Below are 144,179 nucleotides of genomic sequence, written 5' to 3'. Positions count from 1 at the left end.
GGGAATGCATCATTAAGAACTGTGAAGTTAAAAGATGAGTGCAGGAATTTTGGAAAAGTTTTGAGAAAGAAGTAGAGATACTAATGATTTACATGAGTGCCAAGATAGGAAAAAAACAAGCAATGATGAACATTAAATATGATGGCAGTTAAGGACCACTGAACCACATTAAGTATGACGGCAGTTAAGGACCACTGAACCACAGTCCAAGGGAATGGTATGTGGCAAGCAGTATGGATTCTATCAGATCACGATGATAGTCACACTGGAAAATGATCAGTAGACATGAGAGCATCAGACTAAACAAAAGAAAACAAGGGCTAATGCAGTCATGAGTCTAACTCAGCATGTGTGAATAAACTGAGCACAAGATGGAAAATAGCATAAAATGAAGAAGCTCTGTAATGACTGGTATTACTCCCAGGTGTTTGAGAAATGGAAAAGAAAATTCTCACAGATGACAGGAAACTTGATGCAATTTGCATTTTTTGAAAGCTAACTGGACAAATCACATAGCTGGCCAGTTAAAAGTCCTGGTCAAAATCTGTTCAGCAAGTTTAGTATACATAAAAGGAGGTCCTGAGCTGGCATTTTATTGCAGGAATGCTGTCACCTATTTCATGTGTGCATGTGGCTTCGTGTGTTAACTACCATCATTCAGGATAGAGCTTTGTGGAGGACACTGAAATAAGTCACAGAGAAAGATCATCTATTCCTTCAGCACCTGTCTGTACTATCTAGAAATATCTGTCAGGGAGATGTTAATTTGAGCTGATATTTTGCTATTGCAACAAGAGAGATAACTACATGTAAAGTAACTCTGCTCTGGATTTCATTACATAGACATTAAAGATCCATTTACTAGATATTTGAGGTTGCTTGAAGGACCAGAGATCTTGAAATCATTATACTAAGAGACAAAAAAGAACATTACTTTATAGAAACTAAGATACAAGGCATGAAATGTCATTTCATGATATGCAAAAGAAACCTTTCCATTGGAAGATGTCTCAAAGAAAAGATATTGTCTCAAAGACACAGTTTCCCAGTCTATCAATGGGGAAAAGGGAGGCATTATTCCATGCTATGCAGACAACTGCCTCTATCAGGCTAGTGGGGAATACCTGAGGGCAGAAGGAATGCTTGAACTCCCATTTCCCCCCTGAATTCCCAGAACTGGTTTTTTGTTATTTATTAGACACTTCTATACATTCCAAAATTAACATAAAGTCTTAAGACAAACAGTGAAGAGGAGATTGTCCTGCCAGAATCTTTAACAGACATAACTGGGACACTTGCCTAGCAAGATGACTTGATCTAGGCAAGTGTCCTCTAGTTTAATGGGCTCAGAAAACTCTTTTTTATAGGATGTTGCCACAACCACACAGTGCAGGAAAAAAGACTCTCCTCCACTGGAGCACATTAAAATGAATGTCAGATTTGGAGATGAATAAGTAATTTATGCCTTTACTCTTGACTGGATGCCTGTTAGATAAGGTAAAAAAAAAAAGGATTACTAACACTGATCTCCAGATTATACTCTGCTGGGTTTGGCATTTTATTTTTATTTTAAATTAAGCAGTTGGGTACTCTCCACCAGAAACCAGGTCTTCTCTGCTTTCTAAGGAGCTAAATGTTGCAGGTGAGTGCTAAGGACACTACCTTGATGTGAGACTGGCACAGACCCCTTTCTCTGTCTGACCAACTCTTAAAAAAGCAAAGGTAGAAACAAATTTTATTAAAATGGTCACATGCCAGTACCATGTTTGGCATCTTATAGAAAGCTGATATAGAATTCTGCTTTCAAGGGATATTGGAAAACTCACATAGAAGAATGATGAAAATATCTTCTATGGTGAAGGAAAATCCATAGTTTCTACTGCATGTAAACCAGAGTCCATTATTAATGCTAAAAACAAAGTTGAAGAGTGACTTGACAATTTCAGGAAATGCAAAAAACCCCTAAATGCTCAAGCTTTTATTAGGTTAGGGGAAGAGTGCAATAAAATACAGTGAATGAGTCTGAAAAAATGCAAGTTCAGACACAATGGCAGTGCTTCCAGAAATTTCTTTCTTAACATGGGGCAAACTACGAAACCATAAAGTCTTTCCTACCCCTGAAGCCTGGACACTTTCTCGAAGGTATGCTGTAGCCAAAGTTATGACAAGTGCAGCACTACACAGTGCATATCTGGGTATGTTCTGAGCTGAACTAGGAGTTCCAGGGTAGATATTGAGCAGTGAAGATGTTTTGTTTGTGAACAACTTTACAGGGAAGACAACTGAAATATTTTCTGGGCATTCATGGTGGCACAGCTTTAGTAGCCACCAAAATCTTTGGGGGGGATGTAGGGCATCAAGAATCCAGGTAGGACTTTGGCTCTGCATTCTCTGATTTCATGCATTTACATTCTCCTAGTGTTGTGTTGGAGGTGCCACAGTGATATCTGAAAACTTTCTGTAACATGATGAAGCATCTGAACAATGGTTTATTTTTACAAATTATTTTGGAGAGTCCAGATCATGGAAACAGAAATAGTAGCCAGTGCACTCAATTTTATTTTTGCTATCACTTATTTGTAGTTATTAACATCTTGAGCTAATTCCACTTTTCTGAAGGAGCACATCATGCTGCAAAAAAACTGGATTCACATTCAGTGTAGAGCTGGGCTCTCTGTACTTTAAGAATCTTGGTAGCTGGTAAATCTCTTGCTGTAGGATATAGGCCTTATCACTTCATATCATCCCTACTAGGTAATTTGTACATTGGCATGTAAAAGCAGTTAAATGGATAAGCCTTTAGGCAATCCTTTGGAGTTGAAGGTGAAACCCTTGATGCACAGAAGACAAAACTGAGGAATGAAAAATAAAAATGTCACTGCAGAACAAGTAGAATAAATTCTATTTTAACAAGTGTTACAGGAAAATCCTGCTGAGGGAATAAGCAGTATGAAACTTCATCAGAAGTTGGACAAATGTTGCTTATCTTTCTGGAAAAAAGTTATCACTATTTGATACTATGTATTATGTCTTTTAAAAAATATTGTACATTGATAACACTATGCATTTTTTGCATGATTCTGAAAACTCTATTGCTGCCATGCATGGATTATTTTGCCTGATCTGGTCTGTTGTCAGGTCTGGGGACAAGCACAGAAGCTGTGCCCAGAGGAAACTCATCAGGACTGAAGAGGAGCAGAGACAAAGGGACAAACAGCCTCAGTCACTTGTGGGAAAACAAGACTTGGAGCACTATTCTAATGCATAACACAGTAGGATTAGGGAATTTTCAGCCAAATGGCATGAAATCAAAGTGTTGCCATTTCTATTAAAAAAATATCATGAAAATTTCTGGATATTGGAATTTGATTTGATTCTTTATCAGAATGAAACTATAAAAGAAAATCTGTTGATTCAGTGATAGGTCACTTGTCTGAGATATGAGAAACCTATATTAATGTGTCTTATAGGGTGACACTTTTTCTCAGATATGAGTTCATTAATTTTATAGTTTGTATTGGTTAGTGTTCACAGACAGAAAAATACTTTCTAAATGTTTTTTGATCAGTCATGATTATGCTAAGAAAGATGAGCAGGCTGAGTTTTATGAAGGGAATTTCCAGGCAAAGATATGTTTCTGAGATATGTCTATGGTCATCCTCAACAGCTAAAATAAGTCTATAAAAAGTTACAACTTTGAGGGAACTCTGCTTTGGGCTTCTCTGAGTGCTCAGAACCAGGGTGGCACGAACCTCCATCTGCTTCCACTTTGGTACTTGCCTTGCCTAGATCTGATGTTCTGCACTTAATGAATATTCTTCCTCTTTCTCTGGTGAGAGATTTTGTACTCCTGGCTCATGTAAATCTGCTTATATCAAATCAAAGTTTGGCTCTGGTTACAGGCTCATCGCATAGCAATAGGTTAAAATGGATTGAAATTCTGGTGTGTTAACTTTTCCTCTTTGTATTTGTGTTGAAAATTCAGTAGCTGTCCAGCAGCCTCCATTTTTTACTAGTCTTTCACTGCTTCTATCCCCCAGGTTCGAGCCTCTCTTACACCCCAAATGCTGTAATAATACAGTGTAGTGCTAAAACCATTAGGCTTTGCAACACAGCAAAGTGAAATAACTAAGAAAATCTGTAATTGCATTAGCATTACCTATACTCTATATTAGTGCAAAAAAAACTATGCTTCCTCAGGATATAAGAAATTCAGAAGGCATTTAGTGTGATTTTCAGAGCACCCCTCAGTGAGTTGGGAGCAAGACAAAGAAATTTAAAAATTATACCCATAATGAATTAGCAAAAAACAATTTTGTCTAGCATAAACAATTGTACAGATACATAAAACAGAGTTTGCAGTACCTTTACCCTTTTTGCACAAAAGAAGTAGCCACTGGACAGTAAATTTTTGTATAAACTTGGAACTTCCCCAGCTGACTATAATAGTATTCTAAGAGTAACAAGTGGAAGGGGAACATTTCATGTCTTTTCCTCAGTGCAAAGCAAGTCATAAGTGTTTTCAAGAATGTCTGTGGGTTACAAATTTGTTTTCAAAAGCAATTCAGCTGTTTGGCCCAATCTCTTGGAGATTGAGGTAATTAAAGTCACAGAGACCTCTGCAAAACAGAACCTGTGTCTTAATGACCTGCTAGAGCAGTGAGGTCACTATCAGTTGTGCCTTTCCAGACTGACCACACTTGCCTCAATGCTGCTCTTTCTTCAGCAGAAGAAGGAATGAAATACAGTCATGCAGTATTAGACAACATAACGTGCCTGTCTTCCCCAAAGAAAAGCAAATACTCAAGTATTCTTATGTGCAGGTATGTGTTTCTATGCTTGTTCTTCCTCTATCATATGAGACCCATTAGGGCTCAATTTATGAAATATAGATAGGAATGTAGATCTGGGAGAGCTTGGTGCCTCCCATGTCATTAATTCTTTCTGTAAAGGTAAAATACTTATAGACCAGAAAAATAAGGAATTATACTTGTTAAGAGGTTGGTTGTACCTGAGAAATGCCACAGATTATATTTCATCTTATTTTTTTAATCTTTATGTTATATGTGATAATAGAACAGGTTGCTCATCATGTTTTAACATTTAATTTTCTATATATTGCAATCTGTTATCAACTTCAGTGGGAATAAACATAGATTAAAAAACCCCCAAGTTATTATTTAAGCAAGTTATTTTAATGAGCCTTTCATATTGTTCTGGTTTTAATACTTTATTTATTTGGCACCCTTTTTTCTAAACTGGCCTTCATTTTAGTCATGTGTGAGGTTGCTAAATGTGTCTCAGAAACCAAACTGTATATTAACATCTACTGATTTCTCCTTATCTACCATGTTAGTAATGTCTTCAAACGTAAGATCCCTTGCCTGATTTTGTGCTTCCCATCTTTAACCAAGCTGTGTCTTCCCAGCTGCTGTCCATCTTTAAGACAGTTTCTAGAGATGAGTTCTGTTAAATTACTCACAAATTTTAAGGTAGGAAAAGAAGCTGGCTCTGAATTTGCATTTGTAGCTGCTTTGCCCAAGACAACCCATATGAATGTCAAGGTTGGAAAACATAAAAAATTGATTACTATCATACCAAACTATTATCAAACCAAACGTTCCAACAGAATCTTTTAGTGATAAATGTTAACTGCTACTTTAAAACCCCTTTGAAATTGAATCCTCTGATAAAAAGATGATTTTAAAAGTCAATGCATGATTTTTTCTCCTCATTTTCTTAAAGCCACATGGAAATAAGAAATATGCATGATGTTTTCCTAAAAGCAGTTGGGCCAAGCAAGTTTTCAGACTGGATTATTCACATGAAGTACTGAAAAACTAAACATCTATTAAATTTTATACCTGTTCAGTGTTTAAAAAAAACCCCATAATTTAAGAACAATTTTTTACATTAGCGTTAAGGTAACCAAATGTGCTACTAAGTTCTTTTCAGTCAAAGTAGAGCATCCAGAAGCATATAAATCATATCATAATTTTTAGACTACACATCACTTCTACATTTGGAGTTTGGTAGATTAACTTGAAAACTATTCAGTTAGAACTTTGGGTGATGTGAATATAAAAGGATATATAGTTAAAACAATGGAAGCTGCCAGCTGTTTCTATAATTGTTGGTGTCTGAAGATACTGTAGGAATATTTTCTTATTTACAAATTATATTATGTGAGTGATAATAAAAGCCACTTATGAAAAAATTGCTCTTTCAATACTCAAAGCAATTTTTAGGATTAGTTCTACACAAAAGAGTGCAGGATAGGGCACATTTCCAGTCCCTGTGTTCATTATGGCTAAAACTGAATTATCTAGGATTATATTTAAACAATATTAACTGTAGCAGACAATTTAGATTGGTGAAGAGCTAGTGCATAAAATGGTTTTATAAAATAATATGGATTGTGGTGAGTTTTTTTGTCTAATGCAGTAGCGTTTCTGTTGCACTCAGCTAACCAAACCATTTTTCTGAGATACGAGAAGTAGCTGCAGCTATGAACACAATTGCAAGAGTGCAGGATTAAGAGAGCCATATTAAAGAAAGGTTTGAAAGATAATCTTATGTGCACGTGCTTAGCCCCACTATAAAGTCCACAAACCCCATTTCTCTCACGTGTAGTAGGAGAGCAAGCACCAGTGGTGTTTAGTTATGCACCATATTTTTAAACATTTTTTTAAGGATTCCTAAATACCTACACTTTCAAGGTGAAATTTTTCAGGCACAAAGGAAAGGCTAGTGGGTTGATTAATAAGGCATTTGTACACCACTGGATGAAAAAGTAGTTTTAAATAAGATCCACCTTAGCAATGCACTGCTTTCAGTAAATTTTTTTTGGTAGACTGAGTGTGGTGCGTGAGTTTAAACGCTGAGACAGTGCTGCCACCTTGAGGATTTTCTTGAAGCATGCCCTCAGCAGACGGAAAAAATAATTGCACGCACTAATTGTATAGTTTGTATACTATCTTGTATATGCATAAGACGTATTAAATAGCAATAGCATATTGAAAATATATATTCCATAGAAAATTCAACAAAGATAACGCTGTAAGAAACATCTATAAACATAACCTAAGAAAATTTAGAGGAGCTGTTTTATGCATTATCAAGCCATCAAGATGGGATAATTTTCCTGAAAACGCTAGGAACAACTGGTCATTCATAGATCCCTTTGTGAAATACGAATGGACTTAAGAGGTGTCTTGGTGACTTGGCATGGTTACAAGACCAAGCTCGTTTACATGACTTGGAACTTGAGGAAATTGACTGTAATTCTGGAATGTCTGTGATTTAAGATATTCAGTCTTAGATATTTTTGTTTGTGCCTAGTTGAGTTAGGAACTACATACAGCAAAAAGAATCTCTCAAACTCTAGCCCTGCATCAGAAAATATAAGTCACTGCTGCAGATCCACATTTGAGGGGGATTTATTGGAATACATCCACCTGCAGGATTTAGAATACTTCTTCCAGAACCTAGTCACTATAATTTTAATTTTCACCATATCCAATAGTTATCACTCTGTTCAGCGATAAAAATCCATAGGCTGATGTTAAGTGCTATGGAAAGGGAAAGTTTGGAATGGAATCATAACACTAAGTATTGATGGGTAAGAAAAATACACATCACTACAAACAAAAGGAGGGCACCAGGAACTTTGTCTTTCTTAAGAGCTGAGTCTACTCAGAGAGACTTAAATTCAGAGTCTCAATCCAATCCTTGTGAGAGGTATCTACATCTGTCATTTAGAGAACAGATTTATCTGGTCTTTCTGGATACAGAAGGAGACAATTCTGACACTACCCACTTCATACTGTTTCCCAGTATCTACAGCACTCACAGCATCCTAAGTTGGTAAAATGCAATGTTTCCTACTTCTCAGCCACCTTTCACTTTGCTACTGGAACTTTTACCTGAGTGAATGCTAGAGAATGGTTCCTCTTGTGCCTCCATTTTTTTCTGGTGAAATGAAAACTCTTACCTGATAGTTTCAACAGGAAAGATGAAGAGTGGCCCTTCCTGGCCTATAATATTAATCATAATTGTGTTACTAGAAGACAAAAATCTGAACTTGAATAGAGAATAAAACTGAGGTGTCTTATTTCAAAGGTAATCCTCTTTCATAAGAACACCTATTCCAGTGATGAATGAAATTGAATAGCTGACATATTTTGCAATAATTTCGATGTTTGGGGCTCGTGTGGTTTAAGAATATCAATAAAGCCAGACTGAGAAGATGAAGACAGAAGAGGAAAGCTTCCCTTTCTGAATGGAAGCTCTATGTCTGAAGTAAGCTGTCTCAGGTATCTGCAGGCAGGGAGCTGCTCTAGCCCCCAATGGCACTAGTTGGAACACTTGCAGAAAATTTCAAGAGGTGTGGAAACGTCAGTGATAGATTAGTCACCACAGTCTCCCTGAAGTTGAAGAGAGTTGGTGAAGCTGGAGCAACAGTCTTCAACTTCAGTATTCAAATTCTTATCAAGTTCCACTTAGTGTCTAAACCTCTTAGTAGACTTAACTCAGTTCATAGTTCATATTTCATATTGTCAGGGACAGTGAAGTTCATTACCCAAGACAGATATTTCATTAATAGGCACTATAATTAGCTGAAATTTATTTTAACTTGGCTCAAAGGAAAATTCATCATTAGCCTACAGTGACAGAACTACAGGATGTTTATCAGGTATGAATTCACAGCTAATATGGAAGTGAACTGATAAAATCACCTCTGCCAGGTTATGACTACTGTGAGGTATTCTGAATGATTTACTGATAGGCAAATATTAAATACCTGCTTATACCGCATCTAGTGAACTTAATGACCGAAAAAGAGAATATAGCTTTAAAGGAACCTGGCACCAAACCCCTACCTTTGTCTGTTGAGATCAGTGACACAGAAGATTTTGTGGAGGGAAATGATGATACTCCTTAAACTCCACTTGAACTTCATTTCTCCATGCGTCTCAAGGCATAAATATGTTCCAAGCAAATTTTAAAAGCTTTCATTTGCAATCAGCATATGAAGTTACATCTGCTTTGCATCCATCCATTTTACATCGCTGCAGAATTTGGCATTACTGCTCTACCAAGTTCTGAAGGGAAAATATTTCATTACTGGCACGCTTTTATTTGTTTGTTTTTGCTTAAGATAACACAAAGATGAAACAACTGGATTTTATTCACTTACTTAAATGCATTTCTTGGGCCACTCATTAAACAATAACATTAAAATAACAGGAACAACCATCTGGCTTTTTGAAGTTTTTTTCCAATACATTACCAAACCACATAGAGTATTTCACCAGGAAATAATATTTTCCTGGACAGTCTGGATTCTTTTCCACATGTATGGAGGGAAATTGTTGATATATCTATCCATTTCTCATTTCAAAATCATGTGGTGAGGAATGCAGAATTATATTGCAGCATTTTGTATTTGAGTATCTATGGGGAAAGCAACCAATCTGTTTGTGTGTATGAAGATATATTTCATACGTATTTTAAGCTGAGTCTGCTTTAAGCTGATTCCATCACCTGTATCTAATGTGGTCACTTGACCAGAGTTGAAGGATGAACAGAACTGCTGGATTGAATGAGTTACAAAAAGATCTCTCACAAAGTCACATACACTTTGCAGAATCAAAGATCTCTCTGCCTGAAACCCCATAAACCAGGAAGAATTTCATTTCAGTAGCTCTATATAAATACCTGGCAGGTAGTTTCTTATTTTTTGTTCTTAAAGGTGGAGACACGAAATTGGAACTCAGTGCTTTTAGCATTAAGTTAATAATATATTCATATATTAGTTTAAGTGCTTTGAAAGGGCCATCATCTAACCGAAAGTATTACTGAAAACTGACTGAATTTCAGGCTGGCAGTTGCCACATAACCTTCTGCAAGACAATGGGAGGGAAGGAAGAGAAGAATCCATTAAAATATGATGTATCTATCCAAAAAAGGCTTAGGAACACATTCCAGATTTACAGCAAAATGAGAGAGGTCAATAAAATCTTCCAGTTCAAAAGCCAAGCTCATCATCATCCCACTTTGATTTAGTTAAAATAGGAATACATGAATAAACTCATCCCCAACAACAACCTCCTTACAACACTTTCCTCATTTCACCTCAGTCATTCCATGTGAGCATGCTTTGGAAGCATGGACATTATTATAGATTCTCTGAGTTGTTGTGAACAATATTAAGTTCATTTACCAATGTTTTACTATCAGACTGGAAGGATGTTTAAGAGGTAAATTGGCCAACACTGTGGATGATCAAATAAAAGCTTGTTCATTACAGTTTTATAAGGGTGAGTTACACAGAAAGACAGGATTAAAACTCAAAATTAGCAAACTGATGAAACGGTTTGGAAAAAAACAGATTCAACTTGAATGCAAACTTTTTCACATACACAGAAAAAATTATCAACCGTATAAACTATCTGAGGAATGGCAGGCTATGCGACAGCTCTGCCAAAAAGCACCTTGTGGTTATAACAGACAAACAGGCAAAACAGTCACCTGTTGTGATACTGAGAAAAAGATAAGCATCATATTGATGTATACAGCTGCACACTTCTGGGTACTACTGTGTTTTCTTTGTCAGCCTATATCTCATCTACACTAATGGTCCCATCTCTACCTAATGTCTCATCCACCCTAAGGGGCTTCTCTGTATATGTAGACAAGTTGCTGAAAATGTCAAGAGGGACAGGAAAAGGCAGAGATATGAAAACTACTGCCTATAAGAAACTGCTCATGGTGGAGGTATAGCAGTATGGTTTAGAAAACAAAGACTAAGAAATTTACTCAAAGTCTTCTGATACAGAAGCTAAATACATAGAAACATAAAAGCTAGTAAAGTGCTCAGCTGTTCCCTGTGTGTTGTGTGATGCCTGTGTGAACCACATGACTATTAAAGCCCTGAAGGAGTTGAAGCACTTACTTCACTGGTGTTTTGAAGAACAAATTGAACTGTCTGTCAGGATATGTAGCTGTCTTTGCATTTGAGGCACAGTATCTCTCCTAGTCTATTTTTCTATTTTATTTGAAAATGCAGCAGCAATCAAAACTTTTTAGACTGGGAGGGTGCAAGCTGTAGTAAGGTACAGTGGTTACTGTACTAGTAACCAAATGTTCCTCCAAGTGTACATGGCCAGAAAGTTCCACTTAATGCCACAGAAACAGTTGTCAGCAGGTGATCAGAGCACATCAGGCTCTCTAAGGCCATCTACTGCTGAATTTCCTATTTTCTCTTGTTTTCTTGATGAAGTTTATAGAGAAAGCAATCTTTGCTATCTGTCCCTAAGTTATTATCTAAAGAGACAGTGACAGATGGTCAATTCCCAATAGCTACTAGTGGCATTTCACCATCCAGGAATTCACACTGTGATATTTATGAATGAGCTTTCAAGTCAGTGAACACACAGCATCTTGAGGTTGCCTGAATTCCAATCATCATTTGAGCCAACTGCAAAATTCCTTTTTTTTTTTAAACCAGAAGAATACAGAAATCAGTTTGAAGATCTGATCTATATTTCTGCCTGCTTCATAATGTTGGGTAATGCCATTTGACCCAGGGGGAAATACTATTCTTTCAAATGAGTGCTTGGAGCATTTATTCTGTCTCCTTATTTGCCCTGTAAAGTTGTGGGTATTTTAGCAATATAGTATCCTGTGTTCTTGACAAAAAATGTAATCTAACATCTGGGGGCAGGGGGTGGGGAATAACTGGATAAATATTGAAAGAGTAGGCAAAACTTGGACAGTTCAAAATTAGTACAAAATACAAATATGTAATTGTCTGTTCTTTTTACAGAACATTCAAAATGGCAAATACTTTTAATTTAAAAGTTATATATACATATATATTTGGTTTTCCCAAACACTTGAAGGTCTGTTTATCTATGAAAGCTATGAAATGTTTCCGTATGGTTCAGATGTGTACATTATTTTTATGTGAATACATATGTATCTTATGCACCTCCATTCAATGCTGTCTCTCTAATTTGAGATAAATGCAACTCCATTTAGTCTTCTTTTACATCTATAAATAGTGGGGATATAAGTGGGTTTTGCTCTCATAAAATTTTTGTAAGCAAAGACTGAGGTAAATATGGATTTTTTTTTCTCTTATATATTGAGTTAATGATTTTTTAAAAAGAACATCTTAGCCCTAAATCAAAACCACACAGCCTGTCAATGGCTTTTGGTGATTTAGAAAACAACTGTAGATCATATGGCACACAAAGGAAGAATGAGTTCACTGAAACTACTGCCAAACAGAATTTTAGAAGCAGAAATAGAACTGGGTAGGAAGTGGTTTTCCTGTCCCGCGAAAGTTTTCGAGATCTCGTTTTTCCCATTATGGCTCAGAATGAACTCAAGACCCACCAAAGGTGAGAGAAGGAATAAGATAACAAAGCCCGGTAGGTTGAACAGGTGAGGTCACATCATCCATATTCAAGTAGCTGGTTGGGCAGGGCACTTCCCTAGTACAAGGACCACCAAGGTTAGGCTCCTGTTCTGGTCCCAGTCTGTGTCCTGAGCCTGAGCCTCCAGCAGGGTGACTGTAGTGTTCGGCTCATGTCAGCTGCACATTGGATTGACAGTGTAATCAGTTACTAGAGAATCAATTATTTTGATGCAGATATTTACTTTGCCCACCTTTGTTAAAATTTTAGCAGTAAACTGCTCTTTTCAACTAAAAGGTTTTCAATTCTGGGAAATCACTGCCCTTTTTCAATTCTTACAGAAATGATTTTTGCTCTCACTGTCCAACCCAGAGGATGCAAAATTTCTTGTCAGTGTTCTTGTGGCTGCACATGCCAAGAGGTAAGATCTTAGTCCCAAATCCTCAAAGGCATTTAGGTACCTAACTCCCAAAGAGAGACAAAGACCAGACCAAAAAATAAAAAGTGCCATTTGGGTATTGCCACTGCAAGCTTGCAGACATCTGGGGCCTGCAATAGAATCCAAATGGTCTATTTCTCCCTCAGTCCCTGAAGTGCATGTACACAACTGGACCAACTTTGGGGATTGTGCCATCAGAAAACAGTCATATGCTGGAGATAATGGAGAACCATCCTGTCCTGAAGAAGCATTTCAGAGCCTCTTGAAGCTTTAGAAGGGTAGTCTGCACTATACAACCATAACAGATGACAATAATTGGCCCAAGTCTGCCTGCACTGTAACATCTGGACTCTTATTAATATTTTTAAAGAATTAAACTAATGTATTTATTTCTATCCAAGGTTAATTCTGACCTTTTACTGCAACCTAAATGTCCACAATGCAGAGAGGAGCACTTGTAGCTCTTTTGCTAACTCTGCAGGCTTGAAAACAGAATAAGCAGAACAAAGCCCTCTGGCAAAAGAACTGTTATAACTGCACAATGAAGCTGACGACTTTATCTTCCAGTTATGGTAACTCCATATTCAAATCCATATGTTACTCTGGAACTGTGTTAAGAGAGGTTAGCTGCACTTCCTCTGTCCTCCGTGCATCAGAGCCTCCAATTTCAGCCATCCATTTCAGTGCAGAGGTGAGGAGGGCAGCCCATCCATTAATAGCAAGCCTGACTAGATCCCAGCTGCTTCTTTTCCGGTGATATCACTGTTTTATTTCTCTAGATTTCTGCTAACATGTCATACTCACGGTATCACTACAGCAGAGGGCGCTGGCCTGAGGCAATAGTTCAGAGCAATGCTAATATTCCAGGTAAATGGAGTGACTTCCGGAGGAGTAAAGCAAAATCCGTTTGCCCTCCCTTTTTGTTTGATATAATTTTATTCCCAAATCACTTGATGGCAAAAGATGACTGGATAGTTTAAACAGCATCTTTCTCACAAAGTAGAAAGAAAACAAGTGGTCTGTTGCACAGCTGTGTTCAACCCACCCACTGTAAGCAGTCTAGTTCAGCCTTACTTTCTTATGAGGGTAATAAGTGTGCACATAGGATGAAATTAAGAACCCTCCCAAGTTCCGGACCAGGTGCTGGGCAGATGTAAAGTGAGGGGGTGGAGGGATTATAGGGAAGCACTGAGAAGAAATCTTCTCTTGTAGACCACCAGGCAGTTGCAGAGCCCCACAAAGAAGTCTCATCGAGGTCTGTGGCTTACCTGGGCGCCCACAACAGAAAAGGATGGGAGACTTCTGCTCTGCAGAGAATTTAGCCTTTTCATGCCTATCTCCATGCAAGAGCAATTCCATTGTTCCTTTGCTTTCATGAACAGAATAACACTTCAACTGTGTCTCTTCCTCTGAGTCAAGCTCCGATATTTCTTTGCAGAATGACTCTCAGAAGTGAGCAAGGGGCTGGATTTGTCTCCTTGTAATTGTTACTGGCTTTTATTAGTACTTTATTTTCAGACAATGGTATGAAAAGAGCTATATGAAATCTGCATTTGGTTGTTGGTCTTCAATACATAACCTTTCACAAGTGAGCTTTAATATGAGTCATGCAAAAAATGTTGAAGACTACACCTAGTAAAATGAGCCAATTATACACATTCACTATGCAATCCAGGTCTTCACTTTCTGTTAACTAACTTTCTGTTAGCTACATTGAAATTTGCAGTGACTGATGAACCCAAAGAAGATGGAAGTTAAGCTGCTGCAGAAGTGTCAATGTAGCTCATTTGGCCTCATGAAACACTTTCGTATTAACACAGTGTACTATTTTGGTGAATGTATTTTTGATGTTATTTAAAATGAAAAATTTGGAGACAGTCAGAAAACACGTATCCCAATCTTTGAACCAGTTTCAATTTTTTTTTTTTTTGGTAGTCCAAAAGAACAATAAGGACATCCAGTGGTTGTAAATTTCTCCAACATTTTTACTTCTATATTTTACACCACATGTGGTGTAAAAATAGATTTATTTTTAATAAAGCTTTAAAATAAGATATGAATATTTGGGGGGGCTAAAAAAAAAACAATCAAAAGTGAATTGAGGAAGTCAACATTATTTTCCGGGGTTTTGTGAACCAGGTTGGAAATGAGGGGGGACCATCCAGCCTGAAGGTTCATCTACAAATGCAATTTAAATCACTGCTGGTAGACTAAAAAAGTATTAGTGAAAATTACACTGGCATTTATCAGAACACAGTAAATTACTAAAAAGTAATTTACCTTTTTAGCAGGTAAATTACTGGAGGACTCTAGGAATTGTATCACTTTTTTTCTTCTTTTATGAACAGGTTTTCTTCCTACTTCTCTGAGTACTTGCCTGTCCATGTGCAGAGCCCATCACAACAGGAGGCTTCCACACCTCCAGCTCCTGAGTCACTGGGGTGACCCAGTGCTATTCATTTCCACAGGACCGAAGAAGTCTTGTGCAATGCCAGCTACCAATGGTGTTCTCCATATAGTCTCTGCTTCACACAACACACATCACCTGAAATACCTCATCTGGTCTCACACAGATTCAGTGCTCTGAAGGACCCGTTCTGCAGTAGGTAAATCACTTGGCTTTGGGAGCTGGAAACAATCTAGGAAGGGAGCCAGACAAACCTGGACTTGCAACAGGGAATGCATAGATCAACATTTAAGGCAAAGATGGATTTATGTGGAGGGAAAAGGATTCAGCAGTCTCTCCTGTGGCCAGTTGGATTTAATGAGACAGCTCTTGCTGTGACTTCTTTCCCAATCTAGCAGCCCAGCAGGGATGAGTTGATAGGTGGGCTGCTATTTTTTGTTACTCCTTTCCTTCATTTCAGCTAGAAGTTGAGCATGTCAGTACATTTGGGAACACTAAGATCTGTACCTTAAAACAAAAAATACAGATTATTATAAAAGAATAGGGCTGTTTCTGTTCTCCCAAGACTAAGTCTGCACTTTGTGCTGTATGAGATTTCCCGTATCAACAGTGTATTATATTTTCAGTCATCTGTCTGTACTTCACAGAGGTACAAACAGACTGGTTTTACTGTACCTGAACTGATATATCACCCCCACTAGAGAATGAATTAAACTAATCTCAAGTTTTTCTCATTGCTGGTTGTACTTGACAGCTCCTTTCACCCCAACATTACTGGCAATTATTTACTAACTTTCATCCTGTTATCTGAACACCTTGAAAATATCCATGGTCAAAAACTGTAATCATGGCAGTTAGTATTAAGAGATATACAATGTATAATTCTTTCCCCTAAATTGATTGCCATGATACTTTTTCAATCAAGGAGATGCACTTGCCATCTTTCCACCTACTGAGATTGGAGAGGAATTGATGCTTCTCCTGGTGCAAAATACATTTGCAAATCAAATATAAACTTAGCCCTTTATTTCTTCTTAACATTGTATGCATAGTTGGCAAAGTCTCCTCCCGACTGCATTTGGGCTGCAAGTCTCCATAGGAAACAGGCACAGACTTGCCAAGAATTGTGTATGGGTTTATGAGATTGAAAGTATCACTAATGAAGAAAACTATTGAGTGAAGGGAGAAAAAGGTGTCTTAGTTTGCAATACGATCTGCTTCCCTTCTTCAGTGACCTGCCTATGCTATACACATTGATCAGTGATTAAAAGCAAAGACAAATTTAGAATATAGATCTTCTAATTATCCAAACGTGTAACAAATCCTTCCTTTTTGTAGTTCTACAGACATGATTATGTTTATGTAAGTATAGTACAAAATATATACACATTAAATTTTTACTAAAGTTTAGAGGTGTTAGGAGCATAACTGGAAAATGGTGCAAAGTCTCTGACACTGCTCAGATCTTGAAGGGAAAGAAAAGTCTTTCTTAGTTACACACAGCACAATTCCATCATTGTTCAGCATTATCATTTATTTAGACCAGAACATATCCAAAGAGAGAAATTTCCATGCACATCAACTGTCAAAATCAATTTTGGACAAAACCAATTTTTAGAGCCTCTGTATCCACTGTCACCTCCACCACTCACACTGGAGCTCATCTCCTTTCTCTCCATCTCTTCTGCTTTCTGACTGGTCCCCAGGGACCTCTGCACAGGGTACCTGTCCACCAGAGAAGGAAGTAGCATTCAGAGGGGCAGCTCGTCTCCCAGTAGGCAGCCCGTGTTTGTTATGGAGAGCACACTGGAGCACAATAAGTCAAAATATGTATTTTGGATAAAAAATTAAATGCTCCGGTAACCCACTTCACTTGGGAATTGCCTAAGTGGTTCACCTCATCAGGAGGAGTCACGGGCCAGTTTCCAGGTGCATCAAAAGAAAAATAACTGTTCTGTGAAAACAGATTAGTTGACTTCATTTGCTAAAATATGTGGTCTCTCTCTCCTTAGGAAGATGAAAAAAAATCCATGAATACTTGCAGACACACATCAGCAACATTTCACTTTTTATTATTGTCATGAATATTACCCTTGGGCTTGCAGTCTCAGTCAAGGCTGAGGAACAGAAATGTACAACCACAGAATAAGAGCCACAAGTTTGCGATTTAGAGGGAGCAGATGGACCCAGACAGATGGCAGGGTACAGGCAATACAAGACAGGACTGACCTCAGAGCAGCCTCCTGCCTAATGTTGCTGACCTTGTGTAAGCTTAATGGCCAGGTTTGGGATGGAATTTGAAGAACCAGGAAATAACACCAACATCTGGAACTTAACATCCTCTTGCAATAAAAATAAGTGATAATTTAGGAGAACAAATATGTATAGATAAATGTGCATATGTTAATAACTTTTCTCAGATTTTAATGTCATGTGATACACTAGATAAAATGTGGAACATCTTTCACTACACAAGGCTCCTCAGAGTCCTGTCTAACCTGGCCTTGAATGTATTCAAGGATGCAGCACTTACTGCCTCTGTGTGCAATCTATTCTTGTGTTTCATCCTCTTCATTTTTAAAAATTTCTTACTTATACCTACTCTGAATCTACCCTCCTATGGTTTAAAACAACTACTATTTTGCTATTGCTACAAGCCCTACTAAAAATGTTGTCCCCATCTTTCTTGTAGGCCCCCTTTAGGTACTGCAAGGCTGCTATAAGGTCTTCCCAGAGCCTTTTCTTCTCCAGGTGGAACAACCCCAACTCCCTCAGCCTTTCCTCATAAAAGAGGTTCTTCAGCCCTCTGATCATCTTTGTGGCCTTGCTCTGGGCTTGCTCAAATACATCCATGCTGAAGACCCCGGAAGTGGATGCAGCACTCCAGGTGGGATCTCACAAGGGCAGAGTACAGGGGCAAAATCACCTCCCTCAATCTGCTGGCCACCTCTCTTTGAAGAATCCCAGGATACAATTTCCTTTCTGGGCTACAAGTGCGCAGTACCAGCTTGTATCCAGCTTTTTTTCCACACGTACATCCCAAGTCCTCCTCAGCAGGGCTGTTCTCAACTTGTTCACTCCCCAGTCAGTATTGATATTGAGGGTTGCTCTGACCCAGGTGCACTTGCAAGATTTAAAAGTCCCAACATTAGTTCCTGCATATGCATGCCTTTTGGCTTCCACTGCTATTTTATTATTAATTTGTCAAACTTCATCAGTTTTCTTTGTCAAGGTAATCAACAAGTTAGCTGTTCCTTTGGCACAGAGAGTAAGTGGACATATAAGCTTTCATCAGTCTATATTCTTTGGAGTGTTTTTATTTTTAAAAACAAGTTGTTTTGTTAAGAAGGGTACATTTTAATTTGCCTGAGATGCCAACTGTTAAAAAAAATAACATTTAAATCTAAAACCTTTTAAAAGCCATTACCTTGTCCTGGACATCACAACTAACAAAATCATCCAGGAATATCAGTGGAACATAATAAAGTTGCTCAGGGACTTGGACCATGAAACTTCTGAAGAAGTTTTATAATTGTATCATAACCTGGGGAAAACTGCTAAAGTCATTTTAATTGGAGCTCATAATCATAACAGCTCTCATCATGCGCATTTTAGCTGGGCCAAAATATTAAAGCTTGAAACTGCTGAAAGTGCAATAGTTACACTTCTTAAACAGGCATTTCCAGCATAATTGTTTCTGGGCCCATGGTAGTAAACATTCCTGGACTCCATTTTTCTGTTAAAGACAAGTCTTTGGTTTATCTGCCGGGCTTTCCTCAGCTTCTGCTGAAGAGCTGTATCTTCCCAGTAAAGTTCCCATATAATTCTGAGTCCCGTTTTATCTTGGCTGTCCAAATAATATTAGAATTAACTAGACATATAAAGTCTAGTGTATTTTCTCTGTTCAATTATGTTAATTTTATTTTATGAAGGCACAGTTCCTAATGCAGACCACCTGTCTCTTTTCTCTCTTTCTCTTTTATCTAGGAAAAAGTGGAATACTCTTCTGTTCCACTTGGTACTTTATTATTCTATTTTGTTTTATTTATGCTGTATACTGAAACATTCACACCTGCTACTTTCTCACACTTGTTGACGTGTCTTTGCTTCTGTCTTCTCTCAATGCACTTCCTTCAGACTTAGGTCTCACTCTCATCTCCCTTTTCCTGTTCTTAGATGAGATTTCTGGACTATTGCAGTGACTCACAAACAGATGGGTGACTGGCCTGCCTTCTTAAATCAGATAACTTTTTACCCCTTATTAATAGTAAGCTTAAGATAAAAAGAGTTCTGAAATCACCAAAGGGACACAGTCACATTAGCCCTACATTCTATCCCCTCTCTGATGATGGATAGGCAAGCATCTTGCTCCTTGAAATTCTCTGATAAAATCTGTTCTTTTTAAGTGGTGCTTTTCTAACCTTTATTACTGCCTGTGCAGTAATACAATAATGTTTTGAGTTTCTAGTTCAGTGTGTTGCCAAAAGGAGCCTTTAGCTGGTTGCTGCCTGGCTGCTGAATTTTCCTAACAGCAAAGTCACCGGCTCTTAGTCAGACCCTTGGCTGTGGGGAAATTTCCCAAAACAGAAGTCACATCTATAGAAAGCTAATGTGCTTTGACCAGTTTACCCTCCATAGAGTGGTTTCAGTGCCTGGCCAGCTAGAAATTTAAGAAGGCAACAGCCCTGTATTCCCCATCTCCGAATGTTTCAGACCATTGCCATTCATTTCTTAGAGCTCAGCAGATGACTCTTGTCTTGTGCTTCTTATCCCTTCTTACTTCATTAGCTAAAAACGAAGCCCCTTGAGTGTAACTTTTTAAAAACTTAATTATATGTTTCCTTGTATATATTGGCTGGAGGATTGGGGACCAGCAAAGAAGCCACAATGTCAATTGAACAGGTTTCCTCTGTACCCAGTAAAGAACAGTGCAGAACTTGTCAGCAAAACTGGCACAAGCTGAGGTAGTGAAGGGCTAAACGTCTGCTGTATGTTACACACCAGCTGCCAAGAATATTTCAGAGACTTTTCAGCAGTATGACAGCTATAATGCTCCATCAATACAGCATTCCACTGACTATTCCCTTAACACTAAGACTGAGAAACATTTTTCTGCTAGAGATTGCTACATACAAAAGACATCACCTGGCATTTTAAAGGTGAGCAGGTCTGAGTCTTGAGGAATAGGAGAAAATTACATGCTTCTGATTTGTTCCTACTGCTAAAAATGCCATACATTGTTATTTATTTGCCATCAGCAGTGTAAGTGATAATGTACCAACAGATTATGAAATACAAAGTAAGATTTTATGGGAATTAAATTATTTAATATCATCAGTTTATATTTCAACTTACATTAAGTTGATGCACATGTAGATGAATTTTAATGACAATCATTTAATGTAGAGGCAGTCACCATTTAAAAAAAATCTTAAGAGAAACCATTCAAGATATGGAATGCATTGTAAAGCATTGTCAGATATCTCAAAGTTTTAGCATTTGCCATAGAAGTCAACTTTGGGAGTACAATAATGTGACATCTAGGTTGATAAATCTGATCTTCTATAATAACAGGTAAAGCTGGTCTGTTGAGGAATTTCTATAAACAGTAGTCACTGATATATTAGATTAAAAGTAAGACTATGATCCAAAATTCATTTAGAAATATAAATTGTTGTACAAAGAGTATGTGTGATGTCACAAAGATCAGAAATTAACAAGTTAAGTAATTAATTAATTGTGAGTCCAATGAAGGCTGTAAATTGTTTTTTATTTTATAATCTGTTAACTACAAATTCTTCAAAGGATTAATAACATCCTTAACAGGGAATCCCATTGTACATTCAGGTGAACTTTAAGCAATTATAGTTTAGCAGGTTTGTTTATAAATATGATAATCTCTGAATTAAAATATTTATTTACAAATACAAATTAATCTCCTTAAAATATGCTCCTTATTCATAAACATTTGCTGTGAAATTCACATAAGTTATTTTCTGTGTTCACTTACCCTAAGACAAACAGAAAAATATACTCAGTTCACAGTAATTAGCTAGGTAGCTTCACCTTATTCAAGGATATTTCTAGACCAGAGACCTTAAGGTGAGTATGTTAACAGCTTTGTACTTAAACAGTGTTATATTTTAGCATACCGAGCGTAGCCAAAATACATGTGTAGTATTCTTTAGGTTTCTCTAGTGCTGCTGTGGGATTTATGAAATTTTCCTTTTTAATGAGGAAACTCAATTCCGCCCATCCCCAAACTATAATTATGATTTCACTTGTGACAAAAATAAATGTGTGGTTTTTATTTCTAGGTAGCTGACTGGCCCTATGTCTTTTAATGTAAAACCTGATTTTGGGTAGTGCACAGGTGGTTGTCATCCTGCAAAAATATCTAAAGCTATATTCCACCTCTCTGAGGTTATCTTGCTTGGCTGGGTAGATATAAAACCTGAGCATCTGTACTACAACTTTACAACAGGACAACTAATTAAAATTTTCATTATAAAGCAATACTACTGTTTTCAGCCAAGAAAATCCTTTGAGTGTGTTAGCACTATGAGGAAAATTAACTCTACCCCAGCCAAGACCAGCAGAAACTCATTTGTAGTGAACTAGAGAACGCACCTGAATCTGGTCTTAAAAAAAAAACAACTTAGGCATACACAGTGTAATTCAGTGTTTCAGACATATTTTTTACATGGATCAAGTGATCTGGAGCTACCCAGGTGGGTAAAAAGAGGTTGAGAAGAGGCACTCCTGGTCATACATGGAAGGACAAAGCCTTGATAAAGACGAATACCAAGAACAAGAGACTGGTTACAGGTCCTACAATCATTGCTCTGCCTCAGCCTGAAATGCTCTGTTGAAGCTGGGAACTGCAGTGAGTTAACATGGACAGACAGGAGATCTTAGGGGCCCTAGCAAAGCAGAAAAGACAAAGCCAGTATTTTTTGGAGGCTGGTCCAAGGCAGCTTCAGTATATTTTAATCAATGAGGAATATGAATTCCTTCTTTTTCTTTGTTCTTTTTCATTTTTTTCTTGTCTTTTGAACAATGTCTGGGGTAGATTGTAATCCCCAGCTTCTCTACCATTGCTGCAGACTGAGAACTGGTGTGATCTATTGTTAACATTTGAATGGATATTTTTTTGGGATGGGATACCAAATGTAGGCTTGCTGAGCCACAGAAAATAAATAATGGGCAGAAAAACTTATTTTTCAGGCTGAAGTACAGTGAGATGGGGAGTAGGGGTTAGTGAGGGAGGGGTGGAAAGGTAGTTGGTTAAGATTTATTTGGCAGATATGTACAACTATCCTGTTTGAGTTGTATTTGAATTAATGAGCTTCATCTGTGTAAACTGGGTCAGTATCCTGTAATTTCCTAAGGGTATGGCAGTATCAGGAAACTGAGTAGTCAGCAGAGCTGGTTGCATAGTTAAAATCACTGATTTACAAATACTTCTAGGAATAAAACCACTGAGTTTCATTTCTTATGATTTATTGAGCAATATAGGAAAATTTATCTTACCTGAAAAATGTCCTTTCTGTAAGAGGGGAAGTCCAAATCTCCTTGGGTTTTACTCTCATACTCTCCACTCCCAGGAGGCAGAGCCAGGCTGGTCAAATGAGGCCAGACATCAGCAAATCTCACAAGTTTCCAGTACACCTTCATAGAAGGCAGTCCTTTACAGCTTAGTTCACAGCTAAACTGATAGGGGAAAAAAAAAAAGTTGAAACTTCCATGGCAACTGCTTTTATGTTTCATAGCATCTCTCATAAAGATGTGTACATTGGGAAGTCAGAGAGAGCATTCACAAAGAAAATGTAACACAGTTTGCAACAGTTTGCTTGACTCTGAACTTCCCTTCTTGTACCAGGTGGGTAGATGTAGTCTTCTAGTTTTCTTGCTAGAAGAAATTACACGCATGTAAACATCCTCCTGGGAAAGACAACAGGTTTACAACAATACAGTACCCAGGATATGTAAGAAAATAGTGGATGCAAGGGTCTTGCTGCCCTCCCTTTAAAAAAGAAGAATATCAGTTCAGAAAGAGCATGCCAAATGTTCTGCTTCCTCAGATAATGGCAGGATATGAGGAGGTTTGCCCATATCATTCTGAGACTTTAAGAATATAGCAAAAAAAGTCTTCATACATTTCTGTGTATTTTGGTAAAGAAGTGCCTAGCCTGAAGGCTTTCATGGCTAATGGGGAAAATGCACAAATATCTCAAAAAAATAAAGAGATTCCTGGATTTAAAAGCTTTGGCAAAGTACTGATTGAGTCATCTAATAACTGGAGTCTTACCAGCAGGTTGTTATTTTAATTTTTAGTTAATGAATAGGATTAGAAATTATCATGATGAGAGATTTCTGAATGAGATATTTCATTTACTTGCTTTTTACAGATTTTCTAACATCAGCGTTTCTCAAGGGTTTGTAGAGAACTTTTTTTCCAATGTTTGTGGGGTTTGTGTGGTTCAGATGTGGCTAAAGAGAACATGAAAGACACGGATTTCTGTTAACCAGTAATACTTCTTGCAGATAACACTGTAACTTTAAAACACAGTCCTCAGTGAAAAGATTATAAGGCTAGCAGCCTTCAGAGATCAAAATTTAGAGGTATTTCTGGAAAAAAAAAAAAGATAAATCCTTGCTGAATCAGTGAGTTTAATTTCCAAGCGGGAATGGTTTTCATTAACAGAGGTTTGAGAAACCTTGTATCTGGTTTTGAGAACTGCTCTGAGGCTTTACATGGCCTATAGTGGTCTAGAAACTTAGTGCATTTATTAACTGCGGTAAATAATAAAGAATGTTTTTTATATTTAACTATATCTGTATTTCTAGATAAATGAGAGAGATTAATAAGATCTTTGAGCACGTCCTATCTGCTGACTGTTTTCTCAAGGTTGAAAAAAGTGTGGTCAATCCATGTGGATAGCCTGCTCAAGTTGTTCCTCTTATATCTTCTTAATTTTTTTCTGCCCGAGAGTAGAATTTTGCGGATACAAAACCAGGAAGAAATTTTAAATACATCTTGCATCTCAAAGGAGTTACAATATGCAAGCAATATTTTCCTTCATCTTACGCCATCTTGCTTTCTTCACAGACTCCAAACACAAGGACAAAATGAAGAGCCTTGAAAATTAATTTTGAAGATGAATGACCAGAAGTTTCCCTATTTTGTTTTTTCTAGCAAATCAAAGCTATATCATCAACAAACTATATGGCCTTGCAGATGCAGACACAGATGTAGAGGCCTCTGAACTACTTCCAAAATTGGAAGCAGCTCAGTCACCACATCAACATGATGCCCTATCATAATTAACTAATGGCTATATGGCTACCATAACCCACTCTAATATTGTGCACAGTTCCATGCACAGTAGACAGATTGTACTTTTGCCAAATTTTTTGGCTAGCTCTTTCTATCTATGCACTATTATTGCAGTGCATGATACCAAAATTGTTGTACAGAGATGCATGAAAAGAATATATAAATCCTTGCTAAAACCTAATCCAGTGCAGAACAAAACTTGATTAAGAATAGGTTGTTGTCTCGTTACTCTCCCCTAACATATGTTTCTTCAATCGGATTCACAGCAGGCTCTCAGGTTCAGGAGTGATAAAAAAGCAAAATGAGGAGTGTCATTTAATTAAGTATTCACAGTTAATTTTTAGGATTTAAGCCTCATTTCCATCTACTTTTCCTGTGGTTCTGTGCTATTTACTGGTTTGTCACCAATATGACAAAACACAACAGTTCAACAGTAACCTAGGTTTATTTCTACTGATTTTAGTGCGATTGCTGTCAGGTTCAAAACGCTGCTCCTGTGTTGACCATGGTACCACTTAACACCCTATTTCAAGAAGCAGATGTGTTTCTAGTGTCCAGTGTTTCCAGATCCTGAATCTGGCAGCTACAATATTAGCTACTAATTACCCCACAAAACTGATCACCTCTGCAGGGAGTGGGCTGCAGAGGTAATGATAAGCAGTTTATCTCAAGACCAGCGAAATGGAATTAGGTCACATATACTGCATTTTATTAGTCAGCATTTGAAGCTAAAAAAGTTATTTTGTTTTCTAGGATCCCACAGTGTTTACTTAAAGAGCACTGTAGTTGTATTTGGTCTAACAATTTACACATTTCCAAGAAGCTTTTAAACTTCTATTCTGTCCTGCAGAGTAATGCCCTGCTCTGTGTTTCTGAGGCATTTCATGAAGAGGAAAAGAAATCCTATAGAGTCAATTTTTTCAATTGACTGAAATTGGTGCAGAGATTTAAGCACAAAAATAGGGCTATTTCAGACATCGATTTTTTTGTTTCTGAACATAATGTCTGCTTCTGTTAAATTTAATAATTATAAATATTTAAATATGTGTTATATATATTATGTAAATATTATAAATATATATATATTGTAAATGTATATATGCATGAAAGTTGTTGCAAATGATTTTTCTTCCCATGCAGTAAGGAAATTTTGTTCCATGTGAAATCGAGTGTTTAAATCACTTTACTGATAACAATTATGTCTTCCTTAACTTTATGCTAAAATTTTTAATTTAACTCCATTCCTTTGGGGAACTGCTGAGCATCCTGTCTTTCTCTTTTTCTCTGGTCTTTCCTTGATTGCTGAGCAGCTCTACTCTCTTATCACCGTTTTTTTTTTTTAAATTACCTCAAAGAAAACCTTATTAACTTATTTAAAGAAGATAAGTTAATAACTTAGTATTGTTAATATAGAGGATGTTTTTAATTCTAAGTGGATGAATGAAATATTGGTTGAATTAACATACTGAAGAAAGTTATGGCTATTCATTATCAAAGTGGAAGAGTATCCTGAATGCAGTTTTGCAGTTTGCAGGAGACACAAGACCTGCCCTGAGCCTGATAGGCTTCACTGTATTTTTGAGTCTGGAGGGTGGTATCGAAATTCACACTAATTGGGAGATGATACAGAAATTAGGGCAATTATGTTGGACATCAGAGTAAAAACTTACAAAAAATCCTGGAGGGATGATCTAAAAAAATAGGATATAATTAAATAAGAACAAGTATAAGATACCATGATTAGACAAAAATAATCAGCACAAATGCAGTCTGAGAAAAAAAGAGTTACCAGTTATACAGAAGATTATTGAGATATTATGGTGGACTATTAGCCGAAAGTGGGTCTTGATTTAGAAACATTAAGAGGAGTTAGTGGGACAACATACCCAACAATGCTGAGAAATGTGTAAAAATCTTTCCACTCTGCTTAGCTGCAGTACTATCTCCACATTGTGACTATACTCCTAAAAAAATATGTGAACCAAGCAAGACATTCTGCAATACAGTAGTGATAATCACTGTGGACTTTGGTATATAAATATTGAAGAAATACTAAAGCAGTCTTGGGTGGGAATATGATAAAAAGAAAAGAATAACCTGATCTGTGTTACACATGGGTATAGAAGGCAGAAACATTTGGCTTAAATTAAAACAAGGAAACTCAATCTATACACTGGAAACACTTTCTAATGGAAGGATAATAACTGAGCCCCTGGACAATTCAGAGTCCATGTCTTTGCTTCTGACTTTGGAAGTCTGCAAGAACCCGTTGAACATGTGCATCAAGAGTAATAGGAACAGTTGTTCCCTACAGACATTTTTCCAATAATGTTTTTTTTTCTGTGACATATTTGCTATAAAAAGAAGCTCTTTATTGACCTTGCAGTTAAAAGCAAGAAAAACAGATTGAAGTTTATCGTATATTGGCAGATTTACAAATTAATGTAATACAAATTCATGTCTTCATAAGATTATATTCCACAATTATTTTTTGGGAAATAGCCCAGGTAAACATTATAACTAGTAACAGAAAAAGAGGTTGCATTTTGTCATCTTTGTGGATAGATTAGTATTTAAAATAATGATGGGAACTAAGAGTTAATGGTCTTTGTGAAATTCATTTTGTTTGCAGCTGTTTTGTTTCTGTTATTCAATACCAGCACTGAGCCTTTCAAGAGAGTGAGAACAATTAAACTCCAACTTTCTATATCAATTACTGCTTTTTTATTTTAAGTAAATTCTCCTTTTTTTTTTCCTTTTAGTTTGTGACATTCAGAAGACACAGGCTATTGACTCATCCAAATATATCCTGCTGACAGAACTGCATAACCCTTCAGCATGTGTTTGGGCTGAGAACAAGTTTATATTAATTTAAAGTTATCTTTCCTTCAACTTTAATGAAAAAAACTTTTAAAGATTATAAAGGACCCTGAAAGTGTATTCTGATTTCTAGTGGAGAGTGATGGGATCCTGAGAAAAAGAAAAGTGCTTGAATTCAACAACTGACCCTGCCCATGAAATTGTGCTTACTTACAATATTTATAGGGTCTGGCAATTCTTATGCTCACTAAATAAGCTTTGCACCCAGGGTTTTACTGGAATAGGAAAATATGTTCGGGGTAGTAGTGGTAGCCAAAGAAAAATTTGAATATTGCTACAAAGGGAGAAACTTGAAAAAATCAAGTTCTTCTGCGAGATAAATTGTACGCATAGACCATCAAGACTGCCCAAACACATCCCATGTCTCCATTTGCCCTTTTGACACTGTTTATCTGAAATTTACTTTAACCCTTCTTAGGTGCTCTGTATGTCTCTAGTGATGTTTACTGTTCCTGAAACTACAGAGAAAACAGGAGAAACAGAGGTACTGTAAAACTGATCTTCATAGTTGGATATTATGTGGAGATTGTAGAACTGGGGAACACAGAGCTGTAGGCTATTTACTTTTCTGAATTCTTCATTATCTGTCTTTATATCAAGTAACCAACCTACTTTTCCTTCTTCTCTTCCTTCTCTCCTGCATTCAAAATCAAATTATTGGAAGAGATCAGTGCATAGATAGAAACTTGTAGCTGAGCATTAGTTCACAGGGGAAGGATGCAAAGATGCCTGAAAGGGAAATTAACCATTGAATTGGGAATGTAAATTATTCTTCATTCAAGGAACAGATGTGTGTTTGCTTTTTTCTGTTATGGTTTAAATGAGAACTTTTTTTTAATATCCAAGTTGCAACTATACAGTGAATATTTTTCTGATTTATTTTGATATTGCCCACAAATTCTAAAAATTCATGCACCCATTGATTATACCCATCCTCTGACTGTAGACTTTGCCTTCACAAGGTTAGATTACTTACAATCTCGACATGATTTAAATCCATCTGGAAAATAAAGCTAGTGTAAAATCTGGCTGCCTCAAACCTGGCTGCTCTTCTAAGAAAGTATTGTGCCTTTGTGAAGTTCAGTGCACTTTTGCCATATGATCTCCACTGGCCACTGGTAGCCAGTTGGGTGTTTTGACCTTTTAAGCTCTAAATAATTGTGTACTCAAGAGTTTAGCCTCCTCTTGTGTCATTCCTGAACCAGCTGCAAGCAGCAAGCATGCTGGATTCATTTTCTTCTACCAAAGACAGTAATCTTGGCAAAGTGTGGGCTGTGATAGTGTGTTCAGACTGTAAACCTGGTCATCTAGTTAGTCCTAACTTGCTCTGTGTCCTGAAATCTTTACTGTTTTGGCCTTGATCTTCAAAAGACTGTAGTACTAAGGAGAAGAAAAGAGTAAATATGATTAATGATCAGAAAAGGCGATCTATCTTAATCTTTCTTTGATTTCTTTAAAATTGGGTACCATATGGAATTGCTTCACATTAAATGGTAGATCTTCTCTTATACAGAAATGTATGTTGTAACTGTGCAGTTCTCTTAATTTAAAATCAGGCATCTTCTCTCTACATTGTCTAAAATCCACATGCTTTGGAGTGCTTTTTCTCAACCCTTGTCCACCTTCCCTCTTTCTGCCTGCATCAGTCATCATCTGAATAAATGTAGCTTGAAGGAACATGGTGCAGTCTGAAGCTAAAGCACCTCTTTGGCAACTGGGAATGGCAAGAGAAGGGTTGAGATGAGGCACAAATAGCCTCCAGCTGTGATGCCCAAAGTTTCTCAAGATTCATCAAGGGCACTGTGAAGTTTAGAGAAATCAATTACTAGGGTGAGACTGCCAAACTTCAGATTGATTGTGATCATCTTGCTTCTGAAGAACCAACAAGGCCAAGGTGAACAAGAATGTTGACTGCTCTGATGTGTCCTTAGCTGGGAAAAGACAAATCAAGAAGCCACAACTGGTTTCCTGACAGTGTCTCTATCTTTTCCCTTTTTTTTATTTTACTCCTTTTCTATTCCCAGAGTAAGAAAGCTGAAGAATAGGCTCTAGTTCAATAGCATAAATGGGTTTTTTAAAAAGACCTAATGTAGTTCAAATGTAGATAAGATGGATAACATACTAAAAAAAAAAAAAGAACAATAACTAAAAAGCTGTTTGTTGCACAATGAGGAAGACAAGACAAGAAGTCAAAGCAAGACAAAAAAGAGGTAACAGCTGAGCTGTAAGGAACAATAGATATTAGAAAGTGGCTGTTCTTGAAAGCAAAGGGTGAAATAAGTAATTTGTCACATAAGCTCTAGAAAGGATAAGAACTCTCACATCTCACAAGGCACATCAAATGTTAGAGCTGTATTTCTGTCTTATCTACAACATGATGTTGCCTTAGAAACTGTTCATTTCACTTGCTTAAGAAACAGAAATGTTTTTAATGAAATATTTATCAGAGGCAGGTTTAGTTTTATGTTTGCTTTATAAAATATCATCATTCACATTTATTTTGACTTTGTATTTGCATAGCAACAGGAGCCTATTATCCAGTAACAGCAGCCCATTATCCTGTGATGGGCTCCCCAAGGTATATGGCAGAGGGGCTACTACAACAGACTATTCATTTAGTTATTTCTGCTACAGTTATCTGTGCAGAGTAATTAGCAGCAGTACTAAATCACACAAGTCCCATGTAGGCAAGGGAAAGGACATAACAACTCCAAAGAGAAAGCAAAAAATTGTATTTAACCACCTTCATGTTGAATCACAAATATAAATAAAGATAAGAGAAACAATCAAAATATCAGAGTAGTGAGCTGTGCAACCACAGGATATTCACTTGTGCCAGAGACCACATTTTGGTACAACAAATGTCAAAAATGGACATTTTCAACACTAAATGTAAAAGTTACTGAAGCTAAAGTACTTGACAACAGCATTGCTAAACCATTCTGAATTAACTTATGAATTGGAGGTTAATAATGGAGAAAAACACAGAAATTGAGCGTGCGTGTAGCAGGGCACAGAACCGCTTTTTCCCTCTTGCTATGTTTACTGACAAGCCAGCACTGGAATGTGAAGTCAAGCATTGCAGTGGGCACATACTGCCTTGTCTCAGGTTAATACACCTGGCAAGACTCACTCCAAATTCAGTGGAAGATTTCTAACTTTCTACAATGGACCTAAGATAATTCTTTATGTCTTCCACCTTTGTCGAGCAGAAATAAATATGATGGTTCATACAGTGCCCATGATGAAACAGACTCTTCCAAAATTCCGTGAAATTTTCTATTAAATCTCTCAGTACTGCTGTCAGATGAAAATAATTGGCATTTTAACTTGACAGCAGAGCTTAAAGCCCTACAAGATCATTGTACTTGAAACTTTAGATTAGCAAAGCAGTGGCTGAGAGGGAAAATGGAGACATGCAGCAGTGAGGCATTGCACAATGGTCCTCTAAACTTTGTAATTCTTCTTTATTTGCCTGCATTTGTCTTCTTGCATTCTGTGTTCCTCCCAGGAAGGAGAGGTGTACCCAGATAACATTGTGCCACAGCTGTTCACTGTGCCCTACTGTTAAGTTGAGAAGAGACATATAGTCACTTATTTAGGTAAAGAACACAACATCCTATGTGCATGTTCATCCATTAAAAAGTATCTAATTTGAACACAATTAGGATAATAGCAACAAACATTGAGAATATACCCAAAATAGGTGAAATCCATCTTCTTTCCAGTTCTAAAATCTGTGGTGCACAGAGGAAGGAGAGAACAGAATCACTGAAGAATCACTGTCTTCAGTAACCACATACAGTCTTTGTAATGGTATAGGAAACATGTTAGTGAAGTTGTGCAACACAGTAGTTAGAGGGGTAGAAGGACTGGAAAAAATGGATATGAGGGGGAAAAATAATATGATTACAAAAATGTTGCTTCGAAAAAATGTTTTGATCAGCAATGTGAAGGTATCATTAAATACATATAATGCCTTTCATCTTAAATTATTTGTGGAATTCTATTACCAGATGGAAAATTGCACCTCTTGAAGCTGAGCCCCTGAAATAAATAAAGACTGGAAAACACTGTTAGTCTTCATGCTGAAGCCTTCTGTTGATCTTCTGTTTTGGGACCATTTCATATCATGCACATTTTGAAGTTTCCTGCCAGCCTACTTCTTTTTGAACTGTTTTGTTTTCTCTTTCTGTTTTCAGAGATTGGGCACTTTATGGCAATTTTCCTTCTAAGTTACTAATTCTTACACTAACAAAAGAGTGAACCATTTCTTCAGGGAACTGAGGCTAGATTGGGTATAGTCTCCTAATAAAAGCTAAACTTTCAGGCATCTAAAAACTGGAAGGGTTTACAATCTTATCCCAGTGTAATTTAGAACAGCTGCAGAATACTTCTAAAGCAGTCCATCCTGCCTTTTCCCAGCAAGGAAATTCCTGGGTATGACTAATGGTGGTATACATGGGAATAATCAATGCAACATAGAAATAAAGTCAATTCTTTTTCCAAGTACCTATCTGTCTGGCTATAATCTACTTTGCTCCAAGACAGAAATACAGGAAATATGCTCTTTTTAAAACAAGACAGAATACTCTAAAAAAAGGGGTTTCTCTTGCAAATCCTACAAGTTCCTCATGCTACAAAAAATTTCTTGAAAAGCAGAGTTCCAGCATCTCACAGAATCGCAGTGTGCCCTGAGTTGGAAGGGAGTCACAAGGATAGATTGCAATGGTTAACCCTGCACAGAATCAAGCCCAAGAGTCACATCATGTGCCTAAGAGTATCATCCAATTGCTTCTTGAACTCTGTCAGGCTTTGTGCTGTGACCACTTACCTGGGGAGCCTGTTCCAGCGCCCAACAACCCTCAGGGTGGAAAACTTTTTTCCAATAAGTAACCTAAACCTCCCCTGTCACAACTTCAGGCCTTCCCTCAGGTCCTGTTACTAGTCATCACAGAGGAAAAATCAGTTCATGCCCACACCTCTTTCCCTCATGAGGAAGTTGCAGACTGCAGTGAGGTCTCCCCTCAGTCTACTCTTCTCTAAGCTGAACAGACCAAGTGCCCTCAGCCACTCCTCATACGGCTTCCCCTCAAGGCCCTTCATTATCTTCATTGCTCTCCTTTGGACACTCTCAGATAGCTGAATATCTTTCTCATATTGTGGTGCCCAAAACTGCACACAATTTTCAAGATGAGGCCACCCTAGTGCAGAGCAGAGTAGGATGATTCCCTCCCTCAACCAGCTGGCGATGCTTTGCCTGATGCCCCTCAGTTGACCCTCCTGGCTGCCAGGATACTACTGACTCATATTCAACTTGCCATCAACCAGGACTCCCTGGTCACTTTCCATGGCACTAATTTCCAACATCTCAGAACATTTTAAAAAAACCCAAAACCAAACCACACACGCACATGAAGGAAAAATTTAAAAAATGTAGCCTTAGTTTTTTGGGGGAAATGATAAAAATTTTCAGGTCAGAACATCTACCATACTTGCATATTAGGAATGGGAGAGAGCATACCAGTCCCTGATGGGTTGGGCCATGGTGCTGGAGGAGAAGAAGGTAGAAAGTCAGTGAGTGTATCAGATCAGTGCAATTCATCTTTGAAATTCTCTGATGCAGCCTGGAAAGCATCAGAAACTTCAGTCCAACTGCCCAGCATTGAAAACTCATGAAGCAGAATTTTTAGCCAAAAAATCTGGAGTAAAGTGCTAACTACTGATGAAAGCAGTTTGCAATTCAGTGCCACACAGAATTGTGATTATTTAGAACCCATGATGACTGTGGTGATTCACAAAGTTCATGTGTTGATTTCTCATTAGAATTTCATTATTAAAATGATCCATGGTTTTCACAGACACATTTTTTTCTTCCAAAGAGTAGCTTCTCAGCTACATGACATAGAGCACCCTATTCATGCTGGGGATACACAGCAAGGTTTCAATACTGGGGGCCACAAGCATCTCTGAGGAGGCAGCTGGAACAGCTCTGTGCTGGTCACAGCCACTGATAATGCAGCCCACCACCTGCCAAGACTTCAATCCATTAGAAGAGCACATGGAACCTCTGTTCAAGATTGCTGAACCAAAAGGACAGTAGTCCCTGGGGGCTGGAGGCACAGGAGGACACACAAATGGAGACATTGGGGATGTCATGTGATGACATACACAGGAAAATATAGGAGCAACCTGTGGAAAGGGGTACTGCGGAGGACACTGTTGGAGACACTCTTGGAAAGAGGACATCTATGGTAGAGAAAGTACATCTCTAAGGGACTCTGGCTGCAGGCAATCCATGCTAGGACAGGGATACCCCAAGGGACTGGTTATGTAAAATAAACTTTCGCGGAGAGAAAGGACTTCACCAACAAGCTTATGAAGTTTATAGTGAAGACATTTTATTTCACACAGCACATGGTTTTATATAGGGTTAGAGGTTCATCTTATTGGCTAAAAGGGTCTCACCCCAACACCCTAGAACTTCTAATTGGTTAAAAGCCTATCTCTCACAAGTCCAGTGTTTGTATTATCTCATCCCGATGTTTTGAGGTCCATGTCCAGAGATCAGGAAGGCAGTTGAGACGTTCTCATGAAAACACTTGCAAGGAGTGACCGTCGCCTATCGGACAAACAGCAGGTGTGTGTCCTTGCAGGCTGAAGTATCGGCGTGATTCTCATGGAGCTAAAACAGTTTGGATTGCTCAGAAATTAACTTTTAGCAAGCAATCTCACAACAGTTATGGATGACCCACCTGAGGACAGGGATACCCTGAGGGACTGCAGCCCATGGAATCAAGCATTCCAGAGCAGACAAAACAAGCAGAAAGGAAGCGTGGAGGTGTAAGAAGTGAGGAGCAGCAGGAAGAAGCCACCAGGCACTGACTCCTGTCTCCTGTACTGCCTACCACCTGACCAAGGGGCCTAACTGTATCCTGCAGTTAAAACAGGATGGAGATGAGGAAAGGGGGAAGAGAGGCACATGGAATGAAGCTGAACTTGAGTAAAGGGGAAGAAAGGACTTTTCCCTGAGTGTCCACTTAATTTACTCTCTTTTTTGTTTCTCAGTACCCACATCAGTAATTAACCTTTTCTGTAACTGGCAAGTAATTAAATGAGATAGGATTCCCTGAATCCACTCTATGTTACCTGCACATTACTCTGGTGTAAAAAAAAAATTACTGTACTTGTTTTTGTTACTTCATTATTTCAGAGGTAACACTAGGGGTTAAAAGTAATATTATCTTCTTATACAGAGAAGCCTTGAATTGAATTGAGAGAAATACATGAAAAAACACGACCAGTTATGAGAAGTGGTGCCCCAGTGAACTATGAAATGGGAAACAATCGACGTATTCTAATCTTTTTTACCATTTCAGTCTAAATTCAAGCAATTTAATTCACATCTCTATATCTGTGCTTTCTTCCTCTGCTTCTTGGATTTTCTATTTAAGAGTATAGTTCTTGGGTGGTTTAACCATCTTACTAAATCTGCATATTGTATTTCTTGTGTCAGAACTATGATCTGATTTTGGCCATCTAGATACTACCATAATGTAAGAGGAAAAATAAAATAGCTAATAAAACTTACATTTAAGTAGGCTAATGAATAAAAAGAAACCATAGGTATCCGAGATTTTTCTCTTAAGTCATGACAAAAGAAAACAAATCTCTTGCCATAACATGAGCTTCCAAGACAAAAAAGCCCATAAATATTGACTGTGGTTTATCTGTTTCTTCTTAAAAGAATGAAATATATTAGTTCAGGATTAGTCTACAACTTCCCATTCGGTAAGGCAGAGCCAAAATGGAAATTCCATAGATGAAAATGTATTTTCTTCAGAATTCCAGTTGCATACATCAGTTCCAGGTACATTGCATCATGTAAAGGTATTCAAACTTAAAGGCCATTTCAAAAAAAATCCTTTAGGAAAGTAAAGTAAGATCTGAGCAAACAGTAATTCCTCAGCCCTAATTATGATCTTGAAAACTCTAAAGCTTAGTCCTAAATCCAGCTAAACTCTACAGGTTTTTAGAGTTGCAATATTTCATCTTGACAGGACAGAACTTGTCTTCCAGGAGACCATTAGCTATAAGCACAACTCACACTCTTTATTTCTACTTGGATGGCCTCAGCCTTCACTGTTTTTAGGAAAAAAAAAAAAGAAAGTTGAAGGTTTTCTTTCATTTGCTTTGAAGGTACGTAGGAAAATCCTCCCTGGAAAGGTGAATGTTGCTAGTTTCAGTTTAGAATCCGGTAACTTTGTTTCAGATGGACAAGGTTTCAGATGTAATGTTTTCCACCTTAATCTTTGGTTCTTAAGAAAATCTTTCTATTTGAAAGGAATCTAATTTTGTTAACCATTTAAATGGTATTGTTATATTAAAACTATGATTTTTCAGAAAACCTTTTCCTGTAGTAAAATATACAAATACAGAATACCTTAAAGGAACTAGTCTGAGCTGCTAAGGAGAATTCTTGGTAATGGAATGCCAGACCTAGGTCAGTAACTTAAAATTATTAAAATTTATCTTTTTTGAGTAAAAACATTGCTCTATTTCTAAAGTTATACTATAAAAAGTTAGTTTCTTAACCTAAGCACAGAAATGGTGATTAGAGTCCCGCTAGCAAATAGCAAGAAGAAAAGCAATTTTTTGCTAGTGGTGTCATTTAACTTTTGCAAGAGTTAGGTATGCTAGTTCTTTGTCTACTCATTGCTTTCTGAATGGATTTCCTGATGCAGAATAACACAAAAGAAAGTAGTTTAAAAAGATAGAATAAGACAAATCTAGGAAAGGTAATCTTTATAAAATACATCCCATAAACACAGAAGAATTAATGTGAAAATATATGTGGAGGCATTCAGTCCACTGAAACATTTTCCATATTGCCTATTTTTTGTCTTCAATATCAAAGACATACAAATACTATCTTCTTTCAGAGTAATTATTGCTTCACTTGAAGGTTTTTCTTTTCCTACTGTTGCAGTAGTCAGCAATTTATAAATGCTGTCTCTGCTCTTCTGGAACACTTAGTCCTTGTGTTGCTGTCACTCACTTTGAGCTGTAAAAGCAAAGTAATTCTGAAGGGACCAAATAGATAATGTGCGGCTTACCTGGTCATCCAGTGTGCACAAGGAATCAAGTATGGTTTTTTTCAGACAGCATGCAATGCACAGCCATCAAAGAATTTCAACTTATATTCAAAATCTTTCAGAAGAAAGCAGTATGACTGACCAGCAGTGTTGTAAAACCCTATTTTCAGAAGCTTAGTACTATCAGATGAAAAATACTGTTTTGATGGAATTTCCAGGCTTACTGTCAGTCCAAAGATTTGGAGCTTGTGCTTGTAGAATAGTTTGTAAATGTCTATTTATTTATCCTAAGACAAAGTGTTTCTCAGCTGTTTTTTTGCCTTCTGTCTTTCATATTTCTCCCCCTCAGTGAAATAAAGTGCTGTCATCTCTCGAAAAAAAAAAAGCCAGATAAATCTTGATAGACGAAGTAGAAATATAAGGAGGAGCTCACATAACACAAGAAGGTTTCTGGAAGCATGAGAGAGTTGCTTATCCAAACTGAGGAGAGAGGGTGAAAAAATCCTATATCAAAAATAGCATGTCCAGCAGGACCAGGGAAGTGATCCTTCCCTTGTACACTGTGTTGGTGAGGCCACACCTTGAGTATTGCATTCAGCTCTGGGCCCCTCAGTTCAGGAAAGATATTGAGGGGCTGGAGTGGGTCCAGAGAAGAGCAACGAGGCTGGTGAAGGGACTGGAGCACAAGTCCTATGGGGAGAGGCTGAGGGAGCTGGGGTTGTTTAGCCTGGAGAAGAAGAGGCTTAGAAGTGACCTAATCACTGTCTAGAACTACCTGAAGGGAAGTTCTAGCCAGGTGGGGGTTGGTCTCTTCTCCCAGGCACTCAGCAATAGGACAAGGGGGCACGATGGGCTCAAGCTCTGCCAGGGGAAATTGAAGTTGGAGATCAGAAAAAAATTCTTTCCAGAAAGAGTAATCAGGCATTGGAATGGGCTGCCCAGAGAGGTGGTGGATTCACTATCCCTGGAGGTTTTTAAACTGAGATTGGACGTGGCACTGAGTGCCATGATCTGGTAAATGGACTGGAGTTGGACCAAGGGCTGGACTTGATGATCTCGGAGGTCTTTTCCAACCCAGTCAATTCTATGATTCTATGAAACTATTTTGGTGTGCTTAAAGAAAAAACTGTTACAAAAGAAATCAAAAAGTCTTTGGCATTTAATCCATATGCATAGTACTATTTTTACTGAAGAGCGTTGTGGTAACATAGGCATTTCTGCCAATTCTTATGAAAGATATATGGGACATATATTTCATATTATGAAATATGAGCTTATAGAGTTACACAAAAGAATTCCCACTTTGCTTCTTGTTGCTGTTGGTTTTATTGGTTTATAACAATTGAAACAGTAGCAGATCAAAACAAAGCAAAAAAAAATTCTTTTTGACACAGGTTCACAATTTCACGTTCTGAATTATGGCTTTGCAAATCTTAGATGTTAAAGGTCCCACCTAGTATATGTCCTTGTCAATACTAAAAAAAATGCTGCTTGTTCTATGTTAGTCCATAAAGCAAAAGCAACAAACATGTCCTCTGTCCAAAGGAAGGTATATGTGAGATTATTGACTTCAGCTTGCAGCTAGGAGCTCTGACCTTAACATGCCACACATTGTTAAATTAGCTATTATCTAGGTAGTTTGTGCCACTACACCAATGAAAAAGAGATGGCAGAGAAGGTAATATTAGGACTCAAACCATCAAGTCCTTTGCCTTGTCTAAGTAGGTTCAGATTTTTCTGTTGTCAGAAAAATGCGGAGGGATTAGGAGAGCATTCCTCTAAGGTAAGTCATCTAATAATATAAGTATCATCTAAGATAGTCACTTGCACAGAAATGTCATGTAGATAAACAGCTTCAAATAGATTATGAATTTTCACCTAGTGAGAATAAGACCAGGTGAATGCCAGTCTACGTGTACAAGCTCTCAGCATCATTTACTTTAGCTATGGTGTGCTGAAGTCTGAAAATCATCACATCACTTTTTATTTGGGATAGTTAGTTAAAGATTCTTCAGGTATATATCTACATCTTGCAGTCGTGCATTGTGCTGGTTTAAAGGTGAACCAGCAGGGGAAATGAACTCACCACGAGAGAGATTATAAGTCAGACCTAAAATTTAATAATAATATTACAATAACAACACTGACACACAAGGGAAATTGCTTTCAACTCACAAAACCCCAGCAGTATAACCCAGTGTCCTGGGGCACAAACCCAAGGGGGTTTGTTTGCCCTTGTGCTGAGACCCCTGTGGTTCCCCCAAGTCCAGAGCAAAAGGAAAAGAAAAACCTGTTGGTGCAGGCGAGGGCTGTGGTCTGGGCGAGAGCGGTGATCTCCTCCTGTCAAGGTCCTGCTGCTGCTCTGGATCCGACGAGAGGTTCCCGAGGTCTTCTTACCCACCACTTATGTACCCTCAGGGAGCACTCAGTCCCTCCCCCTGGGCGGGGACTCACACAATGGGTGATTAACTCTGGGAGCCAGGGGGTGTTGAGCTGTTGATGGCCCATTAGCAGCTCCGCCCCCCTCAGTCTGGGTGTGAAGGTGATAGTGGCTCCCTGGGCAGCTGCTGCTAATGGCCCATTGACCTTGGGGAATGAATAGAGGGGGTATAATACACTGCTTTGATCACCCCACACAGGGTTAGTTGGTCCCTCCTGCTGAACTAGGACATGCATGTAATTGTGCCACCATTCCATATGATAAAGATCCAAGTGAAAGAAATTTCAACAGGTTTCCAGCAACCTGATTGGGACTGAAGCCCTATTAAAAGGAAAAAGAATTCTTTAGAAATGAGAATAGCACCTGGTGTTTGTGAGACACTTACAGAAATGGCTATCCTACATAAACGAAGTCTGAAGTGATTTGAGAAGGGTGAGAATCAGGCTGTTTCTACAGGTCCAAATAACACTTACCAAATATTCTTGGAGTTACTGAAAACAGACTTCTGAGTTGTTAGAAAGATATAATGAATCATTAAAATATCATTTACGCCAGAAACCTGGAAGGTGGTCAGTAAGTCCTTTGTTTTCCTGTGAAGTATTAATAATCAGTATTAATAACCAGTTTTACATTTGCTTGCAAGGGGCATACCTAAGTCAGTGCAAATCAAGTGTGAAATAAAAAAGCAACTTGCATTCAACATCAAATATCTGTAAGAATTCATGGTTAAATCAATGAAGTGCCTGTTTTCTCTGTTGTGCTCCTGGAAAGTGTAGCATCTACCATGGTGCACCTCTGTTGTTGGCTAATGAACTACACCAATGTAGGGAACACATCCAGAGTTGGCAAATGTTGAACAGACTTGCAGAGATCTCTGCAGCCATCACAAAGCCAGAATCCTCAATAGTTTTCCAGAAGCCCTCAAATTCTTACTCATTGAAGTTTCTAGCTGGAAATGAAAGTTGCTTCCATGGAAGTGGAGATATGGTACCCCTCTCTGAACATTAGTCAGTGAAGTGCTGAGATAAGATTCTCCATTGTACACTTTCATGTTAATAGCAAAATAAGTTAATAAATAACGTTACAAAATGTTAATAAGTAATGTTTATAGTAATGACATATTCTGTATGAACAATTACTTGAAATTATAAAATAGTTCAAATTTTGTTTTAGCTTTTTAATTCCATTATTGGGCAATATCCTATGGATGAATAAACTACAAGTAGAAAATTTCTTTGGTATTGATGTCTGTATTTTTCTCCAGCTTTATAGAGAACTGATGAGCAATAACAGCTCTGTTGTTTCTCCCTCCTCTCTCAAAGCAATTTGAGTATTTTCATGTTCAGTCTCCTTTTGTAATTTAAACTGATACCATTACATTAAGTGCATGAGGGGGTCAGTACAGCACATCAAGCTAATTTATAGCCTCTGGCAAATACTGATTCTCAAAGTTTCATAGCAATACCAAATTTCTGTAACACTTTCTTTTTCAAGCAACTTTCAATAATAAGGAGTTTATAATATATTGCAGAAGGCCATTAATTTTAAGTGTGGTGTCTATTGAGCCAGCCTACTTATTGGTTGCAGCAATTCTAAACTGGTATTTTACCAGCAGAAAATAAATCCTGATCTCTCCACTCTTATGGCATTGTGACCCAAATGCAGGGGCAGAACAGTAAGTTCTCACATGATTGAAACCCTGCTGTCCTCATAGGCGTGTCCTAAAACTCAGTGACACAAAGAATCCTATTTGTGGGGTAGCATCTCAGCTCCGTTAAAGTCTTCAACAGGAATTTTACTGATTCTTTTTCTGATATGCTAGTTCTTATAACTCTATATGCTGTAAGACATCATCATTCATGCAGTCCCAAACCACACACCATTTTAAGGATTAAAAACTACCTTTCGTAGCATAAAAACATTGCCCATTAATTCCTCTAACCTTTTTTTTTTCTGCTAGCTCACATATGTTCATACTCATCTTAGAAGGTATAAATAAAAGGCAGGAGAAGACAGAGGATGTCAGTAGGACAGTAGCACAGCTAAACAATGGCATATCTGGTTGAGCTATATATGCTCCTATGACCTATCAAATCATAGTCAACTTCGCACATTGCTTCCTTCTGCATAATAGAATTGTTGTAATGCTGTTTCAGTTCCTATCTGTTGTACTTGATTTGGGTTTTGTTTTGGCACAAATCTAAGTGTGCTAGAAGAGCCCATTATCATCAGAATGAAATAAATGGGTATTTCTGAGGAATTAAAGTTGTAGCTCTTTGGAGAGAGAAAAAGAACTTGCTCAGACTCACCTTTATACACATATGGAAATATTTAGCTACTCGTTGTCACATAGGGGTATTCTATGGATTTGCATTAATACACAGTAGAAAGATTGTTGCAGCATTTCATAGAATGTGCAAGTATGTAGTTCAAAACATTTACAGAACATACATTTAAAACTGCCAAGAATAGGAAGGTTAGATCTCAATATTTTGTTTGCAGGGTTTTTTTTTTTGTAATTGTGACCTTCTAAAGCAAAGTATAACTTCTAGATGAACTGATGTCATAAAATTGGCCAAGTAAGGAACTAATTTATATAAACTCACGTACGAGATATCGAGCATCTGGCTTTTGCTGTAAAATGCATAAAAAACACCTAAACCCAGTATTTATGTTGGACACTAGAGATCCAGTTATCAGGCTTTACAGTGATTGCTGTCACTTTACTTTTTAGCTGTTCTTTATTATATATTCTCTACTGAGTACTAGTTTTCCCCAGGTAGCTGGAATTCCAAGATTTTGGGTCATCAATCAAGTCCTGCAGAATGATAGAAAATAAAATAGAACTCTTTTTGAAGCAGCTGATATATATCTGATTTCCTGCAGTTCTCACATAAAATTTCTTTAAACAGCTAAACTCACTTAAGTGAGAGAAGGGGAAGTTAAGACTTGCAGCTGTGGTCCTTCAGTGGGAGCTCTCTGTGTGAGACCATGGCAACACTGGAGCTTTGCACATAAAATCTTTGGAGCTAAAGGATACACTGGAATTGTCAGTAAAGATAGAACACTGAGCTAATCTCTGTAATCGTGGACCTGGGAATTTATTTAATAATGCTCACATTTTTAAGAGTGCACTCTGTGAATATTCTTTAGAGATTTAAATAATTGCCAAGATGTCCATCATGATAAAACAATCTTTTTCCCCCCATGACTGTGAAATTAATGTATGAGTTAATTTATATCAATTTATCTAATAACCATGAATGTGAGGAAAATATGATCTGCTAAAAATCCTTGATGTAAATATCTTTGGTAATTATATCAAGTAGTCAAATTATTCTTTGTCTTTTTTTACTTCATATATATTGCACCTGTAGGATCATCTTCAAGGCAATGTGCTCCAGGATAATTTTGGTTCTTCATATAACTATTCCATTGTACAGTAAGTGCTTTCAAAATTTTGATGCAAAAAATTAAATGGTTTGAAGAATTCATTCCTGTCTAACAGAAACTTTTAAAATAATAAAAATAACCTTATTGGAATGTATGCTTGAGTTTTAAATGTGGATTTACTATCTAAAGGCAATCTAAATTACTATGTTGTACTTTTACTGTCCAGACACTGTACATAGTTATATCTTTAAGAGATTTGCATATTGTCGTACATTTTTTTTCCAGTAATTTGTTTCCAAATATTGTTCACCAGAACCCATTAACTGCCTAGCCTTTAAGAATGGCTTTTGCAAAATACTTAGATTTCTCAACTTCCAAAACTAAATGCTTTAACAAAATTTCTTTTTCAATAACTCCATGTGCACAACATCTAAAAATTCAGGTTATTCTGCCAGCATACATTCTTTAAACTTCCCTAATGAAGCAGATGATATAAACAGCTAATGCCTAGGGTGGATGTACCCATGCTCTCTGTTTCCTGGGAAAGAAGTTATGAGCTCAAACAGTGACAAGGGACACTAACGTAAATGAAGAGAGTAAGAAATCTAATCTAAGTGTACTCACATATTGTAGCAGACTCCCAGGTGGTGAGCCTGTGCCATGCTAAGTGAAGGATGTGGCTTCTTGGGACTGCAGGTTGCCTCTGACAGTCGTGCAACTAGTAGTCCCTTGCAGATGCTGTCATAGAAGAAAAATTTGTTTCACACATGACTGGTGAGCATGTTCGTGCTCATTTGGGATGGAATCAAGTTAATTTTCTTCACAGTAACTAGTATGGGCTGTATTTTGGATTTGTGTTGCAGTGTTGATAACACAGGGGTGTTTTTCTTACTGACAAACAGTGCTTGCACAGTCAAGGCTTTTTCTGCTTCTCACCCCACCCCTTCCCACCCACGAGGAGGTCAGGGGTGCACAAGGAGTTGGGAGGGCTGACCCAGACTGACCAAAGAAATATGGCATTACGGTTAGCATATAAATCTGGAGGAAGAAGAAGAAACATGGAGATATTAGGAGTGATGGTGTTTGATGAATTCTGTATTTTGCCTTACATACATGCATGGCTTTTGCTTTGCCTATTAAACTGTTTTTATCTCAATACACAAGTTTTCTAACTTCCACCCTTTTAATTCTCTCCCCCATCCCATCAAGGGAGACTGTACAAGTGGTTGTGTGTGGCTGTTGCCAACTGGGGTTAAACCACAACAGTGGAAAGAAGATTTAAGTTTCAGTCTCTTCTTTAGTAGATAAATGGTTGTGTATCTTATTTAAAATAGGCACTACACAAAAATGAAACATTATACAATTCAATTAGAATATGTGTAATTGTCCTTACAACATAGATGATTTGTCCATTTTAGTGACTTTTTTGAAAATTATTTCCAGGCATGTTATATTGTACACTAAGGAGACTTAGACTCCATTCCTACTTCTTTGTAATTCAGAATCACAAATTATTATCTGGAGTCTGTCGAGTGACCCCTAACTGAAATTTCTCCTTTAGCCGAAAAAACACATTTTGCAAATCAAAATCTTTTTTTGAATTGAGGAAAAGCTTGAAGAAGATTTCTATCTCTACATGGAATTTCTGCTAAGAAAATGTTTTTTCTCCCTTTTCAGCACATTTTTTTGTCCTGTGCTCCATCAAGTATCACATATGGGCAGCAATAATCATCTAAATATATATGGAAGAGAGGGAACAAGTTGCCAAGACATTACTTGGGAAAGAATATGCAGATTTCAGTGGTTCACAAGCTGACATATGTTTGCAATGTTATGACACTGATGCTGCAAAAAAAAAAAAAAAGATATTAAATCCAAAGATCACACTGGGATGTATAAAAGGGAGGGTAGCTTGCAAAATGCATTAGTAGTAAGGCCCATAGAGACAGTGGACCTCAAAAAAGCTTCATTTATTGAGGAGCAACCTGAAGTAAATTAGTCCATATGCCTATACTCATAACAGAAGCTCCAATTGATGCACTGCTGCTTTTCTGTGAATAGTCTCGGGTGACATCAAGCTAAGAGTGACTGTAATTTCAGTATATTCATTATCACTGTTGTCCAAACTGCTCTTATTTTGGTTCTTTACCACTTCTTTCTGGCTTTGCTCTTCAACAGCTGTAGACTTGTCAATATTGTCTACCTCAAATGAGGTGTTTGAACCTTCTCTCCTTGCCATCATTCTGAACAAGCTATACTTTTCCTATAAAACTGCCAGTCATCAGAATAACCTCACCCCCTTTTGGTGGTGCCAGTTCAGGCATAGTTTGGGTTGTGCATTAAACAACCCAGTGACTCTTGCTTTTTTCTCACAATTCTTGCATTAGCATCCAGGCATTTAAGATTGATGGATAAATTTAATAATGATAGAACAGTGGGAGAAAGCAGAAAAATAGGACAGTGTATCAATCTCCTTTACTTTTAGATATTCCAGCTGCTCCTCTCTGCTCTCAGTTTAAAGCATTAGTCACTAGATTAGCAGACAGGCACAAGAAGTTGCTTTTCCCCTTTCCCATGAGGCACAATATGCTCTTTGTGATTACAATATTACTGCATGTTCAGGAAACCCAAAAGGTTATTGGTGACATCATCTCACTGCATTCATTTTCTCACACGTAAGAACCAAACAGAACATCTGAGCTCTCTGTTCTCACCTCTGTTCCTAGAGTCATGCAGAAAAATTCAAGGATTCCTGAAAATATTTTTGACAATACACATCTGAAAAAATGCAGCATGCACATTCATAATGCATGTTTCATTAAGCAAGTGCTCATAATATTTATTCAGTAACCTGACAACTCATAATGTGTGCAACATTCAGCATGGTGTATATGCACAATTCGTTCTGGTACTTCCTATGTTTGAAAATGTCACTATGCAAAAGGAATGAAGTTGTTTCATGTGGTACTGTATAATAGTCCCAATCCTGCTAAAGGAATTTTTTCAAAGGCACTTTCAGACTTCTTTACAAAAAAACCACCCTAAAATAAATATGCAATATTAGCTGCCCTAGTCAAACAACTTCTTTATATTGAAGAATTCTTACTTTGATCTCAAGCCATACTGGTGTGACCAGAAGGACATCACAAAATTTGACTGTATACAGCACAGATTATATCAGAAATAATTCACAAATTTCAGGGCTGCAAAATCTGGTTTAGTTGTGTATTTTTTTTAACTTTAATCACAAAGACTGACAATGAAGTCAAAGGAGAATTTTGAGTATCCTTTTCATTCACTATTAACAAATCAATATTGGTCGACATTAATAGTGGTCCCTGTAGGCAAAGCTGACTGCAAAGATATAGAGGATGAGGAATCAGTAGAATAAAGTCACCTACTGGGCTAAGAGAATTGCAAGAAAATATTTACTCTGGCATTTAACTGTGCAGTTTCCCAGCCTTCGTTTCTGATGACTCTTGCTCACTTTAGCAGCGCATGCCTCTAATCCATTAGATCTGACAGTCACAGATGGTTTCACAGAAGTTTTTCTGGTATATTGGCTAGAAAAGCTGGTTTGGATTGGAATCAGGCTGTTTATTGCTGAGTATGATGTAACACACTGATGGTGGTGAATCAATTATGTGTTTCTGCAATAGCCTGCACGCAAAAATAGCATTTATTGCCAAGTAGTAAAATTATTAAGTAGAAAATCTGGAATCTATTTTTTTTCAGGTGACTAGAGAGAACACTACCTTTCGAAATCATCTGGAGTTCCCCATAAGCCATCCAAATTTATGGCAATGGAGGCATGATACTCATCAGCTGATGGGTATAATGATGAATTATGTGCTAGTTACAGTAAATCTGGGTACACTGTCATACTCTGCACTCCAGTGGCCAGATTGTCACAGACTGTTTGCCTACCTTTCCTCTTCCTCAGGCACAAGCATGCTTTATCTTGGGCACAGAGCTGATGCAACAACACTGTGTGCTTGTCCCCCAGTTAGGCTCCTACTCTCTTTTTCTGTGGATGATAATGGAAAACCCAGTGAAGATAGAAAGATTTCCCTATTCCTTAGAATACATTTTTGACATGGGTCCTTTTTTTATACCTTGTGCACTCAGAAACTTTTGTCTGTACAGTGTATAACTTCTGCCACAGAATAACCTTCATTTGTTTTGTTCATTGCTTTTAATTACATCTGAACAGAATGAATTTAGCCCAGATACCATAATCCCCATACTGGTAAAATCTTATACAGGATAGCAAACTGTTCATATATTTCTGGATTGAAACTTTGTAATAAGTGTTGGGCTGACTATTGGGCTTAAACTTACTGACAGGATTGAGAATGTTTGCTTATTATGGAAATCTTGACTACCAGAAAAGTAAGCAAAAAAACCCAACCAAACAAATCAACAACCTAATTTTAATAGGAAAAAAGTAAACATTGGAAAAAAAAAGAAAAGACATCACAGCATTTTGCTGTAGTATGGTTTTTCAGAATTCTCTTACTTATGACATTGGAATACCTATCATACAGAGTCTGTTGATTGGGTACAAAATTCAAGACTTAAAATATATTTAGATACTGTCTTACAATTTTATAATAATTATGTGGGATGCTATGTGTTCTAAATCATTGTTAAAAATTGTCACCTTCTTACTTCTGGAGAACAAAGATTTAATGGTGTTAATCAAAAAGAAAATTTTTTTAAGTTTTAATCAAAATTGATTTCTTAAACATAGTCACCATGTAGTTAGAAAGTTCATTAAGAGTCCTACAGGGTTAGTAAACTGTAAGTGTCTACAGAGAATCCCTTAATATGCACTCCCTCATCCAAATAGGAGCTCTGTGTAGCTCCTTTTAAAGGGCATAGACCACTTTCTCCATTAAGATAAGATGTGGAGATTGGATTTCATATTTTTTTAATTTGATCACATTTATTCAAGAGATAAAAAGACATTTCATAATATTTACTGCATGTATACTCTCCCAAAACACATCTATCACATTTCTCTCTCTCTAACCCAGTAGATACCGGTGGCTATATTCTGTGTGCTCCATTCTTACAGTACACTGGCCACTTGATAGAAAACATTCCCCTGGCACAAAGTCTTAGTGCAGCAGCCAGAAGTATTAGTGAGTACTAATCTGCATCTAGATTCAAATAAAATTCAACTAAACAAGCTTACGTTCAAAATTCCCTTCCTCCTAGTCATTAGTGGCCCAATTCCAAATATGTTGATGGGAAAACTCTCAAGAGCTTTAGCAGCCTTTGGACTAAGCTGTCAAATAACCACATTATAAATCCTATTCTTTTTTACAGTCTCTTTCCTTTTGACCCAACAGTAGAAAGTCAGGCCATTCAAAGTGCTTACCACATGCAGCACTTATTCTGCAGCAGGAATGAATCTCCATTTCAAATTCAAAACCCTTGGGAAAATGGAAGGGATACAGATCACTAGTCTTTATGTATTCATCAGAGAGATGAGAGAGGTTTTGATTATACCTTCCATTCATCAGAGAAGAAGGTGAATTTCCTCAGGCAAAGTATTTAGGAAAGTCAAAAATCTGTGGAAGATGATCTAGTCCATCAATATAGGTATCCAGCCACATTATTGACAGTATATGAATTCTACAGGAAAGGCTATAGTGACTGTAGCTGCATGAGATTCAGGCCTCTAGTGGCACTGATCCACCCTAAAATAATATCTATGGATTATCTCATAACATAGTCAATTATTTTAGTAAAAGAAGATTGTGATGCACCTTATTATTTTCTCAATAGCTTTGGATTTAGAAGGCTTATTTCAGAAGTGTTACACCTCATCTGCAGGATCTCCACTTATGGGCCTTGGGGTAAAACCAACGTATCCTACATCCTAGTATCTGTAGCATTCTGCTTGGAGTAACTTCTGTGCTCTAGACTGTTCGGGTTTCGATCCTTCATTGTTTCGGTCACCATCTCATGAAACGGATCACTGCATTTGGCATAAAAGAATTATAGAGTTTAATTTTCTCTGGACATTCACGGCCTTTACTGGACATTCACTCACCTAAAGATTCATAAGATAAAATCTGAAAAATTTAATAAGACTAAGACTAGGGCAAAATCATAGGTCTCTCCTACCTTGTTCAAGCACCCTAAAAAAAGGCAAGAATCAGGTGTCCTCTTTCCCACACTCCTATTTCATGATTCTTCTATTCCTGGTGACACAGTGGCACAACTTGAACAGCAGCACTAGCCTACTGGACATTCCACATACCTGCGCATTGATCTCCTGTACAATTTCCTGGCAGTGTGAACACATACCTACTAAGCTTGAAATATGCTCAGAACCCAGGTGTCCTCTTCCTAGACAAGGGATTTAGTTAATACCATTGTACAAAGGGTGAAACATCCCACCACTGTGACCTGAGGTGTTCATGCAGTAAAGCATCACTGGGAAATATGTGAAAGGTATCCAGTGCCTGCATCTGGGAGATTTTGCTCTGTGTTGACTGGGGAGCCTGCCTACCCTTTAAGCAGTCTGCACAATCTATTCCACTAAACCTGCTCCCCTCCTTCTCTGTTTTGCACAAGACTAAACAAAAGGGTCACAATGACCCTTTGCATCATCTGCATAAGAAGTGCTTATGTGAGTATGTTGTACTCTTGTATTTTCTGTTAAAGACATCTGTTCTTATATTCAAATATTTATTGACCACATAACGGCAGAATACTTTTAAATTACACTACAAATCACTGTGGGGCAAAACATCACATCGTCACACATTTTCTAAATCAACAGTATAATATATGTAGTGTTGTCCAAAAATTTTTATTTTCAATTTTATTTACAATTTTTTAAAGACAATTAAAAAAAATCACAAATTTTTCAGTAACTAATTTGTTATTCTGTCTGTCTAGCTTTATTTGCCCTGAAATGAGAAGTGTATCTTCTGAAGCATGTTCAATGTCCTGGCTGCAATTAGTTGATTGTAGTTTCTGCTACCACAATTATGCTAAGCTTTGCAACTGAAATTAGAATATGCCAATTAAAAGCTTCATCAAGTTGTTTCAAGTGTTAGAACTATAACAGATTCTCTTTACAATTTTTGTAACTATGTTTAGCAGTTTATAAGCCATTGAACTTCTTGCAGGTCCTAATCAGAGGAGGTCACAAGGTTTGACTTAATTAGGTAGTGTCACTGGATATATTATTTTACCGCAGTAAGTTATGGCCGGGCTGTATTACTCTGCATATAAGCACATTTCAGTATTCACTCAGAAAACTTGGAGGATCTGAAAAAGTCTTTCTAAGGCTGATATCTGTTGTGTAGCAATTCATGTCACCATTTTTCTTTACCTATCTGGCTTTCCCTGCCAGAGAATATATTGTTTTATAGAAGTCATGACTATGATATTTCATTCAAACAATACACATCAGTGGCCACTACATACAGTTTGAACTAAATAAGGTAGTAAAAGTTGGAGCTTTGATTATCTAACATTAAGGAAGAAAAAAAGATGTGCTCTGTTATTTCTGGATGGTAAAAGACATCAGGCTCATACTTTAGCTCATTCAGTGACTGCCTTGTTTATTCACAGCATTGTACAAATTATTACATCTTTACATATGATGACTAATAGAGCTTTCAAAATACCTTGTTCTAAGACATTGATGATGACAGGACACAAGAAAGTGCTTACTGAAACACACGTGTAAAACCATCCCTCATCAATGTTTTTGGAATTGGCCACTTGAACTTCTAAAATCTCTTGTATTGTAACTCTGAATATACTTAGGAACTACATAGTTTAGAAATGTCAAGGAACACATGGCTAAGCTCAGCCATGGCTCAGGCTCTAGAAAGCTACCTAGTCCTCTGTCCAAGCTTCCAGAGACACATTGCTGTAATGGTTTGACCCATGGCTTCCTCAGTAACCATTGTATCTAAGGAAGTTACACGTATTCCACACGTGTCTTCCACGTAGCCGGGGGGGGGGGGGGGGGGGGGGGGGGGGGGGGGGTGGTTTGTTGCTGTCTCGCTTCCTGGGCTGAGGAGCTGGTGGGAGGTGGTTGGAGTCTGGTCCCTCCGGTCCCTGGTGGTTCTCCTGTCCTGGGTGAGATTGTTTCATTCTTGTTCCCCTTCCTTGAGGTTTTTAATTGTGTTTGTTTTGATTCATTCGGTTTCTTTAGGTTGGGTTGGTGTCTTCCCTATTTACCGGCTAATCAATCCCCTTTTCTCCCTTCCCCTCTCCCCTGGGGAGTGGGATCCTATGTATTGTGTATACAGTGTGGTTTGTAAATGTTAGTAAATATAATTTATTCTTTTTATTCAGTTCAGTTTCTTTAGAGTGCGTGTCTTTTCTGTTTTTTTTTCCTTTTCCTTTGCTGGGAAGGTTCTGGGAGGGGGAAGGGGGGCCAGTCCAGGGTTGGCAACAGCTAGGCCAAACCTTACGACACTTACCTTGAAATTATTTACAGAGGATGGATGTTTAATATACTGACAGATTCAAAATCCATAGAAAAATATGTCAATAATACTTTTTTCTTTTAAATCAGAACCAGAACCAAAACCACACACTTTGGAAGTTACCCACCTAATGCACGACTCATTTCTGCAGGGACTAGGAGTTTATTGCTGCTGTATCTGTGAGAGCATTCAAACCCTTTTGCTACTGACTGTTTTGGCATATGAGGGATGGGAGAGAAAGGAAAGGAGCAAAGTCTTACCATGAACTATATTGTGTTGTGGGAACAAAAACTCTCCAGGACTTGAAGGAAAGCCCAAGAGCAAGTTTTACTCTGTAAATTGTCTGAGAATACCTGTGTTACAGACTGTCTTTTTCAGTAACAAAAAGAACACAAAAAAACTCTCTAGGACACATTCTAGATTCTCCTGAGGACAGTATATCTTTAGGCTGATGGAATAATTAGGCCAATAGCACTAATTTTTCACTGGACAAAGTCATACTGGTCATAGGACAATCCTTCCAGTATAAAGCAACCCTTACTGTAGTTCTGGTGTCTACTCTGTCACACCAGTTTCCAAAGGAATTTGCGTCTATCTCCAAAGGAAAATGACCAGGAATTGTTTGTAACCTAGCAGTCCTTATTTTATTATATTCTTTCCTGATAAGCAGAGATCAGTCAATTATTTGGCATCATGCATCCCAATGAAAAAAGAAGATGTTTATTTTGGCCAAATAAGAACAATAAGAATTCACTTTGGAAATTAAAAATATCTTTGTGTTAGAGAAGAGTAGTTATGCCTTGCTTAACTGTCAGCAACAGAGCATTTAATTTTAGAATAAAGCACTCTATTTCTAATTATTTTGCTAGTAAAATCTGTGGAATTAATAAAATAATGGATTGTTTTAGAGGTGAAATACAATGTCCCTACATTTGTTGCAAATAGTCTATTTTACACCATTGGGGTTTTTTCTCCTTATTGCTAGTAGTGGCCTCCTTCTGCTCCACACTGTGCCAGTAAAGGGATAGCACATACTGGGGCAATTCACTGAACAACAAGACGCTTGGAAAACCTGGCCAACAAGGTTCAGTGAAAGAACTACATACCTTTAATCCTCAACAGGCATGTATCCTTCAGTATTTGTCATATTTTACTGAAGTATTTACGTAATTGAATGACCATATTTGTACTCCATATTTGCTCCTCCTATTTGATTCTATTTCATTGTAATGTAACACAGTATAAATTACAAGAATATATTTGGTTGTGCTGATCATTAGTAACCTCAAAGTTTCACCACAGAGATCATTGCAAACTAATCTACAAATACAATTTAAAAGAACCTGAGACATTTTAATTTTTACTTTATATTTTAACATTAGATTATTAAAAATGCTATATTTTATCTCTAGATGTAATAACAAGGTGGATATGTTAAAATTTCTTTAAACTTTCTGGGAAGAGTTTGAAAAGTTGTGAGAACTATTTATTCTGGATATTTCAGTTACAGTGCAATTTGCTCAAAATAGTTCTCATCTCCAAAGATTTATAATTTTAAGTAATTTTTTTTAAAACTGCTCCTGAATTGAAATAAATTGCCATCTCCTAGAAGTGCTATGAATTATCATTACCAAATTTATATATAATCTAAATTTGTTATCAAGGAAGTTAATATCCATCAGCAAAGTTAAATGACTGCAGAGCTCTCCAAGCATGTACTACTTGCTAGAAATTGTTTCACAGTTCTTAAAATAAATTTTCACCTTGGGTTTGAAGAAATCCACTGAACTCAAAAGGAGTATCTTCCAGTTTGCTGAAGACAAAAATCTAAAAACCTATTAACTGCTGACTTACAAATCACACATTTAGATGAAGTTTAAAATACAATTACGACTATGATTGCATTTTGTCTTTGATGAGATCCACCAGCAACTACCAATACTGAACTTTTCTAATAAAGAAGTTCTTTTCTTGTTCTTACTGTTCAGGAGATGCTTTCAATAATTTTCCTTAGGATTGAAGATCCCATTTTTAAGTACTTGATAATAGCTACTGGTACCTAATGTTGCTGATTGGGGGTTTTTAAATCTAACTAATTAGGTCATATGCGTGTTTTCATGCTACTTTCATTATAGGCAAGCACACTTTTATTAAAGACTAATTTTAAGTAGTAGTGGTAGTTTGATATTTCAAAGAACAATTGTCTAGAAGGAAAAAAAGTTAGGAGAAAAAATCTGTCTACATTTTCAGTGCAGAAAAAAGCATATCACAAAGTGCCTAGCTAATTTGAACTCTATGAATATTTGTATATATACGATTTCATGTATATAACTTTTTCTATTGCAGTATAAGACAGGAAATCCCAGGTTGTTCAGCACTCACCTTCAAGTGACATCTAAATCATGACCTCATTTTGAGATAGCCTTTTATCCTTGTTTTACTGCTATTCCTGGGCAATTCTGCTTCTTATTTTATTCCTTTGTTTGAGAAGAGCTGCCTGTCACAAACCAAAGGTGCGGACTGGTAATAGGCCTCAGTCATGCAGGCACCTCTGTTGGCAGAAGTAGAAATGTGTAGAACCCTCTTCATGGAAAATTTCACATACCTTGCATCTCACATTATTAAAATTATTTTTAAAAAAATTCAGACAGAAGAATGTGGAGAAGGAGACTCATAAAACTAAGTGCAGGACAATTAGATGGATACAGTTGTGTAATAGGAACTGAAGTTTATTAACTTAGCTGTAACGATATTAGGTGCACATACTAGCAGCTTGTAGATGTAAACTGGAACTTATTGTTTCAATCACACAAATGTAGCTGAAAAAAAAATTGAATTGGCATAGCTTTCTAGTGTGTCTACTGGTTGAAATTGAAAGCTTTCCAGTTTTTAATTTGTAGCCTGTTCTACTTTTTCTCTGTCAGTGATTGTTGTACCAGTCACAGGAAAAAGAACTTGTCTGCCAAATAATCGGCACCTTGGTGTCATTGCAAAAAAACCAAAACATACTTCATTTATAATGCGGCCAAAGATACAACTAAGGGATTTGAAGGAAAATTCCTTTTTCTTCTTGTTGTTTTATTAAAAAAGAACAGTCAACATAAAAACTTGTATTTGACTTAGCTCACAGGCACAGAACAGTTGTCATAATGATTTCCATTGGGAACTGTTGACTGAGCTGAGAATCTGAAACCTGCTCCACAGATGTCCTGATGCCGCAGAAGGTTAAAACTCAGAGGGCAGATTGTAAATTTGGTAATAAAGAATGTGCTCAGACACCAGCACTGTTCACTGAACCTTCTCACTAGCAGAATACTGCCACGGCTGCAGATAGGGTCTCATTACACTTGTGATCAGGTAGAATATGCTTGTACAATGTTATTTTGGGTTTGCTCACCTGAAGGTGGCAGCTTGCTGCCAAAACCTAAAGCCAGCTGGCCAGACAGAGATTGTGCCCTGAAGCCCAAGCTGTGTGGAAAGGCAGACAGATGCTTAAATAAAGTGGGTTGTGACTCTAGGGTGTTGCCTTAAATACTAAAGACCTGTTTTCCATGAACTCCAGGTATTTTCCAGGTATGCCCTGATTTGCCTAACATGAAGCAGTAGCATGCTGCAAATTTAAATAAAAATCAACATTGAAAAGAAAAAAGGAGAAATAAAAACAGGACTTTTGAGAAGGAACCTCCAAGAAACTGCCAGGTAGACATAATGAAAAAGCTTTCAGCTCCAAAATAAAACTCAAAAAAGTGGGAAAGGAGAGATGTTTCTTGGGCACAGCCCTGGAGTTCTTGGCTCTGATGTTAGATTATATATGACTGTTGCTGTGCAGAAAAGTATGCAAATAAATGCCAATGATATTTCTGTGACTCCATGTCAGCAAGGAAAATAGTCTCATCAAGTCCCAAATCATGACTTCCCATGCACATTCTTGCAAGTTCTCTGGCTAAAAGATCATAAATCATATAAGAAAAGTCAACTTGAAGGAGAAAAACCAAACAAACAGGATAATGAATATCTGAATGACCTTCTATATGTCTCTCAAAATATTAAGGATGGCATAAAAGTACCTCTCTTAATGTCTCTGAAGCCTTTTCGCTGAGAAAAGATTCCTAGAAACAAATCTATTTTTTTACATAATGTGCCATTGTTCCTAGCCAATGGTAATACTAAAAATGTAGACTCAAGAAATAAACTGTTGCCTTGACATGAAAACATTACATTAAGAAATGTACAAATGAGTCAATACATTTTTTAATTTTTTTTAAATAATCATTAAAAAAACAGATAAGGACCAAGAGGAATTCATTAACATTTCTCATTGCGTATTTCTCTGGCACTCAATTCAGAACTAATGATAGCTCCTTCAAATTAGATATTTGGAAGTTATAAAGGGCTTGGGACATAAACCTGAGATTTATTATGTAATATTGAGATTATATTGCTTTCTAACTCTTAGGCATATTGGAACAGGAGGAATATCTAAAGGAATCACGTATGGATTCAGAGTCCAAAAACTGCAATATGTCCTTTCTCTAGAGTTGGCAACTCTTTTCTTTATTCTCTTTTAAGTATATCTACCTGGAACACTGCTATATGTTTGGGGAAACTATTACCAAATATTTTATTATCCTTTTTTCCAAACTCAGGATACAAACTTATTGCTACCTCTCATTCTGTGGCCAAGAGAAGGTAGTGGCTGGCCCCTGCACACAGTCTTGGCTAGGAAGAAGCAGTTGTGAAACATATTTACTTTGTCTGTGACAGTGGTGGTCATAATGTTCGCTTTCAAACAATGCTGACATACAAGGCAATTTGTCTCAGGCATTGATTCTCCTCAGGTACCCAGCCTCTTCTGCTTTCTCCTCCCCAAACTGAATGGCTTCTTTATAAAACTGAGCAAGCTTATATCAGTTGTTGGGTAGATCTCCTTTAGACAACTTCACTCACACCGGGATTAAAAGGATGTGGAAAACCATGTTTAGCAGCACCATCTGGTGGTAATGACTTCTTGCAGTTATTTGGTGTAGTCTTGTTATTTTGGTGAAGCATCCTGCCTTCATGGCAGAGGGAAAAAGAGAATTGTGCCAGGACAAGAGATGGAAGCAATGCGGAGCTGTATTACTGCTTTAGCCATCCATTTTTTGTGGGGAAATGAGAAAGCAAACCATAGGCACTTGAAGCTTTGTACTGAATGTTCTATGAAATAACAGAGCCTCCTTCTGTGTAGAAATGTGACTGCAAAGAACAGGGTGTGAAACTCTTGTGGATTATACATGATGTTTGCTATTGATTTCTAAACTATAGTAAGAACTAGAGGCTAGAACCAAAACCCTCGATTACCCACTTTTATTTCAAATAAAGGGTTTTTTTAAGAGAAGCTACTGTGAGGAGAGAAAAAAGCTTACAACAAAAAGCCCAAATTAATATGAGGCTGTTAAATCACTACACTGACAGATAGTCTTAGAGAAAGTAGAAACTTTTAGCTGAACTTCAGCGATCAGGAAAATTCTGAGTGAAACTGGGATTTTATTTTTCTTTTAATTGACTTTCTTAACTACTTCTCAGGTTAATATTAAGTGTTCACAGAACATCTCAACTGCCCTCAAACACTATTGTACATGATTTACACGCACCACATGAGGAAGCTCTGTGCTCAACTCCTGAAAATGCAAAAGCCAGAAATGCTAAAGAAAAGGGTTTATCATCTACTCCTCCAAGGGAATGATCCCAGCACCCATGAAAGGGAAGAAGCGCCTTTCAACCAGGAAGCATACCTCTAATGCTATCCATTCCTCTTCCTTCATCCCACCTCTGCAATAATTTTTGGCTTAATTGGCTTTCTTAGAAAGCAAAGATGATGTTCATGAAATTACTTCTGTGACCATAGTGATGCTGGATAAGGCTTCTGGATTTAGCAGACCTGGAATAAATTAATTTGTGCTGCTCAAGGAAGTTTGTGATAAATGTGCTTTCTTTCATGTGGACACTCTGAGGTAGGAACTCTACAATTTTCTCCTTGTGCTTTTCCATTTCTCATAAAGTAATTAAAATTCACTGTACCAAAAGGAGAGCAAAAGAGAGAATGAGTGCACAGAGCCAAGGGTACCAGTCTCTACTCCAGTTAAATCTTAATTCAAAATACTTCTAACTCTTTTTGCTCCATTTAAACATCCCCCTAATCATCTGAAAGCCATTCTTTTCCTTTCACTGCTTGTCCCAAACCAGATACAACATTTGCAGCTTAGATCAGTGAAGGGTTTGGTAACTTGCACAATGTCACAACTCATGAGTCAAAGCTGTTATGAATCAAGAACAACTGGCATTTTTTTTCTATTAAAGGTTAAGAATAGAAAGAAATTAAGTAATGTACAGGCACATAGTGATTAAGACAAAAAGTAAAATCTTTCACAACCAAAAATAAACTGCCAGATTTTGAACTTTATAATGTAAGAGAAGAACAGTGCATTTAGTAACGTCACAGACTGACAGATACTAATCTTACCTTGGAGAATTTTGATAGAGATTTAAGGTTTCCTTTTGAAAGTAAAAACGCGTTTAGAATTGTTCTAGTTATACCATGTCTGGAGGAGTGTAAAGCGGCAATGGCTTTCAGTAAGACATAGAAATGGTCTAGTAGTCCATCCTCAATTCACCTCTCAGCAGGTACTTTGATATTTTACTGAGGAGTATTTTACTGAGGCTTTCTCTTTCCTTTGAATGTACTTCTTTCACAGATTATTTTTCAGCCTTTCTCATGTATCCACCCTACAGAAACAGTCCATGTTTCTCATGTGTGCTGCAATTCCCTGAGAAGGCCGAGGAGGGGGGGAGGGAGGGGTTGTTAGAGATAAATGTTGATTCTAAATTTAGTCAACCAAATTGTGTCTTTGAAATGAGATAAATAAGGAATATTTCAGCAAAAAAATAGATTTCCATCAAATTTGAAATATTTTTGCCAAAAATTCAGTGGGAAAGGTGGTTCTGACCAGAAGCTTCTGTTAGCACTACAGTACTGGTTCTTTTGGCTTCAGAAGTCAGGTATTTACTTAGGAAAATTTACTATAAAAAAAAAAAATTGACTAACTTCACAGTTAAAAAAAGCATGCATTCCTGTACTTAGATGAGAGGCGGAATTAAAAAACCCAAAATACTTAGGCAACAACCTTTGCATATCAAAACTAGAAACAGATGCTATAATTTGAATAGCCTGAACCAGAGGTGTTCAGTCAACATTGCTTGAACACAGCTAAGCAATTGTCAGGGTTCTTTGACAATTATTGTGGTGTTGTGCATATATTGCCATTTCTCTCTGTTCTTTCCTATTTCATAAGAAGGATTCCCTGAAATGTCAGGGAGGTTTCAAACTGTGAAGATGTAAGTGTTATGGAACTAGGAGTAGATAGTAAAATAGGTACTATAATTTTCTATTATTTTTAATTTCCTTACATAAAGGGGAGGGTTGGTTGACTTGTTTATTTGTTTGATTGTTTGCTTTATTTCTCCAGGGTAACTGTCATACTAGGTCTTTTTATTTAACATTTGTGTGTTTAGGGATGGGCACAACAACAGGTTATGTGCTGGGTGCTCCTCGCTGTTCTCTGCTGTTCCGCTGAAGATAACTCGCCGAAGCGGCAGGTCCTGTTCCAGCCGTGAGTGGGAGCAGAGTACGGCTGCAGGTGAACTCTCACACCGCAGCCCGGGGTCAGCACTTACCTGTCCGCTGCAGCGGGGGGAGCTTTCGGGCGGCGAGAAGCCGAGAGCCCGGGGACACCTCGGCGGAGGCTCTCCGCTGGTGTGCGGGTGGGGCACGCAGACGGAGCGGAACGGCAGGATGCAAAGGGAGAGGAACGGCAGGATGCAGAGGGAGCGGGACGGCGGGATGCAGGGGGAGCGGGACGGCGGGATGCAGGGGGAGCGGGACGGCGGGATGCAGGGGGAGAGGGATGGCGGGATGCAGACGAAGTGGGAGGGAGGGACACAGAGGGAGCGGCCCTGGAGACAAGTGGCGTGAAGGCTTGGCAGGTGCATCCAGCAGAGGGAAGGTTGATCAAGAAGGATGCTGTTTTCTGAATTTCTGTGCTCTGTGTGCGATCAGCCATGAGGGATTTTTTTGTCCTTTGGTTTTCATTCGTGTGTCTTCATTTGGTTGTTGGTTGAGGGTGTTTTAATGATAAAAAGATTGTTTGCCTTTAGTGGCATATGCCTTTAGGTATGCGTGTGACTTTAGTTAATGCTGAAAAAGGTTAGTTACCTGGGGAACAGTGAGAGTCAGTATCTCTCCAATCCTGCCTTGGAGAGGAAGGCGCTGTGGCATTATTTTAGAGTAAGTGCTTTGGATTGTGAGTATAGAAAGAAGCAACTAGAAAGACTATGGAAATATTTATGTGATATGACAGCTATGTTTTAAGTCAGTAATTCAACTTTTTGAAAGAATTATAATTTTAGGATATTTTTTATTCATTGGAATGAGACTGATCTTTTTTTACTGGCCATTCACTGTCTCACATTTACTGAAGAAGACACAAATATCTTTGTGTCAGAATAAAAAATGAAAAATAAATGAGATTTTTTAAAAAAGGCTGTTGTGCAGCATAACCATGAAGCATTAACAGAAAGTTTAAAACTGAAGCAGGGTTATTTTCTTTAAATACTCTTTCTCCTGACACTTTGTCTTATTTTCTTGCACTTTTAATATCAGACTCATATGAAGTCAAGTCATACCATGTGAAGAAAAATATCTTCCATTAATAGTTTAACTCAGGTTCAATAAATATCTGCTTTATAGTATCAGCTAAGGAGTAGTTAAGGTTTTTACAGAAAAAAAATCTATGTGAAAGCATTACCGTTATTGAATTTGTATTGGTCTTACATAGAGATCTCCAAGCAACTCCTCTCCTATGATGTCATTAAAATTCAGCAACTTAATGAAACTGTCATATATGGAGCAAAATTTGAAATATTTTCTAGTTTTCTGTCATTATATTCCATCTTTACTCCACCCTCACTGCACTCCCCAGCCCACCTTCCCAAAGAAAAGGGTCTATCAAAAGAATAGATGTTTATCTATACCACAGTGGTTTGTTAATTCAAGGTTATTATTTTTAATAGTTGTTTAGAAAGTTACAGTTGTTCTCTTAGATGTGCATTTGTGAAAAGTATAAACACAGATTACCTGCAGTTGTCTCTAATACAACCAAGTAGGTATAGTCTACATGGGAAGTCAAGAAGGAAAAAAAAGCATCTGTTGTGAGTAAAGAAGGAACAGCCAGAAGGTTTCACACCTCTCCTGGAGGCAGGCAGTGCATCACACAGAAAGAAAAAGAAGACTATACTTAACAAATGTGATATCACTTAGGTGTTTGGTCTTGAAGTTACATCCATCAAGTGGATTATGTGAGGGCAAAGACACCATGTAACAGTAGGTGTAGTGAAAAATGAAAATATAGAAGTGTGGAGGATTGACCCTGGCAAAACATGCCCACCAAATCCCCTTTATCACTCCCCTCCTCAGATGGACAGAGGGAAGAGAATATAATTAAAGGCTCATGGGTTAAAATAAGTGCAGAGAGGGATCACTCATTAGTTACCATCATAGGTCAAACAGACTCAGCTTGGAGATGATTAGTTGAATTCACTGCCAATCACATGAGAGTACAATAAGTAAAACAAACTTAATACCTTCTCCCCATCCTTCCCGATTCCTGGGCTCAACTTTATTCCAGATTCTCTACCTCCTCTCCATTGCAGCTCAGGGGGACAGGGAATGGGGGTTGTGAACATGTTGCCTCTACTGCTCCTTTCTCCTCAAGGGGAGGACTCCTCACACTCCTGCATGGGGTCCTTCCCACAGGAGACAGTTCTCCATGCACTCCAACGCGGATCCTTCCCATGGGCTGCAGTTGTCCATGAACTGCTCCAGCATGGGTCCTTCCAACAGGATGCAGTCCTTCAGGAACAGGCTGCTTCAGTGTGAGTCCCCTGTGGGGTCTCAAGTGCTGCCAGCAAACATGCTCTAACCTGGTCTCCTCTTTCCATGGGTTCGCAGGTCCCTTCCAAGAGTCCACTTCAGAGTAGGCTTTGAATGGAGTCACAGCCTCCTTCATGCATCCACCTGCTTTGGTGTAAAGTAATCCAGAGGGTCCAGGTGGATACCTACTCCCTCTATGTGCCAGCATGGGCTGCAGGGCACAGCCTTCCTCTCCGTGGTCTGCACCACGGGCTGCAAGGAAATCTTTGCTCTTGTGCTCTGAACAACTCTTTCCCCTCTTTATCCACTGACCTTGGTGTCCACAGGGTTGTTTCACATATTTTCACTCCTCTTTGGCTGCAATTACTGTTGCACAGTAACATTTTTCCTGCTTATTAAATCTGTTATCCTAGGGGTGCTACCATGGCTGCTGATGGACTCAGTCTTGGCCAGCACTGGGTCCATCTTGGAGCTGTCTGGCTTTGGCTCTGTCAGACACAGCAGAAGCTTCTTGCAGCTTCTCACAGAAGCCATCCCTGTAACCAGCCCCGCTACTAAAGCTTTGTCATGCAAACTCAATGCAAGCATAAGTAGCAATTCACCTAGATCTGTGATAACATTCCAGTGGGTTAAAATAACAGGACAGACCCTAAGCAAGACAAAGATTAATGTTTCTGTGTTCTCATTTATCTTAGTGTCCTGTTCATTGGTTGTTCTCAAATTTAGTACTATGTCCAAGTAATGGGAAGTATCCATTATCCACCCTTATAAAAAGTCATGTCAACTGTTTGGATATATGTGCGGCATCAAGGTCTTCAGTCTCAGTGGATATAAGGGGATGACATTAGCAGTTGCATTTACCTTCCATTTCCAGCACTGATCTTGTCATCATGGTGCAGGTGGCCTTGTTGCTTGATGGCAAACAGGTCTATGTTAGTGATGGTTTACAGAACTGCGGCAGGTATTCTCCAGTTCAAATTTCTTCTTCAGTTCTTTGGCCAAGTGTCCTAGTTTAACAGGTGGGACCAGTTAACACTGTGTGGGGGTGATCAAAGCTGTGTATTCTACCCCCCCTATTCGTTCCCCAAGGACAATGGACCATTAGCAGTAGCTGCCCAGGGAGTCATTAGCACCTTCACACCCAGCCTGAGAGGGTGTGGCTGCTAATGGGCCATCAACGATTCAACAATACCCCATGACTCCCAGAGTTAATCACCCATTGTGTGACTCCCTGCCCTGGGGGAGGGACTGGGTGCTCCCTGAGGGTACATAAGTGGTGGGTAAGAAGACTTTGAAAGCCTCTTGTTGGATCCAGAGGAGCAGCAGAACCTAGACAGGAGGAGATCACCACTCTCGACCAGACTACGACAGCCACTCTCAACCAGACTACAGCCCTCGCCTGCACCAACAGGTTTTTTCACTTCCTTTTGCTTTGGACTTGGGGTAACCAGGCGGGTCTCAGCACAAGGCCAAACAAACCCCTTTGGGTTTGTGCCCCAGGACACTGGGTTATACTGCTGGGTTTTGTGAGTTGAAAGCAATTTCCCTTTGTGTCAGTGTATTTATTGTAATATTATTATTAAATTTTAGCCTCGGACTTATAATCTCTCTCGTGGTGAGTTCATTTCCCCTGCTGGTTCATCTTTAAACCAGCACACCAAATAAGTAGATCTTTGCTGAATTGCTTTCCTTCTCCTTTTCTCTTCATTTGAACATATCTACCCTCATGCAATTTTTAATACACCCTAGACCTGTTTATGACAAAATAGCATATATTTTATTTAATTTTATTTTATTGATTTTATTTTATTGCATTGCATTGCATTCTATTGTATTGTTTCCTATTGTATTGTATTTTTTCCTAGAAATAAGAAGTGAAGTTTGCTCACTTGCAAGGAGGGTACAGATGATACACAGGTAAACTGCTATTTCTCTCACTTGTGTCAGCAGATTAAACTGACCCATTCGACAGCCGCTATTCATTTTGACTGCTTAAACAATAACCCAAGGGATTACACATGGCACGCTGCTCACAGCAAACAAACTGCAAATTTTCCAAGGAAAACATGAAAACATGGTCAGGACACACTTGCTAGCACAGAAGCATCCCAGCATCACCAGAGTTCTAGCATACCCATTCAAACTAATTTATGATACAAAATAGCAGTTTTGCTTATGTGGAAGATGACTAGATTAGACAGTGCTCAGAGCATACTTAATTTAAGTAATTTATAGGCAAATTTTTTAAGGAGCTTTTACTGTGAAATCTTTGGATTGTTTCAACAACCTGTCTTGGGCTGAGCTGACAAAATGCCAATTCCCCAAGACAGAATCAAAGCCTCCCTCCCTCCAGCCAAGAAAAGGGAGGGAAAAAAAATGGAAACTCAAAAAACAGGTTTAAACTTATTTATATATATATTTATACAGAAAGGAGAAAATTGAAAGAAAACTACAATATAATACACACTTACACAAGTTAAATACAACAAAAATTTTCTGCGTCCCACCAAAAAGAGATTCTATCATTCAAGATATATAATGTACCTCAGAAGACACCCAGCAAGGCAAAAGAGAGAAAATAAGAATAAAATGTTTTACTTCCCTAAGATAACATGGTGGTGAGCCGGTGCTGGGCCTGGTCCTCCTGTTCCTCTGGGGTCCACATCTTGAAGGAGCTGATTAAGGCACTCCTACACCAGCTTTTAAATTTTGAGATGATGTCAGAATATAGTATAGAATGCCATTGGCTAGTAGTAGTCAGCTAGCCCAGCCCAGCTCAAGTCAGCTGATAGTCTCAGGCCTACTCTGAAATCTAAAGCCTAAATTTAGGCCTACACCTAGCTAAACCTATAACACAACCTTAGACAAAAAACAGTTGGTACTTTTCCACGGTTATTGCCACACCAACACAAAGCAAAAGATAATTCTTTGTCCCGTTAGAGTTTAGCAATGAACCTCATGAAGTTCAATAAGGCCAAGTGCAAGGTCCTGGATTTGGGCTTAGGGAATCCCAACCACAAGTACAGTCTGGATGAAGTGATTGAGAGCTGCCCTGGGGAGAAGGACTTGAAAGTGCTTGTGAAACAAAAAGCTCAACATGACCCAGCAATCTATGCACTTGTAGCCCAGAAAGCTAATCATGTCCTGGGCTGCATCAAAAGATGTATGGCCAGCAGGTCAATTCTGCCCCCCTGCTCTGCTCTGCTCTGGTGAGACCCCCTTTGGAGTACTGCATCCAGCTCTGCGGCTTCAAACACAAGAAAGACATTGACCTGGTGGAACCAAACCAGCAGGAGGAGGGCCACTAAGTTAATCACAGGGCTGAAACACCTCTGGTATGGAAACAGGCTGAGAGAGTTGAGGTTGCTTTTCTGGAGAGGAGAACCTCTCCAGTACCTAAAAGGGGCTTACAAGGCGGCTGGAGAAGGACATTTTACCAGGACATGTAGTGATGGGACAAGGAAAAATGTTCTTAAGCTGAAGGAGGATTTGATTAGAGGGTTTGATTGGGAGATTGATTTGGATCACTCCATCCAAGAGAAGTTGACAGTGTAGTTTCGGAAAGTAGAGCAAACACTGTGATACTAAAAGGTGTATCTTGAATGATTACATAGAATCATAGAATCGATTGGGTTGGAAAAGACCTCAGAGATCAAGTCCAACCCTTGGTCCAACTCTAGTCCATTTACCAGACCATGGCACTCAGCGGCCACGTCCAATCTGCGTTTAAAAATCTCCAAGGATGGTGAATCCACCACCTCTCTGGGCAGCCCATTCCAATGCCTGATTACTCTCTCTGGAAAGAATTTTTTTCTGATCTGCAAATTAAATTTCCCCTGGCAGAGATTAAGCCCGTGCCCCCTTGTCCTATTGCTGAGTGCCTGGGAGAAGAGACCAACTCCCACCTGCATGTTTGTTTAAATTGTAATGAAGCTATTGCATAACAGATTTCATTTTGAAAATAGCATCATATGGTTCTTTCATGCACAGTCCTGAATGTACAAAATCTTTATGTGAATAGTTTTTTACAAAATTCAGATAATCATTTAACAGTAGCATTCACTTAGATATGAGACTTAGCTATAGATATTCAAATTATTATCCACAAATAACTAATTTTCTCTTGCTACAACAGAACCAACTTGTAAAATCGTGGAAAAATGAATGAATTTCAGCCTTTCTATCAGAATGGTATACCAGGCTTGATTGCAGATCTTGGAGTGGATAGCACCAGGTGATCAGTGTTGCAAAGACAATCATCCTTCCTTCTCTGATTGGGATCATCTGTTCAGCAGGCTTAGTTGGAAATATCCTCATTGTATTCACAATAATGTGATATGCAATGGAATACATTTTCCAGTAAGATTTATTTCATAAATGATGACTGTACTAAGGAAGTGAATTGCCTGTCAAAGACAAGGATAGTAAGTTTTTCATGTTCCCTTTAGTCATTGCCATTTACTTCTCATTAAAAAAAAAGTTAAATCATGATTATAGACAACAGTAACTTATACCTGCTTATCCTTTTCTGCTATGAGAAAGGACTGAAGTGCATGACTGACTTCAAATATATTCAAGGAAACTGAAATACTTGCCTTCTTCCTGGGTTTCCATTAGAATAAGCAGCAATCTTTCCTCCAGCACGCAAAAAAGATAGACTAAAATTTAAACTTTCACTATGGCAATAACTGGGAATTATCATATCTTACAGAATTCTTAACAGTTGAAATACAGCCTTTTTCTCCTTTGAAATCTGCACTTCTGCCCCAGAATATTTTAGTAACAGAGCTTAATCTAACTTCTCCCAATTTTACAGCAGCTTCCTGGGATTCATTGCTGTTTTCCAGCATCACCTTCCTTCTGGAAACAGGGCCAGAGTGCTACTTGAAGATTCCCACATGACAGGAATTACTTTTACTCTATGCTGAGAAAGTAAGATTGCTGAAGTGGCTTATTTTTGGAGGCTGTCATAAAATCTGATCCAACCACCCTTTATGCAAAAAAACCCCAACAAAATCTTCTAATATCTTAATTTTATAAGACAGGGGGTTTTCCATGTAAGAAAGGAAAAAAACCCCTTTGCTCTCAACAGGCTGATGCTACCACAAACTAAATCCATAAGCATGTATCTTGAAAAAGTGATTTTTATCTGTGGTGCAAATTTAATGTAAAGAAATATGGCAAATAAGGCTAACGATCATCACACCCTGCAAGCACTAATAGATGGACTCCACCTCTACATATTGTGCTACATAATAGGAAAGATTTGCAAAGGCCAATGGAGAGCTAAGTGTCTGTCAGCCCCTGACCTTTAGTAAACTTCCCTTGAAACTAAGAAATTCAGTGCCTGGTATACTGAGGAACTGTAGTCCATAATTTGAATGCAGAAGGGAACAAATGTGAAAACAGTATGTCTGAAGTGAACATAATGGCAATATGACTTTTGAAGTGTATGAATGAATAGAGAGGAGGAAAAAAAATTAGTTATAGTGTCTCTAAAATAATAGAACAGAAGGAAATTAACAAGGAATGAAGATTATTATTTTCCCCTGGTGAAAAGCCTTTGTCTAACTTAAATAAAAATATGAGAGGCAAAGGGAAAAGATTCAGACAATGACTTGAAATAAAAGGAATATAATTAAAACCATATTTGCTTGAGAAAATTGCAAGCATTCAAATTTATGGGCATGAACATTTATACTCAGGAAAAGAATTTGGAAATAGTGTGTTAAAAAGTTAATATGGTATTTACCAATACTACAAAAGACGCAAACCTCAGATGCTGTAGATGAATGTAAACTTAAATTTTGGCTATATTTTGAAAAACAATCATGTTAACTTGCTACCTTCCACTGAACAAATCTCATTGTATTCAATGACTGTTTCAGAGTTGTCTTTCTTCTCTCTCGACTGAACACATTTTTATACCTACATTTTACTTTTGTTAACATTACAGACAGTTCTTTTAAGAGAAAACAAAGTTAGACTATCTCACCAATAAAGTAGAAAGTTACTTACTTTCTAGTTGCAAATGCTGTACTGATAACAGAAAATGATAAAGAAAGGACCTTGGAATTTTGGCTCCCCAATTTCATTTGCAAGTCTACCAGTTAGAGACAGACATTTTTAAGTGTAAATTAAAATTATATTATCTGCAACTTATTGGGGAGAAAATAGCTGAAAGTCCTAGTGAACCTTGCGTGTAATATATGCCTATGCAGTGAGACTTAATTTAAAAACTACTAACTCAATGACTTTTGGCTGGTCCTCCTTGTGTGAATGACTTTCATCCCTAGGGAATAATAGAAGGGAATCGATATATGTTACTATTAATTAAAAAGACAATGGTGAAGAAAATTCTGCAAGGATTCTGTGTTAGCCTGAAGGACCAAATAATCTTCATCCCAACAACCTAGAAAAGGTGGTCCATAGACCTGCAGTTCTGTTAACAAGCATTTTATGTAAACCCAATTACTATGCTGTAGTGGCTAGTGGGAGAACAACTATGGATTTGTACAGAGGAGGAAAATATGATCCAGACCACCCCATCAGTCTGATTTGATATTTTTAAGGAAAAGTATGCAACAGAAGAGTAAGGAGAATCAAATACAATTTCAATTATTTGAAAGTACTCCTTTTCAGATTAACTTGTTCTTTAATAAGGTAACATAATAGCAAGTGGTAAAATAACATTTCCTAAAGTGGAGAGATTGCAAATAGATGTCACAGCAATTACTGCATTCTACAGCTGGAGGTGTATTTGAAACCAAATGTAGAGTCACTGGCAGAAAATTTTTGAAACCTATACACAGAGCTAGATTTTATGTCAGAAATTTTTTTGTTATCATATTGGAAATTAAGTCATCTAAAGAACAATTTCATGAGTAGAAGAATTACAACATGAGAAAACAATAACTAAAATGTGGAGCATACTAGGAAATGTTGATAAAAAGACACATTTCATTAAAAGATTTTCAGGAGTAAATCAGTTAATGTGGACTTTTCAGGGACTGATTGTGGAGCTAGACAAGTACCATATTTTCCCTCAGAGAACTGGGGCAAAATGTAGGAGTGGGTTAATAGTACTTATAGTGGCATCCACTGGGGATTTGTGTCTGATGTGAAGCAGTATAAGATTGTCAAACAGAAAAAAACAGATGAAGAATGGAGAAGGGACTAGAGCAATAGAAATGTGTTAGCACCCATGGAATTTTTTTCTTAGCAGTATTCTTTTATAAATAGGAATCATTGCCGTCAGTTAGAAAACCACAGAAGGAAAGCTCCAGGGATTGCTGCGGGCTGCTATTGGGCTAAAGCTGTGTGAGAAGCACACACAACTGTAATACATGTAATGTTTTACCGTTCCAGGAGAAAGAGGGAAATCCTAATGCCGTTCTCCAGGCTCATAACAAGGCCTGAAATACAACTCTCTTCAGCTGTTTCCAAGAAAAATAATATATTCAGACAGGAATAAGAACAGGGAAAAAATACTAGAATCAGAAGAAGGGAGAACGATCCAAATACACTTAAGGTTTTTGGGTTTTTTTTTTTTCAAAAAAAGGCTCAGAGGTGTATGCTTTCTTTCTATACTTCAGGATCAGAAACAAGAGAAAGGGTAAAAGACTGTTTCAACTAAAAGCGAAAACTGATATGAGAACAATCAGGTAAAACACAGTCAGAAGGTATGAAATGCTGATACCTGGATTTTCACCTTCCAGTACAGAGATGTCCAGTGATAGCTTTTGGTAAGAGTGGTGGAAGTAAAACCATTGTTTCTGAGATGAACTTATTTTGTTATGATGATGTCTTTTGTGATCTTGTTGCCTGTGACAGCTGATGACTCAATTCTGTGACAAGGGCTAACTCTTTCAGTCCCAAATTGTTGTTTTTCCTAAATCTAGCAAAGAAACTTCAACATGTTATATAGTGTAGCCAGTGTCCTACAAGATATCTCAGCTGTTCTGTTCTTTGGTTTTGCAGAGATGGGAGGCTAAGTGTCTTTACACTGAGACAGCATGCTGTCAATTTACTTCAATTTATAAGATTCTGTTTTAGATTTGTTTCAGAAATCCAAAACAATTTCATGTTAGAAATTTGGGACTTCCCATGATGATGGTAGGGCAGCTGAAACACACCTCCGAAGTGATGTTATCTGGCCTGTCTCTGAGGTTCAGGTAAAGAGTAATATATTTTTGGACTAGAATACCTTGAACAGACTTCTGTAGCTACCACTAATCTAATGCTAAATATCAGATAATGTTATCCAATAAACAATGAGATAATTGAGTTACTTGGAAGTATTCATTGCTAGATATGGTTAAATGAAGGAACACAGGTAGAGAACTAGAACAGAAATGGCTGCTATTTCTTTGTGCAGTTTTTCATAAAAGGTACTGAGCAAAATTCAATCTCACAAGATTTGAAAAGAATTCAAGCAAATTTTTTTTTAACCCAACTTTGATTGCCCAAGCCAGTCATCTTGGTCTCCCCATGGAGAGGCACTACTGAGAGCAATAAGGTTTATCTTTGTCATATACCTCTCTAAGAGGGCAAATATTGCTCCTAGAGTTCTATTTCTCTGCAATGTATAGGAACCAAGACCACTCAATGACATTAAATATCTACATTTCAAAGAGAAAATTAGCTCAGAAGAATCCCAATCTCAACTGAAAGGAGAAAAGATAGTACAAGTCTTTCCTGATAAATATTGAGATTTTTTTTATCCCCTAGTGGAAAGTAATACATACAGAAATGATCCACGAGCACACACAATGCATGTGGACCAGCATTAAAGGGCTGAAAGATAGTGTGAAGTAGGCATAGGACTGCTTCTATCTGACTTGCTTTTCCCAGAGACTGAGGATCAAGAGAAATTCCTAGTGAGACCAGAAGGAAAGGGGACTATGACTAACATCAGAGCTGGAAATTAAAATTGCTGTCTCCAAGTCAAGCTGGTTTGCTGTTAACAGTTAGATTTTTGTAGGGTACAATGGGCCTAGGTGGGAGCATGACTTCAATGGCGTGTTACTTGCTGTTGCAGGTAGAGCCCACAAAGGATGACATTTTCTCCTTTCCTGTGTGAAGAAAGGGTAGATGCTTGTGGTTTTAAATGTGTGATACCTATAAATCATCCTGTCTTTGACCTGAAAGATCACTTTCAAATTAATACCTAAGCTTTATGTTAATGAAGACCTTTCTGTCAAGGAGGGTCTGTATAAATTCTGATGACAGCACACAGGAGCTAAATAATGACTGATGACAACACATTGGTGCACCTGTCATGTTCCTTGAATTTGTTACTGAAGAGACAGTCAGTATATGGATTATTACATTGACATGTCTGCTCAGTGCTTCTTTTTATTATGAATTGGGAACATTCAGATCCATTTTTAATGGGTTTAATCTGCAGAAGTAGAGTTGAAGAACAGGAAGGGTAGATTTGACATATTCCCACATTTCACAAAACAGCAATTGTGCTTTTGTACATTTTTCGTAGGGTGTTTCAGAGATGAAAATTTATCTGGCATGGGTGGAAGGATGAGAATCTACCAAGAACTTGGAAGTCTGTGGCAAGAGAGTAGAAAACACTGAGAGGAAAAAAAAAAAAGGAAGAATTTTGAAATTGAGGCTATCATTATTATTTTGAGATGGGGGGATGAGGCGTGGAGGGATGGGGTGTCTGGGGGCTATTTTTTCTTGGATTTTGTGCTTTTCTAAAGTGACAGTTTTAACAGAAGACAAGCTCCACTGTCTTAATAAAAGCTAAATAAAGTTTTAAATTATAAAATGTGGAAAAAATTTTGTGATTATAAAGTTTACTGCACAAGGTACCATTTAAATATTGTGGCTCTCTGACACCACAGGCAACTACATAAAAACCGGCATGAATATACATGTCCTGACCTCTGGACACTGATCTTAAAAGGCATTGTTTTCTGAAACTCAACATAAAGCATGAGACATTGGATATTACCTTTACATCAATTGTGGGAGTACAGGTATTCAATGTGTATTTTTTTTGTAGATTAAATTTAGCATTGTGCTAGTTTTGTCTGGGATAGAGTTAATCATCTTCATAATAGCTAGTACAAAGAAAAAAGTGTATGGGAAACCCTGGTGAATGAACTGTGAGGTTGGCTTGATCATTCACATCGCACTTTCTTGAAATATGGATGAGCTGAAATCCTCCTCTCCACCTTCTTCCATCCTTTAACTTGCAATCTCCAGTGCTTGTCTCTGAGATGCATTAATTCACCAACATGACAAAAAAAAATTAAAACATGTTACAAAAAGTGTTGAGTGTTCTGGTCTTTTAGTGTATTAAATAAACCATGGAAGTATCTGATCAGGCTCAGAGCAAACAAGTGTACTTTTCTAAGGCTATGATTTGGGGCTGTGTTTTGGATTTGTGCCAGAAACAGAGCTGATAACTCAGAGATGTCCATTACTGCTGAGCAGCACTTGCACAGTCACACTTTTCTGCCTCTTACCCCACCAGAGAGGAGGCTGAAGATGCAGGAGGAGCTGTGAGAGGACAGAGCCAGGACAGCTGAGCCCAGCTGACCCAAGGGATATTCCACATCATATGGCATCATGTAAACCTGAGGGAAATGTTACCTGAGGAGCCACTGCTCAGGACATGGCTGGGCACCAGTCAGTGGTGGTGATCAATTGTTTTCATTTGCATCACTTGTCTTTCTTTCATTTATTTCTCTGTCTATTATTTTCATGTCCATTACAACTTATTATTTTTGTTTTATTTCCGTGATTAATCTGGCTAATCTGGAAAAATTAGTTTTCTCACTTTTACCCTTCCAGTTCTCTTGCTCTCCTCCTGCTGTGATGAGGAGTGAGGAAGCAACTCTGTGGTATTTAGTTGCTGGCAAGTATGAGGTGTGCAAGTTTAGAATTTGAGATTCTCATCCTGAGTCCAAAGGTGGTTTCCGATTTAGCATGATTTATCCTGATAATATGTAAGAAATTTAACAGAAAACAAAATAACTTTTTCCTAAAAAGGCATGTTACTGGCATTTTACAGATTCTTTGAAACCTGTGTGCTTGAGCATAATGGTCATTTGACATCTTCTAGGAAACATAGTTTGGGTCTTTTTCTGCAGATTTTGCATCTTTCAACATTCACAAAGCTAAAGGCACTGCAGGAAAAATATCAAGTATGTGTCATTGTCTCCACAACCTCCAGTCATTAGTGCCAGTAGATACACTTTATAGCAGTCTGGTTTTGGTTTCAGTATCATAATCAGATGACAGTGAATCATACATTGTCATTTAGTTAAAATATTTGAAAAAAAATCCCAAACTTTTGTCTGGCTTATTCCCTCTAGGTTAAATTTTTCTTTTGAAAATATAGCTATTTCATAGCTTCTAGCGTGCATTGAAGGCATCATGAAAAACATGAAATTAAAAACTCTTCTCACACAGGTTCTTTTGGGAAATGATGGTCATAGAGTTGGACTTCCAAACGTGGTTTGTGGGTGGCCAGATGAGTTCTCTCAGGCCCATGTTCTTCTGTGTCTTCCAATAAGATTGACAAATAAACTGACACTTTGCAGTAAACTAAAGGGAGGTAGGTGGGGAGTGGAATTTATTAGACCTACTGAGAAGTAGCTGAGAAAAATAGCTTGGACTGGATGGCTAAGTTGGAAGTCAATTTAAGTATGGTGATTCCTATATGGAGACTGTGGATAAGGACCTTTTTAATAAAGTCCTGTAACTAAAAAATCTCAGTATTTATGTGAAGGCTCTGCATACAGTTTTAACTCAGTTGCATTTGCAATATATGTATAAACTTCACGAGACTATCTTTAAATATTTGATTACATGCTATTTTTTTTCCTCCAGAAGATCATTCCTCTTTCTTCAACTCCTTTTTTACACTGAGCAATCAAGAATGTGTCCAAATTTAAACAGGATTTAGCCCCAGGTCAACTGAAGGCTCTGATGTCTTCTATTTATTCTAGGCTGGTATTTCTAGAGATCCAGTATCCTTCAGACCCGTGCTTATTTTGAACACTTTATAGTTTTTAAAGGAAAATATGGATAATTTTTCTGATGTTAATAATTAAGTAGCCTGTTCAACTTCACTGAAAAGCAAAATTATGAACTTTTTTTTTGAGCCTAAAATGTTTAGTTTGAAATATCTTTGGTTTGATAAACTTCCCTGACTCTAAAATAGTGGTTCTTATGGTGTGCTTATTTGTGTGAAGTTCAGCTGTGATGTCTGTTCTATTGACAGTATAGTTGGAAAACAATGCAGTAACTATGTCAAGTAAACATGTCTTCTAATTTATTACAGAACCTGTGTTATGGGTTCACCTAGGTGGGCCTAGATTTGGGCTCTGAAGTGTGGACTAGGCCAAGGCTGTCAGCTGACTTGAGCTGGACTGAGCTAACAGCTGACCTCTTCTAGCCAGTAATTTTGTATTCCATACCACATTATGACTTCATCTCCAGGGAAGTAGGAACCAGTGTGGGAGTGGTTAAGGCAGTCGCTTCTCAGCCCTCCTCTTGGGAGGATGCACGATGCTGTCCCGGGGGGATGGAGAGGACCAGGCCCACCACTGGCTCACAGGGTACCTCAGGAAAGTAAAATGTGTTGTTCTGGGTCTTTCCTTTCTGCTTGGGTTTGTCTCCCTGGGGAATAAGCTTCTTCTTAAGTAACGTGTAGTTAGGACAGTAGAATTTGTGTGTTCGTTAAGAAGTTGAGGTGGGGAACTTGTTGTTGCAGACTTGTGTGAGTGTATATTTGTACTCTCTTCTAATTGTTATTGTCTCTTTCTTTCTGTGAAAAATATATGTAGATTTAGTATAAATGCAGTTTGAAGTGTTTTTTTTCTTTCCCCTCTCTTTTCCTCCCTTTCCCTGGTGTTAGGAGGAGGCTTTTCTCTCTGTGCTTGGGGGGGTTGGCAGTTGCTTATCTCAAACCAAGACAACCTGGAAAAAACTGTCCCAGATATCTATATCTGCAATCTGGCTATGGCAAATTTGGGTCATATCACTGGCACGCCCTTTCTCATACACCAGTGGACATGTGGAGGTGAATGGGTTTTTGGCAGCCCTCTTTGTACTGTCATTACCTGCCTGGACACAGGCAACCAGTTTACATGCAGTGCCATTATGACCACAATGAGTTTGGACAGGTACCTGATTTCACATTTTCATTCTCTACCTCAGGACCATAACCTCTGACTGTGTCTATGCAAATCTGTGGTAATTCAAGAACAAGAATGACATCAGTCAGAGTTAATGATTTTTTTAAAAATGGTAGGAATTGGTTCTCATGTTTGTAGGAGTGGCAGAAATATTTTAAGTCTCAGTATAGCATCATTCTTTCTGCAAGGCCTTAAGGAATCCTAATTATTCTTCCGAGGTTTAATTTTAGAGGTGCAGCTTCTAGTAAAGGCTTAATGTCACTAAAACCAGAATTTTTTTTCACCATCCTTGTTTAAGGTAAAAAAATTGGCTTTCAGACAGACTGCAGAAATTTTTTTTTTAATGCCAAATTCTGGAAAAAAAGGTCTATGACAAAAGTCATCTCCTTCCATATGTCATGGAGACAAACAGAGACAATGAAGACATGGGGATAAACAGAGTCAATGGGAAGGACAGTTGCTATTGAACTGCTAGCATAAAAGTCAGTGTGCTTCCATGGTATTTGCTGGAGGGAAAGAGAAAAAATACCAGAAAACAGAAAGAAGAAAGTAGAAAACTGAAAGTTAGCAATAATTTTGAAATGGAAAAAAGTATGAGTATCATAAAGTGGCTACACTGATGCATGATATTAGAAATTTAATTTAGTTGACATACAGTTTAAAAAGAGTCAAGAAATTATCTGTTCCTTTGAAGTTAATTTTTTAAAGTTCTGTTCTTATATTTGCTCATATTCTTATATGAGTAATGTGACAAATGACAGGCTATTCACATATTTCTAAAGAATTTACACATAGCAGTATCTTTAACTTTGTTGTTTAGAGAAAAAATATACAAAAGACAGTACGTATTGAGGCAGGAATAAGAGATAATGTCTTATTGAGGAAAGACAGAATATAAAAAAAGTATAAAATAATTTATATCCCAAGTAAAGCCATGTGTTAAAACAGATTCACATTTTTTTCCAAAAAGAAAGCTTGTGCTTTCCTTTTTGATTTGAGGTAGATTTTTTCCATCTCAAGTACATTTGCCTAGGGACAGCCATTCAAATTATTTCTCTTCCCTTAGTTTTATCACTCCTAATACCCATTATGACACTATAGACAAGAGAAACAAAAGTTTTCCAGATAGCAAACTGCTAAACTGTTTAGTGCTTGGTAGTTACAGTAAAGCACCTCTGAATTCACCTAAGAGCCTTCATTAAGTGAAAATATTAAACCAGCAGTTTTGCTACATTCACAGTGAAAATAAGAAACATAATTTACATATTTTATCTTAGTAAATTATATGACTACTGCAACATCAAACATCATCATGTTCTCTTTGGTATTTCTCAACAATAAAAGAACTTAGAATGGAAGACAGGAGTGGGTCATACCTGGGAAGGCAGGTTCCAGATGAAGCCTGAGCTGAATGAGTACCACATGCAAATTAATATCTGTCACATTGCTGGATAATGGTTTTATTCCCATAAATCCTCTGCTTCATAATAGGAGTGAACTATGTCATGTAATAGTCCAACACACATTTTATTATTTCAGCATTTCCTTTTGCAAATAAAATGTATTTGTAAGGTCTTAAGAAGTGGCAAAACCAGCTGTTCTCTTCATGGGGGTTTTGGGGTCAATTTGAGGGGTAAGATGCATAAAAGTTTGCTTTTCATTGCTCAATTTAATATGAAATAAAAACCATTATGGCAAACTGTAAAAACTATGCAAGTATGCATATTGAAATATAATAAGAAATTGACAATAAACACATTTTTAATATAGATTTTTATTTATGTCACAGGCAGGCATAAATTAAACCTGAATGAAACTTCGGTAGCACAATTTTCGCCTATGGGTTAAAAGAAAATTTTTTAAGAAGCAATTCACAGCATCTGTTCTCTGGACAAGGATTCACATAGTTATGCATAGACAATAATTCTAATATAAATTACCCCCATCTACATGAAGAGTAAATCTGACTGTTCAACCAAAATATCACTATGCAAATCCAACCTAAGTGAAATCAGAACTGTATGTGTTGTAGACACCATCTCCTCTAGCTCAAATATTGACATACTTTAATATTGCTGTCTCTGATGTAACAGGAGAAATTATAAGATGGGTGGAAAGGTCCAGTATGATGTTCTATTCTAAAGTCTTCACTTTGAACATTCCAGTAAGCCACTTGACTTTCATCGAAGATGAACATTTAAATCAGCAATGTTAGTGACTTTAAAATGGCAAAGGAATGTTCTGGCCAATGACATTTTTAAAAAAGAGCCAAGACTTACACATTCAAAATGACTGATGTAGATTCAGAAGACATAGCATTTTTTGTTCCTTCATGGCACACAAGATGCAGCTGCAAAACCTAGGTTGGACTTTCTTTCTGTGACAGGAGGCTGTGAGGCACTTCTCATTCTCTGTGGTGTGAATCTACTGGAACATGTCACAGGAAAATACTACTGTTTCGGTCCCTTCCTACAGAATTCACCTGCTTCTGACTAATTTTTCTACAAACTCTGGTTATAAGAAAAGACATAATCTGCTTCATAGGCATTAAGTTGCCTGTGATTTAAGGTGTAGTTTTGGTGTGGCACAGCTATATAATCTTAGAATCCTGAGAAAACTGGTCAACTCTAAGCTGGGCGAAATACCCAGAGCCCATGTGTGCTAAAAAAGGTAAGATAGATTGAAGCCAAAGACAAGATGAGGTGGAGACAACCCCTCAAAGCTTTAAGAAACAATGGCACAAAGAGGTATAAAATACTGATGAAAATCAGGGAGTCTGAAGATACCCCTTCATTCCCATTGACATCTGTCCAGCAAAGACCCAAGGGTGTAATACAGAGGTGGTAATAGTACTAACACTTAGCCTTGCTTAGGAGCTTGCTAGTCCTAGCTTTCTGTCATTTGTTGCAATAGACAATAAATAATTGCTTTTTGTGAATAGCCTGTTTGCAAAGTATCTCTGTGCAGTGGAAAAGTTTTCTGAGTAAGTTCCTGAACTCCAAGAGTTACATAGGTACAAAACAATTTTGAGGGCTGCATAAACATTTATTTAGCCTATACCCTTACAGCTGCAGACACATAAATGGAGAAGTGAGGTTGGAAAGATAAATCTGGAGTAAGTAGCTCTGTGACAGCTGAAAAGAAAGACAGGTGTTCCAACCATTTGGATCAGTCAAGACTGACAAGCATGAGAAAATATGTTCCTGGTTTGCCCATTGTTGTAGTGTTGCTTTTAGCAATATTTACCAAGGCAGTATCACTAGTAGGGTGAAGTTGTAACTCTATAAAAGTCATGGGCTTTCAGCCATTTAGAACCATAACCACTTGATTTTTCATGGACTAATCCATTTACTCATTCCTCACATGCCTTTTTCTGTTACTTTTTCCTTCACTTCACATGCAGTTGTGAACACCCCAGCCAGAGGAAAAGGTGAAAGCCCTTTTTAAAAGTTCAGTCTCCTGAGCAGCCCATTTGCCTTTGTGTAATACACCCTGCTGACTCTTGAGCAAGCCTTAATAGCAGTACATTTTAAGCTAATTCAAACAATATATTAATAATTAACATTAATAAGAATATTTATAGACATTTTTATTAATAGTAGTAGCATCAGTATACTCTATTGTTGCAATATACACTACATAGTAATAATGTTAGGCCATAGGATAGGTTAAGACAGGCCCAGAGGCAGGAATTAAAAAGTGAGGGAAAATCTAAGCTCTAAGACACATTTCTCCATTTCCTATATGCCTAGCAGAAATATGACCACATGTTTATGGCTTTGCCAGCAATCAGACACGATGATTTGCAGTTAGCTAAAACATTAACTAGGAGTGCATGCTCTTGTGAAATATTTTCTCCTTCCAACTGATGCCTTGGTTTTCAAGATCATACCAGGTACTTTGATGATGGTTGTTCTCATAGATGTTCCTCCAGGCAGCATTGGCAATAGCAAGTTTGGTAGAAAGGCCAAAAGGAATGCAGTAATAGGCCTGGGAAACAAGCACCAAAGACCTGACACCAGCAGGCTCCATCCCTGCCTCTTTCTCCCATTCTCTGTGTCAGAGACGCATCTCAGACACTCCTCTTGTTGTTTGTCTCAGATAAGTATTCTTCAGACTTTTCGCAACAAAAGGCTTTTATTACTGATAACTACTTTGGTAAATGAGGACACGAGTTTGTCTGCCTTTAAGTTCCACTTTCTCCTTTAAGTGGAAATTAGCCCTAACTTTCAAACCAGCAGGTTTTCCCAAATGGAGCACTCATGCTTAATTTCACAAATTTATCATCAGACAACAGGCAAGATTAAAATTACATCCAAACTGAAACAACAAATAAAATCCCACTGCTACAAAAGAAAGGAGACAAAACTCCTTGATACGTCTTTACGGTGAGAGAATTTCTTATTGTCTGAGGAAGGGTAAGTTGGAATGACAGGCTGAAATAAGTTTAAATTCTTCCAATAAAAAGAATAATATACTTTCACATTGAATTGAACTTGTGGTCTTGTTTTCATTCCAGTGAGCCTAATGATTTCCTTTTCATCTTTAAGTTCATTAAGTCACTTTTTTCTTTTGGTCCGATGAATATTAAAAGTGAGAATTAGAAACCCAGGTAAATTATCCCATAAAGACACATATCAGTATATGAAAATGTCAAGCAAAATAATTGATCGAGAAAGTGTGAAAAATCATCTTACAATACTTAGGGAAATATGCATTTATGCAGACCCTATTTGGAGGCATCCTTGTAACCTGCCCTTTACTTTTGCAAGAATCCTTTGAAAATTCAGCTATGAATCCAGGAAAACAATGTCCATGTAGCAAAAGCCAGGATCACCCAACAGATAGGTAGTGATGGGCATTTCTGAGGTGGAAGATGTACACTCAGTACCCATCCCTGTCTAAAGGGTTTCTTTGCACATGCCATTTCTTCCCTTAATGTTCCTCAGTGCCCATTTACACACTTTGTTTCATTACAAACTGCATTAGTCTGATAACCTCTAGACTGCAACTGCTACAGCAGAGTTACATTTACAGTTACTGACTTTTGGGTTGCACTGGGCTCTGGTCCTTTGAGCAAAGGCAGTATCACCCATGGTGCCTAAAGAGCCGCAGCCTTTCGCACTGCTCACAGTCCTCTCTCTGAAGCTGTGTAGCTGCTTTCTGATGGCAGCTCTGCACCCGGTCACCCAAACTACTGTGGCAGCCTTTCCCAGAGCCTCTGGGGCAGCACTTTCCCCTTGTTCCCACGCTGCGGGTCTTGCACTGTTATCCTCCCAACCCTGCACCTGCAAACCCAAAAGCACTGTTACAGGGGGTTCTCATGGGAAGTGGCTGCCCACCAGCGTGAGAATCAGCCCTGCTTGCCCTCCCTCTTCCTACCCTGTGGTCAAAGCTTCTGGTTGACATTAGTGGACCCAAAAACATGCATATCCCAAACTAAAGAGCAGGTCTGCATGCAGCCTCAGCAAAACATGCTCTCAGCAACATCAACAGCCTTGTAGGCAGGAGCAACTGGTAAGAAGTGAACCATAACAAAAACTGTGTTGATATTGTGGAAAAAGCATTACAGGAGGAACCATGTACTGCACTGGAGCAGAGACAGAGAAGGATGCTTACCTGGAGCAACCTCCATTTCTTTTCTTCCATTCTCTCTCCTTTCATTTAGATTTTTTTTCCTTAAAGTAATTGTATGACATCAACTTCAGACTCTGCTAGTAAATCTCTGCATGTGAACCAGCCTTGAAAACCTTTGTGCACATAGTGTACACAGTTATATTTATTTATATGTGTGTGTGTATAGATATATATATATTCTGAACCTGAGCAAGTTGAAACAAAATGTAGATCTCATTGAAATCTTCCTGCAAAGGAGAAGCATATGAAAGCAGTAGTAAGCTTTTATATCACCCAGCTGTAGGCAACAGCTAAAGTTCAGTCTTTGATTAATGGCAGGCATAGGCATGACAGAAGGGTGATTCACAGGGTGTACAGAGAGCACAAAACAGGATGTATCCTGACCTCTTCCCTGCAGCCAGTGGGAAGAGTGGGGTCTGATTAGGTACACTTCTTACCACATATCAGTGACTAATGTCACTTTTCTGTGCCTCCCTCCCTGTGCATCCTATTTCCATCTTACACACTTTCATTTTCTCACAAATACTTCCTTTAACTCACAGTATATTTGCTGATTTTTTTTCATTTTGTAACCTTATTCGCAACTTCTTCAGCATTCATTCTTTGCAAACAACTCGACAATATTAAAAATTGTTGTAGTATGGTTCTGTTACTTTGCACAGAGATGTTTCTTGTATCACTTAAAAGATGAAAGCAAGCTCAAATCTTGCTTACACTGTGCCTACATGGAGACTAAGAGTTCAAATTTTGTGTGAAGTAGGAGCAATCACAAGTTTTAAGAACCTGAGAAGCCTGTAAATTACTCTCAATTACACAGATCCTGTAAGCAGTATCAGTGTCAGAAGCTATTTCCATGAGGCAGCTAGTGAAACAGGAGAACTAGTTGTACCAAGAATGGTACAAAGTAGTTCTGCCATGACAAATGTAGAGGATTTCTGTTATTTCTGTCACCTCATGAGGACTGAGAATAACTGCATGAAATTAGACATAGCTTTTTAAGATATCATATGCCAGAGGAGGCTTTTGCTGGTTCTAGAAATGATGGCCATTACTTTAACCTCATTTAATGAAAGAATTTGATTGTTGCAAAGCTTGAATAAAGAGAAAAAAATCTACTTCATGCTCAGGAAAGACTGAAAATAATTTATCATCACAAGAAACACCAATCTTTCTTCATCTTATGCAAGATCTGATCTTCATTGGCCAAAGGGCAATAATAAAAAGCAACTGAGGTGCTGCCACTATCCTGTTCTGACAGGTGAGTGAACCTGCTCTACAAAAATAACATCCCATGGTCTTGCAGGCAAGATATTGCCACCACCTACAGACAAGGATCTTCTGTTTTGTATCAGATATTTACACTGTAAATTGTGGCAGCCAGCCTGTGCAGCACAGCTCCCTTCAGACCACTTTACAGAGAACAGTGAGTTTGACAACCACAAAGCAATACCAACACTCAGGACAATGGAAACCTTCACCCTTTGTCACATACTGTCTGCATCCAGTATCTTTCAGCCAGGACTATGGCTGTACCCAGAATGCCAGACTCTGCATGTGCAAAGGATGCACAGAAAAAGGAAAGAATTAATTATTGGGTTTCCTTATCTTTCTTTAATTTATTCTAAGATGATCTGACATTATCCAACCCAAAAACTGTTGTCAAACTGTGAATTAGTGATCATTTTGGTAGGTAATCTGATCTCATCTGGAAATTAAAAGGTATACCAAATGCAGAGGGCTTACTACATACCGTATCCTTCCTGAAACAGAGGGAAAGTATACACCTCTTAACATATCTGTCTTTTTTCATGACGTGAGTTGTTGCATTTAATATTCTGAGTTCAGCTCAAAGATTGTGCAGTTTAATCCATTTTGATCTGATAGATTGATTCTTACTCTAATGTTTTACAAAATGTGAAGGTCATTAACAGAAGTTGAAATTGTTTTGTGTCATAAGCCACTGCTAACCAAAGGTTACTTCTAAGGTAGTAGAGCCTTTCTGTTACTTTTTCAGTTATGTGGCAACTAAACATTTAAATTACAACTATGAAAAACCTGAACACTCCTGGATCTCAGATATATCAGAATGTTCCTTTTATTCTTGGTTTGTTTGGGTCTTTTAATTATGAGTCTTTACTGCATTAAAATAATATCTCCAGTCATTTTCCAAAACTAACTTCATCTCAGGTTTTGCTTCTGCTTGCTTCTTACATGCCTGAGTTTTTAAGTTCTATCTCCTACATGCTAGTCTACTATCATTATTAAAAAATCTTGTCATATTACTTGAATAATGCTCTGACCCAAAGCATAATCATTTATAACACTTATTGAATGTGATGAGAATTGCTTGAATAAAAGTCATTCTGACATGTTATACTAGACAACATTTTAAAAATGCAATTCTCTTCTTTTGCAATGACTTCTCTTAGAATTTTTATTTTGTAGTGAACAATATTAAGTATTTTGTTGTTTTTCTATTTTATTGCAGTTACCTGCTTTTACAGATACTTTGCTCTTGTCCAGCCCTTTTGACTAACCCATCTGAGAACAAAATCCAAGACAATTTATGTTTATGGATGGCATCAGTTATTCTGATTTTCCCTGTGTGGGTATACACAAAACTAATAAAGTTCAAAGATATTTAGGAAAGTTATGCTTTTGATCTAACCTCACCTCACTGGTATTTCAAACTTCAGGTGATTGTATCTTCAGCTGGTTTTGAGAATATCATCTCTTTTTCTTTGACACCCCTGACAGGCAGATGGATAGGGATGGATGGATGGATGAATGAAAAAGAATAAATAGAATTAAAGGCTGAAGATGAGCCTTGTATCATTAAAATAATTGCATCTCAAAATGTACTGGTATTATAGAGGTAGCCTCAGCATGATCCAGTTCAGCAAGGCAGTTCCCACATAGGAATGGTAACAGTGATGAACTGTTTTTCTCCTTATCTTCTCTTGCTGCATTTGGGTAATGAGATCTCATTGCCCTTTCTGACCTGGCAGACTGTTATAGAATCATAGAATCAATGAATGGTTTCGGTTGGAAGGGACGCTAAAGATCATCTATTTTCAATTGCCCTGAAATGGGCAGGGATGCTGTTCACTAGACCAGGTTGCTGAGGGCCTCATCCAACCTGGCCTTGAACATTTCCAGGAATGGGGTAACCAAAGCTGCTCTGGGCAAAGTGTTCCACTGCTTCACCATGATCTGAGTAAAGAATTTCTTCCTAGCACCTAACCTAAATGTGCCCTCTTTCGGTTTAAAACAATTCTCCCTTGTCCTGGCAGTATCTACCCCTGTAAAAAGTCGCTCTCCCTCCGTTTAATAAGCACTCTTAAGGTACTGGAAGGTGAACTCTTGACAACTGTTGCTGTCACTCGATCATAAAGGGCCACCAGATTGGTCAGGCATGATTTATCCTTGGTAAAGTCATGCTGGCTGCCTCAGATCACCTCCTTCTCATGTTTGAAAGGTACAGATCACAGATGAGATTAAGCACTCCTCAAATTGCATACATGGCTTTCCAATATCTCATGGACAAGCAAATTCCTGTCAATTTGTTGAATTTAAGCTAGCTTGTTGAGTGCTGACCAGAAAGAGACATAAAAGAGAATTTTAAAAATTAAATTAATTCATTAAATTAATTAACTTTAAAAACCTTACATAACAGAGAGAAAATTTTGGCTGATAGTGGCTGGTTCTATATTAGCATGTTCTTTTGGATAAGGAAAGTATTTTTGGAGTGAGTATCCCAATTGTCTCTACTAGTGTGCTTGAGTCCACATTATTCAACACTCAGAGCACATGATCTGTATTCTTTTTGGATGAAATGAGACTAGAAAAAGTGCTCCAAGAGCTCAATGAACAGACTTTAATCTGTGTTGTATACTCAGTCCTCAATCCACAGCATCCAATTAGAGAAAATTCAAATTCCTGAACATGACTCTAAGGTGTCATGTCCTAAACACCAAGTACTTCACTCTACAGGTTTTCACTACTCATTTGTACTGCTTGATAATGTGGACAAAGCCTAAAAGACTTTATTTGAGCCCTTTTTGTTCCAGCCTTTCATCCTCCTCACCCCGTCCAATTGAATTGCAACCAGATTTTTGATTGAATTAAGTCTAATTCCAGAGCACCAGAAAAATGAGAGAAAATATGTAATGGTACAGAAGTTAAATATTTTAATGTCAACAAAGCTTGATGATGCTCAATGCTAAGGACCGAAGACATTAGTAAAAACAATACATGAAATATTACTCATGATATTTAGGAACTTTTGAAGGGCATAAGACCTCCAATAGCCTGAAAGAAAGCAAAGAAACTAGGAGTAAAATGGGGTGGAAAGGATTTGGGAATTCAGTCTATCCATCTCTAGATGGCATAACTAATTGTTAGGGGCTTGTTTAATTCCACATTAGAGGCTTTAGCACAGAAAAGTATGAAGACAAATAAAAAGAGATAGAATAGAATAAAAGACGTAGATAGAATAAAACCAACAAATATCAGTAACCAGGGAGTTTGGCAAAGTACTTAGCGCTCAATGTATAGGGTGATTAGAGAAAATCTATGTCTATTTTTCAGGAACAAATTATAATGAAGCAATCTAATTTCCTTCTTTGATGGAAGTTCATTTGATAAAGAATAAATAGAAACAAAATAGCTTGAATTACATAAAATTCCAGCAAACAAACTAGGAAAGATTTTGTCAATTAGACTACACTGATGACACAACAATGGTTGAAAAAGCTTTGCTCAAAAGTTGGTCATCACTGATCTACCATAAGATCAGAAAAATACTGGGGGCTAAGCAGACTGTGTCCTGCATAAATGCTTGCAAGAATTTTCACTAATTATACAACTGCTGGAAAAAGCACATGAATGCAGAATTTGGAACACTGAGAGGTATAATGTGTAGTTATCTTCTTGTCAACCATATTCCTAGAAGGGAAGACTTTAATACTTAAAAGTGTTTGCAGTTCTAGGTACTTGCTGTTACCATGTATCTCTAATCAAGAATCACAAATCAGAGACCACTTTATGAAAAATGTCATTTATATATTTTTACATTTATGAGATAGTCTTTGTGTAACAGTCTTGTTTGTTATTTTTGTGTTTTGTTTTACAGGTATATGCTTTATCTTACCATAACAACTTTCTTTTTTCCTTTACCACTGATATTTATTTGCTATATTTTATTTTATATCATGAGGAAGATGCATCAGCAAAACAAGAAACCCAGAAGGTAAAGTATTATTTATGCTTCTCTCACACTCTGTGCAGTCTGCAAAGGCTTTGTATGTAACAGGGATAAAAGAACAGTCCTAAAACCATATTTGGGCACTACATCATGTAACTTTTAGTCCTCTAGCCATTGCATTAGGCTCCCAGGAAACAGACTAGGGATAAGAAGGGAGCCATTTAGAAGGAAGCACTGTGGAAAAGTTATGTTTGGAGTCCTCAGTTCAGAACAACAAAAAGGCTACAACTCAGCTCTGCACTTCTGACTGCAGAAGGACATTTCCCCCACTGCATGGTTCCAAGCTCTCAGTTCAGGGATTAGGAAACCCTGGGAGAATGTCTCTGCCAGGTCTGGTATCAGCTGCAGTGCCTCAGGGAGCTGCAGGCCAGGTGCCTCCAGGTTGCATTGTCCCTCTGTGAGAGGAAGGCTCCAAGCCCCACATGAATCCCTAGTTACTGTTCACAGTCTAAGAAAGTCTAAACAATAAAAGAAAATTGACACTAGAAACAGATGAAACATAACTTCGCAGTTTTGGAGAGAGCAGATCCTGGCCAGCATATTTTAGATCTAGGACAGCATACTTTGGATTTTGGCTTATACCAATATTCTGTGAAAAGGAAGTTGATTTCCAATTGAGTGTGGGTTTTAATTCCTCAGGCAGGAGGATCATTTTCTTCTTTGCTCTACGTCTTCTTTGAGCTCATAATAGTCATATTTTAATTGGATATTTCTCTCCTAGCTGATAGCAAAATAATGTAGTCAGAGATGAAAAGGGATGCAAAGTAATATAGCTCTCATGTTGAAAATGAGTAAGCATTGTTAATTAAAATATTGGTCAGTATTTCATCAATACACATAAACAATTCTCAGAGTCTCCTGTGTGTGGCATAGGATTGTAGCAGAAGAAACAATAATATGCAAACAACTAAAAAATTAAGTTCTTGAGAGCTGGCCTTTGCTTGAACTGCTTGGTCTCAAAAACTGTCGTTCATGACTACACTCAATCCACACCATTACTTTCTCAGCTTGACTTTCCACACTAAGGATTCTTCTTTGTTTTGCAGTTGCACCACTGGTATCCCCAGACAAAGAGTTATGAGGCTCACTAAGATGGTGCTTGTTCAGATCAGCATGTTTGTGGTAAGCACTGTCCCTTTCCATGTGATCCAGCTCATGAATCTTCAGGTTTCTCAGCTGACCCTGACATTCTGCATGAGCTACTACTTCTCCATTTGTCTCAGCTATGCCAGCAGCAGCATTAATCCCTTCCACTATTTCCTGCTTAGTGGGAACTTCCAGAAGCGCCTCCAGGAGCGCACAATTATGGAAGTCAGGATGGTAGAACAAGACGTCAACATCCTTGAAAATACCCTCAAGTCAAGTTTTAGAAAGGAGATTCTTCTCCCAAGACAAAATGCATTATCTGTGGGTAGACTTTATTGGTTGCAACAGATGGTCCTGATTTCACTTCCTTCGTGAAACTCAGAAGTGGCTTTATTGGTAGAATCACAGCAATGTCAAACTGATGGAAGAGGGTCTGCACCACTGTTTACAAGGTTAGAGCTTCTAGAAGAGGGATTCTCTGCAAAAATATTCTTTTCTGTTCTGACATTGCCTTTTTTATAATGATTTGTGCATAGATTGTCTTTGAATAGATGAAGACAAAAGTAGGTTTTAAAAAACAGTAGTCCTCTGGTAGTAAGAAGATAGAATGACTGTGGAGGGCATTTGGGGTCTGACACTGTGTGAAGTCATGGAAACTGTAAGCTAATGACAAAAACCAGTCTTAGTTGCTGATGACTCAGAAGGAGGTAACTATTGATTTTTATCCTATCTACAGCTGTCTCATCTGGCACTCACTTCTGCAGCAATTAAAGTCATGAAAGGCTCTTTTGGAGGAAAACTACTTTTGAATTAACCTTTGTACATAATCTTGAAAACAAATATGCGAATTCACAGTGTGCATCTTTGGAAATTATTAAATGTAAGTTTTGAAAAGAAGCTTATGTGTCAGGGATATGCCTTTGCTTCTCTTTTCTCAAAATCCCTGTTTCTGAGACAACCCCAAGAAGGGGTCCTGAAAGAGTTCAGTGCTGGTCTCACTACAAGTGCCAAGAGGAACTTGGTGCTTGCCCAGGATGCACTCTGCCTTATCTCAAGATTGGTAAAAGAATGCCTACTTGTTGTCAACTCTTAATCGACCAGGTTTCTAATAGTAGGATGTAACCACACAATTTTATTAGAATTCTGTCAGGTAATACAGAAAATTGGCGAAAGAAAATTCTGTCAAAAAATCTAATAATCTTGAAAGTTGTTCACATTTTTGGTGTTCACCACATTGTGGGTTTATCTGCATCATATTTTCCTCTCTGACCACTTTCTCTTATTTGACGACTTCACTTATTACTTTATTGGGAGAAGATAATATTTCACTAGGACCAAAGGTTTTATGAGAGAGACCCGACGAAACTGAAAAATTTAGGATACACCTCCTCACACTTTCAGTTAGCTTCCCTCTTGCTTACCCATCCCAAATGGGCCTTTTATTCACTTATTTACAGCACTATGGAGGTCACAGCCAGTGATTACATGCTGTGATCTGCCAACGCACATCAAGATGCATGACACAGGAAAGAAGAAAATGTCCTTCACTGGAGGAAGTCTGCATGGTCCCATATAGTCTGACACATACAGAAAAAGGAGATTAAGGGTTTTGAAATCACTATTAATAGTTTAAAGCCAAAGCTTTACATAGAAAATGCATCACAAAACATTTATGATGTTGTTACTGTAACCATAGTAGTCTGAGGGAATACTCAAGATAAACTTTATTAGTGAAAGAAACATCTTAATTAAACCCTGCAAGATAGCTACAAAATTGTAAGATTTCAATATGTAAGGTTTGTTCAGATCTGATAAGTTTGTCTGCTTTTCTCAGCTATACAAATTTGTCTATTAGAAGCCTGATTGCTACCTACAGGACTTGTCAATCAAAATAAATTATTTAATTAACAGTTTACACAAAAGATAGCTTATCAAGTATTACCAAACCATGGCTGTGCTAAGTGCAAGTTTGTTAGCTCACTGTTCAGTCTGTGCCTGCAGGTGTCACCTTTGCTTCTGAGTTACAATCATGACTTTACAGGTTTCTTTTTCTTTTTTTTTTCCTTGCCTGGCCTTTTGAATCAGAGTAGATCACTAATTATATGAATTTAACACTTATAATAGTGATTAAATGGTCTTTTATAACAGCCTTTTTGTTTTTCTCTTTGACTGTCACTCCACCATTTAAAGTCTCTGTTTCTGAGGTCATAGGAGTGAAATGGAACCACAAAAACACTTCATTAAATTATCCTAACAGCAAGGTCTACAGAACATTGAATATCATCTTCTGTGGGGCACTAATAAAGTAGTTTATAGTTCAGAATTTTTTTCACCTTGTCCATATTGCTTTAATTCTCCATATTTGAAAATAAATTGGATATATTTCTGAGAAATTTGTGTAAATATTAAAAACTTTTATTTACCAGTTAGTAATTTTTCTATATTAATGAAAGTCCATGAAGAAATATGATAGAAATAAATTTTTTTCTTTCATGTTTTGAAATATCTGATCTTGTTTATGTTATTTCCCACACAAATAGAATAAACAGTTCATTGGAAAATAAAAACAGCCTATGGATGGTGGGGCAGGGAAGGAAGGGAAGATATTGCAATCCTGATGGAATTTTAAATATGTCTAAAAGCTGAAAAGTAGGTGGATTAGTATATCTTTTTTCAGTTGAAATAGTACTGGTGAAGAAAAATTCAGTCTCAAAGAAGAATGCTATTGTGTGTCTCGGGAAAAAGTGTAGTAGGCTATGCAAAGGCAAAACAGTGCTGAAATCCAACTGGAACATTCAGTCCATTCCCTGCTGATGATATGTATTTTCTGTGTTGTTCTGCCCCTACATCATCACATATAAGCTCCACAACACCTATGATTTCAAAAAGTTTCTTTCAAGATACTTAGTTGCAGTCTGGTGAGTAGTACCTGAGTACAGGTAAGGCATACACTCGTATGTAGAGAGAAATTTGAATTTAGAGGCTTGTATGCACAACCCAGTCTATGCAAAAAGCAGCAAATCCCGTGTCCTTGAGATAAAAGAGAACAGACTTGCAATAGCAGCAGCAAGCAGGGACCAATCGAATTGTGTTGTAAAGCATAGACACTAACTATTAGCCAATAATGTGCTTGTATTATTCACGTGCTTTTAGAGGTATGAGACGTGCGCGTGTGGCTCGGCTTCGCAAACTAAGATTTGGGAAGGGCTCTCCCCACGTGGGTGTGCCCCTCCAGCCTGTGCAGTGGATTTTTTAGGTGAGGCACAGCGTGCACAGAACTGGCCCCACCGTTTAAGTCCTGAGGTTCATCTGCCACGGCCAAGTGAGCCTGGACAGTGACAGTGAAGTCCTCAGGACTAGAAACTACAGCACCCGGCATTTCCCAGGAGGTCTCCTATCCAAGTACTAATCCCAGGCTGACCCTGCTTAGCTTCCAAGATCTGACAGGATTGGATGTCAGGGAGGCATTTAACTGCCTACAATATAAACTATACATCAGAGCATTGACAAAACTTCTGTGAAGGCGACATCTTTGACTCTGGCGCCGGACCCTTGGGAGCTCAAAAAATCAACATTGTTTACTTTACTCATACCTTAAGAAAACTATTTTTTATTATTTATTTTGCATGAAATGCAGCATTTCTGAACAGGATTGTTAAGGCTGTGCTGCAACTACCATGCAGTCCAGCATTTCAAATTTTTTATTGTATTTGAACTTATGGTAAAAAGTTGAAGGGGAAAATATTCAGTCATGAAATCAGAATAGTCTAGCTGAAAGTTTCCAAACTATCAGGAAGCCAACCCTGACTGTGTTCCAGGGCACTGCAGAGCTGAAACTGCTCCCAGAAAATTAAATGTCAAAGCGCTGGGATTTAATATCATATCACCTGTTGTATACATTGTGATGACTATTTAATATCATCATCCAGTCTAAAACACTGCCTGCATGAGCAAACTGGATGCCTGAGTGAAACTGAATAGCTTAAGAGCTGGTAATACTATGATACAGGCAGCATTCCCTATCCATTTAAAACATTTAACAGACTTAATGCATTTTAAAGATGCAGATAGTCTCACAAAAGCCAATGAAGACCTGTTACTATGTGATTTGCCATACTGTGGCCCAAAAGTCCTGTCTAAATGCCAGTACCACCTGCAGGTGAATTTACGGGTCATAGTCAAGGTATGTGCAGTGGTAGAAAAGAGAGGGGAATATCTGTGCACAGTTCCTAGCAGGTAAGTGTTTGGAAATAGTGGCAGGTATCAGTAGCACTCCAGAGGAGAACTTGCTGTGAAATGTGATAGGAAGGCTATTCTTGCCTTCAGAAATATTTTCTGGAGCTGAATTTCAAAGGGCTGAGTTTATACCCATGTATGTTTTTGGCCAGGATCACGTAACACAGCCATGATGTTGTAGAGCAGTAGTATCTTCTGTTCCTTGTATAGTTTTCTGGAAAGCATTTTCACTGAGGAAAAGGGAAAATACTGAGAGAAATTAATTAATAACAAATGTATTCATTTAAATTTGACAAGGGTAATTTTTTACATTGTTTTCATTAGTGTGACTTTTAACTGCTGCCATTCATTAGACCAGCAGCAAAAGAGAACAAAAGTAATTTGAATAGTCTTATATTCTGCTCTATTTAAATAAATCAGGGTAAGGCCTTACAAGAAAAAAAGAAAAAAAAAAAAACAAAAAAAAAAGAGAGAGAAAAAAATTATTTAAATCCTTGCTTTTAGCTGGAGAGAGAATTAACAGTTGCATTCGTGGAACATAAGCCATTTTATCTAAATTTTATAGGTATCATCTAAAAATTCAGTAAGCAATAGTGGCATAAAGAAAATTGAGATAAGCTGAAGACCTGCTTTTTCTCAGCACTGTATTCTATACCTTCTGATTTGTGTGAGTGTAAAGTAGCAATTTAGCTACTGAAATAGAGATATAGTAGAGCTATGCAAGCAGAAAGAGAAATTAATTTACTTTTTTCCAATGGTATCTTGTAGAATAAACCTCTAAGGGTTTGGACTTTAGAGCCTAACACTTAGAAACTTACAGTTACATCAAAGAAATATTACAGGTTTTCCATCTATTTTTAGAAGAGAAAAAATTAATTGCTGAATTTTAATCAGAGATTTTTTTAAAATGTACACTCTGCTTGGCATTTGCTCATGTCTTGTACTTTTACTTGCACTACAAGAAGAGATAACTGGACTACTGTGAGTGCCAGCTCCAGTCTAGCTCGAACAGCATGGACTGCACTCTTCTGACATACTTGCTATGCCTTTTGGCCCTCTGAACATCTTGAATGAGGTCTGTGATAGAATATATTAGGGAAAATTCATATGACTTTTCTATTCTAGCAGGAGTTCCTCCTTTTCACTGTCTTTTTACTGCATATGGTAACTTTGTGTATTTACCAAACATCTTTCAGCACAAAGTACAAATAAAAAGGTCCTAGTAACCCTTTTCCTAAATTTCAATAATTCATTTGTCAATTATGAAATAGAAGTATTTTAAATAAAACACTGTTGGAGCATATTTAATTCACCTTTAGTGACACTAGCCACTTAACAGAGCTGCATCTAAATAAACAGAAAAGCACAATACATTTTTAGAAATTCTTTACAGATTCAGATGTCATGAGTGTAGCGCTCAGTAAATGCATCTTAAGGGAGATTTCTATTACAAGTTTCTGAGCATTTCATCTTTAGCAGTGGAGGATCCTTCACATAGGCAAAGCTCACAGTGCACACACACAACCCCTTCAAGTTATCATCCATTTTCTCCAAAAAAATTAACATTTCAAAAAGTATTTTCAATGAGTCAGCTCAAAACTCTAATGAAGTGAAAAGTTCCTGTACCTTGAAGAACAGATTCCAAAATTTTTTATAATTAGTTAGTGTTGAAAAATACCACCTGTTTCTTGGAAAAGAAACAAATTGTAATGAAATTCACTGTGAGTGCAAGCTGCAACAACAATAATGAACAGCCTGATGATGAGCAGCCAGCCTGTGGAAAACCTTGGTGCAACCCCAGTCTTCAACGTCTGTTGTGGTGGGCTCAGGTGATTGAGTGAGTGAGTCTGCCTTTTTTATTTCATGTTTAAATACTATTTAAGAACTTAATTTCCTCTAAGGAGTCCTGAATTTGTGGTTCAATATGCAAGATTCCTCTGGGTGTAAAGGAAAGCCATCCTTAAGCTGTGACCATCATCACACAGAAGACTTAAACCAGGGTGTCAGCCCCAGTAAAAAGGGTGACTAACCAACACTAGTGAGTGTGAGTATGTTGCTTATTCTCAACTGCAACTCAACAATATTTTGTGAGTAACATGATATACCTGTCCATAAGTAAATTCATACTATATTGCATGAATGATTCTATTAACATTACAAAGTCTATTCAAACTACTACTCAAAGTCAGTAACACTTGCAAATATATTTTTGCTCCTAAAAAGGCAGCACTGCATTTTGAATCAAGCCACCATTTGTTATTTCACACCTCACCAACATGTAATTTAACATAGTGTATTAGATTTGTGGTGAAATAGGTAATAAGGTTTTGTTATCCTTCTGCTAACCTTTGAAAGCTAGGGGGAAAATGTATGTCTGGAACAATTAATGTGATTTACTGTAGGCATCTGTTTAAAATGAGATGAATCATATCCATTTACTGTTCTTCCATTGATTATGATCTAAAGGGTCCATTCAGATTAGATACATCCATCACAAATGCAGAATTTCATTAGATGAATCATATCTAATATGTCAATTTATGAATAGAACAACTCATAACTACAGTGGTGGCAAATGACAGCAGTTTCTTTGACTCTGCTCCTGGCAGCCAGGAGAAGAAGGCTTTCCCTTCCTCCCTCTACCTTCCATTCAGGTTCCCTACAGAAAGTACAAAGTGCCTCCAGAAGCCAAGATCAATGTTGCAACTGCTTGTGCACTGCTACCCCACAGCTGTTCCCCTTTACCTGGATGGTGTCCAAAATACTCTGCATTTGATCTTCCAAAGTACTGAACTTTCTGAGACATTTTAAAAGAAAGAATTTAAGCATATGCTAACTGTTACACATATGGTTTCAGTGGAGCTGCCCAGTTTGCTGCATGGCCCACAGGTGCTGCAGGATTCTCTCCTTTGGGAGCGGATACTGGTCAGGCACAGCACCTAGACTTCTGCAAAGGGAGCTGAGCTGTTTATACCATGGCGCAAAAGAGGGGCAGCATTACAGATTTATGAGATAAAGCAAGTTACCCAAAGACAGACACTTCAAAATGTAATTTGTGCCAATATATGCAAATGATTGAAAAGTGTAATCTGGTGAAGTGAAAAGATCCTAATGTTAATTTAGACCTCACAAAAAGCAAACTGTGTTCAGTGACAGAAGGAAAAAATGTCAGAATAAGAGCAAATCTGCACTGTGGATGATGAGAAGACCTCATTGTTCCTAAAAAATATGGAAAAGTAAATACTGGGAAAGACTAGTAATGATTTCAAAGACTGTTTGAAACAAGCATTTAGATTTGAACAGATTGTTGGGACAAACCTGCAAGATATTTAAAAGCAAAAAAAATATTTATTGACAGTAGGATATGCAGTATATTCAACAATCTCCTTCAGACTAAGTTGTGTATCTTAAGCTTCAAGGGACTCCTGTTTTGCAGCTGCAAAGGATGCCGCACGCTGGATTATACATCATTACATTTCATCCCACTTAGTGACCGGTCACTAAAAAACTGGTCAGGTTTAGGGCTTCCTTCAGCTGTCAGAATGGCCTGGCAAAGGCCACCAGTGGAAAGTGTAGGTTGTTAAACACTTGTCCTTTTTAACTGGCACACTCTGCCATGTCCATTTTCTGCCATATCCATTTTTTGTGTTGTCCATTTGCTATCATGCTTTGTGAGTTTCCTGAAATTTATAGCCAAATATGGAGAGCAGGATTGTCATAAGTCAGTTATATATGACTATTTCAACTTGACATTTGATCATAAATGTCCAGAGCATACTATCTCTGCAAAGCTGCAGGTCTGTAACAAAGAAAATTTGATCAATGTGAACTGGGGAAACTGTTCCTGCATCCTTACCATTCAGGCTGGAGAAATATTATACTTGGGAAAAAATCCATGAGAATCTGTAAAAAAGGAGGTAAAAACATTTAAAGGATGCCCAAGTTTGCAAGGGCAGACTAACCTCATCTATTTAGGAGTAAAGGATTATGCCACCCTCAATTAGGGGTTATACATGACTGCCCAGGACACCACTGCACAGCTTCACTGGCTGGCCTAGGTATCACTAAGCTGACAAAAATCTTACTTGGACAAGATTTACAGCAGTAAAAAGATCTTTCTACTTTCCTGAGTTTTGTTGTCTAGTGTGACTTAGCTGTGCTAGGAAATGAGTCAATTTTTCTACATAAGCCACAGGTTTATTAAGGAGCCTTACTATCAAGACCACACTGTGATAGATATACCAATGGCATGTGGACTGACCACAGAGCTTACAAATGAAAGACAGATCTTAATCTGTTCAAGCAATTCATCCCTAGCTCAGAACAACCAAAATGTAAAGATATGATCACTAAGCTGAGAAAGAGAGGGTACATTATAAAGGAGATTTCAAAGATACCTGACAGCCTTGTTTTAGGAAAACTTGGTTTGTTCAAGTAAGCAAAATAGGCTCTGAGAGCAGGGGATGCAGAAGTCAGGCAGGGGTGGGGGCTGGCCAGACATTGGCACTGAGACATTAGCACCAGGCTTCCAACAGATGAGGAGAAAGGCAAGGAGCCACCTGCCACATGTGGACAGCCAAGACAGTGGGAGCACGTGGAGCAGTTTTTGGAAGTTATTTCTTCAAAAATATCTTGGTAACTGTGGGGTGATGGCCCCTGACAAGGCCTGATGGGTTGAAGGAAACGTCTCAGCCCCCTGGAAGGATGCCCCTGGCCGAGGACAAAGGCTTTCAAACTGATAAGATTAACATAGGATGGAGTGTTGTTTAAGGAATGGCATGGCCCCCCTTTGCAATACCTTCTATAACCACTCTAGGAGCCACGTCCCGTCAAACATCTGCATCACCCGCCCAATAGATTGACTGTTAGTCACAAAACCACATGAGGGAAAAAAAATGGTATAAAAAGTGTGGAGTTTAAACTCCATCAGAGAGGGGAAAATGCCATGTCTCTGTGAGGGTAACTGTTGTAGCTTGTCCTGTCTCCTCCTACCTCTTGGAACAATGTAGGGGTGAGAAGACCATGTGCTTTCTATTTTTCTACACTTTACTTTCTTTACTTTCTTACAAAGCTTATTCCTTTATACATTCTATCTTACATCTTAGGCTAACAGCTACTTTGATTCTTGCTTTATAAGCATCTTCTTTCGTGACTGTGTTTTGCTGCCTTAATACTAACTACAGTAACTTGCTTCACCTTTGCTACTTTATATTGGTTATTGCTTTTTGCTATTCTTACTTTATAAGACCAGCTCTGTTTTGCAACTAGAGTAACTTGCTTTATTTTCAATGTGCAGTTTCTTTTTGAACATGTGCGTTGATAAGAAGCAGTTCTGTTCTTTCCTTTTGTTCTGTGTTACAGACAGAGTGGTGTGCAAGATATTTTATTGTATTATGCTATTGAGAGAGTGTCTAGATAAGTGTTTTAGATGGCTGTGTTTTTAGTTAGTAGTTCTTTGTTGCTAGTTTCTGTCTGTTGTGAAAATGGGATACATTGGTGTATTGTAACTTGAGTTTAGTGTGTTTGTCTCTGTAGAATGTGTTTTGTGCTGGTTTCTTTTGGGGTCTTTTATTATCAATTAAATACAATCTTGCAGCTGAACGTTATCACCGGCAAAGTGGAACCCACAATAACTGTCACATATTTGTATTAATAAATGTTATTTCAGGAGCGGTTCTGGGAAAAGTTCTTTTCTGGCTTAAGTGTGGCTTCATATTAAAGGTCAGAAACCCTTCCAACCTGTGGGCTGTCCATTAGTTGACAGACAGTGTTGGGGACATAAGGCTCTGAATGTCTAGAAGCATTTATAGCTAATAACTTTTATTAATACAGTTAAGACTAGAAATCTTTGCATTTCTGTCTCCCTCCTCCCTTTCACGTGACAGTAACCAACTGCTCTATTAATACGCCAAATCACCTTCGTCAATGCCTTGAGTAAGGGTTGCAGGGTTTAGATACCCAACTCCTGTTGAGCTAAGTCCTATTGGTTATTGAGGAAAGATATCCTGGTTTCAAAGGTTTATTGCAGTAGTCACTTCTTTAACTAAATTTGATCTACTGGACTGTCCTGGTTCAATTTAAATTTATCATTGTTCGGCAATGGAATCATGAATGTGAGATCTGCACTGCAGTACCATCTTCACAACTGTACAACCTGGGACATATATAGAAAATATACAAAATATTACTATGAATCTGAGGTCTTATTTTCCCCATGTTCTGATCCGTGTCAGTGGTAAATCTAAATTCCCAGTCCCTTGAGCCATACAGTGAAATATCAGTGTGATACTGGGGACAGCATAACACTTCACTAAATATTATTCTGCCAGAGTGTAAAGAGGTTTGCTTCACAGCAATTTTACAAGTGTAGGAAGCTACTATGTACAGATTTTGCAATTAATTTATACTACTATTAATACTCTGTATTGCAAGAGTTTAGAGCTTTCTCAGCACAGAATGAGAAAAATGCATGAAAACATATTGGATTCCCAGAATTTAAAACTGGAATAGACTGGGGTTGGTTTTGTTTTGTTTTTTTTAAATTACTTCCAGCTACATCTGTAGCTTCTGTTTGACAAAATGTAAGTTATGTTCAGCTAAAGCATTTTTCCAAAAGGTAAGTAAAATTCATATGCAAGTATTAAAATATGGAAAACATGCTGCTGCTCTAGACTGCCCAATCAATAGTCACCTTCAGTAAAAAAATACATACCAAGTCTACAGTTTGTAAATATCTTGCTCTTTCTTCTTAGGTACTATCATCTGTTTCTGGGACTTTCAGCATACTTTGTATTAAACAGATTGAGAAATCCATCAGCCCTATGCTGTTCTGAAGCCACCAGATTTGGTGTTTCTGCTCATTTTCCCCTTACTTCTGAACCTATATATTTCTGGCACTTCATTTTTTCCTCCTCACACCTAATCCCATCCAAAATCTGTAACTTGGTGGTTAGGACTTCCTCTTTGAAGGAAATTTGACTAATCTCAAGCCAATAAACTTCAATTTTTGTCTTCTGTATTCTGTGTGAGTAGGGCAGCACAGGAGTAGATATCTTTGGGGAAGAAATAGCCACTCTAAGAATGTCTTCTACACTTTCTTTTTTCTATGAATGCTCATAATGAAATCTTACCTTATCTCATTATGGCTATATGATAGGGAGTTTCCATAGTGAACAAATAGTTTAATTAAGATGCAGAAATCTTGACACTGTGTTGCCTGGGTCAATTTTATGACATTCATAATGCCCCTTAGCCCAACCAAACCATGCTGCAAGTAATTAGTGACAAGTAGTAGATCTCAACACTACTTAATTATTATCAGTTCCCCTGGAATAACTCATTTTCTGAAAAATTATTCTACAGAATAGACCAGCATTTCAGAGCAACAAATAAAAGAAAATAAAGTTTGAAGCATTGTAAATATATTAAAAGAAAGATGTTTGATGTCAAGACCTCAGCTAGAGTGAGTTTTGCATAGATTTTCCCATTACTCTTTGCAGTTAGCAACAAATTTTCCAGAAATGTAATAAAAGACTTGTTTCCAATGCCTTGTAAGTGGTACTGTTGTTGATACATGAGAGAGTTATGTCATCCCTCTTCAGCATATGTTGCCAACATCAAAATAGCCATGGAAGTGCTACTACCTAGCCAGCTGTTATCCAAATTGCATATGGGTGTCCAGCATCAATTTAATACCTTTTATTAGATATGATCATGTCCCTTTTCAAATAATTTATCCAAAATACCTGTCTAGTGAACATATTATTGAAAAATGCTTATATTAGTAAATTAGACTATTATACAGTATTCTGAAACAGGTCATTCACCATAGTGTGATTTGAGAGGTATCCAAGGTCTATGGATGACTTGTATGACTCTATCAGAGTTACATAAATGCCACCTTGTGTTAGGTTGAGCTGGCAAAATGCCAACTGCCCAAAACAGAGAGAATCCAACCTCCACCAAGGGAAGAGGAGGGAGGGAAAAAAAATGAAGAGGAGGGAAAAAAATTACAGAACCTGAAATAGCAAGCTTCTTATATTACGCAAAAGAGAGACAATTAAAATCAGAATATGATATAATATATATATTTACAAATGTGAGAAAAACAAACCAACAACTACGAGTCGCCCACCCAAGAACACAGACCTCCACCACCCCAGCTCACAAAAAATACTCCAACAAACTCCCCCCAAAGGATGCCCAGCAAGAGAGGAGAAAACCAACAACAAAAAAAGGGTACTTCCCAAACCAAACAGCTGTGAAGTGGTGAATGAGGCCCCGCTCCCCCAGCAGCTGTGATAGCAGGTCCACTCAGCACCCGGACATCAAGGGACTGAGAAAGGCACTGCCCACACCTTCTCTTATATTCAATTTTGACGTCAAAATTATATGAAATATCTCTCTGGTTGTTTAAGTCAGGTGATGTTTGTCCCCTTTAATCTATGTAGTCTCTCTGGGCCTGCAGAAACTGAGGCCCAACTGAGGCCTAGTTGAAACTAAACCCAAAACTACCACACACCTTTACCAGGAAAGTCCCATAGGACAAGAGCCAACAAAAAGTGATTTCATTAAAATCCTCATCTTGGAGAGGAATAAGGGTACAGATCTCCATAACACATAATATTAATACTGTATGGACTTGGCCTATAGTCTTGGAATATGCAGATCACTGACCAGGACTGAGATTCCAAAAGTGAATAATTATTTCATGGTTCATTGAAGCACTGCAAAATGGTTTTGCACTTATCCTTAAAATCATCACTCTTTCGGTCTTAATCTCCTGGAGCCACCATTCCCACCAATAGTAGCAGATGGGGTTTGTGTTAAGGCTGATATCATGGGTCATGCTATACTCTTTCTTGATTTCTTATTAAGATAAAATTGTTCTCCCTAAATGCATAAGTGAGTTAAACAATCATATTTGCTATACTTATTTTTACCGGTGCTGCAAGCAGGTCAAGGGAGGCAATGGCCACAAATTGAAACTTAGAAGGCTCCATCTGAACATCAGGAAACAATTTTTCACTCTGAGAATGACCAAGCAGTGGCACGGGTTGCCCACAGAATGTGTGGAGTCTTGACCTTTGGAGATATTCAAAACCCATTTGTACATGGTCCCAGGAAGTCTGCACTGGGTGGCCTTGTTTGAGCAGTGGGGATGGATCACATAGCCTCCAGATATCCCATTATGTGATTCTAACAATACAAGACAGAAAAAACTGGGTAGATGAAAAAGATAAGATAAAAAGATAAAATAATGCAAACTGCAGAGTCAGAAATCTTTGTAATAGGCAGTGAATATTTAGCAGTTGAGATTAAAAGAGCCTATCTTCCAGCAGGCAAGCTTTACTGGATATATAACTTTACTGGGTATATACAGAACCATACCCTATAATAAGATTTCTACAACATGTTGACTAGGCTTGCTGCACCTCAGGAGTGACGTTATATTGTATTCCAGCAGTCCATGAATATTCAGTTCCTTTACACTCAGTCTTCACACAATCCCAGTTTGTTTATTCACCTTTGATAATACTTTCTGTGTATTTTTGGCATTGACAAAATGCATCTCTCAGTTCTTGCTTCACTTGCTTTAACTATTAAATTTCTTTTTTTTACCTTTCCAAAACCACTTCCCTGAGTTCACTTTATTTCGTTCTGTTTGCCTAAGGAATCTTAAATCATATAATGACAACTGTTCTTCTGGTTATTAACAAAGGTCTCAGAGGAGCTCAGTCATAAACGTCTTCATGCTACAGCTGTAACTTATGCCAGTTGTAGGCTCCTTGCCCAGTTGACTGTACTCAGAGGAGAAAAGAGGTTCAGAATAACTGAATAACCAGAGTAGAAACTTGTTGACTACGAATATTCCATGTTTAGAGTCAGAAATACAGAGGTCCACTTCAAATAAGTTCAAGAAAGGAGGGTATTGAAGGTGTGCAGCAGTGAAGGCAATAAATAGCAAAATTTGCCAGGTTAGATGGGAAATGCCAGCTGGTCAGAGAAGACCATAGCACATTGTAATGGTTTGACCCATGGCTTCCTCAGTAACCATTGTATCTAAGGAAGTTACACATATTCCACACGTGTCTTCCACGTAGCGGGGCGGGGGTGTGGTTTTTTTTGGTTCCTGTCCTTGCCTGAGGAGCTGGAGGGAGGTGGTTGAAGTCTGGTCCCTCCGGTCCCTGGTGGTTCTCCTGTCCTGGGTGAGATTGTTTCATTCTTGTTCCCCTTCCTTGAGGTTTTTTAATTGTGTTTGTTTTGATTCATTCGGTTTCTTTGGGTTAGGTTGGTGTCTTCCCTATTTTCCGGCTAATCAATCCCCTTTTCTCCCTTCCCCTCTCCCCTGGGGGGTGGGATCCTATGTATAGTGTATACAGTGTGGTTTGTAAATGTTAGTAAATATATTTTATTCTTTTTATTCAGTTCAGTTTCTTTAGAGTGCGTGTCTTTTCTGTTGGTTTTTTTTCCCTTTCCTTTGCTGGGAAGGTTCTGGGAGGGGGAAGGGGGGCCAGTCCAGGGTTGGCAACAGCCAGGCCAAACCTGCTACACATATCTATCAGCCTCAGAAAAAAACAGGTTAAACTTTGCTTTATAGCATTACTATCATCACTGCAGTGGCTTTCTGCAACTCTTAAACTATGCTGTATATCTGCATAAAGTTAAAATGAACAATATATTTTAAATATAGAAATTGGTAATTCTTTCACTATCTAAAGTATGTCACCTTTTGATAAAAAGATGTATTCATTTTGATCTCAAAGAATGCACTCTGAGAAGAATTTTTTTTTGTTCTAGGATATTAATTACTAGAGACTCTTTACTCACATCCACAAGTAGAGCAAGATGCAGAAAGATTTTTTTTCTTTATTTCCATCCTCCCATCTGTGCAGAATGTACAACTGGAAGATCAGATATTTTGTTGCTCTTCTCTGTAATCCCAAATCAGGGATCAAGGCTGTAAGTGTACTGTAGCCAAAAAAACCACCTTTAATTTTGTAATCAAAAGGATGGTGCTTTAAGGGTTGCTAATGATCCAGCATCAGTGTAATACTCTCTATTTTATTAGATCACCTAATTTCTCCAAATTTCTGTCTGGAGACACACCAGGGAGGAAACCAGGAGTGACCTACTCAGCTTTGATCTCGATGAGGTGAGTTTGTCAAGCAGATGTAACACTCAGTATCTCATTTGTTCTGCTAGGTCTTTCACTAAATTTTTTTATATGTTTGGGGCCTGTGTTCATCCTGACCGAGGAACCACTGCGTGTTTAGGCATTAGTGATGCACGTAACAGTCTGAATAGCACAAACCTTTGCCGTGCTGCATGTACAGCTTGATTTTCAGGCCTCTACTGTTCTGCACAACTTCCTTGGCTGTAAGATAAACTCAGTGTCTTACTATAACAGAAGAGCCTGCAGGCAGCTCCCACCAGCAATTATGCCACCTGCAGAGCTTTGTCTTTATCTAAAAGTGCAGCAATAAGTTCTCATGGGAACCTGCTTAAGGAGTAGGTTTTCTTTTAAGAAAATTATACATTATGGTGAATGACCAAAAGAGAGGGTTTCTCTTCACAGACAGAATCTGCCCTGCTCCACAGAGCATGCCATTTAAATGCAAGCACTGCCTGAGACAAATAGCCCTAGCTTGTTTATCTCCTCATTAAGGCTGCATTCTTACCTGAAAGAATTTTTTTTTCTCAAAGATATCCTTACATTACATACAAGTTACTATTTTCAACACAGGAGTAACTATAATGAGGCTGAATAAGGAGATAACAGAGGTTAAAGTAGATAATCTAAAATACCTTTTGGTCTTACATCTTTGAATACAGAGAATTACATGCTACAAGTCATTAGGAAGAAGCAGAAACTAGATGTGAAAATTTGTTCATTCTTGTATATGTTCTCTTACCTTCTGGACAAATGTATATTACAGTCATTGCTAACATTAAAATAATCAGTACTTGACACTTAAGCAATGAAAGAGCTGTAGCATATTCCTGCAATGAGATAAAGTCTGAAGTGGGATGCACCTTTCAGGGGAAAGCAAAAGTAATCACTTGTTTTGCAGTAATCAGTCCTATACACCTACTCTGGGATAAGATGAATCTTGTTATGGATGGGGTTGTTCTTTTTTTCACTTGATCTAAAATCAGTGCACAGTCACAGATATAGGTGTCTAGAAATTTAATGTATGTGGCCAGGTAACACCCACTGGTTTTGAATGGTGATAAACACTTCTCATATTGCTGAGCAGGAGAATGGAACCTACAGCTGTGCTCATGCAACAGAAGTTATGAAGGACAATCGTTCCATAAACCATCCTTATATCTGCCCACCACCATCCCCCATAAAAACCAGTGACTGACTAAAATCTGAGGGGAAAATAGTTCCCTTGTCTTGCCTCAAAGTTGCTAAGGTTTGGAAAAAAATGGAAGTTACTCATACCCAGAATAAAGAAAGGAATTATTTTAATCTAAATCTCCTGCAATCTCTATGCCCTATCCAAAACAAGATAACATTTTACCTTCAGAATGCCATTATTTTTTTAGTCTCATAGGCATGTTTACAATGGTTTTTAAAAGTCAAAAACTCCTCTCAAAATTAAAATAAAAAAACCCTGTGACCTTGTGACTGTATTCAGAAATGGGGTCTCAGACGTTTCCCTTTGTTTAAAATGGTCATCTTAAAAGCATATAAAAGGTTTAAAAAAAGGTTAAGCTGTGGAGTCATTTAATACCCTGCTCCCTCTAAGAAAATATAGTAGTTAGTTTCTCAGTAATATAATCAAAATATAGTTTAGCAAAAAGGGAAAAATAATTTGAATGGGAAAAAAATTTCTTAAGAAATGTATCCTAAATTAAAGCCTAAAAGCCAAAACTGAACACCATCTTTACTTATTCATGTCTAGAGGGTTTTAAGATATTATGTTTGAAAATTACTAAAATAGAAAGAAACATCATACTGATCTTCTAGTGATAAAAGAACAAAACAACAGCAGAGCACTGTATTTTTCCTCAAGCAGTTTATCTTCTGGAAGAACTAGTTCTAAAGTAATGAGCAGAAACATGAGTGGAAATCTTCTTTATTCGAGCCCAATTTAGTGCATTTATCAGGATTAGTGCAATAATATATGAAAAACAATGTTAAATGTTTAAAACTCTCTGAAACATTAAAAGTAACATGAGAGGGCAGATGTATGCATAACAGAACAATTATGTTTCAAGGCTCTTCTCTTCTTGAAAGAATACGAGGACAGAAATTGGTAAAATATTTCCTCGGGTTATGTTTTTTTGACTTTGCATGGAAGAATGCAAAGATTAGGGAAAATTGAATTTGAATGCACAATTATTAAATGACTGATGTATATTAATATAAGTATCACAGATAACATATGAAAACACACAGGACAAGTAGTGGAAATTAGCATGATATCTATATTATTTTCTGATAAGTCAATCAAACAATTAATGGGGAAAAATCAAGCTCTAATTGTGAAAAGATATCAAAATTGTTCAGGATTATGACCTGACTTGGAAAAAACATGATCTATAAATAAATGCAGAAATAACGATGTGGTGGGTTTTCTCTTCCCACAGAAGCTGACAGCACTACTTTCACAAAAACTGTGGAAAGTCCATGTGCCAAAGATCTGTAGGCAAAGGAGAGATTCTACTCATAATCATAGAATATCCCCAGCTGAAAGGGACCCACAAGGATCATAGAAGTCCAACTCCTGACCTTGCACAAGACCACTCCAAGAATCACACTATATCTCTGAGAGTGTTGTCCAAACGCTTCTTGAACTCTGTCAGGCTTGTTGCTGTGACCACTTCCATGGGGAGCCTGTTCAGTGCCCAGACACCCTCTGGGTGAAGAACCTTTTTCTAATATCCAACCTAAACCTCCTCTGACACAACTTCAGGCCATTCCCTTGTGATCTGTCACTGGACACCAGAGAGATCAGTGACTACCCCTCCTTTTCCCCTCATGAGGAAGCTGTAGACTGCAATGAGGTCTCCTCTTCTTCAGGATGAACAAGCCAAGAGATTTCAGCTACTCCTCATAGTCAACAGTTTATTTACTGTTATTTTTAGATACTTTCTTTTGCAGGTAAAACTGATCAAACATTTCAAGTGCCACTTGATGAAACAGGATAACTAATGAAGGTACTCAAAGATGGTATCAGCTACTCTTCTTACAGAGATTTTTTTCTCTCCATCCTCTTAGAATCAGCAAAACCAGACTTGTGTTCACTGCACACAATTCCCTGTGTTCATTAACCCCACCTCATCATCAGGCTGAGACCCATGGAGCATTAGACATTTGCACATCCCTGCTTCTACTTGCTCTGCAAAGGGAACTAAACTGAGGATCATAATTTCTTAAATCACTCTGCCACAAATTGTGATGGTTTTTCTGAAAATTTCCTTATTCACCCAGTTAAAGCAGTGGATCATACATAGACACAGCAGCATCCTTTCAGTTTTCAAATGCATTTAAACTGTGATCTAGAATAAATCAATGTCAAATCAAGGTTAATATTCTGAGGAAAAAAGTTCCCTTGAAGAAATTTCAGGATCTATTAGAACTCCTCCAATGTGCTCAAAATTGATGGCATACTTTTGGATAGATCTGTATTGCAATAAAGCATAAATCTAGTAACAGTGCATCCTGCCTTCTCTAAAACCGACATCTCTATATGAACAATTCTCTTGAACACTTGCACTGAAGACATCTTCAGCTTCAAAGAGCAAACCACTGACCTGGGTTTGTGCAAAAAAATTTGAAGGATTTATTAAACAAGCCTGCATAGCAGCCTTAACTAAATATTTGAAAACTTTTTTCTGGAAGACATAACAATTAAATATTATATGAGTAAAATCTCTATGACTGAAAATTACAGGTATATAACATCCCTTGTATCCTTTGTTATACAGCTGAGAAAAAGCTCACCAATTTTATGGTAGTGATTCTTTCCTACAGTTCTGCTGCTGACTAAAATCAAAGTCATAAGGATTTTCTGTGGCAGCAGAAAATAAGTGTAAAATTTGTGTACCTAGACACCTACTCTCTTAGGTCTTGCCTTGGTTTAGTCTTATACCTGAAAATTAGTTCTATTTTTATTTTTATAATGCAGAAGTGGCTGGAAAAATTTCTGTTACAACAGCTTTCAGTGTAAAATTATTTTATTCTAAACATCTGTGGGAAATTTTTGTAACTTTTTAGACAAATAACCCCAAACTTTATTTGAGAGATAGATGATGATGATGATAGATAGATAGATAGATAGATAGATAGATAGATAGATGATAGATAGATAGATAGATAGATAGATAGATAGATAGATAGATAGATAGATAGATAGATGCACAATTATGTATTATATATTATATATTATTAGATTTATTCTGCACGATGAATAGAGGAAGATTTTCAAATACATACGTCTGAATTTTCAGTTTTCAAAAGAATAGACAGAACTATCCAGCTGGTTCCATACACAGAAAACAAAAAAAGGGTCAGGGGAGAAATGGAAAAGGTTGACTGAAAAGGTAGCAGTGTTTCACTTCAAACAAAAAAAAAGGTTTTGATCATCTATTTTCATAGCAGTGGTATCTGAAATGCAGACATCTGCTGCAAACATCCTTCTTTAATTATGTCTTTGGTTATTTTTATCTGGACACACTTATCTCAGGCATTCAAATCCATGCTAAAGACTTTATATCTTAGATCTTCGTTCATGTACGTACTTCAGGGGTGCTGCAATATCTTCCACACTTTTAATTCCTCTACAGTTATAATGATGCTTTGTGGTGGGGAAATATTCCCATGTCATTAGCAACTGGTTTCTAGTCAGGATTTTAAAAGAAAAAATAGATCCTAAGTGAAAAATAGTAAAGGAATGTGGCATAAGCAAAGGGATGCAAAAACGAATATGCTCTTGTTTTACAATAGTCCAAAGTTACTTATTAGATACATTAATCCCTCTGGTTTTGTAACTATTGCTGTTATTAGCTGAGATGAACTTTATATATCTGTAAATATTTGGCCGTAGAGAACATTAGAGGCAGTTCCTTTCCTACTGTCTTTACAAAATTATCTGAAGAGGAGGAAAATTAATTCAATGTAATTTGTGTCATCCCCTTAAAATGATGAGTCCTTTTTGGTATACTTGTCATTTTTATGAGATGATGATGATGATGATGATGATGATGATGATGATGATGATGATGATGATGATGATGATGATTTTAATCCATCTGTGTCCCTGTAAATTATGAAAGGCATAAAATTACTCTTCCAAAATAATAGTTTAAGGTTTTTGACATGACACTTCTTCTTCAAGTAGTAGGCCCTCACCTATCTGCAGTTCCCGATAGCCTTTTTCAAGCCTGTGTAGAACATTTGCATCAATGCTGCCTTTCATACCTGCACATCTGAGTTGGGGGAGTTGGGTGACTCTCCCCTTTGGAGCAGTGCAAAGAGAGCTAGATCAAATTAAATACCTTTAAGCCTAAAATTAATATCAAATAGGAGAAACTGTATTGCAAGGGCAATGGAAAACCTAGGTAGACTTCTCTCTTCTAAAAAGTTAGAGTTTGTAGCAATTGAAATTTCTGCTCTTAAGCCCTCTCTGCAGCCGTTTTCCCCCATGTAGTCAGTGTCCCTCATCTGCTCTAATAAACTGTCCTGCTTTGTTTCACCTTTCATGACCCTTTCACCTCTCATTCACACCCTTTCACTCCTGGAAAACTTGCCAAGCAAGTTGTTTCATCATCTCTATGGCTTTCCTTACCAATTTTCTGTATTTCATAACTTAAAACTTTTGATTATTTCCATATTTCTTCTTATTATCTGAGGGAGGTTTTATAAATATATGTATCTATATGTATGTGGGTATACATATAGATATACATATACATATGTATGTATATGTATGTAGATATACATATAGATATACATATAGATGCATAACCCATATTTAGGGTTATGAATGACAGTGCAATGACTTAGAACAATTGTGTGCTTTAAAGACTGTAAGTGCATACTATCTGGGAAGCGAGTATCTGATGACTCAAAAATTGCGAGGAGCTATCCTACCATAAATGGCTGAGAAATATTTGTCCAACTCATTAAAGGTTATCTAGAAATCTTGCATATTTACATTATAAGCATTGTATGTATTTAACATTGAGTGCACACTGATATGCATAAATGAAGCAAGCTAGCTACTTCATTTCATAGCCAATCTGCATAGCCTTAAATACATAAGTAAAAATAAGAATTTTGTATTAGAAGTTTTCTGTTGAAATTTGGAGAATGTTCCCTACTGTGTTCTGTAACTTGAGGGTATGAGAACTTTAGATGAATTTGTATGCCACAAATATGTATCCAGACCAGTAGTAATTGATCAGAAGACTCAAATAAATTTAATTCACTTCAAAAAGGCTATTTGATTTTCATAATTTTCACAGAATCCAATGACTTGCAAAAGTTTTAAAGACTTAGAAAAATAAGTAAGTTTGTAAAAAAATCACTAAGTACAAGAATCCAAAGTCCAGTTTCAATAATGATGAATAGTAGCCTGTGTGGATTTCAGAAGACACAGCTGGTAATTATTTCAGACTTTATGGAAGCAATTTTTCATGTACAGACAAGCTTTTGGCAAGGCTCACTTCTCAATAGAGTTGCACTGTAGATGCAACAGGAAAATCCTGAGTTAGATAAATATTTTGAAAAGCATCAACAAGATGCAGCAAAAATTGGTATGGAATGTCAATAATGAAACTCCCAATAAGTTATCAATGATGGCACTTGATGAAAAGTAAGATTTGAAGAGCAGCAAGTAGTTGCAAATTCCTGAGTTGCAAACCAGTTTATAGGTACCAAGTCCTCCTGTTTAGCAAAGTGTTTAAAGACTTATTCAAAAATAAATTAAATGCTCACCCTGAATTTTAACAGGTTCTCTGTCAGACTCTTCTCTAGGTCTTCACTTAAAAAACATGAGTAATCCCACTAATCTCAGCTAGACAGCTCTCACTGTGCCCTTAACAGTATTGTTTAAATAGAGCCTCGGTCACATTGTGTGCCTATTGATTGCCAAAACATTACAAAATGTCTTACCCCATGAAAGACCAATTACTATACTTCAGCATAAGTATGTCATTTTAACTAAATTTTTGTCATTTAGAGACTACTTCTAGAAAGGAAGTATATGAAAATTCTGTAAAAATCTGATCAACTGATTTTAGCTGCTACATTCAACTTATACACTTAAATCTGATATATTAAAATGGACATAATGCTCTGTATCATTTAAGCAGTGAGGAAGAGAACAATTTTTTCTTCCATGCAATTCCAGTTGAGGGATAGCTGGCAAGCTTAACCCATTCTGTTGATCTTCCTTCAACTGCCCGAACTACTGCTCCTCTTTTGAAGAACTGCTATAATGCCTGACATGATAAGACAAACAGATCAGAGACCATTTTACCAGCAGATGTCTGTTAGAGTTGTTAGAGTCTGTTAGGAGATGTTAGAGTTTAGTCAAAGGTGATAATTTTGCCCAGCAGCTCCATGTGAATCATCTTGGCAACAGCTTTATGCAACCACTTTTTTATCATTATGTAAACAGCAGTGAAGGTATCTATTTTCTTCTGCAGACAGCTACATGGGAAATCAGAACAATCATAACTACCACTAGACTAGTAGTAACTTTTGTAAGTATGCATATATGCTCTGCCATTACCGAGGGCAATAAAGTATTATTTTGTCAGAAAAAGATGCATCGAGTCTGTATTCAGTATTTCCTTCCAGGAATGGAGAAAAGATTACATAACATACAAGACCAAAATATTTTAATTCTTAGACAAAACAGAATCCAGAAGCCAAGTGAGTCTCTATGTTGCTGGGAACTTTAGGGAGTTTAAAATGTTTGTCTTAGAAGAAACAACAGTGTGTGGGTTTGCTGTGAAAGAAGAGACGATGAAAACAGCAGAGAGAAGTTAAATTGCAGTCTATTGAAAAGTTTAGAATATTTAACAATGTTTGTCCTACTTCTGTGATTTCCCAGGTCCTCACAGTAATTTTGACATTTGCCACAGAGCTGTTCCTTTGCTGATCCTAGCAGAAATGAGTTTGATGCTCAACTGGAGAAAAAGTCCAAATATACAGACATCAGAGAAATCCTGCAAGATTGTGGCTTATGCACATCAACTAGTGTTATACAGCTAGGCTTAAGTTCAGAACTAACAACTGGGTGCTCTAGTCTAAACTCTCGTTTATCACAGATTATAAAAATTTAGCCAGATACCCTTGAATGGAGACCCAAAGCTTGGACTGACTGATTCTCTCTGTCCACAGGAGCTATTCAAACTTTCAGATGTGTAATTCACAAGTCAGAACCAAGTAAACTTGCCTCCACTGTCAATGCTACTTTGCCAAAATATGTCAGACACTGTTTGTGTGGGTATTTCTGTGAGATGCAAGGATTTGTGGTGAACTGGTCAACCTTTCTAACCTATGCACAGAATATCTTGTAGGACTTCTGCTGCAGTGCGTTATGTGGCAACTCATACTAACAATGTTCTACACTGCACACAGGAGTACACGCTCTCCTTGTTTTGTCCCTTTATGTAAGTCAAACACAAGCAGTGGCTTCCTCAGAAAGAGATCTAAATGCCTTACAGATATTACAAGAGCACTCAACAGGGAGACCAAGGACAAAGACAAATAGACCAGATATCAAATTTTTCCCTGCCTTTTTGGAGTAGGCAGCCTATTGCAGAATGATAATCATACCATCTTGAGGAGCAAGGATGGCTTCCAGTGATGTCAGAACTATCATATGAGGGACCGAAAATTTGCAGAGCTGTATAAAGTCTGTCCTAAGTCCATGGTCCCACAGTAGAGAACTAAGGTCCACGACCAAAAATGGAGACATTTTCTCTTGTTCTCTGGCAAAATGATGAGCTGTGTGTTTCTGTCTCTAACAATTACATCCAGTTGACCAGTTAGCTGGCAAGCTGCAGGCTCTAGGCCATTATCAAAGTTTTTTCCTTAAGGGTTTTGAGAACAAAAAATGTACCTCAAATGATAACTGTCTTTCAGAAAATGGGACTGCTTGTGGTAGGTCTGCATATTCCTAAGGCCACCATATTTATTGTGCATGCTGAGGAAAAAATGCATTGTGACTGCTCAGCAGACGCAGTGGTTTCCAAAAACAATAGATCAGTGCAGAAGTATGACCCAACAATCCTGTACATATACAGCACATGTTGCATTTTCCACTCATAATGGATTAATTATACACACATAGCAAAGCAGTATTAGTACTTGTGCATCACAGGCAGTCCATGTGCATATGGTAAATGTAGTGTTTGAAAAGGTACTCTGCCTTTGCAAAATGTCTTCTACATATGTATAAGAGTAATATGATGGGAGAGGTATAATGGATAACATGGAAGCTAAAGAATATAAGTGAGCAAATGACACTACAGGAACAAATAACCTATCTTGTCACTGGGTCCCCAAAACTATATCCAAAAATTGAAATTATCTGGCTGAGTTAACTGTGTTCATAGTCTTCATGTTGTCTGCTTTTTGTAGGATGACTTTAGTTGTCACTTGCGTGGCCAAGCAGAAGCTGCTTGGTACAGTGAGTAAAGTTCAGGGTAGATTTTTGACATTAAAATTCCTACTCTGAAGCAAACCAAAACCCTCTTCCCTTAGAGTCATATTAGTAGGGATAGGAAGCTGCAACTGTCTGTTTTGGTGAACTCCGCTTTCTTGCCATGGTTTCTGAAACCAAATCTGAATAACGTGACAATCCAGAAAATTCACAGACTTGCATAGACAATGGAAAGGCAGCCTGGAAGAGCTGATGGCAAGTGAGACCTCTTTCTACATCACTGCATGCAAACAAACAAACAAACACTGTTCTCCTAAAACAATGTCTCCAAACCAAAGGACTTTCTCTCTATGCATTTCTGAAGCATTCTCAAATAAATCTGGACATTTGGGTTGTTTTAGCCAATATGCTCAACTACAGACTACAACCCTCTACAGTAGAGGATCCCAGGGTCAAGTGTAAGAGGAGTGCCTCAAATATCTTACTGACTTGGCATTCATATGGATCCCACATTACACCAGAATTTATTTTTTTTTACAGATATAGGTTTCTCAAACTCCCATGTTATTTGCAAGCCAACTTTCTATGGGTTTTAGATACAGGATACATCTCAGTGTCAGGTGTGTTCAGAGGAAAACTTCCCTTGAAGTATTAGAAATATCTGATGAAATTTTGTTATGAGTTCACTGTGGTTGGAAGCAGAGTTGTTGCAGTCATATTTTGATACACAATAAGATCTGCAATATTCCGTAAAAAATCCCACATTAGGAAACCAAACATTTTTCTTTATGCAATTCCAACACTTAGTACCTTGTTGGCAACCACCACCTTATAGACCTCTGCCTAGCAGCACATACTCATAACTAGCACCCTCTGTGTTACAGCTAAGCTATGTGAGCTCTTTGGCACACTCTCTGAATTATTTACTGGGAAAGATGCCTTTGGAATGGCTTATCATGACAGTAACTATTTCTGCTACTATTGTCAATCTTATGACTTGGTCATCAAAAGCCTTTACATAGTTCCCATCCCCCACTTCCACACATTAGAAACATCTTCAGATTGGTAAAGAGATAAGGATTTAAATATTGTCTGTGATAAAGGGCAATATCTATTTCTGAGAAGTAATGGCATTGGGACAGAGAATCTGGATGTGACAGTCATTTTACCAAAACATAGGATATCACACTGTGCTTATTCTATTAAATACCATAAGGAATAAAAATAACTGAACATTTTGCTCAAAGGTATAAGCCCAAAAATTACACAGATGTACACAGGAAAAAAATTATTTTAACATTTCAAAATGTTTTAGTGGTGGACTTGGCAGTGGTAGTCTGTCAGTTGGACTTCATGATCTAAGAGGTCTTTTCCAACCTAAGCAATTCTATGATTCTAAGAAGGTTTCCACATTACTTCTCTCAATAGATTGTTCAGCTAGTGATCAACTTTGCTATGACTCCTCTGCAGTTCTTAATGAGGACAACGTTAGAAAGTTCTTTCCCATCTTCTTGTTTGTATCAACCTCTTCTGACTACATACAGAACAAGAATAGTGATTGAGCAATTCTGCCCTTTGAGCCTTATCATTAACTAGAAATATTTTAGGGGATTTTTTCATTCTTCAAATCTTAGTCTTCTTTCTTATTGGTTCTGTAAGCCATTGGCTGTTTTTCTGCTTTTTTGGTTTGTTTTTTTTTCCCAAAATCCTGTTTCCCAAAGCCAAAGCCAGAACCATGGACTGTGAAAAGCATTTGTGTAGTTGTCCTGGTTTTTACAGTATGTCTTTAACCACCTGCTGTTGATCAGTGGAAGAGTACTGGACTGTGTGAGCCTTCATATGAATTAAAACAATCATTTTTATGTCTGTTACATCCTTAACAATTTTGTGCATATCAAAACTACTAAATTACCAGGTCGTCTGTTGATTTTCTCTAATGCTGGTTGTGGTACATGGATTTATATTCAAATTTCTGTCCAACTCATTTCATTATTGTCATAGCTGTCCTCTTTTCCACAGAGGCTAAAAGATAATACAGAAAGTTTTTAGTTGCTTTCTACAAATGTTTCCCATTTCACATAGTTCAAAGTTTTCAATGGCATCAATCTGCAAATGAACTGTGAGCAGGAGGATATATGTACATCTGCTGAATCTTCTCAGGTCCTTTTAGGTATCCTACAATTTACATAAGAATGGGGAGGTTCATTACTGGTTAGGGTCAAACATTTATGGTGAAGGCATAATCCTTGGTTCCTCTAAAATTTACCTGCTTGAAAGAGAATTTGGCTAATTCTAATTACTCCTTGTCAAAATATTTTAAGTGCTCTCACAATTACTCTCAATAGATTTAGCCTATTTACTTTTGACACAAGAACTTGCAAACATACCATTTGCAACACACCTACAGAATCTTTTTCTTCTAATCTCATTGTTAATAGCAGATCTGACAATACTCAGTCTTGTGATGCTTTGTGAAAGGCCTGATTATGCAATTTACATAAAAGAAGTCCCAGTAAGAATGAGAGAGGTTCTTCGTATGTTTCCATTTCAATGTCTGTCCCATTTCACTTTGGCTTTCAAGTGGGATATTTGAGCACTACTAGGCAAGAAGAGCAAGTTGATTTGTATGCACACAAGGGTTTGTTGGCTGATTGCTTTTATTTCACCTCTTTTCCCTTAAGTTTTGTGTGAACCAACATCTGTGCTCTAAATATGTCACCATTGTATAAGGCCTTTTTCAATCATCAGAGGTATAAAAGGTAAAGGTGGGAGTGGCAGTACTTTTTCATTCTGAAATTTTTTCCACATTTGTTTCAAACTCCCAATCTGGAATTCAGACACTTTTCAAGAAACTGAGACCTGGAATCAGTTCTTCCTACAACCTGTAGGGACAGAAGACTTCTGCTAAGAGGGTGTCCTAAGTGCCAGGCTATGCTCTCTGTATTAAAAACTCTCCATCCTACTTACTGAAGCAGTGTCACTACACAGAAAATAGTTATGATTTATTGGACCAGACTGATCTGGCCCCTGTATAAATATAAGGCACTATTTCTTCTTCCAGAGATCCTCTAGAAGGAATTGGCTGCAATCATGTTTTTCAGAGGGTCTTGTCCTAGTAGGAGTTCTGCAAACAAGACCAACAGAGGACCAAAGTGAAGATGAGCATGGATTTAATTTACAACCTGATTAATAATTTCTGGGTTATGATTAGCCATAGTTTTGAGCAAGGCACTGGCATATTTGGATTGAGGAAGTCAGAGGTGCAGATGTAATTTCAGTAAAAATGGGAAAGGTTTGTATATTTCAATGCTCTAAGGATAGACAGCAGCTGAAAAGGCAATGTGGAATTTTTTCTTTCCTCTCACTTCGAGACCTAGAGGACAGGACTTAAACTGCTTTATTGGGGGCATATGTAGAATTTAAATCCCTAAATCCAGGACAGTTGTTCAGCAAGTCTCTGTCTCATATACCAGTGAAAGTTAACGGGACAAGACTCAAGATTAGAGAATACTTGACTGCATGCAGTAATCATAGCTGATAGCACTTCAGGAATTTGCAAGAAGGCAGTAAGTGTGACTCATAGCAGTTGGCCACTAGGCAGGTCGAAAGATGAGATGAAAGCCATTTTGGAATCAGTCTTGTCACTTAGAGTTTTGGGGTTTTCCCTTCAATAAATTAGTATGAATGTTCCTTTCATGATTTTTCTGACTCATTTTTTTCTTACATGTTTTTATCCCAGATTTTATCTGTGTTATCTTTCATGCTCTTTCTGCTCTTTTCTAATTTACATTCATTTATATAGCAATAACAACTGCCTTTTACAGTACTGCCACATGTTATTTTCTTTCTCAGAAAGCTATATAATGGGCTTCCGAATTTCCATTTTGAAGCCTGCAATATTTCTAACTGAAATGAACAGAACTCACCAGCAAAATATCTTAGCAACTCTGGAATAGTGACAAGGGATCCACTTCCAAAGACTGGCTTTTGGTTTAGTTCCACAGAATTTGAAAACTTTTAAAGCTCTGAAAGTGTTACAACAGTTCATGCTTTTAGGAGTAAAATGAACACATTTATCTCACTCTCTGGAGAAATTGAAGTAATATATTGCTGGAATGTGCAAAAGCAACACATGCTTTTGCAAACACATTGGGTCTTGCCAACAACATTAAAATAGCATCATCCAGTTAGACTGTAAGTATAGAGGGTTCAGTGACAAAAATGAAAATAAAACCCATTAGGATATGTAATTTACATCATCAGAGTCAGGCTGTGACCCAACATTCGTGCTGGCCCACTAGTGTGTGTTGTGTGAGTGAAGTGCTCCATCTGCTGCATACCCCAGCAGGCAAGCCAGGCACTTTGCAATATGTATTCATACCCCCTGCTTAGGGCTCCAGCACTCTTTATTAGCTGCATTTGCAAGCACAAAACCTGCAAGTGCTCTGAGTGACCTGGTGTTCAGCAAAAAAAAAAAAAAAACAAAGCCAAAAAGACTTCAAAAATAGCCACAGATAATAGGCTTGCTTGTTTTGTGTAGGTAGTTGCTGCAATGCTTTTCAGTTAGCAAACAGGGCACTTGCAAGTATCACCTACCTGTGTGACAGAGATATTTTCTCATTAACAAATGAAACATGATGTCAATGTGCAGTGATTTGAATACACTTATGTGCAGGGAACTATTTTCCCACTACAGGTCATTGCACCGTCCAGCACACCAGGTGTTCAACAACGCAAAATCCAACTAGTACGTGAGCTCTACAGAAGTTCAGGAAGCTGCATCCTCAAAATTTCTTTCCTTATTTTCTCTTTTATAGTTCTTTGTATTTATATCTAACATATATTTTAAGGTAGATCACTTGCCTTGGTTTATTCTGAGATTCTCATTTCTACATTAGCAATTTCTGAACTAGCAATTTTTTTCCTTTGTCACATCAAGTTCTACTACTTTGTCCCCTTTGGACTGACCTTAGCTACCTTGCAAACACTCTCATTTGGTCTGGATCGAAGAGGAAGATCTTTTCATCTTTACAGTATAAATTGTTTCTCCCAGTTGAAAAAAATTAAACTACTATCTTTCCAAGGATATAACTGCAGCATCAAACACTTAGGCAAATTGCTGTTTTCATTACAGTCAAAACTGTGTTAAAATAACAGTATTTCATACAGGAAATGAAATATACAAGCTTTTTGGTTTGTGGTCTTATTGAGGCCTTGGAAATGTGACCTACTTAATAAGACCAGAACTGGCAAATGCGTTAGTTATTCCAGGTTTCTAAGCTTTTTTGTTTGTTAAATACTAAGTGATGCCTAAAACAAGTGCTGAGCAAATAGCTGACACTGCTGAAGGCTCACTTTTCTAGCTTATGTGAAAAAATTATGACTTTGAACATAATTAGTGTCTTTTTTCTCATTTTAAAAAATGCTTGCTGTGGTTGTATTTACCTTTTTGTATAGTTTCAAATTAAAAGAAGAAAGATTTACATTAGATACTAGAAAGAAATTTACTCAGGGGGTGGTGAGACACTGCAATAGGTTGCTCTAAGAGGTTGCCCTAAGATGCCCCATTCCTTGAAGTGTTCAAGGCCAGGTTGATGGAGCCCTGAGCAACTTGATCTAGTGGGTGGCATCTCTGCCCATCACTGGGGGAAAGAAGGTGGGGGATGCAACAGGGAGGGGCAGTTGGAACTAGATGATTTTTAACGTCCTTTTCAACTCAAGCCATTCAATGGTTCCGTGATTCTATAATTTCTCTCTGTTTTCTTTGATTTTCCCTTTGATTTCTCTTTCTACAAAAAACAGAGCTCTAGTAAGTCTTCTGTCTTTTGAGAACTTAGAAGGATCAGAAAAGCACAGGAGATCAGATAATATCCAAGATAAAGGACCTGCTTACAAGTCAGAAAGACTGAAAGAACAGCATCAGAAAAACTGCAGTAGAAGACACAATATATCAGATATAGGGAGAAGGAACTACAGAACAACCTGGCTGAAAATCTAGGACTCTCACTTTTCTTCAACACCACAGATTGCACTGCATCCTCTTTCCCCCTCATCCAGACGTTACCAGCTTCCAACAGGCTTGAACTGCTCTCTCATGTGTCTGTACATCCCAAAGTCTGCAAGCTGTCACTTCCAAATGGTTTAGCAGGATAACCAGCAGGCTTCTTCATCCCCACCAGAGAGTTCATGTGGGTAGCCAGCTGGTCTGTCTTCCTAGTTAGGCTTCAGGAGAGGGTGGCAATTTCAGAAATGTTTTGCAACAAGGGATATATTTGTACATTATTTATTCATCCTAAAAGTGATTTTCCTTCTGCATAGTATCCTTTTAGATTCAGTAGCAAGATCCAAATAGCTGTATTTGCTCTTGATATTGACAAATAAACTCTTCTGGGGCTAAATAAACCCCAGAATATATCACAGTGTAGTGAAACAACCTGACAGAATTTACTAAGAGCTTTTCTTGGAGACCACTAGTACAAAACTGAAGGAAACATGGCCTACATCTAGCAGAAACCCAAACTCATTTTAACTCAGATTTTAATAATTTGACTGAAGGACTCCTGTGAACCATTGTGATCTACTCAGCAGATCTGTAACAGCCCAGAACTACTAGACAAGGTGAGTTGGCTGCTTCCTGAGTTCCTGAATCAGATAGAGAACAAGACCTGTTATTAAACTCATTTATATAAACTACATGGTTTCCTTGAGGGTCCTTCTCTAATGCTAGCATTACCCAGCAGCCCTTCTTGGGGTCGCCCCATAAAGTTTTGGCTTGAATCAGATTCCGACTTGGAGAAAGACATTAAAAAACCCCAAAGCTCTAGAAATAAAATCCTAGTAGCTAAGGGAAACTAAACAAAAAATACACGAACTATCAAGCACCGAAGTGTCTGTATGCTGTTCTGCCTGGGCTGTGGGGAATGAAGTCGTGAGCTGATTGTTGTGAAGCCATAAATTTTTCATGAAACAAAGATTTGTAGGAAAAATAATAGTCCATTGATTCAGCTTGAGGGGAAAAAACCCACACACAACCGAAAACAAAACAAGGCAGAGAAGTATTTGGATACGCAAGATTTCCTTCAGATTTGAATATCTTTTCTTTGTTTCAGTAGAATTTTGTCATATCCAGTAATCATCCTCGGGGAAAGCCTGCAGTAAACATCTGAGAACCACAACCCCAACACTGCATTCCCCAAAATTAACTGGGTTTGATGACAACACTATTAAAGTCAAATAGACACATAACAAATGAATGGAACTAGTTCTTACCTTGTGCAATAGTGGTATGGCTGTATCACAGACTACAGACTATTCTGAGTTGGAAGGGACCCACAAGGATCATTGAGTCCAACTCAAGTCAATGGTCCACATAGGGTATTGAACCCACGACCTTGGCATTACTGCAATCAAGTTTTAACCAACTGAGCTAATCTCAGGGTCCTTCACTTTACAGTAGAGATTGCTGTCCTTTCTGGATCTATAAGCTTCAGATAAAATCTTCCATTGTACAAGACCCACCCAATGCCACATGCTTCAGAGAGAGCATAATCTGAACACACTGTGGTGGAAATCATGGTTCCATGTTGTAGCAGATGTGTCCCACCACACCTCTGACAAGCTGTATTTTTAAAATATATCCACTATAAAAGAAATTCAGTCACACTATAATCAGTGTGACTGAGAATGTATATGCTGTAACTGAGACAGCACACAAATGGATGGAAGTAAGTATTACTGATGCTATTTTTCTAATGTAGTTATTTGGAAGGGGTAAAATGGAGAGTACAAGCATGACACAAAAAAACTACTTGACAGCAGTCACAAGGAAGCTTCTGGGGAATGATGACTGTGATTCAATTTAAGGTTAAAACACCTAAGATTATGTTTCCAAATTTAGATATCCATGCATGATTCAAGCACATAAACTCACATCATGATCTGCAAATAAATTAGCAACAACATTTAACAGTAATCAGGGAGAAATTCAGTTGACCAGCTACAAAGAATCTTATCTTGAGATTAGATCCCACACAGGGAGTTCAGGAAAAAATGGAGTTTGTTGATAGTGATAAATAGATGGTCTCCGCTTACATAATACCTCCAGGGTCCAGGACCTCACAGCAGTGCAAATGCAACAGTAATCACCGTTCCTTGAGAAAATACAGAGTGCTCTTTGTCTCTGCCTCACTGATAAAAGTCCTAAGACAGGAGCAGAAAAAGATACACCGTGTCTTCCATGGGTATTGGAAAAGTTGGCAAAAATTCCCAGAAACAGAGATACTCTGGGCAAAGACAGCATTGCATGGACATGTGTGCCATGGAGCAGAGGGCCCCAAGGGATGGTCTTGAGGCAAGAGATCCTGCACAGCCTTGAAGGCCAGCCCCTACTTGAAGTAACATAAGGCATTGAACCTGCTACAAATCCCATCGAAATCAAGGATAATACTTTCATTTTCATGGCTTTGACATGACATTGCTGTCATTGTCCTGTTCCTGCACAGTTCGTCTGGCCTTCTCCCTGCCACAGATGCATCCACCCACTGGTGTCTCCCAAGAAAAACAAGGTTGCATGAATTTGCAGGCTCAAACTTTGTGCAAGGAACTCAAATATTTAATATGCAGCTTGCAGTCATTGCTTCCAGCTTTAATAGCCATCTGGAGAAAAGTTTTGAAGCTCACTGACACACTGAAGAAGTGGACCTGATTGAGAAATGATGTTCAACAGCTGCCAAAGGGAAAGGGGATTGGAGTTGAAAGTTTTCTGCTATGGCTCCCACATTGCCCCACAGTGCTACTAGCAAGTAAATATATGTCAGAACCTACTGATCGTGCCCAGTTTGCACTTCATGAAGTAAAATGTATCAGCTGTTTCTTAACATTTTCTTTTCAGTCTTCTTTCGGTCATAATTTGGCCTAAGGACTACATCTGTGATGAATTCCTTGTAACAGGACCTTGCCATTTGGAGTACAGTTGTCATCAAAATATTCTAGCATGCTCACACAGGCTGAGAAAAAAATATTTTTAAAAATATTCTATCACTCAAAAATTAGTTTAAAAAAATCAGTATTCCTTGTTGAGACGAAAACCAGTCTGTATTGAAATTCAATTTTTTGCAGTGTTCTGATTAGAAATGTCTACGTTTCTGTGTGTATATAAACATAAGCACAGCCACACAATAGCAATGATATGTATAGACAGCAAATATATCCCTGTAATGTAAAGTTTTCCAATGCAATCTCTCTCCAATTTTAGCATTACAAAGCAGCTTGAGGAAAACTCCAAGCCTTTGTTTTGAAGCATTTTCTCAAGTCTGATTTTTATTTATATTTTGAGATCAAGGATTGCTTTTATCAGGCAGCTATATCCTTGATGCTACAAGAGGTGGTAACACAGGTGCAATGTTCTAGAGAAAGATTTTCATTTGATATTAAAAGGTCGCATCTCCCCTTTGCCTTTCACAGCTCTGCAGTGGGCCAGGTGCATACCAGTCTCCTTAGGCTGCTGAAAGTGGTGACCCACCACGACCAGCAACTCAGGAAAAGCTCCACTTTCAGCTGCAGCTGAGATCTGCTTCAGATTAGGAGCTGCAGGAAGGACAGGGAAGCTGCACGGAATGGAGGTGGACAAATGGGAATATCATCACTACTATCTGATGTGCTTCAGGAGGGCTGTCCTTGTGGAAAATAAAAAACCAAGGTTTTCAGGATATCGAAGGAGTGCATTAAAACCAAAAAAGTATGGTTGTTTAACAGGTTATTGTCTAACAGACCACAGGCTGAAGCCATCCATTGTGGTGTCCCCCTTGGCTGTGATCATACTGACACAATCTTGGGAGCTGTGGTCGGTGTAAAATGTGGTGGCAAGGCCATTGCTTCGCCTGTGTGTAGCAAGTCAAGTACACTGTTGTCCAGCTTTCATATGAATCCCTCCCACCTCAAACCGTTTTCCCTCAGTATTTGCACCACAAGAGACCCAAAAAGCCTGTGAGCTTTCTCAGTCCCTTCTTATCCCCCCATTCCTGTCCTCCTTGAGGAAAAGCAGGGTGGAAGTGAGAGGCTGCGTAGGAGTTTGGCTGCCAGAAAGGGCCAATCCACCACACACCAGAGTGGAGGTTCCAGAAGTTTGATCAACTGATCTCTAGACTACAATAGTATTTCAGGTATCACAATTCCTGCTCCAAGTGTAAGCAAACAAGTCAACCAGCAAATATTAGCTTTTGCTTTTCTGAGTGCTTCTTCAGTGCAGTGCCACTTTGCTTGTATTCATCTGCTGAGTCCCATAATAAAGTGTCAAGGAAAACACAGCATGATGTGAAGAAGGGCTGAGAACCAACATCTGCCAAAGCCCTGAGGAAAGCAGGGAAGCAAGCAATCAGCACATGGTTTGGAGAGTCTCAATGGAGACACTGAAGAGGGGACTACCATCCCTAAATCACAACACCTTTGTAAATGAAAAATAAGCCAGTGTGTGGGAAGAAATGACAGCTACCTCAGGAATACTCAACATGAAAAGTCCAGCTACACAGATTTCCTCTTTTGCCATCTTCAACTCCTCAGATAAGTGGCATCACTACTTTTCTGTGGTTTCTAGTGTGGTTCAAACATCCTCATCCCCTTCCCTTCTTCACAGATACATTTTACTACCTGTGAGCAGTCACTGTTCATGATAAACAACTGATTTTTCTTGATTTCTCACTGGGCCAGTGACTATTTAACATTTTGTTACAATCTATTTTTATTACAGGTCCAAGAGGAGGAGTAGGCAGGTAGACCTTCAGGGCTTCCATATAGGTGTATCAGATTTAAGTCAGAGCCAGGTGTGAGTCAGACAGTCCAGGCATCCTGATTCTGTTCTGTCGGATATCTATCCTAACATTGAAACTGCCTTCTAACAATCACCACAACTTCAATATTCATGTACAAATCTGAGTTTAAAAAAAAAATTGTGACCAAGTGCCTCTGCTGTGCACTTCCACCTTTCTGGCCTTTAATAACACTTGGCAGCTAGGAATTGATTTGGAAAACCTGATGGCAGACAGAATTGCTTAGCTGGATGCATGCTAAACTTCAGCTTCCACTATTTGGTCAAGATCTCATTTATCCTCATAGTCTCTGAAGTTACTGATTCTTTGAACCTGACTGCTATTCCACATAAGCAGTGTTTTATGTATAATCAGCTTCTTTATTACATAACAACCAGTAACATCTGAAAGCTTTAAACATATTCTAAAATTTTAATGACAGCAAGCAAAGATTTATGGGCAGAGTAAATATCTTTTATTGGCCCAGTGATGTAGCCGGAAAAATGCAGGCTTGATTTTGGGCACCCAAACCTTTTTCCGAATTTGAAACACAAGCTGCAAAATTGTGACTTGATACTTGCTGTTTCTTTTGGTCCTGAAGTAGATCATGGATATCTGAAGTCTTGCCTGGTTTCCCAGCAGTGCAAGTAGACAAACCTGTGAACCTTACTTTGGTAATACCCTTAGATCCTCATGGTACGTTACACAACTATTTTAGAGTACTATCAAATTCATTATAAAGTGAAATAGCTATGTACTTGCTGATCTTGCTTTTGAATTGTCATATTACATTGCTTTATAAAATTATTTGCAACTAATACCTTACCTCAAAAATCTTTCTATCCAGCCTCCGTAGAGACACAATATTTTATGCTATTGTCTAAGTTGTATTTTTTTTATCAAACTCAAAAAAAATGTTGACTTGCTTTTAGATCCCTTCTGTGAAATTTTCTCCTTAAAGAGAAAGAAAATGCACCATCTGTGGCATAATTTGTAGCTGCTTATTTGAGACAGACTGTTCAGAAGGAAGTAAATCTTTCCACAATTTAGAAAGCTTGTGAGGGAAGGAATTTATCCACATTCAGCAGACATTGACATAAGTACATTCTTCTGGAAGCCGCAGGTTTTGGGGGCAATAAATCCTTCCATTGCTATTAGACAGGAGGCAATAAATCCTTTGATCTCTATCACACTCAATGATTTTACTCTACTCAGAATGTACATTTCATTGAGGTACTGTCTTCATTTTCCCATTTTCCTGGGGTTAATTTATCCTCCTTTTCAAGATTACTACCCTCTTTGTAATTAATTGGTTGTACTTCTCAACTGCTTACTAGGCATGGCACGGCATGGCACTCAATTGCATTACCCATTAAGAAAGAAAATACTTTTTTCTACTTTTCTTTCATCATATGGTAAGGGATTCTGAAGCTGTACCAAAGAATTGTATCAAAATGTTTTCCCTTTTAAATAGCCAAGCATCCTTAAGCTTCTTGAAAGAAGGTTTTTCTTTCAGAGCTTTTTATACTTTTGGCCAGTTTCAGAACCTACATTTTCCCTTTCATCTACCTATAAGTCTCAGTAGGTTCTGTGTTCGCCTGAAAAAAAAACCACTTTGTCTTGAAAAATCTAGAGGAACAGGTTTTACCTGTTAATCCGGCACTATTTTTATCTGAAGTTTGAATTCTGATGCCAGTAGATAAATTTTGGCAGTACAGAATGACCCAAGTATTCAGATGGTACCTTATTTTTCTCATTTTCCCCCTGTTTTTCGTATTTTCTTTTTTTAAAAAAGGCATTTTCTTTAAAACTCCATCTACTGAGGGGCCAGATGGGGAAGAGGATTTTAAAATGAAATCTATAACTTCTAGAATATAAATGGAGAAAGTACCCCGAGATTTTTAGCTTACCAAAGTTTATTTCTGTCAAACAGTGACACCCGGTGGTCAGACAAACTAAGCTAGCATAAAGCCTTATAGCTTCTGCCCTTGAGAGGGTAGAAAGGAGGAGGGTTGCTGGCAAACAAATCCCTAAGTGGGAATGAGAGGGACTGAATAGCAAATAAAACAAGCACATGGTCAGATACAGAAAGCCTAAATACACTGAAAGATCCATCTTGCGAGGTTTTTTTCTTCTGGTGTTTAATAGCATCATATTAGACTGGAGATGCTTATCTGTTCCCCTAAGGGTAGGAAATAATTTAAATTTTGTTTATAAATATGTCAAGTATTCCCTTCTGTCACTGCATTCTTTTACAGCTGTTAGGCTGGGGACACTTTCAAAAAGCTGCACTACAGGGTGAAACAGTGTTGTCAAACTTTGTAAAGCATTTGGAACAGCAAGCTGCTTTCATGCCATGAAATCCCAAGCCCTGCTTTTTTACAGTATATGTAAAATTGATATCTTCCTATAAAAATATAAGACTTAAGCTATGAAATTATAATAAGAAGTTTCAGACTTTTAATTAAGTCTCTGATCTCATTACTGAGACGGAAGGCATGTTTGGCACATGAAATATGGAACCAAATGGCTTGCAGAAGCCCCAGCAATGATGCAGCAATGCCAGTTTCCAAGTCCCCGTGGCCCTTCTCTGCCCATCAGTGCCCTGACACATGGCACTAGCAAGTAGCAGTTTGACAAATGAAACTGAGAATCCAGCTTGCCATCTTCCATAGCAAAAAAAATTTGAGAGTGAGAGACATTTCATGACTTTTGCTGGAGGATTTTCTTTAAATGGTTTGGAATAGGTAAGACTCTTTCAGTCCATACATCCTTTATGACTCCTTTACGAATGGTGTTCCAGGGGAGCAGTTAAATTGTTGCTGACAAAAATGCCTTTCAAGTACAGCCAGAAAGGGGACTAATGAGAGGTAGAAGCAGAACTGGTGGGGTTTTGAGGTCTGCTCACATAGCCAGTGGATTGTTCATTGAAAAATAGAAAAAGACTGTTCCCTGGTTCATTCATTCTTCTACCAAGCTCTGTTTCTATTCGATGTGCTAAAAAAAAAAAAAATCCTATTTCCTAGTTACATAAATGAGGAGATCTAATGTTCTGTTAACTCTACTTTACCCTATTAATTCTGTTATTTCCTTCTTTTATATCCATAAATGAATGACAAGACCAAGTGCAGTTATACCTTCTTTGCTATTGTGAAAGATCTGTCATTTTCTGTTATTGAATTTTTCCTAGCTATCTAAATCAAAGTTGTGATATGGAATTAAAGATGAGAGGGCTGTTGAAATAACTAAATAAACAAACAAAGAAATAAAGAAATTGATAGCTAGGTAAAGAAATAAATAAATATTAAAGAGGACTTTTTTAATTTTATTATAGTCAAGATTCTGAAATATACTGTTATATTTAAAAGAAACTCAAGTATCATAATATGATAAATGCATAGTAAGTCGCTCAGCTAGCCATTAATACTTCATAATGACATGAGGCAATGTCATTTTACTGTAAAAAGGATATGCTTATAACCTCTGAATGGATTTTACTGTTTTAGAGAAATTTCATGCAAGGCATAATCTATATTAAGAGTGTTTTCATTAAACTTCAGGAAAGGGGATGGTCTATTTGACATTAGTTCTGTTTGTATGTGCTTTATTGCATTCTTTCTGACCTATATACATTAAAATCATGTTACAGCAGTAACAAAGGCCAGATACTCAAAACTGACTGGTCTGCACTTGAATTTGGTCCCTATGGAAATAATTTGCTGCATGACATCAGCAAGGCAAATGAGGTAGTTTCTAAAATTGCCTCCAAATAAAATTCTAGAGTTGGTTGTACCGGTGCTTTGAGGTCCAAATTTCCATCCAAAGTAAAACACTGAATCAATAAGAGGCCATTTATATCTATCACCAGAAGAAAATGAATGCTAATTTATTTTAGTTTGGATGTGTAAAATCACTATAGTCTTGCATGTATGATAGTAACACTTCTGCATGGAAATGCATTTCGTTCAAAGAAAATTAGAATATATATCTGTCATACTCATTCTACATTTACTCTTTTTCCAATTCTTTGCTATTCTTCAGTCTTCTTTCCTTCCTTACTTGTTACTCCCCTTTCTTTCTGCTACCCAAATCTGTCTGTCCTTTTAGTCTGTACACTGCAAGTCTGTCTTCCCTTAGTTTCTATCCCTCCTTCTTCTATCCTCCCTTCAGTTCTTCTACCTTGTATAACTTGTTATACCTCTATTTCCAGCACTACCTGATGCTTCATCCTTCTTTCTTTTTTCTTTTTTTTTAATAAATCCTAAGAGGCTACTAGCTATTTAGTTATTTTGAACGTCCAATATATCCTGAGTTTCTAAATTTTAATTAGCAGCTTTTTAAATACCCTTAGTATAATTTTTTTGTCTTCACTTCTCCAGTAGCTGAATAAGGAAAGGTTCATGCACACAGACTGAACATCTCTTCAGGCAGACCTGAAAGAAGATCATAAAAAAACATGGAGATGTCTAGTTACTAGAAATTTTTGGAGCCCTGCACATGAGTGTGCTTGCAAGTGTAGCTGTTGCAACCATGCTCAGTTTTATTTTTCTGCATTAATTACCTCCCTATTGTCTTTATTGTCATTTGGTGTTAACGGGTTGGTTGAAATATTTTGTCTAATTGAACTAAGCAACTATGTTGATAATAAGACAGAGCCCTAAAGGTCCCAAATGCTGTAGCCTCAAAATACTTGCAAATTTTTCTTGTTGCCAAATGCTGCCCCTGGTAGACAAAATTCATTTTGTGCTCCATTAAGCTCTACTGTCTTCAGTTTTCTCTATCATAGCTGCCCCTTTCTTTCCTTAGCTGCCTTCTACAGAAGCTTCTGTACCACTTAGCATCAAAAATACAGTTCTTCAGGAAAACCTGTCAATGCTAGAATTTAAATCTGCAAAAATTACACAGTAATACCAGCTTGGGGCAATGTATCCTATACGTAAAGAGACCTTTTTATCTTTGGATGTTGGTCCTTGTGACCAATTACCAAACCCATCCTTCCAACTTATTTTTATCATGGCATAATAACAGTGGCTGTCACGAAGACCTGCAACATTTCCAGCATTAGTTCTGCTGATGCATAATTTTGCATTAACATTAAAAAAAATCCTAAATTACAAAATTCTTAAAAGACATCAAGAAAATAATACATATTTTGCTGTAATTCCAAGGGAACCTTCTTTTCTTTTTCTCTCTTTCTTTCTTTCTTTCTTTCTTTCTTTCTTTCTTTCTTTCTTTCTTTCTTTCTTTCTTTCTTTCTTTCTTTCTTTCTTTCTTTCTTTCTTTCTTTCTTTCTTCCAAACAAAAAAAATATAGCATGAAATATAGTAGTAGTAGTTAGGACTTTCATGTGCATATTTCACTGTCTTAAAATGTAAAAAAAATTAACTTGCATCATTTTGCAACCCCTTAGTCCACTTAGCTGAGTGTACATTGTTTTCTCTTTGTGAAGTTGCAGCAGTCTTAGTTCAGTGTTGATTTTAATCAAGGGGTTAGAACAAGAATGGTTCTAGAGGTTAAGCAAGAATGGCCGAAAATCCATGTGAGAATGCTAATGTTTAGTAACCTTGTTCCAATTCCAGAATAGAAGACAAGGGAAGGCCAAATAAACATTTTATATTGGACAAGAGCATATTTAATATATGTATATGTATAAAAGACACTATACAGTGTAGAAAGGTAGCAAAGAAAGTGGCTAGTGAGTGTTTATTCACTGTTCTGTTCATAATACTGAAAAAATACTGGGTACTTAGTCATTTATTCTCATTGCTGTAATTAGGAAGTACAAAGTACTAAATTAAACTACAAGTAACTGCAGAGGTCTCCAGATTTTGCCCACTCCTTTTGTGAAAAATTTTACTGTATTTCTAAAGAGAAAAAGGTTCATAAAATGCATATAGTGACATCTCATTATTACTAGGATTCAGTTCTAACCATCTAGAAATGTGTTATTATATTAACAAGACCTTTTAGCTTAGAATGGGTTGGAACATCTGAATTCCCTCCTTTACCTTTGAAACCTACATAGAAAATCAATTAGTACAGGACAAGTCATCCTGCATCAGTCTATTCTCTCTCCAACTGCAGCTCTTTGGCAGATTTGTGGCAGCAGCAGCAGCAGCAGAAAGCAGCCCTTAAAGTGCAAGTGCTGTAGAAACCATGGTTTCCATAGGTTGGACAGAACTGCAGACATTGTGCAGAAGATCTGCCCTGTCAATTTCCCAGTGAACTCAGGGAAGCAAGGGTGTGTCCTGGGTTACACAGAAATTCCAGTATCCTTTCCTTTCCTTTTCGTTTTTTGTCCAAATGTGCCTTTTTGGCTTTTTGGCATTTTGCCTCCTTTAAAGATATTGAACTGCTAGTGATTAATGACTCAAATATTCAACCACCTGCAGTGACCACGCAGATGCTGTAAGAGACTGGACTATTTGTGCTCCTGTGCTTTGCTGACAATGTGTAGAGTGGCCATCCAGGCCAGGGGCTGAAGGATCATCTGACACCTCAGGCTACAAGCTGGGTGTTAAACAAAGTCATGAAAGAGGCAAATCCAGCAAGCTGGGGTAGTGTTTCTTTTTCCTTACACAGATGATTCAGCTGTGATTACTCCCTGGAACATTCACACCCAGCCTGAAGGTATTCATCTCTCTTTAATGAGCCATAATGGGCCATACTGGACTTAGCTGCATTGACAGAAGAGACAGCTGCAATATCTTAGAAGGCATCAAAAACCCCCAAAGTATCCCGTGACTCACAGTATTAAATCATCCGGTATAAAACTCCCCGTCCCAGGGGAAGTACTGGAGGCATTTCTGCTTGAAGCCGAAATTATCTAACTGAGTTTTGGGGCTTTCCTTGACAACAGGGCTTCCGCCACCTTGATGGATCCAGACTGTGACCAGCCCTTCGACAGGACTACAACCAACTTTGACTAACAAACACTGAAATTGCAACAACCAAGTCTCACTGCTGGATCCAGCCGGTGCCTTGTGGATCCTTCCAGCCTCTGGAGGATCCAAAGCCCTGCTCCAATTCCCTGCGCCAGCACCGCAGCCTCACTCCAATGCTATGCAAGCATCTGCTGGTATCAAATCCCAGCTATTTGCTGTTTCCTGCCAGTGCTGGCTCTCATCCATTCCTACCAGGTTTTCCAGGTGTGTGGGAGGTGAACCACATGAAAGAAATCCTATCTTTTCTCTATCCTGTGGCCACATGCATTTTTTCTGGTGGGGCAGATTGGCTGCCATCTCAGTTTGTAGTAAGTGGATTGTGGAAAGTTTCTTCTCATCAGTTGGTTTAACCCAGTTCCATCAGTATTTTTATTAGCATTCTACTTGACAAAGAGTTACTTTTTCACTTATGTCTAGGTGTATTTGGTCTCTCTCTCTCTGATTGGAGAAATTAGGGGTATTGAATCTGTTCAAGGTCTCCACCCCTCCAAATTGTCTCAAACCTACACTTAGGATAAGTGAAATATTCAGCTTCTTCCACACAAGTCAACTTCTTTGTCTCCAAACTGTTATGGGTTTAACCAAGTAGGCCAAGAAATTAGGCTTTAAAGTTCAAACCAGGCCTGAAATTGTCAGCTGACTTCTTCTAGCCAATAATATTGTGTTCCATACCATACTACATCATCTCAAAGGGTGTAAAATCCAGTGTGCGGGTGTGGCTTAGGCAGTTGCTTCACAGCTGTGGTCCCAGCAAGACACTCTGCCGTCCCAGGAGGGATGGGAAGGCCCAAGCCCAGAGCACCAGCATAACATCATGTTATCTGAGGGAAGTAAAATGTTTGTTCTTAGCTTTTCTCTCTGCTTAAGTCTGTCTCTGAAGAATTGACTTCTCTAGAATGATTTGTAGTTAAAATGGTAGAATTTGTGTTTACTGGGAGATGGGAAGTTATTTCTTGTTATACATAACTTGTGTAAGTGTGTGTTATGTTGTAGTTTTTTCTTAAGTTTCTCTTTTCTGTATAAATACATATAGTTAGTTTCAGCATAAACTTGGTTTAAAGGTGGTTTTTTTTTTCCTCTCTCCCTTCTTTTTCCCTTAACTGGTTGGGGGGAGGAGAAAACCTTTTCACTCTGTCCTGGGCAGTTGGCATTTTGCCAGCTCAACCCAGGACAGATAAATGGTGCATTGGCCGGGAAACGAAGGACACTAGCAAGTGTCCCAGAAGGTTGGCAGGGTTCCCGGGAGCATTGTTATAAAAACATTTGTTGATTTCTGCTTTGTTGTGGTACATCTAGAACAAATAAGATAAAAATGTCCTCTTGCTACTGGATACTTGTTTTATTCCTCGTAGTGGCTGTTTTTGTGAGTTCAGACAGCTCAACTCGTACCTGCTGTGAATGTAGCCACTGCATAGATGTGCTAATGTGCAAAAAGTGATATGTGAAATTCAATCAGAGAAGGCACATTGTCCTGCTAAAGAACTGGGAAAGGTTTTCAGACTTCATGGTGAAAAGTACAGGGTTTCCAAAACAGCTTATGTTGACAGCTGCAGTTTAAGAGGAGTTTCATCACCACAGTAGACATGATTCAGGGTGCTACAACCCACAGCTCCCTAATAGATTGAAGAGTTATCTCACAGCTGAGAAAGCTATATCAGTTTTCATAATTACAGGGCACTAAAATCAGAAAACACATAGTCCACCAAAGAGCAAAGATTTCAGTGAATAGGCATAAAAGCACCATTTGCTCTTGCTTTGCTGTTCTGCACACCCTGCAGAAGAAATGGCTGGAAAAGAGAAAGAAAAATACATATGCTGTGGTTTGTTTTCACATCAGGAATTATCTCCATCCTCTTAAATTAAAGACTATGTGTAAGTAGTGTCTTGGACTAGCATATGTCTTGATGAACACATACTGATCCACTCCATGGAGATGCAGAAAAAGTTTAGTGAAGATCTGTGAGGGTCTCTGCAGTCAGGTAACAAAGTCTGACTTTTTTAAGGCATAGCTGAGAACAGGTAGGGGTGGTCCATGATTTTCTGGCACAGACTTGTTGCTGTGATAGTGCAACAGAATTGTTTGGTACAGACTTCTTGCTGTGATACAGACTGTAAATACAAAATATAGATCTCAGGTTTCATAATATATCTATATAATATGTCATTCAAATAGAAACATAGGTAGAAACAATTTGATCAATTTTCTGCTCTCATGGTTTACCGCTACTTTACGATCAACTTCAAAGCAAAAATTCTTTAGCAAAATCCTTTCAGAATCAAGCTGGGCTTTCTATCAGAGCCCGCTAATTTGTCACATCAATTTCCACTTTTGAAGAATCATCTTGAGTAAATTTCAAGAACATTTTCTCTATTCCATTTACTCTGGTTTCTCACTTTAGGTGTCTGTAACTGCAATAATAGTGCTCTCACAGAGATTCAGGGAAATTGTTAGCAGGGAGGAAAAGTTGTGATGCGATTTAGCTTCAGCACTTGGACTCAAAGAAAGCTTTGGCAGCTGCTAGTTCCAGTTTAACTTCCAGCCATCCCATTATTCAGAGGAAAGCTTTAGGTATACATGATTCCTTTTATCACAGAATATGCTAAGTTTGAAGGGACCCACAAGGATCATTGAATCCAGAACACAGGACTATCCCCAAGAGTCACACCATCCACCTGAGAGTATTTTCCAAATGTTTCTTGAACTCTGCCATATAGCATTTCTTACAAATTTTCTTCCTTCCATAGCTAAAAAACTTTTTCTACTTTTATAAAGCACAGTTTTTGTGCACTTTCATTTTACATGAATAACAACAACAAACCTAAAAGATATACCCTAAAGTAAAAATACATCAAAGCTTTCTCTTAGAAGTAAATTTACTATAGGTAATAACAATTGCATTTCTGAAGAACAATACCTAAGGCATTGCTTCATAAAAATGAAAATTATGGAGAATCCACTGCTTTCTTGGTAATTCCTTTCAGTGATATTCACTCTCAATACTTATGATCTACTATGTTCCTAAATTGAACTTCCCTGATTTCAACTTCCAGGAGGTAATTCTTATGATATTTTTCTCTTCTGGATTGAAAAACTCTTTAGTAAAAGCTTCATTAGTTCTTGTCCCTGAGGTAAAGCACTTCTTGATCTTATTGTTGCAAATACATTGACCTTCTCATTTGTACAAAACAATCTTCAAGTCATTAAGTATCTTTACTCCTTTTTTATGTTCGACATAAGTTGTTTTTTTTTTTCTATAAAGTCCAGTACTGCAGTAAATGGAACCTGCAGTTCTCATTGCCTGTACATTGCTTGTATGTCTGTAGTAGTTTTTTCACTGCAAGGTGGCACAGAGCAGTTTCTGGTTACTTGATCACTGGGATAACTAAACACTTTTTGTTGTCAGAGGGGACTGCAGGGTTTGCTTCTCTGAGAAGACATCAGGAGCTTCCCCTGTGTTGGCCAGAGCCACTTTCAGCCAGCTCCAAAACAGCCCTGCCACTGGCCAGAGCTGAGTCCATCAGTGATATTGGTAGGGCCTCTGTGGTAACATATTTGAGAAAGGGTAAAAAGCACTGCACAACAGCTGTAAGAGAAGAGAGCGTGTGAGAGAAACAACACCAAGGTAGTGGAGAAGGAGGGGGAGGAAGCATTTCAGGTGCCAGATCAGAGATTCCCCTGCAGTCCATAGTGAAGGTCATTGTGAGGCAGGTTGTCCCTCTGCAGCCCATGGAGGTCCAGAGTGGAGCAGAGATCCACTTGCAGTCCATGGAAGACCGCCCCATGCTGGAACAGGTGGATATAACATGAAAGAAACAGCCTATGGAAAGGAGAACATTTTAGGAGTCGGTTTTATAGCTTCAGCCTGTGGAAAGGACAGACATTGGAGAAGTCCATGAAAGACTCTATCCCATGGGGCTAACCCTATGCTGGAGCAGGGGAGCAGCATGAGGAGGAAGAAGTGGCAGAGAAGTGTTATGGACTGACCACAGTTCCCATTCCCCATGCCCTTATGCCACTCAGGAAGCAGGAAGGTAGAAGAGTCATGGATTAAGCTGACCCCGGGAAGAAGGGAAAGATGCAGGAAAAGGTGCTTTTGATTTTATGTCTTGCCATCCTACACTTTTATTAATTGAAAACAAATTAAATTAATTTCCCTGATGTCACAACTGTTTTAGTCATGATGTTCACTAGTAAGTGATGTCCTTGTCCTTAACCTATGAGCTTTTCATTGGATTTTCCCCCTTGTCGTGCTGAGGAGGGGCAGTGAGAGAATGGCCTAGTGGGCACTTGGTGGCCAGCCACAGTTAACCCACTGCACCACTGATGACTTGTTTTAACAAGGCTCTACACTTCAGGGGGAGCCAAGAATAACATGAGAAGAAATAGCAGAGGAATAATGAAAAGGTAAGTCAACAACATTTATGGACACCACCATGTGACATTCTTTCTTCCCCAAGTGTAACAAGGAAATTCTCTTTTTTAATAAAGCAATATGCCATCAAACATCTTTCTTTCAAGGACGTCTTGTTTTCAATGGGGGTTCCCAGTCAACTTTGCTACTTTGAGGTGTCTGGCAACTGGACATCTCAGGTTTTCAGCCATGAAAAAAGGTTAATGGTGCATTTCTATTTCCATGGGTGGGAACAAATAACATATTTAGTTATGTACATTTCTAAAAATATTCTAAAGGTCAGCTGTTCTAATAAGAAGAGGCAGTGTGAAAAACAGAACAATGAGAAAGCAATAGGATAAAAGAGCATTGGCCAATCAAAGTGAAAAAGAAACATTTTCGTAATTTTGAAGCTGAATGAAATGTTTCCATAGATAAAAGTAGAAACACTGACCACTAACTACTGACCAGGACTGTGAAAAACCATAGCTTCCACATTGAGAAATTTTACTTTGAAATTTTGTGCTGAATTCAAGCTTTTAATCAAAGGAGTCTCAAAAATGTGCTCAGAATTACCTTAGGGAAAAAAATAACTGGGCTTAGTTGAAATAAATCATTCCATTTCTATTCAGTGATTCTAATATATGAGTATTGCACATAGGTCCTGGATATGAAATACATGTGGTCTAAAAAAGTTGTGCACAAAATGTGTACTTATTTTTTCACACAGTGACATTTTAGTAAGAAAAGATTATGCCCATAGGATTTTCTTCTTAGAGTGGAAACAATCTTGGAATTGAACATAACTAGAAAGAGCAAGAAGCACAAAGGCTGCCACTTGAAATCTTACAAATAACCTGTAAATTATTTATAATTTTGGTGTATTTGAGTATATAAAGTATAGCAAGCTAAATACACACAAAAGTGCATACAATGAAACTAATACAGCAAACTGTAAGCAATTACCATCATTGAACACCCATTGACACATTTTTAGTCTGTCCTTATTTTGATTATTTATTGATGCATTTTGTTTTATTTTACTCCATCCTAACTGGTTTAAAGACTACGGGTAATTTGATTCAACACTAAAAGGACATTTGTAAAAAACTCTTGAGTTCTACTCTTTATATTGTGGTTCTATCTCTAATTCTTCCATGACCTGAACTATAAAACACTTATGTCAAAATTTCTAGTTTAATTCTATAAGATCACACATAAAAACTACTCATTAAAAGTAAAAGGCAATTAGTCGGCATTTTCCTGTATTACGATGTTAAAAAAATTGTCTCTAAGGAGTTGCAGTCTCTTTGGAACCATCAATTATCCTGTACGTAATAGAGTGTTTAGCCAACATATGGGACCTTGAAGATAAAATTACATTTAAGGCCTGGCAGAAGAACATCAGTCAGTCAAAGCAGGTAATTAATTACTAGGCAGCAAATGTGGGCTGTAATTTACTGTTGAAAGTACAGATGAAGATTAGATAAATTAACTTTGGAACAAATAGAACAGACTTATAATTGTCAGTTATGAAATAAAATCCTTGCCTAATGAAGTCAAAACTACAGTTGCTAGTATATATTGCTATTGTGTTTGTTTTCTTACAGAAACCTGGAAAGAAAGGGACTAAAAGTACTTTTTCAATAGCATGGTTAAGGTTATGTGATTCTGTCACTAGTCTGACAGAGGAGAATCAGCTGTTGCAAGACACATCTAATCTGTTTGATTCTGTTAAAGTCTTCCTTCCACTCCAAGAATGCTCCTTCTTTGCGCTGTTATCATGAGGAGAAATGTCCAGGAGACAGGAACTGAGGACGCTCTTCTCCAAAAGCTTCTCAAATATATTCAGCCACGCAACCACTCTGTCTCCGTGCCAGGATTAGAGATTTAAATTGAGCAGTTTCTCACTTGAAAGCAAGGAAAAAGGCTCAAGATAGTAGGTGGCTTTAAGAGGCACATCTTGTGCCAATTCAAAAGGCATGAGATTATCAAGATGTCCTATGGGACAGGACCCCAAAGAGAGCTGCAGTTTCCAGAGTGGTGACCAGAGGCTGCCAGGATACTGTGGGGCACCTTGGGCATCATGAGGTGTCTGTAGATGGCTAAGTGAATCAGACCCCAAAGTTAGAAAAGCTGGACCTGCTTATTCAAATATGAAACCAATTTGTAGAAAAATACTGTAACCTTCTAAAATGCAGTTCCTCTTTCAGGGCACCAAAACCTGCTCAGTCACAAAAGAAGAGTTTGGAAAGAAATGAGAGAGGAGCCAAAAGGAATAGAAACAATGAAACAGTATTTAAGGTAGCCAAGATACAGAAGACTGGAATCCCCAAGGAAAGGGACATCTGCCAGAGCAGATGTGTGATGTACAAAAGAGACGGGAGGAGGCAAGTCCAGCAGCCTAAGATTGTGCAGAACAGAAGGCAGTAGTGTGGGTCTTATGCATGTCTAGAATAGGTAGCATAGCTGTTAAACGAAAAAGGAAGGTCTCAGTTTCCTGTTCCGTACAAAATGGATTTTCACTTAAATGGTGTCTGTGTTTTCATGAATTTATTTACAGTTCTGACAAAATAAGAAGTATCCAAAGTTCAAAATGTTCCCTGAAGTAGTCTGAAAACCAGAAGGACAATACAGACGCACTCTTCATGACTATTGCTGTAATGTGTGAAAGTATCAATATTGGTGCTTTTGTTACTCATATTTCAGAAAAGATTCCTCCAAGAGTCTGTAACTACTCCTGGGAACATGCAAATTACCACAATGCAAGATAAAAGCAGGTTAGTTATTGCATCCACTGAAGTTCCACAGAGAAGATATCTTCACTGACAAGTTCAAGTTGGCAAAATTCATTCCCAGGTTTTGGAAATGGTTTTCTTTAAGATGGAAGAGCCTCTGTTAAAATGCTTGCACTTTGCACTAAGGAAGTTTGAGCTCAAGGAGACAAAATGTTGGCGGCAGCAATAGGTGTTCCATCTATACTTAGCATTATATTTCCCCTTTTCTTCTCAAGGTGAGTACTGATTAAACACAATGCAAAACATCACTGGGGAGATTATTTGTTTTCTGTTGTAATGTGGAAAGACCATGTAAGGTGCAGGGTGAGAAAGAAAATCTGTATTTGCACTTAGGAACACAAATAGAATTGAAATACACTGTAGAATGTACCCTGAAATGCATTATACCTAGCAAAGTTCTAAAAATACTGTCTTTGAAGTGAGATGTTGGCTTTTTCAAGTGGAAGGTTTAGCTCTGCATCAATTTAGTTCATGATTAGCATTTTAGTTCCCAAAAGAAATGTGTTTTTTAAGTGATTCTTCTAGGTATCCCCACTTAACACCTTGTGGTGGACATCACTAAGCTATTTAAGAGCACTTCTAAGAATCAAAGAATGGTTTGGCTTGGAAGAGACTTTTATAAAACAGCTAGTCCAACTCTAGTGGATTAGGAGGATCCCCTATCTGAGTGAGTTTCATTGTGAATGAAAACAAGATCTCATTCCAGCAGTGATTTATTGTGACACAACTACTAACAGGCAGTCACTTCATGGGAAGAGACTAGGGCCAGTCTGTGGCCAACACCCTGAAAAAATGGGTAGCACGAATTTATAAACCTCAATACTGACTGTGTCACCCTAAAAGTCTGTTGGGTCACACTGAGAGATGATACAGACCTAAAGAAAATGCCCTAGAGTAAGAATAAAAGATAGTATGACTAGTAAATAAAGCCATGCCTATCTATAAGGCTCACTTAGTGAGTGTTTATAGTTAAGTCCAGCTCTGAGAGAAAACACTTTATGGAAATCTTCTTATTGTCCTTTCTGTTCTTTTTGATAAGATCAGCACCTTCTGATTAATGTGTTTCCAAATTTCAGATTATTCCTCTTTATGTATTCATCTCTGTTTATAGTATAGTATGAACTACGATTTATTTTGCTATAAATTGTATGTATTTCTAAGATTTTGGCAAGAGTTCTGAAGTCTGTCAGCCTTCTGGGTCACTTTTTAGAATGTAAGGAGGGAGTCACTTGTACAGATACAGAGGATTTTTTGTTTTGTACTGTATCTAACAAACAGCAATACTGCATTGTCCTCAATATGTTCTTGTTAAGCAAGGTACTGAGAAACCAAAAGGCAGAGGGGAGAGATGGTGGTGAATACAGAGCATGAGAATAGAAGACACAATATATGTCTACTTCAGCTTTTACAGAAGATAGTCACTTCTGAAAATGGAGAAATAAACTAAAGAGGTTGTGAGGCCCCAGAGAGGTTTGGGTTTATATCACAGAATTTTGTAGGAAATTTTTTTCTCATACATTTCATTATACAATAATATTATGCAAGTGCCTCTGGTACTCTCAAGGTGTCAAACAAAAAACAAAACAAATAAGAGGAAACTTGAAATAAAGGGTCTGAAAGAAAGGTAAAGAAAATTTATCCTATTCCTATAGATATATTTCTATTTTGTGTGTGTGTGTGTGTGTGTGTGTGTGTGTGTGTGTTTGTGTGTGTATTGAAAGTATTCCTATTCCTAAATAACAGAGACATCTTTACCGCTTTAAAACGTCTTTAAAGCAGAGCAGCAGAGTGCCAGAGAGGCTCCCACTCGTGGCTCCGCAGCGTCTGAGCCGCTCCCCCTCCTCAGCCCAGCAGCAGATGGAGCTCTCGGCTTGTGTTTGAGCTACCTTTTCCAGGCTTAGTTTTATTTCTTTGTATCCTTCCTTGTACCTTCTCGTTTGTCAGTTAAAGACACATGTTACAGAATCACAGACTATTCTGAGTTGGAAGGGACCCACAAGGATCAAGTCTAACTCTTAAGTCAATGGCCCACATGTTGCAGTATTAGTCCGTTGAAATTCAGAAATAAGTTGAAATAGGAAAAAGAAATTCAGAAGTTAGTTTCCACATTAAAAGACTATATTTTCCTTGGGGTTATCATGCCACATATATCTTTTAAAAAGCCACTGCTGCTGTTGTCCAACAACTGTAAAAGTTAAAGTGATTCTTTCTACAGATAGATCAAGCCCTAAATAAGATCACATCTATAAACATTTTAGTAAATGCACTTCTAATCAAATTCATTTTTAATCAGAAGTTGATTAGTCATTAATTAGTTAAAAGTAACTATGTTATTGTTATTATATCAATTATATTATGCAGTTGGTTTCATGGCAAATTTCGTATAAGATTTAACCTGAGTTGATTCACATTTAAAAATGCTGTGTTTAGACCCTTTTTTAGTGCACTCTTTTTTAGTGCAGTTCTTATCTGGACAAAATAGTTTCCATGTTGCTTTAAAATTAAAGAAATCAGACACATGTTCAATACAAGATAGCTGATAGAAGAGGTGCTATCATCCTTTAACATGCCAACTTAGCCAGCAGAAATCCTGAATTTCACATACATCAGGTCTTATTAGCTGATTGTTTGCATCAGCTGATTTAATTCCTAGTAAAATTCCATATTCCCCAGCTCCGGTGATATAGTGTGGCACAGGGGGGTTTGGAATGGGGAAGCTAGGACTTGGTGTTTGCAGGAAGGAGGGGTGCAGAAGAGGAACCCATGAGCTGTGGGACAAGGTAAGAAATAAATATGAAGCAGCTTGACTGTGATGCCCTTACTAAGAATGCTTTCCAGAAATGACTGAGAGGTATGGTGTCAGGTTTCTGCTTACAGTGGTATTTAGTTCTCCTGTTTCATTTTAATCAAAGATACATAAGCCATATTAAGAATAAGGATGAGGATCCAAGATTTCCACCTTTAGCAGGGAAGGTAAGGGGTTTGTTCCTGATGTGCAGGGAGGATTATGCAAGTTCCTGTCTAGTACCACTGGCCTGGTTTCTGCAATAAAAAGAGCATATTAATTACTCTTTCTGAGAGTTGTGTGGCTTTACAAAATTTTTAGATGTACTTTAACAGACCTCATGTTAAAGCATCCTTGCAAAGCACATTTGTTCTCGTTTAACTAAAGACTGATTGCAATCTCTGAGGAAAACAAAACTGCTTCTTTTTCATTAAATTAGTAATATCAGAGCCATAATGGTAAAAGCCATAGACATTTTGCATTCCTGCAACATTTACATTTTTACATCTTGGGCCTGGTAACAGAGTGTAAAATGAAGTCACTCTGTGCTGGGGGAGCAGGCTAACTACTTATGGAAACTCCTTTTTACTTGTAGCAAATAAACTGTGGAAAATCTATCTACAAACCCTGGTGTTCTCAAGAGCAGAACTGCTGCAAGCCATCTGGGAGCAGGTAGCAAACAGAAGTCATATAACCATCTTGGCCACATATATTTCACAGAATATCCTAAAGAGGTCCCTTAGCATAACCACTTTGATTTAAATTTGTAAAGAAACCCCAGACTCTATTTTGACCTCCCAGGCAATGATCTGGTTTAAAGAATTTGAAAACAGGAGAACCTGGCAGAGAGGGAAAATCCAGCTGCCAGGAGCAGGCTGCCAAAAGTTGCCAAGCTCTGTAGTGGGTAAAAGGTACAAAGAGAGCATGACTGGTAGGGAAATTGAGCTTTTTAGCCTAGTGAGACAGTTATACGAGTACTGAAGCCAAACATAAAACTGAAACAGATAATTCAACTCAGAAAAGCCTACTTAAGTACTATTACACTAGACCCCCTGAAAGGAGACCAAATTTTGAAACTACGTGCAGCACAGGATTTTGAGGCTGCAAAGGGAAATTCAAGCAGCAAATGAGCATGAAACAGGATTATGTCTTTTCTCTTGTTTACCACCATGCTTGTGCTCTCCAGCTTAGTCTGTTTCTCTGTAGAATATTAGTTTCTGCACTAGAGTTTGCCTCCATGAGAACCACACATAACAGCCAAGAGCTGAATATCACATTAAAGTAATTCAGCATGAAGCTTTCTTTTTTCTTTTTTCTTTTTTCTTTTTTTCTTTTTTTTTGGTTTCAGAAACATTGAGAAACAGCATAGACCATTAAGCTATAGCTGTATTCATAATTTTGTATAACAGAACTTGGCATCTGAAACCTTTGAACAGAAGCTTACAATAGTAAATCCTACAAGCCTGTCTTGTTGAGAATATATGAAATATTGTATTGTAATATTAGAACCATTTTCAGAGCAAACATCAGTGTAGACAGGGATGACAAAGTAAGAATTATTTTAAATTATTTGAATGCACTTATTCTTCAATATGTTTCCCAGTCCGAGGACCTGTGGTTAAAAGCTACTGGCAGTTTTCACACAATATTCTGTACAATTAAGTGAACACTGCTCCATGTGCACAGAAGACCCTTTGAAAGCTAACCTAAAACATATATGCATGTATTAGTTATGTGTGTTACTGAGTTTCCACTGACTTCTACATCTGTTACCTGGTGGTCTGACCAAACTGTTTGTGTATCCGAAGTGAGATGATGCACTTAGGTTTTAAAACCTCTATATAGATGCAGATTAGATATGTCAAAGAAGAACTTGAGCCTTTAAATAGGGGGCAGCAAAAGGTTCAAGAGAGACAAAGAAGCAGCATGTCTAACTTCGGGAGCCTTGCTCCTATGCATTGCTCCCTTAAGAGCAGCTGGACTGATTTACCTGATACCAGGAGCCAAGCAGGTTCTCACCTAATCTAAAGACAGACAGCAGTATGCACAGTTGCCTCTGACCTCCCACAACTATATGTAAAGTATTTTGACATCATCAGAAAATTCTTATATTAACATGAGGGTGAATAATACAATTATACAGTATAATTGGTTTTGAGACCCCTTTCTTGATTGATTCTGGGCTGTACTGAATTTGTGACTTTAATGTGCAGCACATCTACAAGCCTTCTAAAACATCAAAGCATCAGTAAAAATAAAAAAAACTATTACATTAACATCCATAAAGTGCCTTATGGCTAATAATACTACATTTCATGAATATGAGTGTTTTAAAACTCAGAATGGCATTCACAGGGAAGTACAATATTAAAAATATTTCCATACTTCTTCACACAGGGTCTTTTCAGCTTGCCATGGAAATGAATGCTATAGTACACTTTAGTCCCCATTAATAGCTGGCGTGGCTTTCATCTTTCTGCTTGATGCACGATGGCCTCCTCTGCTTTGCTTGTGGCAGAGAAATATTGCCTGCATTTTTATTGCCTTACCTGCTTAAGAGTGATTGGTGCCATTTGCAAAAGGATCTACCAGCACTTTAGGAAATTGGCCAGTAAGCTTGTAGATAGCTCTGCTTAAAAGCAATAGGAACTCAACTGCATAATCAGTCAGCATCACTGTTCTTTTTGGCAAAACTGAAGAGCAGAAAAAAGCAAACTCTGTGAAGTACAAACACACTGTCAACAATTTCCTCTGTGTTCATTCAACTTCTCTCAATTAGAAGGAAAGCTCTCATAATTCTGCCTATACTAAAGCCTCACTCAAGCAGTGAGGCAATGAGAAACTGGGCTACTGCCCCCTGTCCTTGGAGGGATGGTTTCTCAGTACATTCTCAAAGTTTCTCCAAACTTCCACAGAGACTCTTTCCCCAGTGCTTAACCATGGAGAAGGATTCTGTCATTCTACACCTATGTCCCCACTTTGCATCTCAAGGTTAGTGGATATTATGAGCAGGGTCCGGACCTAGAAATGTTTGCTCCACGTGGTGACATTTCCCTGTAAGCCATTTAAGAAACAAGCACAGTCTTTAATTATTAGAAGAACCTTATGGAAGAACACTCACGAAGGGAGGAAGATACTCAGTTACAGTGCTAAGACTAAGGTCACAGGGATAGTGTCATGGTTTAATCCTAGCCAGCAACTTGAATCCACACAGTCACCACTCATCACTCACTCGCCCCCTGGTGGGATGGGGGAGAGAACTGAAAAGGTAGCAGTGAGAAAACTCAGACAGATCAATAGGTAAAGCAAAAGCCACGCCCATAAGCCAAGTGAAACAATTAATTCATTTGCCACTTCCCATGGGCAGGCAGATGTTCAGCCATCTCCAGGAAAGCAAGGATTCCCCATGTCTAATGACTACTTGGGAAGATAAACACCATCACTCCCAAAATTCCCCTCCACTTCCTTCTTCCCCCATCTTTACATGCTAAGCATGATTCCGTATGGTCTGGGATACCTGTGGTGGAGAGAGAAACATGGCACTCTTCACTGTGGCAACAGACCATTCTTTCTACTCAGTACATGGTTTTCTTTTGGGCATATTTAAGTAAACTATTTTATTTAACTAATTTTATTACATTAATAAGAGTTCTAGATTGAAAACAAACAAAAAAAAACATCTCGAAAGCTGTAGTAGCTACTGGGTCTGAACCAGAATTTTGCATCCAGTTAGTTTTTAACTTTTTTTTTGTGTGTGTGTGTGTGCTATAATATTTCTGCAATTTCTTCAGTTGTCCATCAAAAGGAAATGCACAAAGCACAGAAAATACTCCATGGAGTGATACACAAACATGACCTTTAGTGGAAATGGATTTGTACTAAAACTGGAATTTGAGTAACAAGTAATAAGAATGAAAAAAAAACCAGTATAAAATTACCCTTCTATTTTTGAGTTATTCAGTATTTAATAGGAAATGATTGTCCACAAGGTACATGTCTTGGAATATAAAAGCAGCTGAAAAGAACTGTGATGGCCTGAAATACAGCATTTATCAGAAGATAATTTCAAGCCTAGCATTGTGTGGATATTTACCAAATTTTTTAGTACATGCTGTAGTGCAGATTCTCTTATATTCACTGCACTTGCCAACAGCAGCTGCTGTAGTTTAGACTGTGCTATAGTATATGCAACACTCACATCCCTGAATAGAATTCTTTTAAACAGCAGTTTTCACTGATTCACAGAATCATAGAAAAAGACCCTTAAGATCATCAAGTCTAACCACTGATTTTTTTAAACTTATTTTCATTTGGATTTCAATTCTGAGTGAAAACATGTTTTCTGACAAAACAGCTTAGTTTTACAGCAAATGCTCTTTCCATGGAATAGATCCTTGCAAGTACATCTCCAAAGCAGAGAACATCATGGGCTCTCTCCATGCAGGTGAGAAGATAGCGTACAGACATTTTGGTTCCCTAGACTTAAGTGAAAACTGAGCAACATACTGCTCTGCAAGAACCTGGACCTGCAGTAGCGTCTTAGTTATATGAATTACTGCAGCCATTCAAAATTAATCACCACAGATTTTTTTCATTGCTGCTACATTCTACCCCAAACATAGGCTTAGAAAGTGACTAACTGGATTCACAAAACCACAGATAATGATGAAACCTCATATGTCCTAACATATGGCCTCTTCCAAGTCCTGGGGACTCCTGCTAGCTGTGATTTTACCTGATATATTAAATGCAATTCTTACTTCAGCACAAACACATGCTCTAAGTGACTACTTGCCTTTTCTGAAACAGTGCTAGGTAGAGGAATGACTTGTACAGCACTGTGACTTTTTCCTCCCCTCTCTAGGAGATAAGTTGCGATTATACAGACCAAATTCTAAGTTTCTCCTTTTATCCTATACTCTTCTATTTTTACATTTTTTTCTCATTGACCCTGAGGAATACTGCTACTTTTAAACTCTGCTGTTTAACTGGGTTTTTTTTCTGTTTTATGCTAATGTAAATAAGCATACATGGAATCCCTGCCAGTAAGAAACAGCACACACTGAGAATCTCTCTCCTCCTCGAAGTGCTCTAGTTGATGTCAATGACATTTGTCTGTGAGATGAAGACGCCTGTTCAGAGCTGATCCTACTATCTTATAGCAGGTAAAAAGCTATATTTCTCCATAGCCTCTTATCACCACTGCAGTGGCAAGAGCTTCTGCAGTCTGCTGATGCTTGCTTGTTATTTCTGCGAATGACAACTGGATATGAAAACATTGTTATGTTCATCTTTTTTCCTTTTTTTTACATATATTGGTCCTTTCAACCCTAACAACTTTCCAAAAACCATCTACAATTTTCAGTGAATATTTCTAATCAGAACCAGCAAAAAAAGTTTCACCATCAGAAATTATTTCCAAGCTGCTATGAGAAAGCTTTTGTCCCCTGCCTTCTATACTTCATTGAACTCAATGCTTCCATCAGACCTTGAAATTACTTAAGTCTGAAAGTGGACCCTAGCAAGATAATAACTATCTCCTATCAATTTTCTACTTGTTCTATATTACTTCAACTGT

General features: G+C 37.8%; 1 protein-coding gene across 1 annotated transcript; it reads left to right on the top strand.

The window, feature by feature from the left end:
- Positions 1 to 63,803: 63,803 nt before the first annotated feature.
- On the top strand, positions 63,804 to 106,528 carry MCHR2 (melanin concentrating hormone receptor 2). The gene is given in 8 exon segments (XM_071580169.1): positions 63,804 to 64,017; positions 73,801 to 74,011; positions 82,165 to 82,217; positions 82,220 to 82,340; positions 83,435 to 83,443; positions 84,795 to 84,911; positions 85,973 to 86,337; positions 106,443 to 106,528. Coding segments are annotated over 8 exon segments (1,176 nt in total).
- Positions 106,529 to 144,179: the final 37,651 nt, after the last annotated feature.

Source organism: Pithys albifrons, chromosome 2 (genome assembly GCF_047495875.1).
Source record: "Pithys albifrons albifrons isolate INPA30051 chromosome 2, PitAlb_v1, whole genome shotgun sequence".
Taxonomy (NCBI): domain Eukaryota; kingdom Metazoa; phylum Chordata; class Aves; order Passeriformes; family Thamnophilidae; genus Pithys; species Pithys albifrons.
Note: the sequence above shows the minus strand (reverse complement) of the source record. Positions and strands in the feature narration are given on the sequence as shown.